Raw genomic sequence first — 143,455 nt, 5'->3', positions numbered from 1 at the left:
GGTTACATTAGGAAGAAAAGGGGGGGAGAGGTGGAGGGGGGAAAGGCATGTTGGGGTGGGCTCGGGAGGCGATGTTTCTAATTTGCTTAATGTATGTGTGGGGTTTTGTGTCAGCGTCGTTTGTGTGGGTTCTCTTTGCTATTCGCTTGTGTTCCTTTGGTGGTGAGAGACATTGGGGTTAGCCTAGGGTGTGGCTGCTTGTTTGTGATTGGCTGTGGTGAACTTTGTTTTTTTTTGGGGGGGGGGGTTGAATCAGGTTAGCTATATTGATTCGTATGCTGTTGGTGGATTCTTGTCGTTGTCTTGCTGGGCTGTGTATGTGATAAAGGGGAGCCATACCGGGGTGAAGGTATCTTCTTCTATTTGTCCCCGTGTTGCATGCCATTATTTCAAAGCTGCCTGATCAGGGGGCTTAGAGGCAGCCGGCGTGTTCATGCAGAAAAAGCTGGATATGGCACCTGGGCAACAGCTTTTCCTCGCCACTGTTGCAACACACAGATCAGGGCGCCGTGTTGTGCAACGCTAGTCTGTTCCTGGCATTGGCCAGCATTAACCTCACTCTTCATGTGCCCTGAAGAATGAGACAATGTGTCATGCTCTGCGTTGCGACACTGGCTTCATGAAGCCACCAGAGGAAGGCTATATCCAGATTTTGTTCTGCATGTGAAGATGATCGTGTGACTGGGGAAGGTTAGGGAGAGAGGTAAAGGGTAAAAAGGTTGGGATCAGGAAAGCCACCTGGCTCTTCTGGTTACCCAAATTCTTTCTGGCTGACCGGCCTTCTGGGAAGTAATCTTTTTCTTGATGCTGGGCTCTGGCAACTTCCCCCCTCCCTCCATTTCTTGGAGTTTCCTATTGCTGGGAGGCCATTTGTGAGTTAAGTGGTGCCTTCATTTCATGGAATCATTGCGTTGGAAGGGACCCTGTGGGTCATCTAGTCCCAACTCAGTGCCACACTCTAACCAACTGAGCTATTTGCCCATTGCTCTTGCTGGAGCACTCTCATCCTAGCTGTCCACTCTCATCCTAGAGACCAGCTATAAAGAGCCAGTGGCTACCTCTTGTTCTAAGCGCTTTCTAACAGCTCGAAAAGGATACTTGTGGTCAAAGCTGTACCACAGCCTGAAGATCCAAACACTCTCCTGTTTTGTCCGGTTCCTTCTTTCGGCATCTGGACCCTCCTGTCAAGAAGAAGAAGACCAGTTTTATATATCGAAATACAGAGAGGTGAACCCTTTGGCACAGCAGTTCTTGAGCTTCACTGAGCAATTGCCAGTGAGTCAAGCAAGAACAGCTTCACCCCCAAGTGAAGATGGCAGTCTTCACTTTTGTTTGGCATGGAAAATGGAAGAGATGGTGACCATGGCCATATGGACCTATGCAAAGGAGGAACAGATATAGGACGTTTCTCTACTGGGCATTAGTTCTGTCCCTTATGCTCTCCTTCATGCTATGTTACCAAGCCTACACATGTCCCCGATCACATGTTATATGCCAACCTGCATTGTAACATATGTACCTAGAAGTGCGATATTTGTTATCTGCCTTGGGCCCGGAATCATGGTGCTCCAGGAGGATATTGCACTGCATTTTAACTATCAAGGGGGAAATTAGCAAAAAGATTACTGAGCATATATTGAATGCAATAGAACTCTGTTTATTGTGATGATGAATAGAATGATGGAATGGACAAAAGCACCAGAATTGTTACAGAGAGGAATCCTTTAGCTCGATTTGCCTAAATCTGAAAGCCATACCTCCCCATTTGGTCTAGGCTTGCCCCTAATTGACCTGAGCATTGTTTCGTTTTCTTAAATACCCCCCAGGGTTGTCCAAAATCCTAGCAGTAGAAAAACCCCAAAGACTCCGCATCCTTTTTGCTGCTTTTGAATCTCTTCTATATAAGCATTTGCTATGCCTCTTTAGTAACCAAGAAGAAACTGGTTTGAATGAGCTCAGGTTTCCAGTAATTGCAACTTTTTCACGTGATAAAAGAAAGTAATAAGAGACCTTATGGACTTTGGGCTCTTGCATGCAATTAGCACTTGTGATTTGTCGAAGTACGATTCCAGCATCTCATTAACCTATGAAGAAAGGTAGCTACTCACTCCTTGAAGGACTTGAAAGCTGTCGTTAGTGGGTGGCGGGTCTTGATCTGGATCAACTCCAACTCTGCCAAAGAACAAAACAAAACAACATCAAGGGGAGGATTCAGAATACTGTGTGCTTAGGTGAACTTGTAATGCCCTTTAAACTGGGCTTGGCGCCATTGTAAAAGGGTGGCTGAACACTTTGTTGTGGTGCAAGAAGTTTCAGAAAGATTATTGTAATCTACAGGATTCTATGCAGCCACTGTCAGGATAAGCCCCATCACACCAACTACTGCAAGTTGAACACTGCTGCCAGACTTCAAAATTCTGGGCAAGGAATCACTTTATAAAGCTGCAGCAGCATTTTATTTTGGAGAGAGAAAATGCTGATTGTCATGTTCAGTAGCTTGGAGCATCACATCAGCTTGTTTTCCTTATATGATGTAATAGGTAGATTACAATTCCTCTGTTATGTTATGATGGGTTCACGACATATTTATTTTCTTATATTTATATCACATGTTTCTTCTGACATAAAACCATATCTATAGCTATATATCTATCTATCTCCCAGGTAGTCACCCATCCAGGTACTGACCAGACCCAGATCTCCTTAGTTTCAGCAAGATGTACTTAAGCTTCATCTGCCTTCTTTCTTTTTTTGCCAGGGAGACAATGGGACATCATTATAAAATCAGGGTTTCCCAAACTTGGGTCTCCAGCTGTTTTTGGACTACAACTCCCATCATCCCTAGCTAGCAGGGCAAGTGGTCAGGGATGATGGGAATTGTAGCCCCAAAACAGCTGGTTTGTGACAGTTTTGAAGGTTCAGATACTTTGGGTGAAAGGAGCCGCAGGGCAGAAGCAGAGAGTTAAGATCCCGTTGCTTAGAAACCCAAGAAGAGATCAGTTTGCAGAAGGTTACAAGAGAGCAGACCATGAGGAAGTTGTTTTTCGAAACAGCACACATTTTTAAAGCATGGAAAGACAAAGCCATTAGTGACCAAGCAGAACACAGCAAATCCAAGTATAGGGCAATTATGGTGTCAGTTCCCCTGCTGGATAATGTTCAATCAACCACATGTCCCAGAAAGACAGAATAGGAACAGTTACAGTTCTTGATTTCTCCAGTTGAAGGTTCTCAAGTGGCAGGACCAAAAGAGAGTAGTTTTTTATATACAGAATACAAAGAGGTTAACCCTTTGGCACAGCAGTTCTTGAGCTTCGCTGAGCAATTGCCAGTGAGTCAAGCAAGAACATCTTCACCCCCTGCAAGTCCCAACTGAAGATGGTAGTCTTCACTTTCGTTTTCTTTAGTACTGTCAGTACTGGTCCATAGAGGACTGGATACTCCCATACTGCATTTGAGGGAAAGAGGCAAGGGTACGCACTTGCTAAAATCACTATGGCAAGCTCCTCGTGTTGATGCTTTTTTTTAGCGTACCCAATAGAGTAAAATCCCTTCAAACAACACTTTGTATTTCCAAAAAGAAAAGGGGAAAGAAGCCCTCACTTTTGCACATGGTCACATCTCCAATTTCCCCCCTATTTCCCACAATTCTTTCGTTGCCTGAAAAAGTATCTTCTCGGCTTACTTTCACATCCCTTTCCATTACGCAACTGCTATTTCTTGGAAGCACACAACTACCTTGTTACAACAGCTTTGCCGGCTACCAGTCTGTTTCTGCGGATAACTCACAAGTACTGATAAGGAACTACAAAGCCCTTCAAGACTTGGGACTAGTCTACTTGGTTATAAAGATGGTCATCTCCCCACATCAGCCTGTCCAGGTTTTCAAGTGTTTGAGAGAAACTCCTTTTCCTGTCCCACCAAAGCTTGACGCAAACTTGGTGGACGCCAAATAAAGGTGCTTCTTGGTGTGGCAGCTTCTAAACTCTAGAACTGCTTCCCAAGCAAAACCTATCTTAACCCCTTTTCGGATGACCTTCCGCTCACAAAAATCTGCTTTGGAAGGTTGAGGAAATCTTCAGAACAGCAGAGGAGGGCAGCAGAGGAAAAGCAGGGATTAGTAAAAATCACTTTATCTTGTTGTTCTTACAGCAGGAACCTCCACCTTCCACAAAAGGAAGGAGATTCTCCATTCATGGAAGGGGAACGCTGCAAACAAACACCTTTTACTTTTAGGTGCCTGGAAGTCCTTAATTAAATGCAAATTTAAATAACAATTCCCTCCCCATGTTTGTCCTTTGAAAATGGAAGTGAGTATTCCATCAAATACCAGCTAAATACCAACCTAACTAGATCTTCCAAAAACCTTTACAGTAAAATCTTATGCAACCACTCTGGTGCATAATGACTCAGGGCTGCAATACCTCAAGGACTGCCTCTCCTCATATGAACTGACCCAGACCCTGCAGTCATCATCTGAGGCCCTTCTTCACGTGCCTCCTCCAAGAGAGTTCCAGAGGGTAGCAACATGAGAACAGGCCTTGTCTGTGGTGGCTCCCCATTCGTGGAATGCTTTCCCCACAGAGGCTCATCTGGCACCTTTGTTACATATCTTTAGGCACCATGCAAAAACATTCCTCTTCTCCCTGGCCTTGGCTAATTAAACAACCTATGGCCTTTTAAACTGTAGGGGGGTATTGTTTTTGTTTGGTACCATGTTATGTATTGTTGTGTTTTATATTGTAGTAGTAGTAGTAGAAGTAGTAATAATAATAGCCTTTTGTGTTCAATTTTAAGTAAAAAAACAAAACAAGCTGGTTGCACCCCAGTATAACGTTCATACAAAAAAATCTCTTAATGCAAATATTTGCGTTTGCTTAGAATTGATGTTCCGGAAGGATGTTATTAGGACAGTTACTAGGTAGTCAACCATTATGGGCATCTTTTGTGTACACTGTGCTTAAGAAACAAATGTCAATTTTCCAGATCAGACTGGCTTGCTTTAATACGCTATAATGAAGGATAAAATTCTTGGTGCTTCACAAGAACAGCACAGCAAAAGCTCAGCTATTAATTCAGAAAATTCTAATTTAGCCAAAGTACGCGCCACGATTTCTATCTGAATTGCAAGACTTCCCTAGAATGCATGTTTACATTCTAAATCTTTGCACTCCTTTTAACTTATAGGTTAAGAGACTGTAGATAACAGCTACTGCATTCTTTCAACCCACATGAAGCAAGGTTTGCAGAAAATCCAGGAATCCTGCAGCATTAAGAGGCAAGACATGCAACAGCAGACAGAGAGTGCATACACCTTAGGTTAGAAAGATGAAGAAAGCCAAGCATCAGGTAAAGCTCATTACCAATGGAACTATTATTTGTCACCTGAAGTACAGCCAGCGGCTTTCATTCATCTCTTCCACCGATGGAACATGTTCGCCAACTCTAGTACAGCACAAGAATGGAATTTATTTAATTATAGATTTTTACCCTGCCTTCCACCCCACCCCTCCCAAAAGTTTCTTAGGGCAGCTTTATGCGCACACACCCACCCACCCACCCACCCACACACACACACCCAACCATAATACTAAAATGTTTTTTAAAAAACAAACACGTCAACAAAATCAGAAGAGAAATGCTAGTGTAATACCAATTCCATCATTCTTGCGGAAACAATAAATGTTTTAGGCATACGCAGCAGGCAACACTCCAGGCTGCAACAACAAATATGCGCTCTTGCGCTCTCTCTCTCACTGCCTCTCAAACAAGCCCCTCCCTAGGGCCTCAGCACATTTGCAAAGACAAACATAAAAAATACAAGTGTTATACACTTAAAAGGAAAGCCAGAAAGTAAGGACAATGCAGCAAACCAGACGCCTATGGCTGCAATTCCTATATTCTACAGCAGGCATAGGCAAACTCCGGCCCTCCAGATGTTTAGGACTACAATTCCCATCACCCCTGACCACTGGTCCTGTTAGCTAGGGGTGATGGGAATTGTAGTCCCAAACATCTGGAGGGCCGGAGTTTGCCTGTGCCTGTTCTACAGTCTTCTTAGGTTCCTCTTCACTCAAGCCCTCTGCTTGTAACTCCTTCCCTCCTGACTCTTCCCTCAGTGCTTCTCTGCCAATTTATGTGGAACACAGTCTTCTTCCACCCCCCTCTTTTTTTCCTGGTTGCAATCTCCTTTCTTGACTCCTGTGCGTTCTCCCAAATGCCCTTTCCTTCTCCCCCGTCCCCATTTTGTCTCTCCCACTCCCTTCAAGGTCCTCTTTCTCAGGTTTTTACTCCCTTCCCGTGCTTGTAAACCCCAACTCTGATTTTCCAGTTTAACTTCCCCGTTCCTGCTCAGTACTGCCGCGTGACCATAGCTTAGTGGCAAAACAAGGTGGGGAAAAACAAACCACAAAGAAAACCCAATATATATCTATACAGGCATATGCCCTAGCCTTCCTGCTGGCTAAACTGACACATTCAGAAACTGACGCTTCCTGGGGAAGAAAGCTCAGCTAGATGGCTGAAGGTTCTAAGAATGTTCTGATAAGCAGAACTAGATTCTTATCTAGCAGAACTAGATCTTCTTACATGCTAGGATCCCCATGCACATTATGGATGGACTAGATTTAGATCTGAACTGTTATGGCACAGACAGACTGTGGCAGCCAGTTCATATAGTTTCAAATGATGGTGTATACTCAAACACAATAGGAGTTTCTTAGTAAATGATAACTAATAAGGACTCGAGAGTATAGCAGTGTCATCAGCAAAGACAAGAAAGGGTGCAACTGCCCTTCTATCGCATTCCTTGACCCCAAAGTGTCCTAATTGTATATTGTGCTGCAGCTCCCCTGACCTCTTATACGTGAAGGGAACTGTTTGGCTCACACAAAAATGCAGAAGAGAGACTGAAACCCTTGTGTTCATGGGACTTGGATTCAGTTAGTTGCACAAGCAGAAGCTTGGCATGTGCAATTGCCTCAAAACAGCAAAATGAACCAAGGCAAAACTTGGTTTAGAACAACTTGCCAGCTTCCTCCTCCAAGGGCTCAGCGAGCCAGTCTCCAGCGGCCTTCAGAGAAACAGTGCCCATGGCCAATGAGCATATTCACAGAGAATCATAGAACTGTAGTCCAACCCCTGCAATGCAGAAGTCTTTTGCCCTATGTGTGGCTCCTGAGATTAAGGGTCTCATGCACTACTCATTGGCCTGTTTTTGGAGTTCCCCAGCCTCTATGGGATTCCCCCCCCCTCTTTTAAAAAACTGTACTTCTGCAAACCTTGGAGTTTCCTCAACATTACTGATACACCCTCCATGTGTGTATGTGTGGTGCTGTTTTGACTACATAAGCAATGGAATTCACAGTGTAAACATTGAAAATGGAGGAAATTATAGACACTTCAAATGTATCCATTTCGTTTCCATACCCCAATATGTCCCCCCACCCTCTAAAAAGACCAAACATATAATAGATGTTTAAGGCAACTGCTTGTCTCCAAAAGCAATCATTTTAAAAACGAAAGTTCATTTTCGTTAGGTCATAATGAACACCAGAATTTAGCTGCAGTTTAGTTTAATTTCTTCTGAGAACTACCAGGAAAACTAGCATAGTCAGCTGTTTTCTGCAGAAGAAAACGCTGCCAGCGGTTTTTTGGTTTCCTGGCTCAAGCCCCTTCTCTCTGAAGATGGGTGAACTGCAAAAGGTTTTGAAGACAACCAGATTTTAAGCTCTCCTATTCAGGCATTACTTAAAATGTAACTGCACTCACTGCATACAGACTAGTGGGTCACAACAGACAGTTATAACCTCGTTACAGATAGCCATGTCACAATAGCCGCTTGATATCATGCATTTATTTAGAAGCTGGGATAGTTCAGTCGGTAGAGCATGAGATTCTTAATCTCAGGGTCGTGGGTTTGAGCCCCATGTTGGGCAAAAGCTTCCTGCATCGCAGGGGGTTTGGACTAGATGACTTTCTTGGTCCTTTCCAACTTTACCATTCTAAGTCCCCCAGAGTTCAAACTGCTAAGAGTGGGTAGGACTGTAGCAGTGCATTGGCACTATGTCTCATGGAAGTGCTATCTGTAGTTTCCGCATTTGTTCTTGCTAGCGATAGTTTGAAACAGACACTGCACCTTCAGCCAGACATAATTCTTCCAGCAAACATTACAGTACCCCAGCGTACTGGGGAACCTGCACATCTCCAGATAATGTTGCTGTCCAACTCCCATCAGTCTCAGCCAGCACACCCAATGGTCAGGGATGATAAGAGTTTAGTCCAACAGCATCTAAAGGGCTACAGGTTGTGTACCTCTGCAGCAAACTGCCAGGCATGCGAAGTCAAGACCAACCTTCCAATTCCTACTGTGCAGAGTCCTGAGCGTCTAATCCTCAGCTATCAGCCACTATCCCACTCTCTTGCAATGTACAGAGAGACATTTTCAGCAACAGGATCTCGATGAACAGCCAACTTTCTTTCGCATGGTATTTTAATGTTGCGCATGACTGCCATCTCCTGGACTGAAGGTTTCATCTCATGCAGCCTCATCTGCACTTTGCAGGAAAGCATGGCTGTTTAAAAGTGGTATGATAATGGGGGCTTGCAATTATTTTTTCTGCAGCTCTAAGGTCAAATTTAGCACACTGAGGTTAGCAGACCTAATCAAAAGGAAGATATGTTACACTGAACTGTATATAGAGTTCCAGAATGCTCGTCCAATATTGAAGTACATTCCCATGCCTGTGGCACAAACGAAAGGACTGTGACACTTGTTTCCAGGAAGGGTACCAATATTAAGTTTGAAATCAGTGGCCCAGCCTCTCACTCCTTCAATTCAGCACAGCGATCAATCCTGACTTAAATATTTCCTATTCAGCGTGCTAAGAGCAAATACAACAACAAATAAGTGTCAGACCTGGTAAACCAGTCAATGTCAAGAAAGCCTACCAAGAAAGCCTACCTAGAACACTCACACTCCAGTTTCCTACAGCATGGACAGACACATCCATATCTGTAACTGCAAAGCTAAGCCGTTTTTTCCACTAAGTGTTTTGTTTTGTTTTTTGCTTCCCACCCAGATGGATGCTTGGACACAACCTGGTGCATAGCTAATGGTGAACTTGTGAGAGAGAGCCAGGAAACATTCAAAAACATTGCTGGGTTAGGCAAAGGGGTGAGGGAAGGAAATGGCACTTTTGCAACATCTTTGTTTATGATACACTGGCAAGAATACAGAAAACCGAACAGTTCTATTTAGATAGCAGCAGGCTTGTAGGAGAGCCAGTGTGGTGTAGTGGTTAAGAGCGGTAGACTCGTAATCTGGTGAACCGGGTTCGCGTCCCCACTCCTCCACATGCAGCTGCTGGGTGACCTTGGCCTGGTCACACTTCTCTGAAGTCTCTCAGCCCCACTCACCTCACAGAGTGTTTGTTGTGGGGGAGGAAGGGAAAGGAGAATGTTAGCCGCTTTGAGACTCCTGAAGGGGAGTGATAAAGCGGGATATCAAATCCAAACTCTTCTTGTTATGAAAAGCCATTTAGCACAGTACAGAACCAGAGTCCTCTTCTTGTCAATGGGCTTCCACAACCCCTATTGACCTCATTGGAAACTTATGAAAATGGGAAATTACTAGATGACAAATTAAGATCAAACAAGATCACAAGAAGTACACTACAAACTACAAGCAAATTTGCCAATTCCCCAGCATCTGACTACATATTGCTCCCACGCCAGAAGCTGTATGTCGGGAAAGTACTAAGCCTATAAATAATTAACTTGCAATAGAAGAGTAAAACAGTCCCCGCCCCTTGTACAAATGTTCTGCTTGTATGTATCGCCTTACAGAAACGTATCTGAACTGTGCCAGGCAAACAGGAAATAAATGTGTTGCTCTACTGATTGCAGAGGAAGGTTCTTAAATGCCCCGCACCCCTTGTAGGATATATGAGCTTCTCATGCTATTTGATAGGCACCAGCATCCCACAAGTTATAACAGAGGATAGGGTTCTGCTATTTAACTGTGGCCACTTATTGTGAGCTACCACGATCTTGGTAACCTACCCCTGCAAAAACCCCACACAGACCTCAAACATGACTAGGTATTAAGAAGCAAGCAAAATGCTCAACCCCTGAATGAACAGCAAGATTTTGCTGTTATGCAATTCTGTTACAAGCAGTTATTCTCCTATGATGCAAAGCCAAACATCGAATGCATATGACACTGATTTTGTGCGTATCAAGCAGTTCGTGTTATTTCCTTGTTATTTAAAAAATGTGAATGTGACGCTGAAAAAGGTACAGTTTAGATTCAACATGGGCACCTTATATTTAGCCATGAGAGCATGGGCGTTGTGCCTCCGCCAATGATCCAAACAGTGAAGAAGACAATGAGGAGTGTGGTGGAGAACATCATCTGATGAGAATAAGTTGCGGTGTCTCGTATGGCTAGAGCAAATGCCATGGCTCCTCGAAGTCCTGTAGATAAACAAGTGAGAGGAATGTAAAACCTGACAATACAAGAGCTGTTTTGTATGATACTTCCCCCTCAAACCTAGAGTTGGAATGCTAAGGTGTTTTCGTCCCAAGTAATATAGACTTGGGGGGAGCAGTAAACATAAGAAGCACATCTAGCCCAGTATGAATCACATGGACCAGCCATTTCTTTCTCCAGGACTTCGTCAAGCAGAGAGTCTTAGGTGCAGATGCTGGGACATTCTGCAAGCAACACAGATATTCTACCGCTGAACTATGGCCCTTGCCCAAGAGGATATGTCACTTAAGCTAAGTGTTAAGGGCTGTTGGCATTCCATTCCAAAAATAAGCTGTCAGTTCCCCATTAAGATGCCCTAAAATATGCTCTCTGAGTAACTAATTATGTTATGCAAAGGAAGCAGGTTTCTGCTCAAGTCTCTTGAGAGAGGTTGTTAATCAGTGGAGCGACAAGACATGTGCAACTTAGTCTGCTTCCAGGTTTTTGCAGAGTTTGGAAACCTCGACAAAGAGCAGTTGATACAACATCACAAGAGCCACAGGGTAGAGAAACGCAAAACCCGTCCTCCCTGTCCTGAGCCACTATAAGGCATTTATTTCTTTTTATTATTTTAGATATCCATCCAAGGTGGCAAGCAGCATTACAACTGTATTCAAGGCCTGCTCTGCCCCCCCCTCACCTCTTCAAACCTTTCTGTCCCTACAACACTTCTCAAGAAGTGGGGGTTATAAATAAATCTGATGGACTTTACATGAAACACTGAAGTTATTTCTTGAAAAAATAGTCACCCTTTGTGAAGTTTGGTGTGTGTGTGTGTGTGTGTGTGTGTGTGAGAGAGAGAGAGAGAGAGAGAGAGAGAGAGAGAGAGAGAGGGAAGAGGAGGCCCTTGACCGGCATGCTAGGTAGGAGGAGACAAGCCCAAATCAATAAAAATCAATAAAAATACACAGCAAACTGAGGTTCTCCCCCCCCCCAAAAAAAATCCTGCCCCCCTCCCACAAAAACCCTGGCTATATATCTGTGATACCTGTATCTACAGATGGGAACTTTGTGTTGTAGATGAGATAAGATTACAAGCTTGATCTTATCATCTTACCTGAAAACATCAGCATGTGCTGGAAATTCCAGCTGATCTTGTGCCTTCTGCCCAGATTCAAGAAGAATGAAAGAGGGTAGATGTGTGCAGCTCGTCCCAGGAAAACAGCTATCTAACAGCACCTTTTGGTTAAGGATCCAATATTGTTATCTACGCCACACTATGATCAGGTAGTTTCTTTAAACTTAAGTGTTCTGTTCCAACCCAGGAACCTTTTTTCCTGTTCTTTCGAAACCTGCTGTTATGTGGCTCCGAACAGGTAAAGCCAGTATCTCTATACTGTAACTATTGCTCCCTTACAGCTGTTTTTGTGTGTGTGTTTTTAAGAAAAGGGGGGGGGGGAGGCAGCCCTTGCTTAATAACCCTCCAGTACAGAGAAGCCTGTTTGCTGCTATTCTGTTTGAGGCACCCTAAAGAAAGAGAGAGAGAGTTAAGAGTGCACTTAACTCCCACATGGCATTCCCTCACTGCTGAGTCAAACACACTCAAGTGAAAGTCTGTGTAACATTGTTCTTAACCTGAGGTACCACTTTAGCTAATGGGGCCTGCCGCACAATTTCTGTTCTCATCCTGAGGTAAAGTTCTTAACCCGAGGTACTACTTCTGGGTTAGCGGAGTTTGTAACCCGAGATGTTTGTAACCTGAGGTACCACTGTATTAGCATTGCATTCATACCGAACAGAGTCTGTGTCACATTAGCATTCATATGAGGGGTAGAATCGCTCACTCCTACAGGGCAAAATTTCTCATGTGGGCACTTTCCTCCTCTTAAACCTTCACACAGGCTTTTGAGCTGTTCCGTAAGGCCAAACAAACGGTGCTTAGAGGAGATAAAACGGAAGAGGAAGAACTGGATTGGTCTCTTCAAAAACAAGGAAAATTCTTGCTCATCCCGGATAGCTTAGTTAAGAGTGTGGTGCTGATAACGCCAAGGTTATCAAGATCCTCTTCACTCCTTAGCTTTGGAAGCTGCCTTATAGTGAGTCAGGCCCATTGCTCCATATAGTCCCAGCACGGCCTACAGTGGCTAGTTATAGCTCACCAGGATTTTAGACGTGGTTCTCTCCCAGTTCGTACCTGGAGAGGCCAGGGACTGAACTTGAGACCGCTTGCCCGTTTCACACACACCACATGGATAAAGCTGCTTTCCATTTCTTAAGAATGCCAGCAAAAACAAACAAGAGCCTTGGCCGTTTGCTCAGGGAAAATTCAGTATGTTAGGATATTCCACTGTTATTAACATTCATTGTACAACTTAAAGGATTTTAAGTTATCATCGTACTGAGACGGTTTTTTTTTTTTAAAAAAAAGCCTAACATAAGGTTTCCACATAATATTCTTGTAACGTTGTAACACAGGGGCCAACAGAGAAGTCTCAGGTGTGCCACCAAATCAGTAGAAGGTTGGGTGGAAAGTACTGTCAAGAGGAATTAGGTTGCACTTACCTCAGAGAGCAGAGCTTCAGGTTACAAGGAAGACATGGTTTCTGTGTATGTGTTTGTTCCTCATAAGGCAGTGCAGCGAGAACTGGCTAATGGGAGGGTCTTATCTCTTCCCTCACCTTCCCATTTTCCTCTGCAAATTTCTAATTCTTACTTGTTATTTGCACCTCAGGATCCCTGGCTTTAAGCCCCAGAAGTCAGCCTAGTTGAGAGAGCGGTATTCTTACCATGGCATTTGCAGGAAAGTACTACTAGACACACAAGGTGTTAAAGGCCTGTTTTCTCCCTATAGGTGCACAGGTACCTGTTGGGGGAAACAGGGCTTCCCCCTTTCTCATCCAGTTTTAGTTCCTTTAGCTCAGCTGCTCCAAAGATCCGCCCCCTCCCCTTTCAAGACTGGCTTCTCAGAAGTGCAACACCGCCGAGAAACATGTTATAATGCAGAAGAACCCAATAAAGGATACGAAAGCTCCAATGATGAAAATGGGGCTGAATATATGCTTCTGGAAAGTGAAGAGTGCTAAGCCCATATAAGAAAATATGAAGTTCTCAGCCAGGAAGTGCAGCACTTCAAAGAGCTGGAAAGGAAGTTAGGGAAGGGAGAAAAAACATGAAGTCTGCCAACTGAATTCAACGCAATATACATGTCTTATCAAGAGGAACACTAGCTTTTCAGAGCAGCCTATTCTGAACAAACCATCTAAAGCAGCAAGCACTACATACATTATAAAGCACCTTTCACCCCCTCTGCCATAAAATCATGGAAATGGTAGTTTGCTGAGGGTGCTGGGAATTGCAACTTGGCAGTAAACTACAGTTCCCAACTAAAAAAACAATTTCTCTGCCCAAGAAGTGTGCAAAAGCACAGAGACAGGCAACTGTAAATTTGCTTGTGTAGTTTTCTGGTTTGGGAGCAAATCTAAGGTACTAAAAGATTTTAAAGAAGAAGAAGAAGAAGCCACCACCAAGCTTTTAATGCACTCTTATTAGCGTGGTGAAAAAGCAATGAAAGCAACTACCATAATTTCTCGACACACACTTTTCATATTACTGTCCAAAATACTTTCTCTAGATTGTACTAATCAGACTTGCAAGTGCAGGAGTACATAAGACCCTCCCAATTGTGCCTTTCACCTAATCAAGCATTCATCAACTGTGAGATTAACCATTTCTACCAGGTATCAGCAGCCTTCATTCAAAATGAATGAAGAGGAGCATGCCTTATTATATATATATAGAGAGAGAGAGAGAGAAAGCAAAACTAAGAAGACATTCTTTCACCTGCTTGGTTCGGCTTCTTGATTCAACAGACAGATTATTGTACGTATAGTGAGCTTGTGTGATTCCACAGAACAGGACAGATACCACGCCTGCCAAGAGAAACAGAACAAGAAGCAGCATTAGGTTAAATGCAGACATCATCTCTTTTCTGGCTTAGTATTCATATCAATCTTCTTTAAATCCTGAAGCATTATATTCTGATATATACTTGCTATCTTTGTGGGTTATCTTTTCAAGTGAGCCTGCCCTGTGTTCCAATGAGAGGTAACGGGGCTTAATTCTGCATCAACGCTTTGCCATCTGTACTGGAAAGGTAGTCCCATAATCCCATGGGTACAGGGACCAGGTTCTGTTAATTTTTAGGTGAGGGAAATCATTCTGCACTCTTCCAAAGGCAGGCAGGCAGATATATACTCCACGATTCAGTCCTGTTGCCAGGAACAAATCCCAGGTTTGTGCCTCATATTTCTTAAGGGTTTGCAAAATTAAAAGAGTCTCTCTTGGGTATGTTTATATGGAGAGATCAACCCAAAATGGGCCTGGCATGCAAGGGCTTTGCGTGAACTTTATCAGCACTGGCCAAGAACTGGATGGCCAGCAAATCAGCTATTTATATTGGAGAAATGCAAGTAAAACCTGGAAGGCTCGGTTGGTTAGAGCATGGTGCGGAGAATGCCAAGGTTGCAGGTTCAATCCCTGTATGGGACTGCTGCATTTTCCTGCATTGCAGGGGTTGGACTAGATGATCCTCAGGGTCCCTTCCAAATCTACAATTCTATGAAAACACAAGTCTGTTTTCTGCTAGGCTTTCTGCTCCTTTCAACAACAATGAACACAAGGCATCCACTCCCTTGGCTCCTCTTAAGGTTTATGTGTTGTGAATCTCTCTGCTATAAAGGCAATGAGAATAAAATCTACAGCTGGGAATCCAAAAAGCTGTAGTATTGCTCTTTGCCACCCAGTGTTTTGTGAAAAGCAGGCCCCTGACTCCATACAACATTGCAATCCTTTTTTAAACTGATGGGGGGTATCAAAAGCAGACTGAAGAACAGATCCCCATGCCATACCACAAAGTCAAAAATCCACTGGATCCAAACCCGGTGTGGACCTATAAAAATCCTATATTAAATAAAAATAAATAAAGAGCACTCCAACCACCCAGTCATCTGTTGACATTGCAGCAATGAAGTCTTCACATTGCAAAATACATTAGAAAAGCCATTTGTGAAAAAAGAAGATCTACAAAGAGGACATGTAACAGCTCCGGTCATTAAAAGGAGTTCCATGTCCAGTAAAAACACATGACTTCTACAAGGAGATATATGTCAGGACATCTACAATGTGAAGGCAATCTAGTTTCAAGGGCCAAAAGATACAGTACTATCAATCATATGTTCATCACTCGTTTCCATGTTACATTTGGCCAAATAGATTCCGCCAGAAATTAGATTCATATTATGCATTTATATTATGCATATTATGCAACTTCGTAACATCAGCACAAGTGTAATTTGAAAGGTGACAACGTGAGTACCCAATATGTTGCCAATAATAATAATACCAATTACTGTATAAGCACAAAATCTATTCATTCCAGAGCCTGTTAATATATCAAAGCATCTTACCTGTAAAGCCACAAGCTTCAGCCAGCAAGAACGTACTCCAAGACATCAGAAAAAAGAGCGCAGTCTCCAGTAAGGGGAAGCAATGCAGTTTTGTGAACTTTGTTACGTGATTATTGTGTTAAGGAATCGCAAAAATTACAGCATTAGGTATTTTCTACAGCTATTAGAACTCTTCCTAAAGGGTTGAATGTGATGAGTTAATACTCATGTGATGGTACTGTAGCTCCAAATGTAGACCACAGGTTCTCCTTGACCTGGCCAAGTTATAAATGCTTAGAGCTGGGTATTCACCTAAGCCAGGCGTAAGGAACCTTTGGCTCTCTCCAAATGTTGCTAAACTACAACTCTTATCTGGCCTCTGGCTGTGCTTGCTGGGGCTCCTACAAGTTGTAGTTGAGCAACATATGGAAGGCCAATGGTTCCCCACACCTGATCTAGGCAGCAGCCAAATTCTGAACACATCAATTTGGCTTTCTTGTCTCCCTCTAGGGCAGTGATGGCCAAACTTTGCCCTCCAACTGTTTTTGGACTACAATTCCCATCATCCCTGACCACTGGTCCTTTTAGCTAGGGATGATGGGAGTTGTAGTCCCAAAACAGCTGGAGGGCCAAGTTTGGCCATCACTGCTCTACTAGGGAGTCTCTGCTTGTCAACCTTCCTGGCTTCCGATCTCACGGCTGTCTTGCTTCACAGTTTGCCTGCTTGCCTTTTCCCCCTCATACCTATTCCAGCATTCTTAGGATGGGAGACTTCGCCTGCAGATGACTACTGTACCTCCAAACTGATCTACCTGTAAAACAAAGTTGTCTATATTTCAGTGCAGTTTTCTAGTAAAGTTTTTTTTTTTAATGGCATGACGCTCTCTATGATTCTACAGTCAGAAGACCTGAAGATTGTAGCAGATAAGAGGAAATGCTGCTTTCACCAGAGAATGAAGTCAAAAGTGAGTGGGCATCTGCAAGCAAAAAAAACAAAAACAAAAACAAAAACAAAACTGGGAGCATTCAACAGAAAAAGGATATCAGAGCTGTCACAACTCCTGTCACTACTCCCATCATGAACGAGCCGCTAAAGATTCCAAGGAAAACACCAACAGATTTAAAAAAGGCAGCTGCATCAAAAGCATGGATGTTTCCTCCCGTGGGCTGATATGCTACAATAGAACTGAAACAGAGGGGACAAGAAGCAGCAATGAGCAAAATATTTATCCCACATAATTCTTCCTCCTTTAGTTATCTTAGGAGCTGCATCTTTCCCATCTATCATCCCAACCACACGCAAATGATCTCAAGGCAAATGCAAAAACAGAAGTCTTTCCAAATCTGATTTACAAGACTATCAGGAATTGGTTCATTTTGTATTAATGGTCTTTCACATAACACATCAAAAACTCTTAATTTTTTTACTTACGAAGATAGTACAATAGCAACAGCATCGTTCAGAACGCTCTCTCCAAACAGCAGTGCATAGAGGTCAACATCAGCATGAAGTTCGTTAAAAATTGCCAGTACAGTGACTACAATTGGGAAAAGAGAAGAACAAGGCACTAAAAATTGGTCTTATTGTAAATGTGATTTTGAGCAGGAAAGAAACAGCTCTCTGCCAACTTCGTATGCAGTGAATGTTATCCAGCTATAACACAACCATGAAACCAACGGTGTTTAATACAGGTTGGCAGTTGGTGAAAGGTCTAATCAGTACTTTAAAAAAAGAGAGAGAGAGAGAGGTCCCGGTATTTTTATCTTGCTGTAGGTGCTGCGAATGTCAGCACAAAATGGCTGCTATGGGCAGCAGAAAAGGAGGTGATAGTACTCAATACTCTTGAGTAGTGACATGAGGTGAGAATATTCTCTGCTAGAAAATTCTCCAGAGAACATTCTCCACATACTGTAAATTCTGTGTTGTCCACAAAGCTGCTTTAAATGTACACATCTCATTAATCGAGAATATTCGAGAATATTCTCCAAAAGATTTTAACATCACTACTCATGAGTACAGTCACACACACAAAAGTACCGGGTCTCCTAAACATCTGTCCAAGGCCCAGTGCCTACATTCATTTTGCATGTGCTCAAGTTATCACAAGGCAACTCAGTACCTTCTCAGTTCCCCCATGGGGAACATTTAGTCAGCAAACAACTTCATGTGGAGACATCTGGCATTATCTCACTGAGTACATGGTAAACACTTACTGTTGCCACAAGGGGGTATTGCCTCTGCAATAGTGCACCTCTCCTCTACCCCAGATTTAAAATGTGCATAGCCATGTTGGCTCATTGCAGAGGGGGGACGGGACACCCCAAAAGCTACACTAAGGCCTTATTAAGGTAAAGGGACCCCTGACCATTAGGTCCAGTCGTGACCAACTCTGGGGTTGCGGCACTCATCTCGCTTTATTGGCCGAGGGAGCCGGCATACAGCATACAGGTCATGTGGCCAGCATGACTAAGCCGCTTCTGGCGAACCAGAGCAGTGCATGGAAATGCCGTTTACCTTCCCGCCGGAGTGGTATCTATTTATCTACTTGTACTTTGACATGCTTTCAAACTGCTAGGTTGGCAGGAGCTGCAACCAAGCAACAGGAGCTCACCCCGTCGCAGGGATTTGAACCGCTGACCTTCTGATCAGCAAGTCCTAGGCTCTGTGGTTTAACCCACAGCGCCACCCACATCCCAAGGCCTTATTAGGACCAACCAAAAAGCCATGAACAAACGTTTGAGTTCTCCAGAATTCTTGACAAAGTTCTGTGTTAAACCCAACGGCATGGTAGGGGGTGATGGTAATGGGGGGGGGGGAACAAGACAAGATGGCATTGCCCCCTCCCCAAAGTCTGCAATTTTGTCTTAGAATGGAATGCAGGCATTGCAGCAGGCATAATTAGATGCACAATGCACCCTAGAATATTGGCACAAATATGAGGGGGAAAGATAATGTTGCTGCTTCTTTTTTCCCCCCTCCAATCCTCTCCCGCAGCCCATAAGAAGCCTCAGAACAAGTGTCAGAGGAGGCCATGACAAGGTTATTTATAAATTGCCTCAGTTTCCACAAAGGGCCATGAATGCCACTGGCTCCTCATGCATAGGTCTCCTCATGCTTGTCTGACAGTGTGGAAAGAATCCATACAAGCAGATTCCCACATTGTTAGGGATACAGAATAGCTCCCCCTCCACCCAGGTCTATACAAACTATGGTTGGGGAGAGATAAGGAAATACTTGTATCTCTACCACTGCAGGACTGTTTTTGGCAGACAGCCACACTGCAAAACTCCTTGTGCATTTTTCATTTTTCTTAGCCATTTTACCCCATTTTTAAGGCTCCCAGACAGGAAATTTATACTGCATTTAAAAATAATAATGCCATCAACCACACTTCTAAAGATTTTTGTAATGTTTATACTTTAATCTTCCAATTCTTACCCCTTATAGAAGGGGAAAAGACATTTCTGTGACACGGGGAAAGATCAGACATAATTGCCTAACACTATTTCTTCTCATCCTATAAACAACAACAGTAAAAAGGGGGGAAAAAAGTGTCATAAAAAAACCAATGATTTTTTAAAAACTGAAGTCTATACCTGGATCAGTAGCAGATATAATGGCTCCAAAAAGGAGACAATCTGTGTAGTAAAACTTATCAGAGAGCTGCCCCACAAGCTTCATTAGTTTTACAACACCATACATAAGATTCCTGGGAGGAAAAAGAAAGAAGAATTCAGTGAAGCATTTAAACCAGATTGTTCTTGATTATATTTATTTATAAAAATGTACAATATTTTAATTTATCGTTTTTAAAAATTACCTGCCCTTCATCATGACAAATTTTAGAATAAAATATTAAAATAAGTTTAAAAATACATTGCTGTCAAGAGAATAGCATGAGTTTCTCTTTGAACTGACTTTATTACTGATGACAAACACGCAACCCAGTGTATGCGTGATTATTTGAGAGGTAAGAGATTACAGCATCTCTATGCGTCCAACATATTCTCACTGATCTTGCTGGACGAGCTAAGGCACAACAATGGGTGATAAAGAGATGCCAAAATTATATCCCACGAGACTAAATGGTATCTCAAAACTCAACTTACCCAATGATGAAACAAGAGACTGCAGTTCCTAGGAAAGCATAAACCAGAATAGACCCCAAGTTTCTGAAGAAGTGCCTCTGTAGAGGGAAAAAATGGGTTAGGAACAACCATATAGAAGCAATGCTTCTATAACTCCAAAGAATGCAACACTCTCAGCGCTCTAGTTAAGTCACATTCTATTCTGAGAACAGAAAAATTTCAACTCTACTGTGCAATCCTTCTGAAATATAGGGAACATTTCAAAAAACTAAGCTGATCTTCTGAGGAGACCCTGCTCATTGTTCCACAACAAGCAGTTTGTTACTTGGTGACAATGAATAATTGGGCTTTCTTGATAATAGCACCCACTCTATGGAACGCTCTCCTTTGAGCAATTCACGAGGCAAAGTCAGTAACGATCCTTAAACGCCTCTTAACAATTTTCTTTCCTGTACTGTTAAATTTTATTTATGAGATATAGCTGCATTTTGTTTTTATCTCATTTTTAGGAAAATTCACTGAATGTTGTGTTTTTATTGTGAGCAGCTTAGAGAGTTTTGTTATAACAAGTGGCATAATTTTGTAATAAATAAATATCGGGGAGATTGTTATTAGTCTTGTCTGAGTCATATTTTGATTCCACGTACTTTGGGACTGCCTGGTATAAATGGCTCAGGCTGGCCATCAAATCAAGGCTCAAAACCCCAGTGCCTTAGGGAATCATGCACAGAACCCCAGACAGAGGTGTGGAAGAGACAAGCAAGTAGTGAAGCTGTGCCATTCTGAACAGTGTGGATTTACAAAGGCGTTGGTTAAATGCCTTGGGCTTGAGCAAGAGCAGGAAGAAGTTTGGTGGAGAACTTCTTCGTTGCTCCATCAGACAACTCTCCAGACAGGATCCATCTAGTCCAAGCAGTGCTTTGAAAAGCTTCCTAACCAAGAGACCACTCTTAGAGGAAGCTTAATTCTTCTCCCCTAGCGTTCCAAGAAACACTTTACAGGTTCTTCTGCTCTTGCAGGGAAAGAGGGGCACCCGCAGCTCAACTTGGAAAGGGCAGCCCCTATGTGATTAGAGGTTGCTGCAACACTCCCTCAGCTAATAACCTAAGCAACACCCAGTGGGTTGATGGTTAAAGCCCACATGGAGCCATCTACTGCAGATCAGGCCTACCACTTCACCAAGTTGGACAAACACAATAGAGTAGCTGTCACCATCCCCTAGGCTAAACAGCACGTTTGGTTTTCAAGTTATGTGGGCGCATGGGAAAGAGATTTAATTGGGGTACCCAGTGAAACTCTGCCAGACTCCCATCTCTAACCACCCAATGAGCCTGGAGGGCTAGCATATTACCTCTCAGGGTCTTGGCTAAGAGGGCAGAGGTTAATAAGAGCAATATTAATCACGGCTCCCTCCAGCTCACAGGTTTATTTAACCAAGAAGTCATTAAGCGTAAGCAATGCAAAGAATCACAATCAAATAAATAAAAGGAGCAAAAAGGTTGCTTTTTCATGTGCGTGTTTCAGTGGATAATAAACAATCCATAACAAAAGGCAGCAGTTTTTGAGGACATCATCTAAGTCCCTCTAAGCCAGCCTTTCTCAACCTGTGGGTCCTCACATGTTGTTGAACTACAACTCCCATCACCCCTAGCTAGCAAGGCCAGAGCTCAGGGATGATGGGAGTTGTAGTCCAACAACATCTGGGGACCCACAGGTTGAGAACCGCTGCCTAAGCCTTCTGAGCAGAAGATGATGTAGCATGTACTCCAGGGAGTATAGTTTCTGCTAACTACAGACTGAGAATTCCTAAAAAAAAAGATTTGGTTGAGAGCAAGTGTGTGAAAGTGAGATCCATGCTATGAAACTGACTAGAGGAAATAACTTTGTTTAGAAATGGTTCCATCAGAAAGGACGTTAAGGAGACTCAATGCTGGGCTTCGGTGAAGCAGAAAGCAACATAGACATATACCTTGGACATGGGAGGCAGTTAGCCCCATTCAGCATAAGATACAATTGCTATAATTCAGGGAGCTACATTCCTAATTCTCCGTGAAACTACTCAACTGAGTGAAAGGGGATTTGAATGAAGGTCTACCTGGCTCAAATTCACCAGAGCAAATCCATAAGAATGCCTTGGTGCAACAGAACAAGAACCCTATTCCTTCAACTCCTCTCATACCCTGCTTGGCTTGTAATGTGTCGCCCACAGCCAATTTACAACATGAACTAAATGCAGCCATTAAGGCTTCAGCAACCATTAACTATAGTGAGCTCTCAAAACAATCAGCAATTTAGTGCATCTGTTGTTGTTGTTGTTGTTGTTGTTTAGTCGTACAGTACCGTAAATGCTTGAGAAGCTTGCTTACCTGAACACAGATTGTTGGCACAAAGAGACAATGGAGTGTGCCTCTGCGGGTGAAATCAAACCACTGCATTAGCAGCACAGAAGTGACCTCCCTGGGGAGCAAGCCTGAGAAGTGTGTATGGAGGTCCTGGGCTGCCCAGACAACAAGAGCCCCCTCTTGGCTTCTCTGATGTGGTCCAAAGGAAATCAGAGTGATACATCTGGCACCAGCTTAGCCGCGGGAGTTGCTGGGAGGAGGCGTACAAGGCGCCATCCATCCATCTTAGGAACTCCACTCTGGATTTGTGTAGGGTTTACTCCTTAGCATCTTGTTCTCCCAAAGGTATCCCACAAGGCAGCTGAGGTTTAGGACCAGAGTTTTCCTTCTCTTGGATGGGCTACCTTCCCAGGTTAATGAGTCCCATCTGCTCATGTTATTTCTTAAGGGGAAAACAAAGATCATAGGAGTATGTGGATTGTTAGAAGATCAGGTTGTATCCATCTGGGTTGTGTGTATAATTTACTGACCAACCCATGCCTTGATGTCATTAACAGGGGCCCTTCTCCTAGTGCCCGTACTAGCAAAGCTATGGTGTGTGGCAGCAAGGGAAAGTGTCGTTAATAGTGGCCCCTCATCTATGGAATATCATCCTCAGATAGGTCTGTCTGCTGCATTTTTTTGGTGTACAACCCTATAGGCCTATCAATTAGAGACAGGCCTTTATGCCAAAGGCTGAACAGGGAGTATTATGCAAACTACGTGACACAGAACAGGCATGTCCAACTTTCAAGAGACTGAGATTTACTCCCACTATAAAAAAACTGGTGGTGATCTGCCAAAGTTGAGCTTTTTTTTAGGGAGCCAAAGTTCTTGAGCTTTTGGGGGTGGCAAGATCTACCATGGACACACTGCGATCTACCAGTATATCATGATCTACCTCTTGGACACCCCTGGCATAGAACAAAGGCTCCCTGCAGGCAGCCTTCCTCCATGCAACCCAACAAACTTCACAAATCTCTTGGGGGGACCTATAGGAACAACCTACAGCACAGAATAAAAATCTATAGTTCAGCATTTGTGGAAGAAGAATAGATGGCCTGCAGCTGCAGGAATGGTCTTGCTTGAATGGTCCACTGGATTCAAGCCAGTAGGAGTTAGTTAACTTTGCCTCAAAATACGGCTGACTTTAACAGCTGAGTATTCTACTCTCGGGACCAAAGTCCACACCGGCAGAGCAACGTTGTTCAGAAAATGTTTCAGGCTTACCTTTTTCAAACTATAGCCAGCATGGAAAATAATGGGAGGCAGGAGGATGTTGAAAAACACTTCTGGATCAAATGTTACCTTTAAAGAAAACACAGAAGAAACAGCTGTAAGACAATGTTTCCAGGTGGCTATCCTCAAAACATCTGCAGTTTGCCTACAGATTTCCTATGCCGATCTCTCGCCATTATATTAAACCAATCATTTCCTAGATATCAGGGAACACAGGTTCATTCCAATAAGCTATAAACATGCTCAGTTTCCTGCAGAGAGGTTTTCTTTTTCTTTTTAAGTGTTCCACGGTCTAGGGTTCATTCAGACAACCATCACTCTCGTGACATTTATTTGTTTGTTTGTTTTCTAACCAGGATTATATTTAGCACATAATAAAGTGGTCATATAGGTGTTCCAGAAGAGGCAAAGATACTAGCTTGGTTGCCCTTCACAGACCTTCAAAGCAGTCTTTCCCAACCTTAGGTCCTCAGATGTTGTCAGACTACAACTCCAACCATCCCTGGTCATAATAAGACATGCTAGTTGGGGGTGTGGCAAGTTTTGAGGGACCTAAGGATGTGAAGGGCTGCTTTAAAATCAGCAGGCTGAACAAAAAAAGAAAATCTAGGTTCTAAGGAATTGAACTGAGTAAGTAACCTTGGGCAACAAGATATTTTGCTCCACATTGCACTGAGACCAGCAACCTACTTTACAGGACCAGGGTGAGGAAGAATGGGGAATGATTATTCTGGATAGTCCAGTGTCAATGGTTTGATGTTTTTCAGAACTACCAAACTATCTTGGAGGAACCAGTAAGCATAAGTTCTTAAATGCTAAGAGTAAGGGAATCCAGATGAATGGATCTCCTTACCACATCTGAACAACATTGCAAAGTACAGAACCTTACAATGAAAGCATCACATATTATCACACGTACTGAGATCTGAAAGAGACTTGCGAAAACAGGCCAGCACAAAAATAAATGCATTCATAAACAGCCAGAGTTAACAAAAAGGTAGCTCTCACTTTTCGCAACATGTCATTCTGTTCCACATTGTGTATTTTTCCAGGACTTATTTCTCCTTTTAAGGTGTATTCAAAGAATTTCCCGCTGATATTGACCAACAAAGTTGTGTAAGCCCGGTCCTCCTGGGAACAGCTTAACGGTTTATCTCGACCACTGGTGGGAGGTATGCCATATCTCAAGATCACTCCAACAATGAGCCCTGAAAGAGAAGATGTTACGTCTTGAGTTTTATATCCTATCAGGCATATACAGATGTCAACAGGTTGTTGTTGATTTTAGAACTGACTATGTTTTTTAAAGATGGACACATGACTGATTATGTAGCTAATGCAAAGGTACAATGTGTGCTTGGCACACTGTAAGAACACTTAGCTTTAATATTAAACATGCGCAAAGAAAAAGAAGCAGGCAATTGAGTATGAGTACATTGTTCTTCTAAAGGGATTTTTATATTGCATCAGACCTGTGGCCCAACTAGCAAAGTATTCTCTGTACCAATGCTTTGGGGGGGGGTGTTAAAAAATGAGGTGCGATAACTCATATCTGCTGCGGGTGGTGAGTACTATGACAACAAAAGCACTGAGAACACCTCAGGCTTATAGGACCTTCTTTGGTTTTTACTAGAACCACTGAAATCCATCAAATGGGAGTTGGATGCAAAGTGGCAGCTTAGAAGTCAGAACCAGCATGACCTGATTCTAGAAGTACAAATTTATTACAGATCAGAGATTATAATGCTTTCATCTAGCAGGGAGTGAGAGCAGAACCTTCTTGTTGTCGAACAAACAGGAGTGAGAAGAAACTCCTGTCAAACCACAGCAAGTCAGCTAGCAATCTATCAGTATAGCCCAAACCCACCTCTGCCCACCTAACATTTAGAAGAATTGTAGAGTTGGAAGGGACCATGAGGGCAGTCTAGTCCAACCCCCTGCAATGCAGGAATCTCTTGCCCAACATGGAACTCGAACTCACAACTCTCGAGATTAAGAGTCTCATCCTCTACTGACTGATTTAAATAGCTGTTTGGAAAGGTACACTGACACACATTCACAAAGCTAGCTAGCTGTCTGTCTGTCTCTCTCTCTCTCTCTCTCTCTCTCTCTCTCTCCCTCCCTCTCTCTCACACACACACACAATTGTCTCCTGAGGTGAGGTCTCTCATCCAGGGTCACACCAGGACCATACCTGCTTAATTTCAGATACTGTGTGCTGCATGCTTGGATGCTCCCAGATTATTTATGGCATCAAAACAATGAAATATAATAAAATGAAGCTAGTCATCAAGTAAGATTGTCCACCCCACAAAAAAGGGTACACAATGCAACAAAAACAAGTCTGAATATAAGTATGGGCCTCTTATTTATTTCACTAAAAGATACCTTAAGAAAAACGAGCCATCTGCTGAAGGTATCACAGGTGCAAAGAGAGGAAGATAGGAAGATAGAAATAGCAAAGGAGGAACATAGCACATTAAAAAAAATCAGATCATCAAGAAGAAGTAATAAGTCACAGCAACTCTGAAACATGATCACCAGCTCTCTTATTGTGTGTTACTGAATAAACACCCAAAAACATAGAATAATCTGACTTATGGAAGTGTGACTCACTGGCCACAGTCTATACACCACCACAAGCTATTAAAAACACATTTTGAGAAGTAGGGTTGTTTGATTTTCCTAAGCTTCTCTTACTCTTCCACCTACTCCAATAGCCATTGACCCAGCATGCCACCAGTCCAGCCTCAATCTTACTTCAGTTCAGTTGTAAAGAACTACTGCAAACAGAGCAGAATTCAGTGCTAACCAAGAGTTGGGTGTGTTCTGCCTACTTGGGCTAATGGATTTGTCCTTTGATAAGGTATCTCCAACAACAAAGGAAAAGTTTTCAGTGAATGTTTCAAGGTTAAAGCAGAAGGCGCCTACTGAACTTCTACTGGCAGAATATTCCTCAGGACTGGGCTGAAGACACCAAAAGCTCGGGTTTTTTGCTGCTGTCAGACAAGTCTTGCCAACTCGGGGTAGAGGAAACTAAAATACAAATGAATGCGTAGTCTGGTGTGTTTGTACTTGCTACACAATACAGTTACACACAAATAGAAACGTCACAAGTACGGTACATCCTTGCCCATTTCTTAAACTTTGACTATTTTCAAAATGCCTACAATGAATTTTGTTATTCTGAGCATGACATACCTGCTCTGATCAGACAGTAAACAACTTCACTGTATTTGCATGCTCATGTTGAGTCTTGAGATGGTGAGTCCTTCTCGCCTCAGAAAATTTAGCATCTAGAACGTGTTACATGACACATTACAAATAACCAAGTGAAAAAGCTACCAACATGAGTTTGACCAAACTGCGGGAGGCAGTGGAAGACAGGAATGCCTGGAGTGCTCTGATCCATGGGGTCACGAAGAGTCGGACATGACTAAACAACAAGAAGACGCCTAACAAGATACACACACACACACATACGATTCAAAGGCTTGCTGCAAAGGGCATGCATCTTCCCTGCAACTTAAATATTAATTCTGAATACATAGCAAAAACCAAAATGCCACACGCAAAAATAAAATAAGATCCAATGCACATTGCGGCTAAATTAAGGATTGCTGAAGGCAAGTGTTGTGCAATCTTGCTCCACTTTCTAGCTAAACTGCTAACACAAATTAACAGCAAGCATAAATCCAGGAAAGCTCTGCCTCTAAAAATAATCAAGCACACAGCCTAATAATTAGGTAATAGCTTATACAGACACTAAGCTGGAACACAAGTTATACTTTCAAAGGGGAGACTGAGCCACAGATGCACGATTTCAAGTTTGGGGATGGCTTGTGGCTCCAGAAACATCGCTAGTATGTTGAAATCAAGCATCTCAGCAGTGTGAGAAATGCTGTTCTAGTCCTTACTATGACCAAGATTAATTATGCTTGAAGCACAGGTGTTGAGACAAAAAACAGATGTCACATGGAAATGCAACAATGTGTTTTGCTTCTAAACCCATCCCACAATGCAGGGGCTGGTGCCTATTTTAAAAATATTTGTGGTTGGCCGTGCCAGAATCCTTGGCCATGTCAGCCAGCTGCAAAGATAATTCAGTGAGAGGAAATTTTGTTTCTTCCTCCTTTATACAACACAGCCGGTTTGTTCAAGTTCATGACTCACCTGTTTAGCAGGCCTTCGCTGTACCCACACACATTTTCAAATGGGGAGAGGAGAAGAAAGGAGAGACAAGGACAACTGGATAGTGAAACATGCAAGTGATTAATCAAACTGTCTTATATCCCCTGTTTGCAAAATCTTTTAAGTACACGGGTGAGAATGAACAAAGGACTCTTGTTCCATTCAAAAAGAAGCAAAGGATTGTGACTGACAGAGCATCTACACAACAAATCATGGCTTTCTCCAAAGTTACCTACCTAAGAAGCTGCCTTATACTGTGTCAGCCCTACTGGACCATTCAGTTCAGTATTGTCTCTATTGACCAGCTATGGCTCAGCAGGGTTTTGGATAAGGGTCTCTCCCACTCCTACCTTGAACCAACCTGGGTTGAGCAGATGCTACACCACTGGTCTATGTGAAATGCATGCATTACCAAGAACTGTCAAGCTCTCAAGCCATCACACAGGACTAAAAATTCCTTGGGTAAAAGAAGCTGTTGTAATCATCAGTGTAGGTTTGTGGGGCAAACAGTGTCTTGTGGTATCACACTTCTCTTCCACTAGTATGGAAGAGAAAAGGACTTTAGCAATAGGCAAAAGTCCTGTTATTATATAAAAACAGCAGGTTCCCCATAACCACCTGTAGATTCCCAATGACTATCTCAACGTCTTCTTGAGGTGTTCAGCACAGTAAGCTGATGTTCACTGGTAAGCATCCGCAAAGCTGTTACCTATTTCTCAACTTCAATAAAATACTTAGATAGGACTTCGGTTCTCTCCTGATGACAGTAGACTACAACTTCCATCATCTCTGACCATTGGCTATGATGACTAGGGTACTGAGAGTTCAACAACATCCAAAGGGCAACACATTTGGCTACCACTGAAGCACGGAATCATTAGTACTACACCATTGGCAGTATTCACATGCCTGTGAGTGGGCAGAAGCTCAATTCACATGACACACGAATGGGTATGTTTACTGGTGTTGGTGCCTGTGCCAGTCCACAAATCTTTGAATTGATCAGAGGTCTTCCATGGAGCTCGGGGAAATTTACATAGCTCCCTGTCCACATATCTAATTACAAGTCCCTTGTTATGTACGTGAGGTGGTGACTGACCAAAGCTCAACCAGAAAGTTTCAAAGCTGAGCAGAGATTTGAACCCATGTCTCCCTGGTCCAAGCCATCCACTACAATAGCCTTGTGCCATTTCTCCTTTGCAACATGTAGTCATTTTTCAACCTATCATTGTAGAAAAAAGAGAGAAAAAGATGAATGTGAAGCAAGGAAAAAAAGCTTGAGGAAATAGAAGCAATGTCTTTTAATAGGGAGTTAAAACACAATTGGAACATCACAAGACTTAGTGGCGGCAATGGTGGGAGAAAAGAAGACATTCCACTTTCCTGGCCTTCAGATTTTGCAGAGTTGCAGTGACTCAAGGAAAGCTGTTTGCTAGAGATAAGGATTCTGCTTTATCTCCAAGCTTTAAACTTTGGCACATGAAAAGGCTCTAGATCCTTTTGACTGAAACAGCAGGCTCCCCCACAGACCGCCACCCTCCTAAGTAAAGTGAGCAAAGAGTGAGTAATTGGAACAGAATGGATGAGGACAGCAAGAAGGAAGGACCCTGCTCTCTCCATCACATGTTCAACATTCAATGCCAACAAGGCTATACTGATGTGTGAATCCAGGGTCTATTTTGGTGTATGACTCAGGCAATCATGCCATTGCTATGGCACAAACAGATCAGCACCACAATCCCCTGAAGTGCTGCCAACTACTTCAAGCTGCGTACATGCAGCAGCTTAAAGTGGATTCAGTGCATCTCATGTGGTCCACAAGACGTTGTCCTCATCCAAGTGGCAGCCTGCCCCCCCCCCCACAATCCCCAGCCATTTAATTCAGATTTTCCAACTAATAATAATAATCCACCATAAAACCACATGCTACCCAGCTAAAAATGTACTTTAAGCTTCATGATTGTGTAGGGCTTCCTCTGGTCCTCATCCAACCAATTAAAAACTTCTAACTTAAACTTCATTTATTTCAAATAACCGCCTCTTGAAACAGGAGCTTTTAAAATAGGAGAACTTGCTTAAGTAGTCTAATATTAGCAGTTCCACTTCGGAAAGTCCCTTTCCTCATGTGTACAAGCAATGAGGGGGAGGGATCCTTTAAAAAAAGAACCAGCTTTCCCATAGTGCCTCAGAAAATTGTTTCTAGAATTTGGATAATTGAGATGGCATGTGTGGGGGACGCTGCACAAAATTAAAACAAAAAACTCCATCTTCCTAGATGTCTCTCTGATTCATATTTTATGAAGTAAGACATTGTTTACTATAATACCACCAGTACCAGTGCCACATTTTGAGTCTGGAAGCCAACGGATCATAATATGTCAACATGAGGTATGAATTCATGTCAGATTTGGTCTGCTACAGCAGAAGAAGCTCATTTCCGTTCCCTTGACAAAATATCTAAAAGAGCATCAGGCATCATTGCTGAGCAGAACAGAATTTATATTTTCCTTGATTTCTGCCTGCCAGTATATCTCTCAATCACACAAAAGATATAACAGTATGGAAACTTTTGTCCAGATGTCCTAAACTAGCTTACCCAATAGGAAATATGCAAGGGATCATTGACCTGTATTTAATAGGCTCTACCAAATTGCATCTATATGTATGCAGACATAACATAACCTAAATCTGTCACCACCATTGCATAAATGAAGCTTGTTCTCTCCCCCAAGAGAGTGTGTCAGTCACTTACAAGGCACTTCCATCGTTATAATCATAGTTAAAATAATGCTATTTTAACAGTAGGTGCTCTGTGGATGTAGCTGAAAATAGTAAGCAATCTTAACTCAAACCAAAACCTGTTATATGAAATTAGTCTAGTTACATTACTGGACTGGGCCAGGGTCCTATTATAATAGCAATTTGCTTTACTGGTTTCTAATGTGGCATCTGTTTTTTATGGTGCTGCTTCATTGTTTTTCTGTTGTATGATTGAATACTGCATAGAGATTTTAAAATATTAAGCGGCTCAGACAAGCTTCAAATAAATAAAACAAATAGCAACAGATGCACGTTTGTTAAGACTCTGCTCCAAAAAATTATCCCTATACAGGCTGAAATAATAATGAAAGCACAATACCAAGGAGGTAGCCATACATAGATCCCCGGGGAGCGTGTTGCATGAGTGACAGGCCATCACAGAGACAGCTCTGTCCCTTGTAGCTGCCAATCTGACAGAACTCATCGGTGGAACTGAGAACAGGGCCTGAGATGCCAATGTTACAGCTGAGGCAGTGCTTCAGACTAACAGCTCCTTAAAATGGTCCAGGACCCATATAACTGATGTAGAATAGCTATAATATTGTTGTAATGCCTAGCTCCTAACAAATGTTCTAGCTGCCACATTGTGTTCCAATTAAAGTGTCCAAATAGTCTTCAAGGGCAGGCCTGTACAGGGTGCACTTCAGTAATCTAGTCAGGATGTTACCAAAGCATGCACCACTGAAGCAAGATAACACCACAGTTGCACTTTTGGCCACTGACATTATCTGCAGCTCCACAGATGGCACCAAGTTCAGGAGCACTCCCTCAAAACGGCATGCTTAGTACAACCCCACCCAGGACCAGAATCTAATTCCCCTTTAAGGCCATTTAAGTATGGTGGTCACCCCACCGTAACTGGTGGCAGTGAATTCTGCAAGTTCTCACTGAATGAAAGAGCACTTTTGCCCTTGCCGGTTAAGGCCATACAATGGCTTAAGATTCTGATCTTGGCAGAGAGGAAAGACAAAGGGAAGTCGCTCTAGCCACTCTTTTGCACATTGCTTGCAAACTGTTAGTCACCAGGCTGACAAAAACAAAGAAGTCTTCAGATGTACCCAAGATACCCGAACCTCTTGATGCTTTTTTTGAGAGATGACATCCATACACAGTACAGTGCTACCTCGGGTTACAAACACTTCGGGTTACAGACTCTGCTAACCCGGAAGTAGAACCTCAGCTTAAAAACTTTACCTCAGAATGGTAACAGAAATTGCACGCCGGTGGCACGGCGGCAGCGGGAGGCCCCATTAGCTGAAGTGGTACCTCAGGTTAAGAACGGTTTCAGGTTAAGAACGGACCTCCAGAACGAATTAAGTTCATAACCAGAGGTACCACTGTATTTAAAAAATAGATAGCTTCATAAAGGCCGGTTACCATCTTACTGTCACTGTACACGGAGATGTTTTCAGTATTTTCAAGCCTTTTCCTGTGCCAGTCTCCAAAATGGGGGAAATGCTGTTGTTCTAGTAACGCTAAGAGACAGAAATAGCAACTCTGTACACACAACTGTTACTATATGCTTCCATCTGGCTAACACAGACTGAAAAAGGAGGAATAATAACTAGTATTTCTTTCTTAACTGCTTATGAAAATAGAAACAAATAAAAAAGTTTGTTTTCTCCAATACACATCGTAGCTTCAATCTGTACCACATATTAGGATTCATAACTGTTTCATAACATATTCTGCTTTGTGCAGACCTTACTTATGTTGCATTTCACACAGTTCCTAGGAAACCAGCCAAAATCTATTTGTAGCTTTACATGTGTCATCTAAATGGCAAAAATCAGTGGAAATGGGGGTGGGGGTGGAGATATAATACCATGCACACCCTAACACTGAATTGGCTTTCCCCTCCTTGCAAATTAAAAAAACAACAACTCCAAAATGCACCAAAATTATTCCTTATTGTATCAAATGGATTCCAAGATCATCATCAACACTTTATGCCTGTACGCACACTCCAAGATATTGCCAATGAAAATGCCCAACAAGACAATTTGTCCTTTCATTAGCGGCAGAGTCCATCATTCCTACTTGCACTTCATCCTTCACAGATGCTCTTCACATCAATGGAAGCTTTCTTTCCCTAGATGGCCAAATGGAACCAATGAAAAGCAGCCATTCAGAGCAGCACTCTAGAGATGTTTCCTGTACTAGCACTCTTAAAATAGCCAGGCTAGGCTGGGGTGGGAATGTAAACGCCATAATTTCACTGGTAGTAAGACGCCAGTTACTTCTGCATTTAAGTGGTCTCTTCTTCCTGCCTTTACCCCCCCCCAACCATTCGTCAAAGGTTTCTGGCAGATGATTGTTGGAATCCAATAGCTGCCAAAGTTTTGGTCAATCTGTCACAAACCAATTCCAAAAGAAGGACAGGGCTGCTTGGTGACATGCTGCAGTCAGTGTTAGAAACTGAGATATTTAAGCTAGGCATCAAATGGCGAGTTACAGTCGCCAAAATGGAATGCCTATGCCTAGTTGCCATTTGTGGGCAGACGGCTCGAAACTCGTATTTTTCAATTTGTCTTTTTGGTTCCTGAAATTCATTCTGATTGTGCAGATAAACACAACAGATAGAATTCTACAGGATGTGTTGCTAGTGTGTGAAAACAGTCAGGATCCAAGGATCTCCAGGCATGCACCTCCAGACGGTGGAGACGTTACGTGTCATCCTGGCACCTGGCCATCTTCACTTGGTCGCAAGTGGCTGACAGCCAGGTGCAAAATACGCCTGGCGAAATTCGAACACTGGCTACGGAGTATATTTCAGTACTCTGGGAGTCTAGCAACGTCTAGAAAAGCCACAAACTTCCCATCCTGGGCCAAGCTTAAATGTCCTCTTGTCGATTTCCAGTTATGCCAGTCTCTAGGTCGGATCTCTGACTTTGCGTATGCCAACACCATACTCCATGTCCAAGCTGCTGCTGAAACTCCCCCAGGGCTTGAATGCTGATGACACATTTCTCAAGAAAAAGAAGTTGCACAAGTCCATACTCCAGCTAAATGGAGACATGGGCTAGATGATTTGGCAACCGGTGAAGAATTCCCCATCGTGCACCTGCCTCAAACATGCAAAGCAGCAGTAGCAGGGTGTGGGTGGGAGAATCTGCAGCATTGTAGAGGCAGAGAGCTCTTAAGCTTCCTGCCATCCACCTATTTTCCCTTGCCGACTCCTCCCATCGAACCACTTCCCCCCAAATCTGATTGCAGGACTGGATTTTCTAGACAAATAAGGAAACATATCCTGGAAAGAAAGGTAATGTTGCAGAGGAAAGCCAGGTGGTAGAAGAATGGTTAACCACTCTTTCTTCCACCTTTCCTCTCTCTGTGTCTCTCTCTCTCACACACAGGTGCCTACCTGTCCCTATTATGCAAGTTAGAAGACTGGGAATCCTGCCTTTTGCACTGAGTGTCTAATTCTATTCCATGTCCTTAGATCAGGATACTGTATTACATTCAGACTATATACACATTACAAACATATGCAAAGCAAAGTCATTGCCAGCAGAGACATATACTGCTAGCAGCTTGATGTTCCAGCAACATTTCAGAATAGCTACTTACCTTTCCCAACCCCCAAAAAAATTCTTTCCCCCAAAAAAGATCCAGGAAAAGTGACAGCCCGGCCTAACCTTCAGCTGTCAAGTGATTGGCCAGTCCAAGCCCAGATGCACTCTGCTGGCGACATCATATCCCTCCGGATAATTGACAGAAAAGCCTGTTCACGGACACAAGACGACGTCTTTGTTGCTGTTCAATATGGCATGTTTTCCTTTAAAATATTCTTATTTTATAAGACCCAAGTATAAAATAAGAATATTGAGGCAGGCGAAAAAAATACAATATTGGCGAAAAGATTCACACTTACCTAACCCTTATATGAAGCGTGCAAGCTTCTGTGCATTGGTCTATTGTGGGTGTGATATCGCCAGCAAAGTGCATACTGAGGACCTGCAGTGAAAAGAGAAATGGAAGCAAATCAGTTCAAGTAAGTGTTGTGCCGATAGGCCTGTCAGAACAAACCATGGGAAGCTGGCAGGCAGGCAGCTATATTGACTCAACAGGCATACACATGTGCTAAATCATCCTTGGAAATCATGCCAAGCAGCACAGCTTTGCAGGGAACCACTGTTTTTAGAAAACCTATATGCTACCTTTCAAGACAAAATTCAAGACACAATTCAGTGGAGCAATACCGGCAAGATATATAAACCTAAAACTGCACAACATTAAAAATAGCAGTAGTTAAACCTAATAAATACCGTAATAATGATGTGGTGTTCTGTAGTTTATATACCACCGTTCATCACAAGATCTTAGGGGGGTTCACAGGGGAAAAGTACAAGGTAAAAGCACAAATAAATAGGGGAAGAAAATCAACAAAACAATAAACCCCCTCCCACAAACACATTTAAAAGGCTGTGGAATATTAATCAGCCAAAGGCAGTTTGAATTTCCCCCCCAGAAGCTTACAGAATATGTTCAAGTAGGGGCTACACAAAATTATTATTATTATTATTATTATTGGCAGCCCTGAAATTTTTAAAGGTTGGTGTTTTACTGCGCTTTTAATACTTTGTTGAGAGCCGCCCAGGGTGGCATGTAAATATCATCATCATGTCCTCCTCACTAGGAGAGAATTCCACAAGTATGAAACCACTATGGAAAAGGCTTATTCTCTACCAATGCCAGACTCATAAGCAGGATCTTCCAAGGCCAATCCCGCATGCTGTATAGCATTGTTCAGGGTCCACATGCTAAACAAAATCTGCAGAAAAAGGGAATAATCTAAAGCTCCCACACACACACCAGGCGCACTCCATTCATACACAGGTATAGCTTTACATGCTGTGACAGACAACCCACTTGAAAGGGGCTCAAAAAACAGAATAACTGTCAGGCTTCGGGGAACTGGATCCCTCCTGCAGTGGCAGTAAATAAGCAGATCAAACGAAAGGAGCGTTCTTACCAGATAATTTCTTTAATAATCACAGCAAGAGACAAAGGAATGCCTATCTCTCTAGAAATGGCGTTGCTCCCAGTAAAGGTCCATCCCCCTCTGCCCTCATTAATCTACGTCATAGGTAGGCAAACTAAGGCCCGGGGGCTGGATCAGGCCCAATTGCCTTCTAAATCCGGCCCGCGGACAATCCAGGAATCAGCGTGTTTTTACATGAGTAGAATGTGTTCTTTTATTTAAAATGCATCTCTGGGTTATTTGTGGGGCATAGGAATTTGTTCATTATTATTTTTTCAAAATATAGTCCGGCCCTCCACAAGGTCTGAGGGACAGTGGACCAGCCCCCTGCTGAAAAAGTTTGCTGACCCCTGATCTATGCCACTCCTATGTCAGGTAATCTGAGCTTGTCGCCGCTGCGCCTTCTGTTCTATCACTCTCAGAGCCCTTCTAGTCTTAGGCAATGGTTGGGGGGGGGCCAGGAATGCTTTCCAAGGACAGTGAATCTGCCAGCTGTCTCTCTCCTGGTGTTTCTTCTTCTAGCTGCTCCTCACCCAGTATCTCCCAGCTTTCCCCCTCTGGACTACGTCCCTCTGCAAACCACTGTTCTAATTCAATACTGTCCTCCTGCCCTTGTGAAAGTTCAGATAAAGGGGGGGCACGCGGTTCCCACCATTCCTCCTCAGTCCAGTCCCTGACAATAACACAGGCCCTACAAGCAACAGCCTATAACCTTTGTTTGGTACTGTTTTGTGATCATATTGTACACATATTCCCCACTTCCTCGAGGGGCATGGCCACAGAAAGGGTGCGTCAATGTTTCTGCAAACGTGTGCCATATATATATGAACTTTAAGACTTCTACTACAAGTAACTTCAAGTGTTGAAACCAGTGCCGATCATTTGGTGTCTGACTGGTGTTTGCTCAGTGGCTCAAGAGAACCCGATGGTTGATTTTCTATCTGACCAAAATAACACAAGTTGTTGCTTACTGAGAGGCTGTAAATAGCTTTTTTTTATGAAAAAGGAGCAAATAATTATCCAAGCAGAGATTCATGCAACCACCAAAGCGAAAAGTACAGAACATCACTCAATGTTTCCTCCAGCCGACAACGACACCAACAAACCACAATCAGTAGCTTCCCCACAGATACACACTACAGCAGTCTCACTTAGTTATCTGGTTTCTTCATGCTTCTGCTTTTTAAACTTTACAGTCAGGATGACTAGTGGATGTTAGCGATATTGGGGATCAAAATGCAGCGTAAGGAATCAAGACAGTTTTTGCTGTCAGGAGTCAGCTAAAAACACTGTGAGGTTTTTACACTGCTTTGAGAGGGGTGTTCCGTTTCGCTTTTACAATCAAGCGTTGTATAAATTTTATGAAATCCCAAATAAATAAGCTAGGAAGTTTCCTAGGCAAAAAGGTTTGGACAAAACTGACCCAGCTATTGGAATAGTCTTCCCTTGTCCCTCAAACGTAGGCATTTCATCAGCTTCTCAGGATCCAGTTACCCATAAAAGTTTTAAATGCCCATGCACCAGCATCAAATATCTAGTGACAAGAGACAAACAAGAACGGGAAGATATTCAGACCAATCGTTTTTGTCTTCCATTTATTTTAAACCACAAGAAGCCAACTTCTAATATCCATTCTACCCTCCTGACAATCATTCAGGAACCATATTTTGTCACGTCAACTGATCAGCTTAAAAGCGGTTTGACTTCATAATAGAGTTGGAACCACAGTAGAGAATTCAAGGAGAAATGTGTTCTAGAACAAAATGCCTTTTTAAAAAATAAATAAATAAATGATATTTATCTAACTATATTTATTTTTTTCAAACTTGTAATATTTATCCTGTCTTCCTTAAGAGCAACACTATAAGGAATTTCTGCCACACCTTGACAAAATTTTGTGGTGATGCTGGGGACCAGACTTACCCCCAACAGATCATTTTTGCCTTAAGCCACCCTAATTCATACAGGTAACATTAAAATAATAATAAATGCAGCTTCTGATAGAGGGTAAAGGAGTGCAACATTAAGGCATGCCCTCACAAGAAACCAAAACTGCTTTTTCATTGCGATCATTTCCTCATGAGGAACTAAAGCTCTTGGAAACTGGTGCCACATATCTAATAGAGTTCTCAGAACTGGCACAGAACTTTAGTTCCTCGTTCTAGGCAATGCTAATTTTGTAGTTATCTCAATTACAAAAGCGCAGGAAAGGATTTTAACACTGCAACTGTGTTAACAAAAATCAAACTGCCAAGCAAAATAGTTTAAGAACTGAGGACTATTTAAGGTTGACATGGCAATGCTGTTGAAGATGAAAACTTCGAATTATTTTGTAGGATTGCACTGCAAAACAGATTTACTAAAAAAAAAAGGCATACTGTGTTCAACGGGGCCCACTGGACCAACATCTTCCTCAAGCTGTCCACTACAACCCCAAGGTTGTGCTCCAACAGTTCAGACCCTCATGAGTGTATATGTGAAATATGTAAGATTTTTTTTTGCCCCAATGTGCAATCTGTTTACCACAGTGACCAACCAGAGGCCTACGGGAAGTCGACAAGCGGGGACCTCAACTGCAACAGTTCCCTTCCACTACTGATCCTCAGGAACCAAGGGTGGGGTTTTATTGATGCTGCATCATAAAAAGGCTCAAAGGAACCCAAGCAAGGGGGCTGGCAGGGTTACACTGGTCATTTTGCATGGGGCACAGAATTCAGCACCATGATCAACTCAGAATACATATTTTAAAAAAGAATAGAAACAAGATGTCTTATAGGCCAGCTCCGTGTGCATTCCAGCATCTCAAGAATCTCAGGGTTCATTTTAAAAAAGAATGAAGAAATGTAAATTGAATTCTAGCTTTTATAAGCTGTATAGATAGGCTTGAAATTCAAGCATGTGAGCAGTGCTTAAGGCTTCCTCCCAGGTAAGTCAGGTTAGAGACGGAAGCCTTACTGTGTTTATTTTTATTTGTTATTACACTTTATGTCAGGGGTCGGCAAGGTTTTTGTCACTTGGGCTGGTTCATGGTCCCGCAGACGGCGCAGTGGGCCAAAGTGTGTGCGCACACATGTGCAAACACTATTTTTGGCATGGAGGAGGCTTGTGCAGCTTCCCATTGGCTGCAGGAGCTTCCTGCAGCCAATGGGAAGCTGGACAGAGTCGCGGAAGGCGGTCCCCGCTCTGCTCCGCACCAGTTTAGCGTGGCGCACGGGAGCCGACTGAGCGGGTGTCGGGGGTCCATGGGCCGGTTAAACAACCCCATGGGCCGCTTGTGGCCCACGGGCCTTAGGCTGCTGACCCCTGCGTTATGTTAATGTTGTTTTTACAGCATACTGTAAAGCCACTTTGAAGCACTTCTGTGGAAAACAACAACAAATACATAAAATATAATAAATAAAATAACTGATATTCAGAGGGGTGCAGCCTCTGACCCTGGAGGTAGTACACAGCTGTCATGACTGGTAGCCATTGATAGCTTTCACCTCCTTGAGTCTAAGCCCCTTTTAAAATTGGCCAGGTTGGTGGTAATCATCACTGTGTCTTGAGCTAACAGATTCCATAGTTTACCTACCAGCTGTGTGAAAAAGTACTTCTTTTCATCCATCCTTATTTTCCCACCATTCAGGTTCGTTGCGTTTTAAATAATAAACTCTGGACTCACATGGAAGTAAAAGCAAAATGACCACATGAGACAAGTTACTCTTGTCCCATTTCATAAACACCCCCCTTCCCAAACGTGTGTTTCCTTTACCTACAGTGATGAATACTCTTTCATGCGTAAGTTACACCTGCAATGGGAAATGAGCATGAAACAGCTTTAACAGCAGTTACTAAATTTGATTACCAAAAGAAATAGAAAAAAAAACCTGAGTGTTTAATTAATTTACTTTAAAAATGTTTTCAAGTAAGTCCGGAAATCCCCCTTTCTCCTCTCACACAGAGATTGGGCAATTTACACATGACACAGAAAGAACTAACAATATTCCCAAACTGGCTTGACATATTCTAGGTTCCACACTGAAGGCTAGATTTTCTAGCGCAGTGCTGAAATAATAGGGCCAATGGGTTGTCTTCAGTATTGCTTTTCTGTGCTTTTTGGAAGTAGAGTTAAGTCCCTGAAATGCAAATAAAGAGCGGCTGAGACTGCTTACAACTAAACACCAGCAATAAATGTTATATGGCTGTAAAGAAGACTGACTTAGTGCTAAAGTTTTCCTGTCTAAATCATAACAATGGTTTAGCCATTGCTTAAGTGCTACAAACAACATTACTGCCAAAGTTTTACCAAAAATAAATAGTCAAGTATTTACTATCTTGTTTTATACAAGAGTGGAGCAATATGAAAGATTGGATAAATACTATACAATCCTAGTTAACAACGAAATCCTATATGTGTGTACTCAGAAATAAGTCCCACTCAATTCAATGGGCTTACTCTCAAGTAAGCTAATACAGGACTTCAGCCTAGATGTGCAAGTTTTTTAATACTCAAATTGGTAAGTCCTCCTCATCAGCATTCATTCTCCCTTGCTTTTTCTCTGTCTTACACTTCAGTTTTGTCCCCTACTTATAGATAGCGCCAGCTCTTTTTTCTTTCAAACCCCTCAAAGTTTTTTCTCAAAGCCCAACTTTGCCACATAAGTCTCATCTTGCAGATACCATCTTATCAGGAAGTCCATTCCATGTGATGTCAAAAATCAAGCTTTTAGCGTGTAGGCACCTACACATGCGTTACATACCGGACAGGCGCATCTCTGTTGTCTTTTTCGCATCTGTTGGAGACATCTCTCTTTCAAGAGACCTTCTAAGTGGAGATTTCTATCTTGGTCAGTATCTACACTGGACATGAAATTGCTTCTATATGCAATAGCATTTTTTTGTTTGTTTTATTTTACGTGTGCTATGGTTTCATATGAGATTTTAATGTACTGCAATGTTGCTTCCGAGATGCTTCATAGGAAAGAATTCATAAATTAAGCAAGCCTTTAGATTAATCCCTTAATTCCTATTTTTTAACTGAACAGAGCTTAAGTGTGTATAATGCCACCAGCTCACTTTCCTCTATCCTTCTGCTGTCTTCTTCACTGTCAATTCAGTTTGGAAGCAACTCAAGGAAAGGTTCTGTGTTTGCTTATGTAACTTTACAGTACTATGTGCACTCCGTGAAGCAAAACAGAGCTTTGCGTCTTTAAATTTTCTTTTTTTTAAAAAAAGCCTGCCATTTATCTCAATAAAATATACAGTTTAGCAGGCAGAAAAGCTATGTTATATTTACTGACTGACACACACAAAAAAAGATTCTTGAGATTTTAAGTACATAGAACCTACCAACATATGTTATACTTCCTATAATGGTCTGTTTTTGTATTCCATGCATTTAGCTTCAAGAACTGAGGAAAAAACCATTCTATATAAATATAAAAATCAACATAAAACCTATTATTGAGACAAATGGCCCATGGTGAGAGTCATATCATCCACATCCAGGTCAAGTACGTATGTGGATGTTTCTTATGTATACCCATAACTTATGGAAACTGATTTTGTATGGTCTGGAAAATGATGCAAATGCAAGCTGTTACGCTAAGAATGAAATCCTATACATGCTTTCCTTAGAGCAATTCCTATTAAACTCTGAGGTTTACTTCTGCGTAGACATGCACAAGATTGCAGCACACAGGAAACATTTGCATATCTTTACTGCCAAGTGTTCGGGGTGTTAAAAAAAGAAAAGACTTACAACAACAACAGCACAGCACTGCAGCAGGGAACAAATGACTAAGAAGATTGTCAGAGGTTGAGAAACCTCAGCAGAGAAAATCTCATTGCTTTTCAGCTGTTTTAACTTTTAAGGATTTGTTGAATAGTTATTGTGGAGGAAACAGTCGCTTTTTGCCCAGTGCAAACATTAATGGGCACTTCCTTACCAGAATAAACATCTGCACCATGGAATGTTGAGCAGACGTTATGCCCTTTTAGATTTCATTTTTTACCAGCAAAGAAGAACCAAATACAGTAATCAAACCCAGAGTTTGAGAATCAACACACTTCTGCCTATGATCAAAATGTGAACACTTAAGAATTGCTATGATATTGAAGATGCAAAAGAAAAATAGCACAAGGTTATATATATGTCAGTGTAGGTACACATGCAGTCCTCTGCACCAGTCATTAATCAAATCTGGTGGCTACTGAGCTGTTCACAATTCCCCAGTTCTGTGCCACATCAGATAGTAAGAACAAATGTATGGTACTTTTACTTTGATCTTCCACCACCAAAACCTTTCAAAGGGCAAGCTTTTCTCATTTAATTACAGTACTTAGCAAAATAAACAAAGAACAAGTTCTCTGTGCAGCTTACAGAAAAGTTAAGATCATAACAATGTCCAAATTAAACACAAACGTAACATCTAACAGACTAAAGCACACTAGCAGAATGAAACCCAAGAAAATACAACAGCAGGGAACAATAATAGCGCAAGAGATATAAAAATCAGATCTAAAGTCAGGGATCATGGCATCTGTACATTGCGACTTTGAACCATTTTAGAAATCTGATATAAAAGAAGCAGCAAATGGAACAGCTTCAAACCAGTATTTACTTAATTTAATCACATGACCACACACAAGGATTTAAGGTGCATTGGGTAACCTTTCCTGGTGCAGAGTTTCAGCACAATCAGGAGGGAGCCAGCAAGCATCAAGGGCCAAAGATTAAAAAAACAAAAAACACAAAGCTAGCAGGCTGCCAAGCTTCCAGCTAAAGAGCATGAATGTTTAAAGATGTGTCTAGTCTTCCTGTACAGAGTCCAAGATAACAAAAACAACAACAAAATTATGCCCAGTTTATTCCCAGTAAAAAAATAAGGGAATCCAAAAGGGTAATCCAAAAGTAGCACATGACAGAATCTTGCGGTCAAGACTACAATTGAAATGTTTACCATACAGTAATTTAACTTCTGCACCACCATGCACATTACCAGTTCAATTAGTGAGCAGCATTCAAATAAGGCCTGAAAGTTTCCTCAGGGGACATTTCAGCATAACATAATAATGTATCTCCATTAAGAAAAGCGACACGAAAACATAGTTTACATCTCTATTTTTTCCATTATGTAAAAAGCAACTGACTTTTGGCCTCTGTCCCACTCCCTATGACCCTAAACAAGCCTGCAAACCTCCATCGTAAGAGGCAAATTATGTAATGTGCATTTCAGAGAGGGCTTTTGCATATGCAAAAGGCCTCTCTGAAATGCACATTACATAATTTGCCTCTTACAATAGTGGTATATATGGTGGTGATGGTGGAGTGTATAGAGAGAGAGAAAACAGATGATGCCCAAAGCAATTTGACCTTCTGTTCCCCCATTAGCTTGGAAACGCTGAATTAGGAAACAGCAGAGGCCTGGCTATTTGCACACATTTTGAGGGATGCTCATTCTTCTTCAAGGAGGTGCAGGTTTGACTTGAGAAGAGGCTCACACATGTGCATCTGCATTTATCCAGACCCTGGGCCTTGAGAAAACGATACTAGCAAGACACCACAAAACTACCATAATGTATATCTGAAGGCAATGAAGAAAAAAACAGAGGAGGAATGGAGTCGCATCCACCAGGCAAAGAAGCGATGGGGGGAGTGTCCAAGCAACCAGAGCAAATGCCTCCTTGCTCATCTAATACCCCACCATGTACCACCCACCCTAACCTCCATAGAGCATCCTTTCGCTGTAGACACAGTCGCTGTTCCCGCCCCTTTGGAATCTAATGCAACTCTCTTCCTCTCGCCTCCACAGCCAAGGGCAGGTGGAATTAGCAAATCGCCTTGACATTCATGGCGCTTCCACAAATAAATAAGGTTTCGATGGAGGGGCGGGGGAGACAAACACAAACGCGCGCAACATACAGAAGAGTTTTGTGTCACCCTATATGGATGAGAGAAAAAGCAAGGCGAGGAACGGAAGGACACACACAAACGCACACACTCCCTCTTCTGCTTACAGGATTTGAGGCAAGTGTGCTAACAAGCCTTTGTTCACGGCAGGCGCTTGCATCAAAGGCGATCTCTATCTCTCTCGCGCACACACCCATCTCTTTCCCCATGCCTGCCCTTCTCCTCCTTCCTCCAGGACCAGAAAGCACAGAGAGAGAGAGAGAGAGAGAGAGAGAGAGCGCCACCCCCAGCCTCACCGTAGATCATGGCCAGGCCGGTCTCGTGGAGGAAGCGGACGCGGCGGTGCTTGAAGAGCCAGATGGTGAGGATGGTGAGCGTGAGCAGCAGGATGAACGTCAGGAGGCTCACGCTGTCCTGCCGGTGGCTCTCCTCGGCTTCTTTCTCCGTGGCGATCTCCTCCAGGGCGCTGCTGCTCCGCTCCCCGGAGCACGGCCCGGGGATTCGCAGCAGCAGCAGCAGCGAAAGGAGCAGGAGCGGAGGAGGGCGCGTCATGCTGCTGGTGGTGCTGAGGCCGCCGCCGCCGCCGCCTTCCCCGGTGTTTCTCTCTTCCCCCGGCCCGCAGCAGCTGCGCACCGAGCCGCCCGCAGCCTCTGCAATGCCTGGCCAGCCTCTTACGCTCGCTCAGCCTGTGGCCGCCAAGCCAGGAGCAGCAGCAGCTTCATCCCCAGTGGCGCGCGCGCCGCCGCCGACAGACTCCGCCTCTGCGCGGGTCCTCTCCGCCAGGCAGGCCCCGGCAGGCCAAGTTTGCCGGCTGCTGTAGTCCTCGCTGCGTTGCTGCTGCTCCGTCTCTCGCCGCTGCCGTCGCCGCCCCGCCTCTTTTAAGGCCTGCCACGCTCCCAGCTGCGCGGCGGCGGCGCCGGCGCCACCTCCTTGCGCTCCCGCACTGAGGCGGGATTTGCGCCGGCAGCGCAACCAGGCGGGAGAACGGCCGTACCATTGCAGGCAATATATGTATATATTTTCCGGGGGAATATCGTGTCCGAATGTTCCCCGCGTCTGGTGCCTTGGAAAGGTTGTTGCTGCTGACGGTTGTTGTTGTGTTTAATTGGGCGAGAGTTAAAGAAGCATATTCGACAATGTAAGGCGCCCCCCCCCGCCACTTCCTGAAGTGGTGCAGGCCATGCTACCGCCTCCTTCCGCAGCCAGGGTACACCACAAGCTGAGTAGAGAAAGCTCAAAGTCCCTGGAGTTGCCAGGGGGTGGGCATCCGGTTCTTGTCGATGCTGCTCTCTCAGAAATTGCAAACCTAGAAGTGAGAAGGGAGCTTAGTGGGAAGCTTGGGGTTTGGGGCTGCCGCAACGCCTGTTCCATTCTCAGTGTCCCTCCAGCAAAAAAACAAGAGAGCCTTTGTGGTGTTGTGGTGACAGTCTTGGACTAGTACCTGGGAGACCAGGGTTCAGATCTTCACACAGCCATGAAGCCCGCTGGGTGAGGATTAAATGTGGAAGTGGAGAAGAACCATGTACGCCACCTTGAGCTCCTTGGAGATGAGGTGGAATATAAACGCAACCAATAAATTAAAACTAAGTTGCTGTCCAGGGGGGTTTTTCAGCCAGAACTCGCTGGAACACGGTTCTGGCACCTCTCAGGTGGGTGCCATTGCCATTATAAGAGAACAATGGAGGCGTTCATGGTGAGTTCTGGCACCTCTTTTTCTAGAAAAATAGCAATGTGTATGCTGATACAGAAACACTAGGCATTCTTACCTGGAATGCACCCATTGAGTACTTTCCAAGTAAGCCTAGATAGGATTATGCTTCAGGAGCTGGTGTGGAGTAATGTTTGCACATAGGTAAGATTCCAGATCAAATTCCACCACAACTATTGTCTCACTTGATGCCTTAACAAAGTCAGTCAGCTTGAGCCTTTTATCTGCAATATGAGGATAATTAAACTGAGACCTGCCTTATAGGGTTGCAGTAAGGATTACTGATATAACATATGTGAACTCTAAAAATTCCTATCATAAGTTTACGGGGGAGTTTTACTATCTGATGCCGGAGTCCTCTCTTAATTCCTGGATTCAGCAAGGGTTAAAATCTAACAGGTTTTCATTGTTGAATTAGCCAGGCAAGGGTCATAGTGACCAAAGTAAGGTATAGCAAAGGAGGTTGCTCTTACCAGAGGGCAAATGGGTGGCAGTGAGAAAGACAGGCCAGTGTGAGAGAGAGCTGGGCTAGAAGCAGATTGCAGGCACAAGCCAGAAAGTGCGACCATGTTTGACTTCTGCTTGAATTTCCAAGGCTGTGACTGTGGGAGAAGCAAGACATCTTGGGGGGGGTTAATGCTGTGAGCCCCTTCATTTAAAAACCATATATCATAGATACCACAGTCTCCACTATTCCTCATTCCAAAGAAACCGAATTCTAAGCAAGCACCTGGAACCTCTGGAATTTTGCACCACTTTGAGATTATTTATTATTATTATTATTATTTCATTATTTCTACCCAACCCATCTGACTGGGGTGGCATGCAGCATTACTATATACTGTATGTTTCTTTTTTCCAGCACTATTTGGTGCAACCTCAAGCCAGCAAAGTACATTACAGAACTTCATATAAATGTGGCACCTCCCATATTTCATCTTAAGACTGTGACTTAAAGCAGACTCCATCTTTGGCTCCAATATCAGCGAAATTTTTCCACCCCTCCCTCTTGTTTTGTTTACCCTCTAGCCTAATGAAGCATTTTGGAGAATTCAAAAGCTTGCATGTTGCCACATTGGCTTAATAAAGATACTGCTGTAATGTGGGTTTTGACATTTTTCTAATAGGTCACTTTGACCACCTTTGCTTTCTAACTGAATTCTAAATATTATAGGAAATCTGAGCCAGATTATTATTTATGCTGTAACTGTTTTCACACATCCTCTCCTTTTAGTCCCTTGATATTTTGTACTGTCAACAACTGGGATAATTAATTCCTTGGAGTCCACTAGCAGCATTTCCCAAAGAGAACTGCAATGTTTACCATATATTCTGTTGGGTAAATATTAAGCAAGGTTATTCATTTGTTAAGCATGTTAATACTATACATGTTTACTCAGAACAGGGGTGAGGAACCTGTGGCCCTATCAAATGGTGTTGAAGCTCCAGCCACCATGGCCAATGGTCAGAGATGACAGGAGTTCAAGTTCATGTGGGGAACATATTCCCCTTGCCTGTCAACTAAATACAGGAGAGCTTACTTCTCACTAAGTATGCACACAAAAAAGGGGCTGTGTATCTACTGAACTCCATTTGTTTAGGCTTGCCTAAGCTTGTGCGAAATCAGGCAAAAGAGGAAGGAAACAAAATAGTGAGCAATTCCTTTTCCCAGTGGCTAGCACAATAGACTGAATTCTGCACTGCAACATGGGAACACAGGGAATCAGTCCCATAAGCTCTTCGTTTACAAATTGATCTTACTATTACATGTTTCCACATCCCTGAATGATGATTCCAGAAGAACAACTATTATACACATCATACAATTACTGCCTACAAGCATCTGGTATTCAGAGGCAAACCACCTCTGGTACTGGTGGTAGTACACAGCCTTCAGGACTAGTAGCCAGTGATAACTTTATCCTCCATGAATTTGTTTAATCCCCTTTTAAAGCCATCCCAAGTTGGTGGCATCACTACATCCTGTGGTCACAAATTCTTTTGTTTTAAGTACACTGTGAAGAAGTAGATTATTTTGTCTGTACTGAAGCTTCTAGCTTTCAGCTAAAGCAACCACTGCTTCTTTATTCCTTATTAATATATATTTTAAGGTTCATAGGCCTACTTCTGAGGAAGCAGCATCGGATTCCATTGTAAGTTCTATTATGTGAATGCTGCAGTCCTTTCTTCACTTGCTTGGGAGAATGTCCCAAGGTGTTTACTTTTGAATAGAGGTGTATAGGATTGCACTCTAATCTGTCTCCCATTTAATTTGAAATAAAACCTAGTGAGATCGAGGGAAGCAATGGGGCGTAGTTCCCTTGGCCACAAACTCTGTTTAGTACACAACCAAATGGCAGACTCTTTATGCTATAAACTTTACAGCATCACCTATAACCCTGATAAATGCAATAACATTTTCTTAACGGAGGCCATAAAATAGTTCCCAGAGCACATTAGTTATTGGGCAGGGCCAAATTTTGGGAGAAAATGAACAAGAACTTGGCCTTGGTGCCTTTTGCCAAATATGAGCCTGTAGTTGCAGCATACCTGGCTACAATTAACACACACACCTGCATCTGAGCATGTACAGAGTACACTCCCCCCACATCCATCCCCAGGGGATATTTCAGACCCCAAGGCATTTCTATTTAGAATCAGAGAACTGTCGAGTTGGAAGGCACCCCAAGGGTCAGCTTTCTAGTCCAACCCCCTTGCAATACAGGGATTTATTTATTTTCACGCCCTGAAAGACAGCAAAGTATGACGAACAGGAGGGGCGAGTGATCCCCCCATTATTATTATTTTTTGAAGAAAGAAAAAAACCCCACTTCTCCCTCTGCCTCCAGGCTCAGGCAGGGAAGGAGGAGGAAGAGAGCCTCCCGATTCGTCAACGAGTCTGATTGACGGCCCCGACCCGAGCCGCCGATAGGCTGCCGCTCGCCCATGGGGGCGGAGCCTCCTCCGTCGCCCTGGGAGACGGGCGAGGTTGAAGCCGGAAGCGAGCCCTTAAAGCGGAGGGCGGGGCCAGGCGAGGCTTATTCGGCTAGCGGGAGCCGCGGCTGGGGTGGTGTCCGCTGCCTTGCGCGATCCCGGAGGCGGGCTGCGCGGTGTGGCCGGAGGTGAACCGCCATGGGCTGCTTCTTCTCCAAGCGGAGGAAGCAGGCCAAAGAGCCGAAGCCCGGCGGCGAGAGCGGGGACGGAGACGTCGCGGTGCCCTCGGAGGCCGAGAAGCAGCCGCAGTACAGCTGGGACCAGCGAGCCAAGGTAACCCTCCGCCCTGCCGCCCACTCCCCGCCTGGACCAGCTGCACGCGCGGCTGCTGCTTCCCTCCCCTTCTTCCTCCCCCGTTGCTTCTCCCTTGACTGCACGCGTGATCCTCCCTTTCGGACGCCCCTTTCTCCCCTTGGGGCTCCTTCCTTCCCCGCTGCATCTGCCAAGGATGCACGTGTGAACGCCCTTGGAACAGACACGGGTCGGCTTGGGGTGGCGGAAGCCTGGGTTTTCCTCCTATCGGCTCTTCCAAGTGCCTCTTCGGGAGAGGGTGGGTGGAAGGGGCCACACTTCTTGGACCTGAGCGTGAGGGGGGGGTGTTTTTGCAGAAAAAATCTGTATTTAGACGCCCTTCCGTAGGCTGGGGTGGTGGTTGTGGTCCAAAATTGCTCGGGTACCTTAATGTCCTTAATGTTGTGCAAGCAATTCTGCTACGTGTGGACTTGCATGTCGCTCATCATCTGTTTTCTTCGGCGCCTCTCTACTGACGTCCCGAGTTCCTTTCTTTTTACACGTCTTCTGTCTTTCGTTACTCTTCCTTCCTCTCTGCGTGTACTTCCTTTTCCAGCACGTCTTATCCTCTTACCTGCTTACGGAGCAGGCTCAACATCTCTTAGCGCGTCCCTTTTTTATCCCTAAGGAAGGTGGTTATCTAACTCCTTGAATCTGCCCTTACTATGCATAGTAAGTGTTGTGGGATCCTAAACACTACCACAAAGGGTTGTGGAATAAGCTGTTTTGTACTTTCACTCTCAGCATCCTGCGAAAGGTATTTCAAATCATGCCACCAATCGATTTGCCTTTGAGGTACCTCAGCACATCTTGTGTTTGGCAGCTGATATAGTTATCACTCTGGGATTTTGAGCAAAGAGGGCATCATTGTAATCTTGTGTATCTGATTGTAAAACATCATGGTTTCCTCTTATTTCATCCCTCCTACCCACCCCAACCCCTTGTGAATTGGCAATGAGGCTGCAGGTAGTAGCCAAGGCAGCTGTTTCCCACAGAGGATTCTGTGCTTGTTTGCTAACTAATTGCATTCTTTCCACAACACTATGTAAGCCGCTCTTTGAGGTCACATACACTTTTTTTTCCTGGCTCCCTAATTATTTTTTGTTTAGTTGGTTCTGTGCATTGGGTATTTCAAAATTTAGAGGTAATGTAACACTTGACTCATGTTATGGTCATGTGCTTGGTGGGTGGTGTAGGTGATTTCAACTGAGGAAGTTTTTCTGTAGTTTTTGACTCAACTTCCTCTTGTGGTAATGAAAGGAACTTCCCTTAAACAGTATAGTTTGCAATTTGATAGATCTCATACTAAGGAGTCTAAAATGTTTTTTTGCATGACACCACCATTTTTTTTAGTCCACTGTCCCTTTGGTTCCATAAACTCATCCCCTGTACCCCCTGCCCTATAAAAAAAGCTTTATTCAGAAAAGTGCTTTGCATGACCCGCTAAGGAAGATAAGGTAAAGGTAAAGGGACCCCTGACCATTAAGTCCAGTCGTGACTGACTCTAGGGTAGCGGCACTCATCTCACTTTATTGGCCAAGGGAGCTGGCGTACAGCTTCCGGATCATGTGGCCAGGATGACCAAGCCGCTTCTGGTGAACCAGAGCAGCGTACGGAAACGCCATTTACCTTCCCTCCGGAGCTGTACCTATTTATCTACTTTGACATGCTTTCGAACTGCTAGGTTGGCAGGAGCAGGGATCAAGCAACGGGAGCTCACCCCGTTGCGCTGATTCGAACCGCCAACCTTCTGATCAGCAAGTCCTAGGCTCTGTGGTTTAACCCACAGCGTCACCCTCTAGACAGTAAAATGCAAAACAGTGACAATCATTTGCACAATTACTGTATTCAAAATCCAATTAAAACTATTTAGTTTCATTCAGCATAATTTATGCAGTGATACCAGCTTTTCAAAGTCTGATAGTCATTTACACCTCTAGTCATTTACATCCCTGGTACCCCCTAGACCAGACATCCCCAAACTCGGCCCTCCAGATGTTTTGGGACTACAACTTCCATCATCCCTAGCTAACGGGACCAGTGGTCAGGGATAATGGGAAATGTAGTCCCAAAGCATCTGGAGGGCTGAGTTTGGGGGTGCCTGCCCTAGACTCTTGGTGCCTGCTCCTGTCAGCCATTCCACTGCTCCCTTGAGGAACCACTGTCCTACATAGGATGAATTCTCTTATATGTTAGGGTATTGTCAGAGCTGCCCCAAGGTCCCAGCTCACAGAGGACCAACGCCAGGTCGTCGTTATATACAAAAGTCTTTATTGAAGTTCAGTTTCCATTCAAAGCCGTAGCGCGCAGCTCTACGTCTTAAACCCTAGACCGCCGAAGTTCTGTCTGAATCTCCTCCCCCCTGACACCAGTTTAAGATTCTAGCCCTGCTCCACCTCTTCCTCTGCTCTCTCCTCCTCTGGGTCCTCCTGTCCGCTGAGGCATTCCCCTTTCTGGACTCTTCTGACGCTGAGTCGCCTGACTTCTCCCCCTGCCTCCGGCGGGCTTTAAGACCTGGTTCCCAATCCTCGTTCTCTGCTGTCCCGCGCGCCTGTACATTTGAACTTGGCTCTCGCGCCAACCCAGTGACCTTCCTCCTGACTGTTACACTGCTTCTATCACTGCTTCCCTCTTCCGGGATGCTGGCTGGACCTGACCTCCCCTCCGTTGCCTGACTCTCCGATGGAGGCGTGGTCAGCCCTGACTCATCTTCTCTCCCTGCTGGGGGATACGCTGGCCCCGATACCTGGGACTCTTCCCCCCCACTATGCTCTGGTGGGGAAGCTGGTCCTGATCTCCAACTGCTGCTCTGGGAGTCCCCGCTGGCCCCTTGCTTCTGGAGTGTCCCCCTTGGGACCCCCCTTGCCCTGGCCACCGGCGCCCCCTTCTGTGAATCTTCCGATTCGCTGGAGAGGCTCATGGAATCTCTCGGGCCACTGTCATCTTCTCCTACGCTGCCCTCAGATTCTTCCCCTTCGCTCTCCATTTCCTCCCTTCCCTGTGCTTCTGCTCCTGAGCCCCTGACAGGTATGAACTGCTCCCAACGTAGATACGGAAATGAAACACTATTCCATTCTTCAGAGTGACATTGTCCTTGAAATAAACATGCAGTATACTAGTGAAGTGATCAGGTTAAATGTTAATTGGTGTGTTATTTCAAATGTCATTTCATTTGAAGTTATTGTTGAGCTTGATTTTCCAAAATCTGCCATCCTGCATGCACAGAGGTGGGAAATCTGTGCTCCTCTAGATATTTCAGGACTCACAACAGGCCTAGCCAGCATGGACAGTGGTCAGGGATTATGGCAGTGCAGCCGAGCATCGTCTTGAGGGCTGCACTTTCCCCACCTCTGTCTTTAGGCCTGTCTATTCCTTTTCTGAGATTGCATATAGCATATGAATGCCCATGTGTTTCAGGGAATAGCCCTTCCTTTTAAAGAGAGTGCCTAGGTAAACTGTACTAATTCCCTGTGCTATCACTATTCTAAAGCATTGCAGACTTACCTGCAGCAGACTTGACACACTTAAATTTAAGGGTTATATTTATATTTAACCATGGCCAAATGCCCTTGTCACCTAAGGCTCTTAAGTGGATTAAATAAAGCCACCAGTTTAATATGTTTTAAAACGGATGGTGATGGAGGAGGATTGGAATTAAGGCAGACGAGGCTGCTTGATGAGAAGAACTTGTAATAAATGCTGCACAGGTGAGACCTGCAACAAATGTTGCTGTGTAGAATACTCTGCTTTTGAATTATGGTGCTGGAGGAGACTCTTGAGAGTCCCATGAACTGCAAGAAGATCAAACACATCCATTCTGAAGAAAATCAGCCCTGAGTGCTCACTGGAAGGACAGATCGTGAAGCTGAGGCTCCAATACTTTGGCCACCTCATGAGAAGAGAAGACTCCCTGGAAAAGACCCTGATGTTGGGAAAGATGGAGGGCACAAGGAGAAGGGGACGACAGAGGACGAGATGGCTGGACAGTGTTCTCGAAGCTACCAACATGACTCTGACCATGCGGGAGGCAGTGGAAGACAGGAGTGCCTGGGGTGCTCTGGTCCATGGGGTCACGAAGAGTCGGACACGACTAAACAACAACAGAATACTCTACCTCATTTTGATTAATGTTAACTATGGTTTGTCGCAATTTGGATGTCATGGCAAACAAAGCAAAACATTCCAGACTGCTTCTTAAGACTATACAGAAGGAGCAAGGCTTACTGTGGCACCATTCTTCTATCACCAGTGTTCGAAACTCCCATTGTTCTAGGCACATTTTGGGACAGGGAATTTCATTAGCATGAGCAGTTTCTGTGCTCTGGGGTTCAGATTGGAAGGAAAGGAGGACTTTTTTCTGTCTTCCCACTTCCAGCTACACTCTGAAGACTGGAGAAGAGACCCTTTTAAGAATATTAGGGGGGTGGGCAGGGGAAGGACTAGACCATATGAAAAATAAACATAATATTTTAGCTGCAGTTCATTCATTTTCTGCTTTGTATTCTTACTATATAAAAAACCGCGCCTAGACATTCCATTGTTGCGCCCATAAGCTAGGTTTAAGGTGCCATTTAGCTCCTAGCTTTCATATCACAGTTTTTAACACTATCACCAAGTCAGTTTAGTGTTTTGTGTGAATGAACTTTTTCAAGTCGATAAGAACTGCATTCTTCAAGTTACCATTTTGTTTACGGTGCAGTAATATGGTAATATACAAATGTTAGATGTCGTATCTAAAAGTCAGTTTTACTTTTTGCTCCTTGAGGGAACTGGGAGGAAAATGAATATTTGAGGAAGTTAAACTAGATTGCAACAGTGCTTCAACTGCATTCTTAACATTACCAAATAAAATGGGGAAAGAAGACAAAAAGGAAACAAAGGAGCTCTTAGCATTTGGCCTTCAATTCGCTATGACACCAGGGAAGAACAAAAATGATGGCATGAAATGCTGCCTGAATAGTCTTGGTTCTACATGGATGCTTCTGTTCCTGTACTAGATTTGAGTGTGGTTTTTATTTTGAGAATCTTCTGAAAGGTGATTTTTAGTCACTTTTGGTACAATAGACCAGAATATGAGTATTCTAAGTAAATATCAGGGTTAAAAGCACATTATTTGTGTTCTGTTTCTGGTAGTAATACGACTTGCTGGCTAATTTTATTAAATTATTATGTTCTAAATTACCTCAGTTATCTGTTGACGTTGTGGATGTGTTGTAACTTGGCTTGCTATCTATAGCCTAAAGTTACCTAACTATAATATACTCCCTAAAAACAGTAATCATTCCTCTGCCCTTTCCTTATTAAAGGTAGTCTGGAGTATATGATGGTGCCCTATGCCAAGTCAGATCTTCGGTTCACATAGCTCAATATTGTTGGCACTGAAAGACAGTGGCTCCTCAAGATTTCATGATGGAGTATTTTCCCCAGCCCCCCCCCCCGGGGGGGGGGCAAGGTGGATTGAACCTGTGATCTCTTGCAAGCAAAGCATATGCTGTGTTGCTGAATTACAGCCCCTCCCCAGCGTACATATTTAACTGTAAACCTTAGCAATTCTGTTCTGGAAAAGGTTATTCTATCAGTGAAAAGGCATCACTCAACTTCTGTGTGTTCAGTTTTATTTCATGGCAGAACTTCATATCTGACGGGTTGACCATTGTATGCCACTTGTATACTCATTGGCAACAAAAATCAGTCCAAAAAGAATATCTTTCCTTGCATCTCTTATCCTTGAGTAACAGGACAAATAACAGAGAAAATATTTCTCTGAAATACAGCATTGTCACAAAAGAAGTAAGTCACTTTCTCCTAGGGATAGCTTATTAAGTGTATTGTCTTGCTACATGCTTGTGCTTTTCTTTCAGATTGATCCTAAAGACTACATGTTTTCTGGACTCAAGGACGAAACAGTAGGACGTTTACCTGGGAAAGTTGCAGGGCAACAGTTTGTTATCCAAGACTGTGAAAACTGCAATATCTACATCTTTGACCACTCAGCTACAATCACTATTGATGACTGTACAAACTGCCGAATATTTTTAGGACCTGTGAAAGGCAGTGTGTTTTTCCGCGATTGCAAAGATTGTAAATGTGTAGTGGCTTGCCAACAGTTTCGTACCCGGGACTGCAGAAAGATGGACGTTTTTCTGTGCTGTGCCACCCAACCCATCATTGAATCATCTACAGGTATGAAGTTTGGGTGTTTCCAGTACTACTATCCAGAGCTGGCTTTGCAGCTGAAAGACGCAGGGCTGAGCATCTTTAACAATACATGGAGCAATATCCATGATTTCACACCAGTATCGGGAGAGAACAACTGGAGTCTTCTAGCTGCGGACGCTTTAGTTCAGGACCATGTACCACTGCCAACTGCTGAGGAACTGAAAGCTGTCAGGATTTCAACAGATGCCAACAGGAGCATAATTCCAGTTACGCAGGGTAGACGTCCAAAGCACAGTGAAGAATCTTGTCTGGCCATATTCTTTGCTGGGGATTATACAACTGCCAATGCTAGAAAGTTAATTGATGAGGTAAGAAACACACGGCTGTCTCTCACATCTTGACTTGTATTTCTTAAAAACTTTCTGGAAACGTACATTTAAGTGCCAAATTACTCTTTAGTTTCTAAATGGCTGCTAGGAAGTTGCACTTGGTATAGCCCAAACTATTGCTCTGGATTTATCTGTTTTCCTATATCCACATTCACTGTGCAGATGGGAAATTTACTGTGAGGGTGGGGTGCTGTAACTTCATCCTGTAGCCTACTTATTTCTTTTAACCTAGCCATTGGAGAAAATTCATCAGATTTGGATAAGACCATGGATTGTATCCAGTTAGCTTGCATAAAAAGGCTATGATCAAGAAAATTATTCCTGTTTACAATACAGTGGTACCTCAGGTTAAGAACTTAATTTGTCCTGGAGGTCCGTTCTTAACCTGAAATTGTTCTTAACCTGAGGTACCACTTCAGCTAATGGGGCGGCCGTGCAATTTCTGTTCTCATCCTGAAGCAAAGTTCTTAACCTGAGGTACTATTTCTGGGTTAGTGAAGTCTGTAACCTGAAGTGTCTGTAACCTGAGGCACCACTGTATTCAGTCATTTGCTTTACCTTTGTCCCCCTAGTGAAGGAATGGTCTCTGATGCACTGTATGGGGAGTGGGACTTGAAGAAGATTGCCTTGATGGAAGGTTCTGCCGCATCAAATAATTTTCCATAGGGCACCATTTCGTAGAATCCTAAAATCATAGAATCTTAAGAGTTGGAAGGGATCCAGGAGTCAGCTAGTCCAACCCCTACAATGCAGGAACCTTAGCTATACCATTTACATACTACCCCATGTCATCTGTGGATGAGGGTTGCCTCATTTGTGCACTTGCCACAGTGGCTTATCACTTTGGAACATGATACTGGATAACCTGAGGTTCAATAAAATGGGGAAGAAGCATAGGAGCCGACTCCTTGGGCCTGAGTTCCCTTCGCCCCACCATAAAATATTTGAGGGGACCGTCCCCTTCCATGGTTGACGTGCATTGCATTCAAATGTGGGGCAGAGCTTACCTGCCCCCCTCCCCACTATTTTATTCCAGTTGCCACCTCTGGGAGGAAGCATAAAGAAACAAAGGTGAAGCAAATGACTGAATATTCTAAACAGGATTATTATTATTATTATTGCATATATTGGTTATAGTCTTTATACAAGCAAAATGATATGCTAAGTAATATTTAGTTAATTTATATGAAATTCTAATTCTTGTTGAAATAGATGACTGGCAAGGGTTTCTGGCTAGTTCAGACTAAAGAGGTTTCCATGAAAGCGGATGATGCTCGGCGAGTGTTCCAGGAAAGAGCGTCTGAATTTATCCCTTTAGTTGAAAAAGGTATGACAACTCCAAAAAACAAACCCTTACGTTCCTTTAAATTTACTTAATAAAACTATTGAAGTTGCATTCTTTGATACATATTTTAAGTGTCATAATTTTTTTTTAAAAGGACATAAAAAGCACAATAACCAGAATCTCACATTGAGAATACAATTGTCATTAGTTCTTACATCTAAAGTTGAAAATACGAGTTGATATAAGCCCTCCAGAAGTCCACATAGGTATCTACAGAAATAATATGCACCATACATTGAGCTTGACAGGGTGCCTATTCAAAGGCTTTTGATAAACATAGCAAAACCTAGGGGTCAGAAAGTATAAATATGCCTTATATTGCTCTGTAGGAAGCCCATCTGGCCCTGGTGCTTTTCTGGTCTTCATCTTATGCATGACATTCTTAATTTCTTCCATCTGCAAAGATTTTCCTTTTGTAGCATATCTACAGGAGAACCAACTGCAATAAGATGATTTAAAAATCACAGCCTATAGGAGCATTTTTATCTTTATAGGTACATTATCCTTCCCGTAAAAATTGGAGTAATACTTCTGAAACTTACCGTATTTTTCGCCCCATAGGACGCACTTTTTCCCCTCCAAAAATGAAGGGGAAATCTGGGTGCATCCTATGGAGCGAATGCAGGCTTTCGCTGAAGCTTGGAGAGCAAGAGGGGTTGGTGCGCACCGACCCCTCTCGCTCTCCAGGCTTCAGGAAGACATCTGCAGCCTGCTTCCCGGAGCACCGGGCGCGCTGAAAGCAGAGCGCCTGGTGCTTCGGGAACACATCCGCAGCCTAGGCAGCCCTGCGGGAGTTCCTGCAAGGCTCCACACGCTGCGGATAGCAGCCTGCCGCCCGGCGCGCAGGCCACCCTGAAGCAGAGTGCCCCTCGCGCCGGACAGACATCCGCAGCGTGGGGAGCCCTGAAGCAGAGCGCCCCGCGCGCCAGGCAGACATCAGCCAGCCCCACAAGCTCAGGGGACGGCGAGGAGGCGCAGCGCCGCCATCCCGCTGTTTCCCGACCTGGTTTTGGGGGAGAAATAAAGGAAAATTTTTTTCCTTTATTCCCCCCCCCCAAAAAAAAAACTAGGTGCGTCCTATGGGACAGAGCGTCCTATGGGACGAAAAATACGGTAATTTATTTCTTTTTTTGTTTTATAGACCATATTATGTCCACCTCTAACCAGCAGGATAATGCTCACTTTTTTTGTTTAAAACAAAAAGTCAATATTTTGCCTGGTCTTTCATGCTTTCCTAATATATTTGCTGCTGAAATTGTTGTGTTGGTTTAGCAAATAAGGATGACAAAACCTTTAGTTGCTTTAGTGTAATGTATTGTTTTCCCCATGAAGTCATTGAAGCACTTTGATTTGCATATTTAAATATATCCATTGAAGGAAGGCTTATGTAAAGGATTTAAGAAATTTACCAGTTGCTTTGCTAAGCCCTGCTACATAAACATTTTCTTTTTCGAAAGGTAAACCCAAGCATTATTGTTTCTCAAACATGTATTGCTGGTCAAAATGTACTGGTATGTTAGTTCATATATTTCAACTTGAGGGAATACTGTTGTATTCCCTCAAACTTGGGGGGGGGGTTATTGTCCTGTTTGTTACTATGTTATGTATTTTTGTGTTTTTATACTGTAATCTGCCCTATGATCCTTGGATGAAGGGTAGTATATAAATAATATAAAATGAATATATAAATATTTTTGTGGTAAAAATTGTGATTAGGTGGCTCAGTTTTTCTGTGGTTTCACTGAAACCTCATTCTGGATTGTTGGGGCAGTAGCGTTAGTAGAAGAAAATAGTTGGGAGTACAGAGAGAGGTTCTGCGTAGGTTTCAGACTTCTGGTGTAACACTAGACTTGTTTTCTGAGATACAGCTTTTCTCTCAAGGACTGATTCGGCTCTTACTGTGAAAAGAGTGCAATATTTTCAGTGGGCCAAATATCTGAAAATTCCTAATGACAAAAATACTGTCTTTTTCTTAGGTCCCGTTGTTGCGCTAGAGTTCTGTGGTGACGGTTCTGTAGCAGCGTGTCAAGACGTTGTTGTTAATGTCTTCAGTGGAGCGAAGGTGAGTAGTAGCACAGGTTCTAGAGTTTTCTAGAACTATTGGTATCATTTGCAAGTTACTATAGTTATTCACAAGAGTGCTTGATTCTGAAACCAGTTTGTTTTTTAATTCAATGCTAATTTTCAAAATTAAGACTACTTTTTAACATTTTATCGCTTCCTTCATCCAAGGAGCTTGGGGCAGCATATGTTTCAGCCCTCGGCGAGAGGCTTAATGACTGGTCCAATGTGTTTGCTTAACCACAGCCTGCAGTATCCAAATTGGCAAACTGTGGTTAATGATAACTATGGCATGTTTGAAACAAGCAAACTACAAAACATGTTTCTCTCACTTTGGTATTACTGTTCTATCCAGGATTTAAGTTGGCTTTTAACTTGAATTGACTCAGTAATAGGAGTAGCTTAACAATATGATCTAGTTTTTAAAAACCCTAATATTTAGGGAAGCTTTTAATGTTTGATGTATTACAGTATTTTAATATTTTTTGGAAGCCGCCCAGAGTGGCTGGGGAAGCCCAGCCAGATGGGCGGGGTATAAATAATAAATTATTATTATTATTATTATTATTATTATTATTATTATTATTATTATTATCTTTTATAAAATCATCTGGTTGAGGACATGTTAGTGATTTTCATTTTCATTTTAAACTACAGGTTTTTGTATCTGAGGACAAGGCATCAGCTTCCAGAGAAGTAGACAGCTTCTATAATTTTGCTGATATGCAGATGGGAATGTGAAGTAGACATAAGCATCTTATTGACGGTTGAGATGTACTTTAGGTTTGTATAGTACTCAGTTGATAGTCGGACAGTTTGAAGAAAAAGAAGAAGTTGCCTTTACAATTATTATTTTTTTAAAATTAAATGCATCCAACAAATAACACGCCACATATCAGATACCTTTATAAGCTCTTTAGTGCTCACCTGCTTATGTCCAATTCTTTCTTGCATATAATGTTTCAATGTTATAAGCCTGGCAGTCCATTCAGTATGCTTGGTAGAATTTAGGTGAGAGCCGGTACACATGCGCTTTGGTTTTTGTCAAAACTAAAACTTATTTGCAACCAAGTTCACTCCACAGGTACCATAATTTTGTAGGTGATCTGCTTTTACAGAATACAGAAAATTTTGCTAAAGTTACACACCTGTTATAAATGTTAACTTCTATCTCAAATGTCAAAGGAAGATGCATCTGCAGGACTTTGCGCTGGTTTAGAATATCAAAATAAAGATGAAAGATTAACAAGACAATGCAATCAGGTTTACGCATTCTGAGTGCAACACGATGGCTTAGAGTACAAATCATGTCTCTTGGCTATGCTTAATCTGGAAGGTGGCATGTTAAGTACAAAGTAGGTGTACTCAAAGGACTGTAATTATACTGAAATCTGTAGAAACCGGTGCTTTATACAAGCTGTAAAAAGAAATAAATTTCTTTCTTCAACTGTATAAATATGTGCTATATGGAAATAAGGGTTTTATCTGCTAGAATAGTACTATATGCTGGATAAAGACAACATAATTTTTACCTGAAGCTTTAACAGGAAATAACTTTTAAAATCAGAGGAAATGCTCTGCAATGTGCAGGGAGAGATAATTTGTCAAATCATTGAAGGTTTTTAATAACATTTCCTAATTTCTTTTTATACTGTCAAAATTGAAGGATTCTGTGTAGTTATTTCTGGATCTTTGTGAATTATTGCTTATTCTTTCAGTTCAGTTAATTCATTGGTATCATACTACAGTAAGTGCTTTATCAGGGTTTTGTATGTTTGTTATGGCTTTTATAATGCCTTTTTTGTCTAGCACTTGTAAAATGTGATTTATAATAAATATTTAAATGAAAAAGCCCTGTAACTTTTTAATTAAAGATGTAGGGGTGTGTGCCATGTTCTAAACGAATCTGTTCACGGTTGTGTAACTAATTTAATTGGTCTCATTGCCGCCCTCTTGTCACTTTATTTAGCTGAGCTTTGTCCTTTAAAATTTGACGTTATATACTTCATGTAGCAACTGATAATGAGCTGGATCCAGACAAGACTGAGCCAGGACACTTTCACAACAGGGCTTTTTACTCTCCCACCATTTCCTTTTAAAGGCCTGACAGGAAGATCCAAACAGGGCCATCCTTAGAATGGGCAAGCCGGGTGGTCCCCCTGGGTGCTGATCAGAGGAGAACCCCAAATTGAGCTCAGTGACTGCATTTTAAAAAAATGTATTATCTGCAGTGAGTCAGGACAGCAAAAAGCAAGCGTGTGTAACCTTTTCAAGGTTCAATAACTACAAAAATGATATTATTTCAGTTAGGTTTAAAGTATGTTTCTTTTTTCAGTTTGCACTTTTTTACCTAGCACAAAGGATGTCAATGGAACATAGCTGCTTTTTTTTTGAGGCAAGCACTTAGCACCTCAAATACTACAAGCACTGTATAATAATATTAAGCTGTAAGAAGTCAGCTATATAGGTCTTTATGTATATACTGTACTTTTCCGTGTATAAGACGAGGTTTTTTTTACTATGAAATAATGTTCAAATTTGGGGCTCGTCTTATACACGGTTAGTGCAGGGGGTGATGGGTGATTGGTTGCAGCGCGAGCAGGAGGTTGTCAGCAGCGATTGGTTGGGTGATTGGTGTCTCTGGCAAGGACTTCTTTGGATTGGCCGCTGCTGTGTCCATTGGGTTGTTGATTGGTGGCTGTGGCAAGGTCTGCTGTGGATTGGCTTCCGCTGCGGCAATTGGGCGTGCGCTTGGCGGTGGCTGCTGGCGATCGGGCAGATGCTTAGTGGCTTTTGTGACATGTGCGATTGGCAGCATTTCAGTCTAGTGATTTTTGGCATCTCCCCCCAAAAAAGCTCTTCAAATATGGGCAGTCCCTCCAAAAGAAGCTCAACAACTTTGGGCAACCCCCCCCCATTTTCTTAAATTGGAGTCCCCAAAAATACTCTGGGGTGTCTTATACATGGAAAAATACAGTGTATATATAAAAGAGATAAAAGTAATGGATATTCTTAAATAATGAATGCTTATCAAAAGATAGGAACTGCTATAAAACAGCTTTGGCTTGTGCAAACTGCGGCACAGTGGCTGAGAGCAAGGTTTTGAGCAATGTCCTCCTTGGTGGGTAGGATAGCAAATGATGTGAGCCTTTCATCTGCCATGGTAGATCATGAATACGTTTCAGTAAGCTTCAGTTTTCAGAAGCTACGCTTGCCGCTGACAACTTGAAATGTCAGGAGAAATTATACTGCTATCCAGACATTTGGGAATACATAATTTGTTTCTCTATAATGGATTTACTGCAGGGCATCTTGTGAGTTTCCCAGGAGGTAGTATCTGATGGAGATGGCCTAGCTCAACACAAATATCTGCACCATCAAGGTCAGAGCAGTTGCCATTTGTGAGATCCATATAGTGGGTGAAGAATCCCCATGTGATATTCAGGCTGCTCAAATCACTATTCAGCTGAAATGTGAGTGGAGTCAGAGTGTAGAAGAACTCCTGCTTGAAAATTTCTGCTAGACCATTGCACTCCTAATCATGAATCTGACCTTCATATTCAAGCTGCCACATCTTGCAGTACTTATGTGGGTGCTCCTCAAAAGTGGAATTGACATCAAGGACCTCTTTTGCTGTGATAATGACTCCAGCATCACTGCTTTCCCTATATAATGAGATGAACTCCACACATTTCTTCGTGAGGGAAGGAGCAATTGTGTTGTCCATTGTAAGGCATTGTGTAGTTTTAGTTGCAGTATATACGTGGAACATATCATACTGTGATATCAAGTCCATCAGTTGGCCTGCTAGGCACTGTGCTTCATGGTAAAGACCTATGTTTGCTTGAGGTGACTCTGCTAGTTCCATCAGAGCATCGTAAACTTATTTTGTTTTGATACTAAATAGGCTTCATAGGCCTTTATGACTTTGTCAGTGTCTCCTCATTAGCTTTGTAGTGAAGTTGGATTCATGGTCTTTTAGTATCTGCCACCATTGAACAGAGGGACGCAGGTGGCACTTTGAGTTAAACCACAGAACCTAGGACTTGCTGATCAGAAGGTCAGTAGTTCGAATCCCCATGACGGGGTGAGCTCCCGTTGCTCGGTCCCTGCTCCTGCCAACCTAGCAGTTCAAAAGTATGTCAAAGTGCAAGTAGATAAATAGGTACTGCTCTGGCAGGAAGGTAAATGGTGTTTCCGTGCGCTGCTCTGGTTCGTCAGAAGTGGCTTAGTCATGCTGGCCACATGACCCAGAAGCTGTACGCCGGCTCCTTCGGTCAATAAAGCGAGATAAGCACCGCAACCCGAGTCGGTCACGACTAGGCCTAACAGTCAGGGGTCCCTTTACCTTTACCTTTTACCATTGATCAGAGAATAGCACAACAGGTTTGTACATCTAAAATTCCTTCTTCCTTACTGGTGCTCTTATTAATCCTAAATTTTCTACTTAGGATTGCCCTTTGCATCCTTCTATTAAAAACTTGGTCTTTAATGAGTTTAAGCAATGTTTCATCCCAGTTGTTTCTCGAGCACATTTCCTTGGAGATCCCATGTTGATAATGGACTCCAAGTACACATCATCTCAGACGCTTCCAGCACTAAGAGCTATCAAACTTGATACATGCTACATAATATGGAAGGTGTATATTAAAGTGAAATATCTGATCTTACTCATACTTTCTCTCGGATAAAAACTGAAAATTATTGTGTGGAACTTAACTGCATGATAAAAAAGTTCAAGACAATATTCTCATTGTGGCAAAACTGGTTGGATGAGTAAAAACCATATTCTAGAACACCACTGAATTATAACTACTTACTACTGTGTGTTCTGGTCAGAGCTCCTTTTCAGCATACAGGCTTCATATTAATCCCTATAAATAAAAGTGATCCATAAAAGTGAAGTATAGCTGGTGAATAAATTGCTGCCCACCCATAGATGGTGTGGCTATATAACCCAGTACACAACTCTGTTGGGGTTATGCTCAAAGAAATGTGTAATTAAGTAGCCTGCAAACATTCACACCAAGCAGCCACTTGTGAGATTTGTATGCATTATAGTGAGAATATATTTACTGTATCAACATGGTCTTCATACAGGGGAAATGTCTGCATTAGAGCCCTTTTACACAAAGCCAGGCCTCAATTACACTTTTTACTTTGTGTGAAACTATTCAAAACTTCAGCCCAACAGCAGTATGTGTCAACCACAAAGCTTTGTGGTTGGCTAGCTAGCTTTGTAGTTGGTCAGGGGTAAAGATGGCCAACAAACTTTCCAAGATCATTTGCTGTAAGGTGGAAGTTAATGCCTAACAGCTTACAGTATGATTTCATCAGTGGAGAATTGTGGTTCATCAGTGATCAGAGCTGCATTACATTCTTTTAAGGGAATTGTCCAGGTTAGGTAGCAGGCTTTACCTCAAAAAAGGTGAAGTAGACATGGGGAATCTGCAGCCCATAGGTCAGATTTGGCCTACCAGGATTCTTAATTTGGCTTGTGAGACTGTTTTGCCTCAGCTATGCTCACTGCCTCACATCTGAGGTGTTGGATGGGTAAAGGCATAGTTCAAAGGAACACCTGGGAGCCAATTATTCCTTTTAAAGCTTCAGAGTTTGTTGCCAAATGTAAACACCACTGGGAACAGCTTCACTCAGGAGCTGCCAACTGGAGCTGATCCCTATAGACTGCAAGCTGCATCGTCAAAGGATGGCTTGAAGGAGGTTTAGACCAATTCATGTCATCACTCCATTTTTGGATGCCTTTGAATGCCAGTTTCTGGGAATCATGTAGGGAAGGCACTGTAGCACAAAGGTTCTCAATTGTGGGCTTTCCCTAGGCATCCACTGTGAAACATTTTGTTCATGTGGGGATTGGAACCTAGCTCTCGCCTACTATACCAATTTTTTAAATTTTATTAAAAGCTGGCAGTGTGGATACCTGTGTACCTGCAGCAGTGTGTATGTACCTTGATCTGCTAATTTCATTTTTCTCAGCACCCTATTTCTTACAGCTATTATGATCACACTTTTATACTTGATAGAGGCAAAGTTTTTTATTATCCCTTGTTTTTTATTTGTACTACTGTGGTATTTCAGAGCTGGCATGCTGCATCAGGCTATCATTTTGTTTTGAGTAATGCCTCTCAATTTGACCATCCCAGGTCAGTTTCATCTCCATGTGTTTGAATTTCAGTTATATGTGCCGTTTTATCAAAAATTAGCTGCAAGTTTTAGTAGTTCTCAGGCCACTTCCTCACTTCACGTTACCTTTGACCCCGTTCTTTCACGCATGGGGGAGTCTCCATTTACACAAGTGACTGAACATGATTCAGCAGCTCAAAAGCATCCATTTCCTTAATGCTTACTAGCAGAGAATGGGAGGCTGTGAAGCTGTGGTCCTGAAAGGTGCTCTAGTTCCTGCTGGGCTACTTATGCCATCAGACTGTTCTGACTTGCATTATTATTACTACTAATAATTTATACCCCGCCCATCTGGCTGGCTCTCCCCAGCCATTCTGAGCGGTGTATAGTGCACTAAAACCATAGCAAAACGTCAAACATTAAAAACCACCTGATACCATTCTAGCTTCCTCAGAAGTTTCACAATCTGCAGACTACACAATAAAAGAACTATGAAGCTGTTCTTGTTTCGACTCTTCCATGTGCATTTTAGGATTCTATACTATTTAAAACACTGCTATTGCGGGCCAAAAGAGGGAATTCTTCAAAGTCCCAGTTTCTTCCCCAAGTAGCCACGCATGAGTATTCCCTGCCTTAAAGGGTGAGGTTGCCTTCCTCCTCCTCGTCTGCTTGGAGCAAGCATTTCATCTTCCAACTTCTCTGGCGGAGGGACATATAAACTAGACTCGCCATAGGAAAATCACCCCTGGGTGGCTGAGCCTCGAGAGCAGCGGGCATCCTTGCTTTCATCGTAAAAAGTAAATACTCTTTTAAGATGGGAGGGACGGGGGACGCGCGATGGCAGAGAGCGCGCTGCTGCTGCTGCTGCTGCTGCAGTCCTTGGCACCAAGTCCCTCTTGAGTTTTTTGCGAATTGACAAGGGGGGGCTCGGGCTGCTCAGGACGACGAAGGATCACCAAGAGGAAGAAATCTAGTAAGTCGGTGGGGGTTGCAGGTGGCGAAGCAGCAAGCAGCCGAGCTCGGGTAAGGAGAGCTGGCACAGGGTGGGAGAAGGATGGGAAGGGAAGGGGAAGAGGAGGAGCTTGCGAGGCGGCGGCGGCGGCGGCAGCTCCAGCAGCGAGCAGAAGCGGCAGTGTCAATAATACAATAGGGCTCTTGTGCCGCCGCCTGGCCTGCCAAGAGGGAGACTGCAAGGGCACAGGGCCTGCTCGCCCCTACGAGCGACAGGGGGGACGGCGGGGGGCGCTCGCGGCGACAGGCTTGGCCAAGCGACATGTCGGAGCGCGGGGCCGGCGGCCCGTAGCCACGGAGCGCCCAGGCCGAGGCAGGCGGGAGCGGGAAGCGGAACGGCCGAAGAGGAACCGGGGAGGGCGGTGGGGAAGAAGAAGAAGAGGAGGAGGAGGAGGAGATGGACGGCGTGAAGTAGCAGCGGCAGCCTTGGCCCCTGGGCTGGGGAGTCTCGGGGCGCGCAAACGCTGCTGGCGCCGCCCGCTCCAGAGCCACAAGGTGAGTGGTGGGGCGCAGTGCCGCCCGTGGCGCAAGGTTGCCTTGTGGGGTCGGACAAGGGAGAGCGGCGTTTATTTTATTTTTTGAAAAAAACAGGTGGTCTCCTCTTTCGGGGCGCTCGCCGGCGCGGCCTAGCCAGTGGGCTGGGGGAGAAAGGGGAGCGAGAGGTGGCGGCCCTAGGCCGTGCGTTGTGGGGTGGCGCTTCTTCCCCAGTATTGCCCATCCCCGCCTCCGCGTTGCGCGCGCCCCCTCCTCCTCCTCCTCGGGTGCAGGCGGCGTTTGGCGCCAAGGCCTCGGGGCTCGAGTCACGTTGGCGGGGCGGGCAGGGGGCTGGGCGTGCAAGAGGGGAGCGAGGAAGAGGAGCGGCAGCCCTAGCGCCGCCTCAGGTAGAGGTTTGCCCGTCACGACACGTGCTTGTGCGCGCGTGGTTTGTGTATGTGTGGTGTCCAGCCATGTGGTTGCGAATGGGCCGGGCCCATAAGTTATCCTTTCTCTCCCCCCTGCAAAAAAAAGAAAACCCTGACTGAGTTGGGGCTTTTTGTCTTCACGTGGTAAGTGATCAGAAGGATTCCGTGGATGTGGGCGTTTTCCAGGCAGTATTTCTCCTCTCTATGTAAAGTGGAACATCCTTTGTTCTGAAAAGTTTCTCTTTATGGCCTGATCTATTGCTATCTCCAAAGTTAGTGACCTCACACCTAGTGATCTGGGGTGTGCTGCTCAGTCCAGTGCTTTTTTTCCTAGAAAAAACGTGCCGGTACTCACCATGAAGTTGTTAAAGTAAGTGCCACACTTTTTAACAACAAAAAGAGGTGCCGGTTCTGCGTACCCCTGAAAAAAAAGCACTGAGTAGATCTAAATGTTTTGGAGAAAACATGTCATAGGCTTCACGTGCATGGGCTTTGTATACTGGTGTGGTGCCAAAAATGGCATTGCAATCCTGTGTATGTTTATTGAGGCGGAAGTCCCACTGAACATAATGGATGCTTGCGTAGAATTGCACCTTAACTGGTGGGTGTAGTATTTGTAAACTTAGGTCTCAGGTTCTTCTAGCTAAGCCATGGAAGTGTTGTATGCTTGATTGCCTTCTAATACTAGATGCAAATCCTGTAGTGAAGTTCATATTACTGTAACTTGTCCAGGAAACTATTCCAACAGGTGTTGAAGAGACTAGTATTTGTGCGAGCTTAACTTTGGATAAAGCACAACTTGGGGTGGGTTGTCATCCAATCGGTTTTTGTGTTGTTTTTTTTAGTTTGATAGAAATTTTAAAATGCAAAACCTAACATTCGTTGATCAAATCATATTTAGTCTGCTTATTTTCATCCCCTAATACAGTATCATACCAGAACCAACATTTGCAAGTGTGCCTTCACCATTTAAATTTGCCCCACTAACGTGGTTGTAATTCTGTATACACTTTGCTGAGAATAAGTCTCATCAAACTCTGAAACTTCTCAGTAGATATGTATAGGAATGCGCTATAATTAACTAAAGGCATAGTTGATTGAGTAAAGCTTTTCATGGAGCATATAGAAGCTAGCAAGTGACTTTCTGGGTTCAGTTGGTTTTTATATTATTCTTGGTCCTTATATTCCTGCTGGTAATAATTAGATAGTACCTACAGCTCATCTAGTGGAGCAGTGTTTGCATTAATTAGCTGCTTGACCTACGGTAACATTGATCATAATGCTACTCACGTTCTGGTAACCTCCTGTCTGGACTACTTCCACGTCTGCTATGTGAAGCAGCCTTTCAAAATGGTTTGGAAACTGTACTTCAGAATTCTGTCACCAAGCTGCTAACTGGGACCAGGTATTATGATTACAACTTACTTGTGTTGAAATAACTCCACTGGCTTCAGGTCTCTTTCCAAGCTCAATTCAGAATACGGGTGCTTGCTTTTATTAAAATTCTATGCAGCTTGGATGGAACCTGACATATTTTTGGACGGTCTTTCTGTACCAGTCTACTTGATCTCTGAGGTTGTCATCGGAAGGCTCTTTTTGTGATGCCACCACATTCTGAGGTACGGCAGGTGGTGTTGAAAGAGGATAATTTAAACAGGAGAAATTCCAGCTGGGAGTGGGGATGAGATAGTAGAGCAGCTTAAAATTTCACTTTTGCTGTAGCCTTCCATATTGTGCTCATAACTTTGTCCCATTGACATCAGTGGTTCTTAATTCTGAACAAGTGTCTTCAGGGATGCAAGTGTGGCATGCAGAGACATAAAAACACTTTGGGAAATCAGTGTACAGTCATACCTTTGAAGTCGAACAGAATCTGTTCCGGCAATCCCTTCTACTTCCAAAATGTTTGAAAACCCAAGCACGGCTTCTGATTGGCTGCATGAAGCTCCTACAGCCAATTGGAAGCCCCAGCGGACATTCGGCTTCCAAAAACAGTTCGCAAACCGGAACAGTCACTTCCGGGTTTGTGGTGTTCAGGAGCCAAAACATTTGGGAACTAAGCTGTTCGAAAACCAAGGTACAACTGTATTAAAATTAAATTAAAAATCAGAACACCTTGTTTCAGCCAGCTGAAGGTTTGAGGCCTTTTCTGCCCAACATCACTGGCTACAATTGAACTGGAATTTGATAATGCAGAATAGTAATAGCTTTAAAGATTCCCGTGATAAATTTTCTTTCTTGGAAAGAAAATTGGATTTTCTCCATGTGTTCTCTTCTTCACATTAGTGAAACTTACTGAATTAAAGAAGTGGAATAGGAAGAATGTCTCCAATTGGGCCTAATTTTTTTTTACAAATGATACATGAGGAGAAGGGCCATAGCTGTGGTAGAGACATCTGCTTTGAGCACAAAAGGTCCTAGGTTCAATTTCTGGCATCTCCTAGTAGGGCTGCAAAAAGGTTGCTTGTCTGAAACCTTGGAGAGGCACTGCCAGTCATTCTAGACAAGCCTGTCTCATTCTTATGTCCCCATATGATGTTGGATTACAGCTCCCATTTTCCCTAGCTAGCAGGGCCCAGTGTTCAGGGATGATGGGAGTTGTAGTCCAACAACATCTGGGGACCCAAGGTTGAGAAAGACTGGTATGGGGACAGTACTGAGCTAGATTAACCAATGGTGTGACTCAGTGAAAGGTCTTCTATATTTTTCTTTACAGTGGTACCTCTGGTTGCGAACGGGATCCATTTCAGAGCCCAGTTCGCAACTTGAAAGGAACGCAACCCACGTCAGCGCACGCGTGGGTCGCGATTCGCTACTTCTGCGCATGCGCGTGATGTCATTTTGCGCACATGCGCAAGCAGGGAAACCCGGAATAAACCCTTCCGGGTCGCCGCTGGACGCAACCTGAAAACGCGCAACCTGAAGCAAACGTAGCGTGAGGTATGACTGTATTTCTATGTATTTCCTGTCTTCTATATTTTCAAAATCAATAGTCTTTTCAAGGGACATAAGTGCTTTACAGCAACAAATATTTTAAGTGTTATTTTAAATCCAGGCTGAAGGTTGGATAGTTAGCTGTGGATGAAAAACAACTAGAGAGCTGACCAGCGGATTGTTTGGCCTTGCCCAGGGAAGCGGGTTTGGCTTCAGGTTGGTGGTTGCAGTTTTCAAGCACCTCGGAAAGATTTTGGAAAACAAAATGCAACTTTGGAGACAGGAGTTTGCCTCTTTACCATCATCCCTGACTCTGGTCCTGCTAGCTAGGGATGATGGTAGTTGTAGTCCAAAAACAGTTGGATACCCAAGTTCGGGAAACCCTGTTCTAGAACAATGGTCAACTGTTTTTGTTAAATTTCATAAGGTAAACAGACTGGCTTCGTTAGTTTCAAATGTAGCAATTCTAAAACATTGCCCGACTTTCTAATGAAATCTGAAAATGAAACAATTACACGATAACAGCATCTTGGAGGAGAGCTGAGAAACAGAATGTACCTGCTGGATCTTCATTTTTTTATTGAAAGGAGTCAAATGTGCCCCCAGTATTTATGTATGATTGCTAATCAATCCACTGCCTCTTATTGTAGTTCATTCTTCCTTCCTCTAAATATTTGACCCTTCTCTTAGGGGGAAAGTGAGCTTTATGTTTCAGTGATTTAATTTCAGTGTTTAAGATGTCGTGGGATGGCACTGGGACATATTGAGCATGTAAAAAGAACCCACATGAGTACTTTTCAGGTTATATTTTTATCTAGCAAAAGGAAGGGAAGAAATGTTTCATGTGTATACAACTAGAACTGAGATGAAGGCTTGTACATCTTTATTCTACAGGAAGAAAGATGCCTGAACATACTATAATACCAGAATCAAAGTAACTGATGAGTAATAGTTCAATAAATTTTTCAGGTCTAGGGATATTAGCAACCATAGTAATTAACCATTGAATTCTTTTATTTTTGTTTCCCTAGCAGTTGACAGTTTGCATCAGTGATTTCTAGTATACCACTATAACTCATAATTGGTAGGTTTGGCGGTCAGATCAGGTAGGTCAGGAAATGTGCAAACTGTATAATTCTTGCAATTCACCCCAAGGCTGATTGCAAGTTAATTTGTAGTTGGTGTGCATGTGAATTCAGAATCGCTAGGCATAAATGGTTGCTGTCTCTGCTAATGCTCAGATTGATTGCAGTAACCTTTTACTTGTTAAAGGAAGTGAGAGGATCCCATTTTCAATACGCAATATATGTGTGCCAAATTATTTTAATCTTTCAGTAACTATTTGGAATAATATTTCAAAAAAGGGTCATGAGATATATTTTTTCCTGGTAAAAAAGTCACATGTCTCTCTTACATACTTCTTGTTTCAGTGTAATCCTATGCAGGATTACATGCTCAGAAGCAAACTCGATTGAGTGCAATGGGACTTACGGTACTTATAGATAGCTGTGTAAGAAGGATTCCTCCACCACAACACTTGCTGCTCTAGCACTTCCTCCTGCCAGCAGCCGCAGCTACTCTTTTAAGAGCCATCCCAACTGTAAAAAAAGGAAGAAGGGGAAAAAAACCAGGAACAAATGAAACTAGCCAAGAAGGGAGCATAACGATGCATGATGTTGCAGGACGCATGATGATGGCAGAATGTGCACAACATGTTCTGCGATTACACTTTCCAATACACTTGTGCAAAAATATTATAGGATCTCTTTGAAAAAGTATATTTGGCCAAGATTACACCAATAGTTTCTATAAACAGCGAGACAGTTACAATTTCTAGTGCACTAAGTTCATCCATCCTTAGTTATTTCTCTTAATCTGGGCCCTAATTTTTTTCCTGCTTATACAATTTTTCATTCAAATTGGGGAAAGCTTCATAGTGATTTAGTGTTATTAATATTATGTGTTGTCCCAAGTTTGAGATCAATCAAAATCCTGTGATAGTTGAAAGATTACTCAACCGATCTGGCTTATATCAAGAGCTGATGGTTCTAACTTTATATATTGCAGTTTATTTCTTTAAGATATTGGTGAAAATGCATACATATTGTTAACTGAAAATAGAAGCAGATGCTTCTTATCTCTTCACAGCCATGTGTGAGACTAATTCACATAGCGTTAAAATGGGGTTTACTGCTGTATCCAAACACAGCCAGAATGTGTCTCCTCCACAGAATCCATAAACTGCTTTTTGTAGTCCTTAACCTTTGAAGATTTAGGAAACGAACTTCTAAAAAAGGAAAGCCTTCTCTGTTCACAAATGCTGTATTTCAGATTTCCTCTTTTTGGAAAGGTAAGATGTGTATTATATTTGGGGGGTTTGAAGACAATATGTATTACAGAATCCCTTTATTCCTATTTTCTAAATTCATTTTCCCAAGCCCTGCCTTTTGTCTGTCTAACTAATGTTCATCATTATTTGAAATGGCTCTAAACTGGTGCAGTTTTTTCCACACACCCTGCCATCATTTGTGCTGGAGTTTTCCAGTGCAGTGTTTTTTGTTTGTTGGCAGAAAGGCTACCAAATGGATCAGATTGAAAATGACTTTCGTAGAAAGCGAAACTGACAAGAATTAGAGATGATCATTTTGCTGCTGTTGGTCGTTCTTTGCCGCTTTTCCCACAGGCAGACACAGGGCAGCTATTCACTGAGGGGGTGTCTCAAATGTGGTATGGAAGTAAAGAACAGTGCTGCTTGCTATAGTCCGGAAGGAAGTTAACACAAGCGTTCCTTTCTAGCAAGTGACTGAATGGAAGTGGGTAATGAAAAGACAGAATGATTGTAAAGGGAAATGTAAACATTGTCAAGTATATAAGCAACAAAGTAGAAACAATTTCGGTAAATAATATTTAGAGAGATGAGCCATTAACTTGAATTCTTTAGCGGCAAATTAGTGCATTCTGGAAACAGAATAAAATGGATACTCTTGATAGTACCCTACAGGTTGGTTTACTTGTGCCTATCATTGCAGTTCTGAAACATAGCAAGCAGGGTGTAGGTGTGTAAAAAACATTCGAGAGTCTTGTTCAATCAAACTGTAGGCTTAAATACTTGGAAGTTACGGATTGGCATCTGTAACTCTTGTTGGCGTGTGCACAAATTGAAGAAGTAATTCTTTTTACAAATTGAAGAATGATCTGAAATTCTGAGTGGCAGTTCTAGAAGTCCAGTGAATTTTAAGGAGGGGGGGTGTATTTTCCCACAAAATCAGATGAACATTTCATATTGGATAAATGATGTTTTAGAATTTCCTACCAGATTGCCTACCACCTTGATAAGCATCCATTGTTCTTAACTGGTTAATTACTTTGCATGGTGGTTTCTGGCCCACAGTGGAGAGCTTCAGGATGAGAGTCCTTGTTCTTTCGCCCTTCAGCTCATTCCAGAGGTTTGTGCCTTCAATCAAACTGCAGGCCTAAGTACTTGGGAGTGGGGGATGTAATACACAAAACCTACCAATTGCTTACATTTCATGTCTTTAAAAATATTTAAATAAAAAACCCAGCTATTTCTGCAGTCCTAAAAATGGCAAAATAGTTCTTTAAATTTGCTGTGCAAATGTAATATTATAGTGTGCCAATCTTGGTTCTACATTTTCTTACAAATTTTGCATGTTCAATTTGCCTTGTGTCTAAATGGCCCTCACATTATAGTTGATATCTTCCACAAGGTACAGAAATTAATGAAAAACAATTTTAGCTATTAGATTTTTAATTTAGCATTATTACGCTGATTTTTAAAATGCACGTTTCACACAGTCACTAATTTAATTTGAGACTGTACTTCAGTCCTCACAATCAATATGTGCATTGAGGAAACAAGCAGAAAGAAAGTTAGAAAAGTATTTTACAACCATGAATGACTCCCTGTTAGTAAGTTTTGCCAAATACAGTACTAAATCCATAGATGGTAAATCTACTGCAGCATTTTCATTCAATTTCATTTCAATATTTGTATCCCAATTTTTCTTCATTTTTGGTTGAAACGAAGCATCTCATACATGTTAACTGATTTTGAGTGTAGAAATAGATAATCCGAAGTGGATTCATTTGGTCAGACTGTGTGGATATTATATTATCGTTGTGTTTCGTAACTGCAGTTCTAAAAGCGCACAAGATCCCCCAACTTTTGAGGATCAGATTTGTAATCATTTATATTTATCATAGTTTGGGTATACACTCCATTCAGTTATGCCCAGTGTTGTGGTGCAGATCTTTTTTTTTTTTTTTTTTTAAATATTTATTAAGGTTTTTTTAGATATAAAATGCACACATAGAACAATCTTACTTCTATCACAACAAATTCTTCGCTTCTTTGGACTCCCTCACGTCCCCCTCTCCCATTTACGTCGTTAAAAAAAATTTTTTCCAAACAAATTATCAACTTGTTTACAGTCTCATGTCCACACATTCAAATATAATCTAGCACTTTTTCCAATAAAATTTTTATATTTTCTTTAATCTCACTTAGCATCAAATTTAAATCTAGTTTAGTGGTGGCCAATTTTTTATAATCTAGCATCCTTCTTAACATTCAAACAAATTACAGTGTTTTTGTAGATACATCTTGAATTTCTCCCAGTCTTCCTCCATCTTTTCTTCTCCCAGATCTCGGATTCTGCCAGTCATCTCGGCCAGTTGCATATAGTCCATCAGCTGCATCTGCCACTCTTCCAGTGTGGGTAAATCTTGAGTTTTCCAATTTTTTGCGATGAGAATCCTTGCTGCCGTTGTTGCATACATGAAAAATGTTCGATCCTTCTTTAACACCCTCTGGCCGACAATACCCAGAAGGAAGGCCTCTGGTTTCTTAGTGAAGATATACTTAAATACCTTTTTCAACTCATTATATATCATTTCCCAGAAGGCCTTCACCTTAGGGCATGTCCACCAGAGGTGAAAGAATGTTCCTTCATTTTCTTTACATTTCCAACATTTATTGTCAGACGAATGGTATATTTTGGCAAGTTTAACTGGGGTCATGTACCATCTATATATCATTTTCATAACATTTTCCTTCAGAGCATTACATGCAGTGAAGTTCAGCCCAGTGGTCCACAACCTTTCCCAGTCCTCAAACATAATGTTATGCCCAATATCCTGTGCCCATTTTATCATAGCCGATTTAACCATTTCGTCTTGTGTATTCCATTTTAGCAGCAAGTTATACATTCTAGATAGTACCTTGGTCTTTGATTCTAACAATTCAGTTTCTAACTTCGATTTCTCCACCTGGAACCCTAACTTTTTGTCATTTTTAAAAACTTCTTTAATCTGAGCATAATGTAACCAGTCTCGCACCTTATCCTTCATTTTCTCCAAACTCTGCAATTTCCAATTGTCTCCATCTTTTTCTAATATTTCCCAATATTTTGGCCATTTGGCCTCCATATTGGGTCTTTTTAGGGCCTTAGCCTCCAGAGGTGAGAGCCACCTTGGAGTTTTATTTTCCAGTAAGTCTTTATATTTTGTCCAGACATTAAACACTGCTTTCCTGACAATATGGTTCTTAAAGGCCTTATTGATCTTAACTTTATCATACCATAAATATGCATGCCAACCAAAAGCATTGTTAAAACCTTCCAAGTCCAGCACGTCAGTGTCTTCGAGAAGTAGCCAGTCTTTTAGCCAGCAAAAAGCTGCGGCTTCATAGTACAACTTTAAGTCTGGCAGGGCAAAGCCACCTCTTTCTTTCGCATCTGTTAATATCTTAAACTTTTGAATGGGAATTATTTTACTATGGTAAAATTCTGCACACTTATTCCGTGAGGCTAAGAATATTGTTGTGAATGAAAATATTGACTCACTTGTTTGTTGCCTCATAGCAAAATCAGTCATGCTTATTTGGCCAACTTAGTTGTTTTTCTTATGGTCTGTGCCTGTACCTCTGCATATACAGCAGTAGCTCATTTTTCAAACGTCTCCGCTTACGAACGTTTCGGTTTTCGAATTTCATAAACCCGGAAGTAAATGCTTTGGTTTTTGAACACACCTCAGAAGGTGAACAGGAAATGTGGCTTCTGTTTTGGATTTTGAGTTTTGGGTTTTCGGACTTTTCATAACTCGGAACGGTCTTCTGGAACGGATTATGTTCAAAAACGGAGGTACCGCTGTAGATATTTTCTAAACCCATAGGAGTACTTTGGATCTAGGAGGTGTATGTTTTGTATACTCTTTATTCTCCACATGTTTAAGCAGTAGTTTTCAAGCTTTAGTTCTAAGATTCCTAGGAAACAAGGGATTCTGCAATTAGCAGATAAAATTCTAATAGAGCTAAGTTGACTACTGGTACCAATTTACCTCAGCAATGTCTCACCAAAAGATTTATTGGCTGTTTCCGCACTGTGCAGTCAATTAACTTGGGATGGTAGGTGTTACGGACTGAAGTTCTCACCCTGGGCCAGCAGGGGGATACTGTAGATAGTTTTCACTCAGGTCCACATATGCAAATAAGGGATTGAAAGTGACGTTCAGTGATTGGATAGTTACAGAAAGTGTTACAGTTGCGTTGTAGTGGAGCTCTATATAAGCAGGCTGGCTGAACCCTTCAGTTCAGTTCTGTTCTGGCCTGTGAATAAACAAGAGCTGTGTCGTCTGATATGTTCACCCACAACTTAACACTGGCGACGAGGATGGGATACGAACCCACACATGCACACCCCAGAACATCCCCCAGAATCCTCTGCAACCTACAAGGTTTTCATGGCAGTTGCTTATCCAGCAGACAAATCACAATGGGAAGGGTTCCCAGAAGACAGAAAATGACTGCCTTAAAGGATTCAGTGACATTTAGTTTACCTCAGGAGCTGATGTCGATAGGTAAATACATATACTAATTATGGAGCATTATTTAAGCAGTTCTCCTTTATATTAGAAAAAATCTGTTTATAATAAATTTTTAGATTAACACATTATTATATCAGATCATGACTAGGGTTGTGAATAGAGTGAAGCATGTCCCAAGATTCTTATTTTTAAAATGTTGGCTATACACTTTATTTTTCTGCCAAGGCCTTCCCAAATTAGTCTATTTTATTTCTGCAGCTTTTAATTCTTGTTGGCTTCATGTTTCTAACATGTACTTTGTGGCTGTACTATGTTTCACATTCTTTTCTTTTTACACCACTTGAGTATTTTTTAATGTAGAATATGGATATATAAGCCATATTTAAAACTATATTTCTACTAAATATGCCCTCAGCTGAGATTTGTTTTTGTTACAAACAGGTAGCTAAGCTGTTGTTAAACTTGAGAATTTGGTTATTTTAATCTCTTACACACTTTGGGGGCTTTGATTAATTCAGTTTTTGTTGGATTTTACATTTCCACTGTGCTGCTGCCTTAACTGAGCTTATAGATGCCAAGGAGTGGAACTTGATAATCAGTGTGCTAGGAGGTTTAATTGAGTTTCCAGCTACGATGCCTCTGAAGTGTGCTAGAGTTAAATGAAGAACTTCTTTTATAAATATATGAAGAAATGCTTGCTTATGCAGAGGTGAGTTAAGGTGAATTCTTTTACATCATTTAACATTGCAATCTTATTCAAGTAGCACCAGGGTCTGGGGGCAGTTTTGGCTTTTTTCATTTTAAAATAAATGCAACCATGTTTTTAATTTGTCTAGCACACTCTTTAGAATAACCACTTTAACATAAATTATAAAGCACTGCACATTGGCTGCATTCTATATTAATACAAGGATAAGTGTGAAAACAGGGAAGAATCGTGTCTTGGTTATTAAATATTTAATGATGTGTTTGGGAGTACTGCGCCAATTATCAAAAGATGACTGAATGGAAATGGATCCCCTAAAGGGACAGAAAAGGCATGATGAACTCTAGGTCATGCCCCTGAAAGTGTATAGTTGAAAGCAATCCCCCAAAGTTTAGAGGATTAAAATAAAAATCCCCAGAGTCAGAACTACTTAGAACAATTAAAAATAGCGGCTAACTCTGTGCCTGTTTTTATAGACACATCTGTCAAATAAAAGAAATGTAGTGATCAGAAATAGAACTTGCTTTTCTAAAACCAGCAGCTGTGAAGTTCATTTTGTTGAACTGAACACTCAGAAAATTGGAAACTTTACAAGGTTTTGCTTTTGAGAAATCCCCTTTTTGGAGGAAATACCCTTTCTTTCCTGTGCCGTCTCACTTACTACTTTAGCTGATAAAAGCACATACCTGTATACAAAGTAGAGTGTGTGTGTATGTACACACAAACACACACAGTATATAAACACTTTAAATTTTATAGAAGGCAATTGTGAATCTCTCACTCTTATTATTGTAATGTGGAATGAGTACCTGTGGGTCACACCTACGGTGAGATCCATGCCTTGTAGGGATACAGATATTCTCATAGGTGAGATGCCACACGTTGCAGTGGAAATGGGGAAAATCAGCAATATAACTTCTTATCTCAGTTCTGTGTAATTTAAGAGCAGACCTTCAAGTTGCAGTTTCAAATACCAGCTACCGTTTTCAAATTTGGAGTGTGCTGGGGAAAAGAAAAAACTGCAGTGGCAACACCTACGGCTTAGTTGGGTTTCTTTAACAGGCTGGTGCCTCTCCAGGCAGTAGCCAAGGGCAGACAGCTCTCTTAGTGTTGTATCCACTGCTGGCCCCACTCATGGCAAATCCATTGAAGTCAGTTAACATGGCAAACTTGGGTGCATTACTATCAATGAGTCTACTCTTGAGTAGAACTGCAGTTCTTAGCAGGCAGAAGGAATGTCACAGCAAGTGGCTCAACATGGCCCAAGACAATGTCGCCAAAGCAGAGTGTTCTGATGAGTAAAATCTCATAGGGTGGGAGATGGGGTAAAAAATAATGGCAGATAAAGAGGGAAGGACAATAGACGATAGAGAGCAAAATAGCAGTGTGGATGAGATCAGCCTGTTAGCCAGGTATCATTGGAGAAACAGAAAACTGATTAAGTAGGCTTGCTTCAGTCTTGTGCTATAACAGGCTTCCTCAAACTTGGCCCTCCAGGTGTTTTTGGCCTACAACTCTCAAGATCCCTAGCTAGCAGGACCAGTGGTCGGGGATGATGGGAATTGTAGTCTCAAAACATCTGGAGGGCCAAGTTTGAGGAAGCCTGTGCTGTAAGGTGACAAGCCTATAAGGGTCTGGGGACCAAAAGTCACAGGGCTTCCCCAGATGTTCATTTTATAGTGCATGAATGAAGATATGTGCTCATGATGGTATCTGGGCAGTTATATATGATCCCACTTTTGATAGTGTTTGTGCCTGCAGAAGTTTCAAGGCAGACATGCTGCTTCTTTTCAAATCTGTGCAAGTCCTGTAGCTTGAGGCTGAAATCCCATAACTTTTCATACCATAAATCTTCTTGGTTTTATTTTCCCCTGCTTTTGTTGTGCTGTAGCACAAGAGTGCCCCTCCGGATGACAGTAATGTTCTAAAACTGGGGACACACACACACACACACACACACACACACACACACACACAGAACAACTAATAAAGCAGAATTATGTGTGGGTGGTTCAGTATAAAAATACATTATTACTGCATCAAGGTCATACAGGTCATTGCAAAATACAGCTGCAAAAAATAATAATCATCTCCATTCTGGAGGAGCCCATACTCTCCTTTCTCTGAGGCCTCCTTGGTATTCCTGTACTCCTAGAAAGAAGGAAAATTGCTAGAGGGCTGGCATGAATTTAAATAGCTAGAGCGCTGGCAGGAAGTCTTTATTGTAAACAGCCATGCAATATGCGGGGAAGTATATAAATGTCTTTAATAAATAAAAATAAGCCGTGACCATTTTTAGTAGAAGTCCTGTATTCACAGCAGGGCTGAGCATTCACTGTAACAGTCATAGGTGAATCATTGCACCATAAGACAACTCAACAAGTATGCAACATCTGTAATATGTGATTTATGTGATTTAACTTTAAGGATTTGCTATGTGAATGCATTGCTTGCTTTGCTTTAATCTCATAGTCACGGACAGAGAAAATTGGTATGGTAATATCTGCTCTGCAGTTGGAATTAGTTTGCCATAGCTGTCCCTTGGAACACTAGAATCCTAGGTTCTAGAAGGAGGCTGGGAATCTCCAATGGAATTCTTATCACCCTCACAAAACTATGGTTTCAAGATTCCCTGGAGGAAGTTATGGCAGTTAAACTGGCTTTTGTTTGTGGTTCAGATGCCGCTTTATGATACCTCCAGCTCGTCTTTCAGACTTGGGTGTCCCATAATGTATGTTCTTGGATGTCTTCAGAATCTGCCCATTTTCTTTAGTATCTTTCTGCCTTTGTAGAAACAGATATATCCATGTAAATCTTCATAAAGAAATTTTCCTGCAAGGATGCTTTTTCCAGAGAATCAATCTTTCTTTTGCCTTGTCCTGCCACGTTCCTCCCAGTGCTCTCATTTAACACCAAAGACCAAATGGTGTGTATTCCTGATTAGTGTTCAGCTCTGTGGAGTGCTTCAGTCATCAAGCTGAAGTGGGTCTGAACCTTAATTATTCCTTAATTATGCCTCTAGAGGAAGGTTTCTAGCCATCTATGCTGAGAGGGTGAGCAAATGCAGCAGCCTTATTTTAACTGTAGATAACACATCCCTTCAACACAGAGATTGAGACATAATCCCAGATCATGATTTATGATGCGCTTAGTTAATATTTTTAAGGGACGCGGGTGGCGCTGTGGTCTAAACCACTGAGCCTCTTGGGCTTGCCCATCAGAAGGCCGGTGGTTTGAATCCCCGCAATGGGGTGAGCTCCCGTTTCTCTGTCCCAGCTCCTGCCAAGCTAGCAGTTTGAAAGCACACCAGTGCAAGTAGATAAATAGGTACCACTGCTGCAGGACGGTAAACAGTGTTTATGTGTGCATTGGTTTCCATCACAGTGTCCTGTTGTGGCAGAAGTGGTTTAGTCATGCTGGCCACTTGACCCGGAAAACTGTCTGTGGACAAATGCCCGCTCCCTTGGCCTGAAGCAAGATGAGCGCCACAACCCCAAGTCACCTTTGACTGGACTTAACTATCCAGGGGTCCTTTACCTTTTTTTACCTTCTGTTAATACTTAGTTATTTATTAAATTTATATCCTGCCTTTCCACCCAAACAAGACTACGAATTAAGTTCTTAACCTGAGGTACCACTGTATATATATAAAAAGGTTTACCTTTTTCAGATACTTTTTCAAAATGGGATTTCAAATGGTCAGGATTAATGCACTACGTTAAAGATCATGCAGCAGCCATGTGGAAAAAGGTTCTGTAAATAACTCATCTCATTAATAACATTTTACAGTAGGAATTACATTTTGAATTATTATACTGCTGAAACTATTATTTCAATACTGTGAGTTGGTTGTATGCCATATTAAGAGGTGCAGTCTGTTTTTATTTTTTTTCCCTCCCTGGTACGGTTAGTGGTTAGGAATGCTTTATGAAACATAATTTTGAGGGACTCTGTAAATGGTCTGAAAGTGACCATTTACAGGAGCGGGTGTGGATCAATTCAGTCCTTTGGACGGGGGGAGGGTGACCTCTGAGAACCTCATGTAATAACACAAAAAGTATAATCAATATTTAGAAAGAAATGTAAGCTGCTTGCTTTGTGGTGTTTGTTCTGCCTCTGCTATTTTGGGCTGCTGGCTGCCAAGTCTATATTTAGAATCTTTTCACAGTGTATGGTAGTTTACTACAGCATATGAATGTCTGCCCTGCTGAATATAGGTCATAATTTAAATAATCAAGGGTAAGATTTAAGAGTTGGGGGAAATGATAGGATTTCTGCCACCTCCACCATATTAAGAAAAAGTGGTGTGAATGGATAGGGAAGAGAGGCGTTATAGTTCAGCCAGCCACTATCAGATGGAAGATGGCGAGCAAGGAGATCTGGATAGAAGACCTGGCATTTTTTGTGTATAGGAAGAGAGCGGAGGCTATCCTAGATCAAGATGATAGTCTTATAGTAGTGTGGATGTTTATTCTTATTATTTGTGTATTTATTTATACCCTTCCTTTTTCTCTGATGGGACTCGTAGCAGCTTACAACAAAAACAAGAACCACCAAAAGCAGAAAAGCCAATAATTAAAATACAATTATGCATTGGGAGCATTAAAATGATATAAAATATGTTTAAAACATACCAACAAATACCAAAAAAAAGAGCAAAGGATGGCACCTGTCCTATAGAGTGGTACCTCTGGTTACGAACTTAATTCGTTCCAGAGGTCCCTTCTTAACCTGAAACCGTTCTTAACCTGAGGTACCACTTTAGCTAATGGGGCCTCCCGCTGCCTCCATGTAATTTCTGTTCTCATCCTGAGGTAAAGTTCTTAACCTGAGGTACTACTTCCAGGTTAGCGGAGTCTGTACAACCCGAGGTGTTTGTAACCCAAGGTACCACTGTAATTGAAAGCAGACAATCCCCCAAAGCCTGTTAGAAGAAAGCCTTCACCCGCCACTTGTTGTAATTCTATATTGAATACCTTTTACTGCCTGAAACCAATGGCATAGGCAGAGGGGGAAAGTGTTGTCAAAGATTAATGCCACATCCTTGTTTCTTCCAAACCACTCTGGTATAACTAGTCAGCACTCACAAGCAAGATTAGGTTCAGCAGATACAACTGAGGATGGATTCTGCTTTTGTACTGATTTCATTGCACCCAGGCAGGTAGATGCAGGTATCCATAGGCAGGAGAACTAAGCTGGGTTTAGATTTGTGAACACCTTTCCTGCTGGCATCCTATGACATGTATTGATCAGCTAAGCAAGTCTGCCTGGATGGAAGGTATAAGCACAGGGACAAAGAGTAGAATGTTTTTTTAAGTTGCATAGTAATGACCTTTGTGATTGCCCCTGTTCATGTGGTGCATTGCTTTTGCCATTATGGCCATGTGGGGTGGTGAACCCATCATGAAGCAGGCCGCATGCTGCTACTATAACATCTAAAGGGCACTCCAGTAGTTATGATAATTTGTATATAGAAGTTATAAACACTAAACTTTCTTCAGTGTTTGACTTTCCTGCTGAAGATTGAATGCTCAGTTATACCCTCACCCTTTAAATGCCCTGAATCCTATTAATCTAGTCGCAGGTTGACTTTGCTTGACACACATCTTTAACCAGCACATTGAGGTTCAGTGGATCACTCAGTACTGCTTGTTTATTACAATAAGTAGCTTGTGATCTGACACTGTATGCTGGAAAGCTCTCTTTGGAAAATCCTTCTTTTTTGGGGGGGGGTACAATTCCTCCAGGCAGCATTAATTTGTGTATGGTTTTGTGTGTGTTTTCACGGCATGTGATGGATTTAACCAACTATATCTTTTCTGTCCTCTCTTCTAGGATGCGTCAGGATGAAACGCCACAGGCATCTAAGCAGCAGTGACAGTTCAGACAATGAAAGTAAGTAGTGTGATCTAGTCTTCCTTTGATCTGTCACTGTTTCCTGTGGTTTCCTTCTCTGGTTTGAGGGCAAACGGTTGCACTTTTTTATGGCTTTTCTTTTTTTATTTCTCGTCTGATTTCATTTTCTCTTGCTCATTGTGGTATTCAGTTTTATCAGAGAGGGCTTGGGGAAACTTAAGAAACCCAACGCTGGGTAGAATAATGTGGTTGTTTAGCAACAATCTTTATTTAGAATGTAAAAGGTGCATAATTCTTCCTGAAGAGAGAGCTAGTATTTATTGTGAAGTCTCTGTTTTATAAACTGATAATGTGCTAGCTGCACTCCTCTATGTGAGAATCTTTGAGGATTGTGGCAGGCTTTTCATGCTTTGGGATGAATGCTAAGTGAAATATTTTGTATCTGTAGAGCCTTAAAAAGGTTACCACTTAGACCCTCCCAACAGGCCTTTTTTCAGTGCTACTTACAATTCCTTTCCACATGTGAGCTTTAGGTCTAGTTCACAAAGTAGCTTCCAAACAAGGTGTCCTGGGTATTAAAACTTCTGTGTGTCTGCAGCAATTATCTGTTCTGACAACAACTACAGGTATCCTACTCCTTCTGCTGCTCAGATGCTATTATAGCAGTGTTTCAGTTCAGCAACCAATTGTATTTCATTGTATTTCAGAAATATTGGGATACGTACCTTTTAAATCTCTGGTTTCAAAACAACTCTTAGAAACAACTTCTCCTTTGAGAAGAAAGTATATAAAGGGTGGCATTGTGTATACAATTGTTATGTATTGTTAATGTGAAAACACAGCAAACTGAATGGCCTCTGGCCTCTTCAGCAGCCTCAGTTTTTGTAGCTGGAGTCAGTCAGTCAGGGCTCTTCCCTCGCAGGCCAGGTGGAAAGAGGCTAGCCAGGCAGGAAGCAGAGGTCTTGCAGGCCTCGCAGCCAAGATGGTCCAATTCTGTCCTCCTGTCCCTGTTTCCTGTCCCTGTTTCCTGTTTAACCTTTTTACCTTGCTTTTATTTCAACACTGTTTGCTTCTAGGATATAAAACTGTTCTCTCCTCCATATTCATTTGCTCATCTAATTGTCAGTAGACGAAACCATCCTACGGTTTGTTTATAATCAATTTTCAGAAGGTATCTCAGAATTCAGAACATTCCATAACTCCTCCTTGGGGTGGATCATGCCAACTTGTTGCTGTCATGAGTCATTCAGAGGCTTTTGTGTTTCTTTATAGTACTCAGTAGCCCACCCGCATCCATATAACACAGGCAACATTTATTTTTATTTTTATTATTTTATTTATGATTTTCAGTTTTATACATTTCCATAATTTTACAATCATTTTAGCATTTCAAAACTCGACTTCCTTCCCCCTCTTTCTGCGGTTCCTTAGATTAGTTTTTTTATATTTTCTGCATATCCAAATTAACTTAATTTACTCATTTATTCATCTGCTTTAAATGTATATTAAAAACTACAGGTTATTACAGTAATCCTGCCAATATTCTTCTCTGTTTACAGTTTATTTGTAAATATTCAATAAACCATTTCCATTCTTTTATAAAAAGTTTGTTATCTTGATTTCTTATCTTTCCGGTAAGTTTTGCCATTTCTGCATATTCCATAAGTTTTTGTATACATTATTCTTTCGCTGGGACTTCTTCTTCTTTCCATTTTTGGGCAAGTAACATTCTTGCCGCTGTAGTCACATACATGGAATAAATTTCTATACATTTTGGGTAGTCAGGAGCAACTTGTTTTGTCCCTTTGGATACTTATCCTTGAAAAGTTGAAGCAACCGTTTAAGAAAAACAGACCCATAATTGTAAGCAAAATTTCTAGTTTATGTTGCCTAAGATACCATTTCGGAATGCAATTCTCTGTATTTTTATGAATATCCTGGTGTTGCAGCAGCATTTAAATTGTCTCCATCTTTTCCTCTGTTTATACAGGTCCTTCTACTTCTTTCTCCTTTTGTTCCAAGTACAGAAGCAAGTCAAAAACACCAGCAAATGAACAAAAGAAACCTGCTGAGGTGAGAGTAATTCTCACATTCTTGGGGTGCTATTCAACTACATTTTTTTTCACTATTGCAAGAAGAATTTCTCCCCTCTCCCCACACAAACCTCAATTTTTCTCTTGAGGTTTTGAGGACAGATTTTGAGGGTAGCACAGGGGGAGCAGGGAGATAGTTCTGTTACACAACGATTTCTTCATTCATGTTGTTTCCCTTTTATAGGTGAAGGAAGGAAGAATGAACAAACTTGTTCCATTTGAGTTCAATGGGATTAAAGCCCATCTATGCTTAAAGATTAGGGTCTGTAGTAAAATTGGTCATAATCTAAGGGCAGTTGAAGAGAAATTGAGGTCTTGAGGTAGCAGGTGCTGCTGAAGAGAATTTCTTGTGTTTTCTTTCCTTCTTCCTTATTTCTGGAAAATGACTATAGGGCTATAGCGAACTTCTGAACAAGCTGTTAAGGCTTCCACTTTTCTTAGGAGTATTTGAGTCCCTAATGTTATGAGACTGTCCCCAGGTACTTCTTCCCCTATTTACCTTAGGCACAGTTTCAATTTTGGCTTCTCTTACTATGAACTGAAAACAAGAATTATGAAAATACAAGTTGACCAAACACATAATTCTGAAAAAAAAAATTAAATGCACAACCTCTGAGTAATGTATAAAAATACAGATTGCACATATCCTTTCTCCCTGTTCTGGATTTACCCTAAAGATGGGCCGGAGCAGGCCAAATACCTACATATCTTCTTCCTTTAATTCATATCTATGGGACAAATTTGGATTGCCCTATTTCTTGGGAACTGCATGTCTCTTCTTACCTAGAGGGCCAAACTAGTCTATAAATGCTTGCACATTTTAAATGTGTATTGTTTTTACTTTAGAAATAACAAACAAGGGCATGAGTTGGAACTGCCCTGCATAGTGGGGCTATAACCTCTTTTCATTGTGCTCTGTGGTCCTAGTGAACCGCCCCCACCCACACACACAAAAAGAGGAAAGATGATACTGATTTAGAGTGCAAAACAAAAGCCCCCTTCAGGCATCTTATGCATGACAGGGGGAACTGCATGTAGATTAAGAAACAGGGCTGTGCTGCTAATCCTGCCCCATTGTCCAGCTAGGCTAGCCCTATGCCTGTGTTGAGCATGGGAGGTGAGAGACACGGGTAGATTGGCTGTGTTATGTCAAGATTGGACCAGTGGCAGGCTCCTGCTCTTGGTTGCACAATGGGCGGTATTCAGCTAAACAGTTACGGTAGCGCAGTGATTTTTAGTTGGACAGTGTAACTTCCCCACCCTCTCCTCTCCCTGTGCACCCCCTAAATTTGCTCCAGGTTTCCCCAGCTCTCCAAAGTAGATCCGGGAACAGGAGAAGGCCAGAAAATTACATTGTGCAGCTAAAAGTGGTTGCACTAGCCCAACTGTTTAGTTGACTACTTCCAAATGTGTTTTATTTGCCTAAATGATCACTTTTAACGTTGAGCTACTTCCTTGGAGAACTTGGCAGACAACTTAAGCTTATGTAACCCTTAAAAAAAAAAGTTCAGCATGAAAGTTCAGGGGTTAGCACCCTTCAGAAATGGAAAATTACTTGCTGAATGCCTAATGCCATTACAGTTACTTCTGAAAACAGATGAAATGGAGATGACAGTGATGGGTAGGTGTCTCATTTGCCTTTAAGCTGTTCTGTTAAATGCAAGCTCTTTGGGGCCCACTCTTCTTTTTTATATTCAGAGTTAGTTTTATCCATTGAAATCTTTGAGCGTGAGAGTATCAAAACAAACAAACTCTATTCTACCATACTGCTAAAGTGAAATTAAATCTTCACTTGCAACTTGCAGGGTTACAGGATTTGGAAGGGACAACATTCCTGCAATCCATGGTAGATGCTAGAGGCTTTTAACAGATTGAACTTTCCCATCCAACCTCCCAAGTTGTGAGCAAGTCTTCTACTTTCTCCTTGTCTCTTTCCTGGTCACCTGCAGTTACTTGGATTCTGGACCTCCCCAAAGCTGGAAGTTGCCACAGTTCTGTAGGTGTTTCAGTATCTATGATTAGGGGAGATCCCATATCTACATAACTCTGGAAGATCCCATTCACGCTTTACCTTCTAGGATTTGTGTGGTAAAGCAGAACAGGGTGGTCCACTTGCTTTGATTACAACTGCAGCAGCCCATGATTCTAAATAGTTGGGGAATTATGTGTTCCTTCCTTTATGCTTGGCAGCAAAGGGGTTGGTTTGATCAGTATGGTTCTGACAACTGTTTAACATGGCCTCATTAGGCTCCTGTACATTATTAATTTGTATCGTTAAAGAAGAAGAAGAAAAATAAGTTATTGGACTGTTTCTTCCCAAGTATTAATGCTGTCTTTGCCTTCACCTGCAGGTGTTTCGAAAGGATCTCATTAGTGCCATGAAACTCCCAGATTCTCATCATATTAACCCAGATGAATATTACCTCTTTGCGGACACATGGAAACAAGAATGGGAAAAGGGTGTGCAAGTCCCAGCCAGCCCAGACACGATTCCACAACCTTCTCTCAGGTAATTTTTAATAAATAGTTGTTGGGACTAAACTACATTTAATTTTGGGGTAGCCATATGAATATACTGGGCAGCATTCATGTCATGTAAACAATAATTAATCGTTTACTACTTTTGTTGCACAGAGTAGATTTTTGATCAGGTGAGGCTGCAATTTTTAAAGAAGTATTAAGGTCCACAACAGACAAATGTATTCTGACCACATAGTCAAAGAGGTAGTATACTTCATTATTTCAGCATAACTCAGTATTGTTCCAGCGGTTGTGGTGGATGATGTACACTGCAGTTTTCCAAATATACAAGACAGTTTTGTGGAGTACACAAAGTTGGGTGTGGTGGTAGACTGGCTGAGGGTATATTAACCTGAGCTAGTCTTAGGTATATAAAGATCACCAGATACATTTGCTTGGTAGTTGCTCATGCCTAAATACCTTTGTCCCATTGTAATTTGGGCTTTCTTTACTTCCTCTGATGTATGATATGGTCATAACTCAAGAGGGAACATCAGGCAATGTGGAAAATTATCTGTGTGGTTGTTCAATAAAGAATTTACTTTTGTGGGTTTATTTTTTGTTTTTGTTTTAATGATCCCTATATTTGAGTGTAAGAAAGAGGTTTGCTGATAGTTCAGAATGGGCTTTTGGCATGTGCTCCTGTAGTTTATAGGGATGCGGGTGGCGCTGTGGTCTAAACCACTGAACCTCTTGGGCATGCTGATCAGAAGGTCGGCGGTTCGAATCCACGCGATGGGGTGAACTGTTGCTCTGTCCCAGCTCCTGCCAACCTAGCAGTTCGAAAGCACACCAGTGCGAGTAGATAAATATGGAAGATAAATAGATAGATAGATAGATAGATAGATAGATAGATAGATAGATTCTTTATTGTCATTACACAAGTGCAACATTGCACAAGTGCAACGAAATTGGATGCCATCCCTTAAAAACAACAAAAGCAAAACAACAACAACAACCAAACAAACCACATTCCAGCCACACCCACACCCACACCCATCAAACTCCCAGGTCACACTATCGAGTTACTGCATTTAAGAAGGCCACAGCTCTTGGATAGAAACTATTTTTCAGTCTATTTGTCCTTGACTTGATGTTTCTGTATCTCCTGCCAGAAGGCAGTAGTACAAACAGACTGTGTCCCGGGTGAGATGCATCCTGCAGGATATTGTTTGCTTTCCTAAGACAACGGGAACCGTACAGTTCTTCCAAAGATGGGAGGGGATGACCAATAATCCTTTGGGCTGTGGTTATGACCTTCTGGAGCACCTTCCTCTTCCTAGCTGTACAGCTGGAGAACCAGGCACAAATACAGTATGTGAGAATGCTCTCTATGGAGCCTCGGTAGAAGGACACCAGCAGTCTCTCACTCAGATTGTTCTTCTTTAAAAGTCTGAGGAAATAAATTAAATAAATGGGAAGGTAAACGGCATTTCCATGCACTCTAGCTTCGGTAACGGTGTTCTGTTGCGCCAGAAGCAGTTTGGTCATGCTGGCCACATGACCCGGAAAGCTGTCTGTGGTCAAACGCCAGCTCCCTTGGCTTGAAAGCGAGATGAGCGCTACAACCCCATAGTTCCCTTTGATTGGACTTAACAGTCCAGGGGTCCTTTACCGTTTACTTGTAGTGTGTAGCAGTACACTGTGAGCAGCATGGCATTGTCCTAATGAATTCCTTGGTCAAAAGTAAGGGTGGCTAACACACAGGTCATGGCCCCCAAGGACCCCATGAAAATGATCGATTTATTTATTTATCTGTTTACTCGCTTTTTGTGTCTGGGTACCCCTTTCTTAATTGTGCTTTTCTGGGCAACAGTCCCTAAAAATGCTGCATCCGGATCAGTACAACTATCTCTGCTGTTGCTGTTGTCAGCTGACAAAAACATAATTAATGAAATGATCGGCTGAAGAACAGCCCAAGGCATTGGAATGGTCTGTCTGAGCTCACTTGGTGATTGCTGTTTAGAATGGACTCCGGGATTGGAGGGAAAGAGTGGGTGGAGATGTAAACGAAGAAATGAATGGGAGGCACAAGGAAAACTGTAGAAAAAGCTGCTGGTGGGAGAAACATTAGTGGATTATTGTGGATGGGGGGGGGCCGTGAATTCATACAATTCCGGCGCATAATTTGATTAGTAGCCACAGAAGGCAAAGAAATTAATTATTGGGGAAAGGGATGTGCATTATTATTGTTTCTTAATGAACAAAAAAATGGGAGACAGATCATCCATCCCTGTTTGCAAAGTCAATCAGGTGGGGGGGGGGGCGGTGTGGCAGAAATTTTGCATCCCCATCTGTATCCTGATCCCAGCCCTGAGCAGATGTTTAAATCTCTCCTCTGCTCAGTGTCAGGTCTGGAGTATGGTTTGGGATACAAATCTCTTCCTCTAAATGCACCCATGCAGATGCTGTGTGTGTGTGTGTGTGTGAGAGAGAGAGAGAGACACACACACAGAAAGAGGTTGTGCTGTGTGTTTGTAAAAGAGAGAAGTAGCATGGAAAGACTCAACTAGCTTGGGCAAAATGTGCTATGTATTGGGAGAGATTGGGGTGGGAATTAATAAGGAATGGGGGTGTAGAAGTTAGTACGAAAGAAATTAAGGGAAATAAATAAGAAATAAGGGTTGGAGGGGTAAGTTCTGCCTTTTCCCACTATTTCATTTTGGCCATGCCTACTTTGACATGGGCCCCCTCCACTGGCCATTGTGACCCTCAGCCTGGAAAATGTTCTTACCCGATGCACCAATGCACATTGTCACATTTGCCTGACCCATGCATTCCATTGTAACCCAGATTATTATAATCAATTAGGGGCATCAAATACCTGGCTTCCCAATTTGCAGAAGTGCCCTTTCACCAAATGACTCACAGCTCACTTTAATTACTATATCATTTTAGAGTCGTAGCGGAAAAAGTAAAGCAAGTACTATATACACGGCCTAGAAAATACATTCGTTGTTCAAGTCAAGAGCCCACTGAACCTGGCTATATCAACATTCTGGAACTGGCAGAATCGATGTGTCGTTATGACTTGGATGATATGGACATCTTCTGGCTTCAGGAAGTAAATGAGGAGCTTGCTGAAATGGGTGAGAGTGATGAAAAGTGCAATTACTAAAGCTACAATGAATTTTAAAAACTGAATCTTTAGTCAACTGCGCTGATTTAAGGCTGTTTTGCTGCTCCTTTTTTAAAAAAAATGGTTTGTTTAGAAAGATAACTTTAGTTGGTATTCAATGAGTCTTCTGAAGCCATGGTTCAGAGACATTTAACTGCATCTAGATATTTGGAGGAACTTCCATGTTTTTAATATGTTTCCTAAGATAGCAAAGCTGTACCTTAATTCTTTGGAAATCCATCTTGGTTCATGGAAGAATGTGCATTTTATGCCAGGACTCTAGGAGTAATAAAAACAATGTGTATGGAAAAATACCAATCAGGTAATAATGGAAGTCAGTATTCCTACTTAATTGTATTTGCTAATACTCAGATCTTAATTGAATTTGCTAATACTCAGATCGTAATGACCGGAGAAAATGGCAGCTTTGCAGACTTGTACTTTGCGGCTCCATGAGAGAGGCAGGATTATGCCACTCTAGTAAATCAGAGAAGACACTATCTTGATAGCTTGTTTATGAGACTTAAAAATTAGGGGGGAAATAATTAACTTAATGTGGCAGATTCTTTTCAATGTAGTATTCATAAGCAACATGTTTCTAATCTGAATGGGAAAAGGTAATGGGGCATATAATGAGATTTCAATGAAGTTGAACAGGCTATTTGTCATGTTAAGAAGCAATTTCCTTAAAACAATGGTTTGGTTCAAACATAATGCACATTATGAAACCGTGGATTAGCCTTATGTGTGAACTCAGTCCACTTTATTGGCAATGGTAAAAGTTTCTGATTAACCAAGGTTTGTAGCTGGGTTATAAACCTTGCTTAACGTCAAGCATAGCTTTGCATTGCATGCAAACCTGGACCACTTCCTTAGCTATGGCTATGGAGCTGTCGCTGCCCAAAAGCTAGTGGAGCTGAAGTTGGAAGAGCAACAAAAAATTCCAACTGCCCTCACTGGTGCTTTTAACTATTCTGTGACGTTAAACCTTGATTGTATGTGATCATCTGCCAAACACCTTAGTGTTAATGATGGTTTAGCATGAACAATGCTATGCTATGATGTCATAGGTAAAAATCAATTTTGTGCATTATTACTGACATCCTAGCTGCTACTTTGAATATATGTAGGTTGTCTGAATCCTAGGGAATAGGACTTTCAATCTAAGTATTTTAATATTTTTATATAGTAATATAGGAAGCCAAAAAGGCAGGATAACAGTGTTTTATTGGTGGTTTCACTTTTCGTGTATCTGCATTTGTTTAAGATAGTGTATTATATATCAGATTAATGCAATGTAGATCTTAAGTCTTTTAAAACTTGGATTGAAATTTAAGTAAGTCTCACACAAATGAGGGAGGGAGACAACCTATTGTCAGTGCAATGCTTTAGGAAATGAGGGTGCTTTTTGTTTCTTTATCTAGTATTAAGCAGATTATTATTTTGCTTTAATTCTCCTGCAGGTTGTGGGCAGCTTGATGAGAACACAATGGAGAAAATGGTGGAAGTCCTGGAACGTCACTGTCACGAGAACATGAACCATGCCATTGAGACAGAGGAGGGACTGGGTATTGAATATGATGAAGATGTCATCTGTGATGTCTGCCGGTCCCCTGACAGTGAAGATGGGAATGATATGGTGTTTTGTGACAAATGCAACATCTGTGTGCATCAGGTTAGTGCTGGCAGAGGTTTTGAAAATGCTTTCTTTTGGGAATGGGATTACAATGGAACCTTGGTTCTCGAACAGCTTAGTTGACGAACAAATCGGAACCCGAATGCCTCAAACCTGGAAATAAATGCTTTGGTTTGCAAACCTTTTTCAGAAGCCGAATGTCTGATGTGGCTGTCAGCTATTGTTTCCAGGGTGGCTGTACCAATCGCAAGCCGCGCTTTGGTTTTTTAACGTTTCAGAAGTCTAATGGATTTCTGGAACAGATTACATTCGAGAACCAAGGTACCACTGTAGAGACTTTCTAGATAGCTTGCTCCAACACAACCTATCTGAAAAGCCATTGAAAAGGTGCAAGAAATCTGGCGGCCTCTGAAAAAGTGGGTCTAGAATTTTTGTTTTCCGACGGCTCTGTAAAATTTAACACGCAACTGCTTAAAAGAGACATGGATTGCTTTTGATCAAGTAATGTATTCAGAGGTCATGTAAATCCCCTAAATATCATGGGAAAGGTTTTGAACCATTGTGGTGTTGGAACATTTGTCTGCCGCACACTTCTTCCTTTTCTGAAACCACATTTAGGGATGAAGGGTGAATTTTTAATCTTCATAAAATGATTCTTGTTAATGACAAGAGTAGAGCATGGTGCAGTGAGTGCACAGTGAGATAATGAGGGAAAGCTGATCTTTTAAATTTGTGCCTAGAATTTATGCCTATGCAAGAGTGCACTCTTCTGGATTAATCTGAAATGTTCCAGAAATAATAGTGATAGGCTAATCCTTCTGGAGTCTTCCTTAGGCTATACAGAAACCTTTCTCGGTAAGTGTATGCTAGTACTAGATGCCACAGAGAGCTACTTTTCTAGATTTTGTGTGTGTGAGAGAGATACACAACAATAAATAGCAAGGTTTTGGGGTTAGGGAGGCGCAGCTACCGTTGGCCAACCTTTCTGAGATCAGGTCTTTGGCTTCTGTGTCTTTTTGTAGAAATTCTCTGTGCAGCACTATTAATAATGTGTGTAACTCTTTACTTGTTAGGAAATAGATCCTTTCCTGTTTCGTGTTTCAGACATCTGGCAAATAGTTGAATTCTCCCAAAATGGTTTTAGTGTATAGCATTTTTTTTTAAAAAAAAAATATATATACTCTGTTGGGACTGCTATAAGTCAGTAATGTCTCGTTTCACTTATGGAGTCGTATAAAGCAGCAGTTTGTTTTTATCCTCAGGCATGCTATGGCATCCTAAAGGTTCCTGAAGGAAGCTGGCTGTGTCGTACTTGTGTTCTAGGTATACACCCTCAGTGTCTCTTGTGTCCAAAGAGAGGTGGGGCCATGAAAGCTACAAGGACAGGCACCAAGTGGGCGCATGTGAGCTGTGCTCTTTGGATTCCAGAGGTATGTATAAGAAGTGTTTTAGCCCATCTTTATGTAGACTAACATGGAAGTATTCAGACTGCAATCTTCCCCCGGTCACCTAGCTGCTGTAGCTGTTATATTTGCCTTTTTACAATATGCTGAAATATAATAGCTTAATAGCTCTTTCCTGGTCATGTCAGTCATAGTAATCCATACATTTTATTATTATTAGGTAAGCATTGCTTGTCCAGAAAGAATGGAACCAATTACCAAAGTGTCCCATATTCCACCAAGTAGATGGGCTTTAGTTTGCAGCTTATGCAAATTGAAAACTGGTGCTTGTATCCAGGTATGTGTTAATTCTGTATTGTGATCTTAGAGGCTGCAGAGCAGAAATCGCATGCTAGCAAACTCAACAGGCTCAGAGTGCTAAGGAACAACTTTCTCCTGTGCTGGGTGGAAGACAGACGCAGCAGAATAGCCTTTAGCAGGGTTTATATTTTAAGGATGTGGGTGGCACTGTGATCTAAACTACAGAGCCTCGGGCTTGCCGATCGAAAGGTTGGCGGTTCGAATCCCCGCGACAGGGTGAGCTCCCGTTGCTCAGTCCCAGCTCCTGCCAACCTAGCAGTTCGAAAGCACGTCAAAATGCAAGTAGATAAATAGGTATCGCTCCGGCAGGAACATAAATGGCGGTTCCATGTGTTGCTCTGATTTTGCCAGAAGCGGCTTAGTCATGCTGGCCACATGTACGCCAGCTCTCTCGGCCAGTAAAGCGAGATGAGCACTGCAACCCCAGAGTCCTTCGCGACTGGACCTAACGGTCAGGGGGTCTCTTTACCTTTATATTTTAAGGAAACATTTTCAGGGTATTGGAAGAATGTAAAAAACAAACAAACCCACAACCTTTTAGCATCACAGAATTGTAGATAGGGGGCCAGTGAGAATAGTTGGCGGGGATATTTGTTAAAAAAAATAAAGAGACTTTTGTAAACCTTTTGGGGCCCACCAAAACCTTTAGGGGTGCTTACGGGGAACAACAGTCAATTAAAATTACATTAAATTAAAAAGCAAGGGAATGCACAGGATCCCTGAGATAATGCACTTAGGGCCCTTTGCTTATGCCAAAACCGTTTAACTAAAGCTTAGACACTACACTAGCTAAGTAGCAGGATACAGGATTCACAGCTTTATGGCAGATACATAATTTAAGTGGTACCTCGGGTTACAGACGCTTCAGGTTACAGACTCTGCTAACCCAGAAATAGTACCTTGGGTTAAGAACTTTGCTTCAGGATGAGAACAGAAATCGCATGGCGGCAGTGGGAGGCCCCATTAGCTAATATGGTACCTCAGGTTAAGAACAGTTTCAGGTTAAGAACAGACCTCCAGAACAAATTAAGTTCTTAACCCAAGGTACCACCGTAATAATGCAAGCTCTATACAAACGCTTGCATTATTACTTAAATTGTGAATCTGTCATGAAGCTGTGGATCCTCTATCTTACCGTGCTACTTACTTAGCTAGTGTGGTGGCTGAACTTTAGTTAAACAGTTTTTGCAGAAGTCAAGTTATCTTGCTTTGCACATCATGTTAAACCATAGTTAGGTTTAATATGTGGTTTAATGTGGACGAGCAGTGCACACTGCTCAAAGTTTCCAGTCCACTTTCCCTCACAACTGGCCACAAACCGCAAGCAACTTTACTTATCAAGTGATAACCAAACTTTGTTATTTGTTTACTGCTCATGGTTTGTTTTGGGGAAGCAAACCACGAGCCCAGATTTGGATTGCATATGAAGCCAAGGCATGTGGTGTTTTGCTCCTGCCAGGGTGCAGCCAGGAATGGGGAAAGAGCAAAGTGGGACTTGATTAGCTTGCGCAAGCATACTGCTCAGTCATGTAAGCCATAGTTAAACATTACCTATGGCTTAATGTGATTTCAAAACACAGCCATTATGCCAAATTGCTGCTAAGGCTTTACCGTGAACCAAGCATTGCCCATGGCGTTGGAATGCTGGAACTTATACAGAAGAAACAAATGATTGAATAGGCTGTTTTTCATTAACGGTGTGTGTTGTCTCTTCTGAAAGTGTATATGCATAGCTTGTAACTCTTAAGATAAAAGTACTTGAACATCAATATTTTACATTTTATAACCTGTATTTCTTAAAAATCTTTAGTGGAACAGAATTTGCTTGTTTTTCTTGTTGTGTCTGAAGGTTACCATTTAGACTTCTAACTCGTGAATAAACAACCTTTAAAGTAAAGCTGTGTCTTCTGAATACCCCCTGTGAAACTCTGTGCATACGTGTAATAATAAAAGGCCTGTGATTCTTTCTAAGCTTTCATTGGCTGGTTTTCTTCCTCTGATGCTTGTTTTAACTGGTGGCGGTTTCCTTCACTCAACAGTGCTCTGTGAAGAGCTGCATTACTGCCTTTCATGTCACGTGTGCCTTTGAGCATAGCCTGGAGATGAAAACAATCCTGGACGATGGCGATGAAGTCAAGTTCAAGTCGTACTGTCTAAAACATAGCAAAACCAAGCAGAGCTTGATGCCCGACGCAGACGTTAATCCCAAGAGCACAGCAGACCAGAAGCAGACCGAGAGTGAGAAAACCAGTTTGCGTGCTCAGAAACTTCGGGAGCTGGAGGAGGAGTTCTACTCCCTAGTGAGGATTGATGACGTCGCAGCAGAACTTGGCCTCCCTAAACTCACTGTGGACTTGATCTATAATTACTGGAAACTAAAACGGAAAAGTAACTTTAATAAACCATTATTTCCTCCCAGGGAGGATGAAGAAAACGGCTTGGTTCAGCCAAAAGAAGATAGCATTCATACTCGAATGAGGATGTTCATGCATTTGAGGCAGGATCTGGAGAGGGTAAGGAGGAGAGTGGGGGAAAGTGACAAAAATACCCTTATAAAGTAGTTCACTGCAACAGGAATTGGGAAGGGGCAGATCAATCCAACACTGTAGTGCTTATTTCTTCTTATTCTGTCTCCAGCAAATTCATCACTGTACGCCACAATCTGACAGCCTCCAGATTCGACTATTGCAATGCGCTCTATGTGCCCCTACCCTTGAAGGCTATTTGGAAACTGCAACTGGTCCAAAATGCAGCAGCCAGATTACTGGCTGATGTTCCATTTTAGAGCTCTTACAACCTCAGTTTAAAAAACAGCTGCTGTGGTTGCCATTCCCCACCCCCCAAGTCCACATCACGGTGCTCACATTCGTGTTTAAAGCTCTAAGTGACTTGCACCCTGAACAGCTGAAAGACCACCTTGGGTGTTAAAATTTGGCAAGAATTTGGTAGTACTTCCGCCTTCAGAAGTGCAGGGAATGGTGGCCCAGGAAAGGGCTTTTTTCCTTTCCTGTGGCAGCTCTTCATTATACAGTATTTTTGCTGTACGCTGAAGATGCACCTCTTTGTCCTGACCTTGGCAGTTCAGGTAACCCATCTCTTCTGCTAAATCAATAATGTTCTGTTCTGTCTGGAACGGCTTTACTTGTTTTTATTGCCACATCTGTTTTTATCTATTTTTTTAATAATTGTATATTGTATTGTTGTAACCCTCCCTGGGGTCCTATGAGGAGCAGTGGGTAAGAAATCAAGTAAGTAAGTACATAATGGAGGCTGGTGGAGAGAAGAAACAGGAATGGCAAGAAGCTAAGTAGAAGTAGGATCAGCCAGATTCTGGGTTCATCCTACGACTTGTGGTGTGCCATGCTACTCTGCTGTATGGCCCATATGTCAGCTGATGCTGTGTGGAGGTTTCTCCTTCATTACAACACTCAATTACAGTCGGAGGAGGCTGATTCTGCCGGTGCTTTGCCCATTGGCTCATTTTCATGCTTGAGATGGGGTCAGCATTACTGATGGGTCCATAATATTGACTCTAGTAAGGAGGCTACAGTAGAGCCTATTAAGGATCCTCCGCAGGCATCATCCTAATTATACAGCTGTGGCTTTAGGAACCTTCTACCTGCTAAACAGGGAGACTAGCTCAGACCAATAAGTCAATAGCCACCTGATAACCTTTTCGTTGTGAATTTTAAAAAGCACTCGAGAATGTTTTGTGGGTGGATGGTTCAGAAGGGACTAGAGTTAACGTTGAGTATATCGAAGGCAAAACGGAGAAAGAGGTCAAGCGTTAACACTGCAATATGAATAATAAAACATGCAGATTATTTAAGTACAGTAGTACCTCGGGTTACATACGCTTCAGGTTACAGACTCCGCTAACCCAGAAATAGTGCTTCAGGTTAAGAACTTTGCTTCAGGATGAGAACAGAAATCGTGCTACGGCGGCAGCAGGAGGCCCCATTAGCTAAAGTGGTTCTTTTGTTTTTTGTTTTTTCGCTGTAGGTAAGAAATCTTTGCTACATGGTAAGCAGAAGAGAGAAGTTAAAACTTTCTCACAGCAAAGCACATGAGCAGGTTTTCAATTTGCAAGTCCAGCTTATCAATCAGGAAATTGCTGCAGGTAAGGAATGCAAAACGAGCCTGGTTCAGATGATCATATCTGAGCTTTTTAAACAAATATATGCATGAACCTTTTTACTTACATATGCAATCCCTCTTTCCTTATTTGTGTAAGCAGTGATTAAGTCAGGAAGTAATTGACCTTAGTTTCCTGTTTTATCCAAACCAGGAAACTATAACTACCCTACTGAGAACAAATTGGAGTATTAAACCAGCTTGGACTATGGTTTAATATCCTGGCATATTCGGAAGTTGATAACCATAGTTTCCTGATTAGGGCATAGCAAGAAAACATGGTTAATTGCAGACTTCTTGGTCTGATTGCAGTGTGGCACAAAGGGTCTCTGTATGTGCAGGCAAAACACTTGTGTGTAACTTGGCTTAATAAGATGAGATGTGATTGTCCCAATATGACCATGGCTACTTTAGATTTTTGCTATGTGTTGCTAGCTTCCAGAGCCTTTTTAAACATGCTTTTCTTGGATTGTTAATTGTAAAATCCCCTTTCAGCTATTCCAGAAATATATCTTATGGGCTATCTATATGGTATAACTTTTTATTAATGCATTTCTTTACATTGCAGTAAATTTGTAAGTTGTGTTCTAGACATGAGTAAGAAGAATACACTAGAATATGCAAATACTACAAACTTAGTGTTTTCCTTCTACTATGTTCTTAAAATCCCATGCTCCTCTGTTCTGGGAAGGCTAGATAGAGCCTTAGTATGTGACCAGGCATTCAATAAATATCTAGTAGCATATAATTTTTTAACGCTTTCTTGAATCTATTATCATGGAAAAAGGAACTTTCCTTAATTGCAAATGATATTATAAACTTATACAGTGGTGCCCCGCAAGACGAACGCCTCGCAAGACGGTTTTCCGTTTTGGAGGCGCTTCGCAAAACGAATTTCCCCATGGGCTTGCTTCGCAAGACGAAAACGTCTTGCGAGTTCCTGCGGGTTTTTCCCCCTCCCCCCCTTTTCCTAAGCTGCTAAGCCTCTTATCAGCTGTTCCGCTGATAAGCCGCTTAACAGCTGATCGCTAAAAGCCGCTAAACTGCTAATAGCGCTAATCCGCTAAGCTGTCAATGGGCTTGCTTCGCAAGACGAAAAAACCGCTATACGAAGAGCCTAACGGAACGGATTAATTTCGTCTTGCGAGGCACCACTGTAGGTTGCTACATTTAAATAGTTCTAGAATAGGTGTATATTCCTGAATTGCAAGAGGTTGGACTAGGTGATCCACAGGGTCCCTTCCAACTCTGTGATTCTATTAAGTTCTGTGAAGATGTGCTGCTTACATTTGCATGATGAAATCTGCCTCTTAAATAGATACCTTCTCGCATACCCTTTTATTTTTCTCTATAGGCCATTCTCTGACAAGTGCACTGGAAAACACTCTGTTTTATCCACCTCCTAGAATCACCTTGAAGCTTAAGATGCCAAAATCAACATTAGGTGATTGCAAAAATAAATTGAAATCTGGTAAACCACTTTCTCCTGACAACAATGTCGTGGTTTACAGCAAAAAGGGTATTCCAGTATCCAAAGAGACTTTTGTTTCAAATATGAAAGCCTACTCGAGGTTTCAGCATGAGAACAGGAGCAATGGCTTACTGGGAGGGATGGTGAAGTCTAGGAATGAAGCAGCAAAGAATTCTGGACCTGCACATACATCAGACTTCCATCGCGGACAGTCGTCTGGCAAACCCTTAGCACTTCAAGCTGCACTACATGGACAGTCCTCCATTGGGAACGGGAAAATTCAGCAGCACTCTAATCTAGCAAAGTCTAATGGCTTAATGGGCAGAGTTGGGGATGTCACTCAGCGAGACAGCTCTAGCCAAACAACATACGAGCAGCAGTCTGCTCTCTCCGCCCACTTGGCTAGCCAGAGCAGCTTCAGGAAATCCACCATAGAACACTTTAGCAGGTCCTTCAAAGAAGCGACCAACAGTTTGGTGAGGACCACGGAAGATCTCAGATGCTGTGAAAAGCCCTCAAGAAGGCTGTCGATGAGAGAGCGTTCGTGGGGCAAGCAAACTCTTGAATATCAGATGGGGAGTGCCCCCTACCAGGACAATGATGGGTATTGTCCTGATTTGGAACTCAGTGACTCTGAAGCTGAAAGCGATGAGAATAAAGGACAGATAAGACTGAGAAAAAGCAGCTCGGAGAGAGAGGTCCCAAGTAAAGACTTTAATAGAGATTGTCATAGTAGAAGTAAAAGAAATTTGATTTCTCACAGTTCAGTACAAAGGTGATTAGAAACCCCGGATAATGGGAATAGCTCAGCCTTCGTATGTCCAAGATTATTGATGCAAACCTTAGGAAATCTGCAGGTTACAGTGTAGGATCTGTGAGCAAATGACGAACTTGCTTTTTTTAAGTGGTGAATTGGTTTACCCTTTTTTGAAAAGATTGTTAATTGGGGTTTTTTCCTATAAGTGCTATATAAGTAAAGGTTACTTTAAATATCACTTGCAGAAATAGTTTTATATATCCACTTCCCCGGTCTACGGAAATGTATTGTGTTCGGATTTGTACCAGTGGGCAGGTATTCCAAAAAGCCCATCCTTCTGTGACAATCTGCAAGAAGATGGAACAGGTGATTCTTGCTGCAACTTCAGTATAATATCTCTTCATGAGAACACTTAAGCAATCTCTTACCCCCCCCCCTTTTTGGGGGGGAAGGAATTTAAAAGGCAAAACTGTATTTTGAAATAATGGTGCTTGCTTAATTGTTTTTGTTTGTTTGTTTTGGTCTGGATTGGGACATATGACTACTAGACAGAAATCATGTTCTCAGCCAATTTCAGAACAGGTGGTATGATTCTGAAGGCTCGGATACAAGGTTCATTCTAACTCTGTGGGACTTGGTTCCAAGTAAACACGCATAGGATCCAGATACGAGGGTTTCTCATAGCCTGCTGAGTAAGGTTTACAGACTCCACAGTCAATGCTGCCAAACACACTGATCTCTAGATTTCCCCCCTTTCTCCTCGTAGTGTGCCCTTGATAAAAGTTGTGTTTTCCTTTGCTATTGCAGCTTGCTTTTATTGTGTAAATACTCTTTTAACTTCTAGTATTTTTTTATTTTATTTTTTAATCCTCGTGTACATAGTAGTTTGTTGTGGGTTGCACTTGCAAAATATTTTATCCAGCCAGCCGATACAAATGGCTGATGTGTGGATAGTGTTTAATACTAGAAGTATGTAATCTCTAAACCTATTCAGGCAATCACCGGTGATGCCAGATTCTCCTTTGTCAACTCAGAAGGCTTTTTAAAACCTCGATCCCACAATATTACATCCATTCCTCCCATCCCAACACAAACACACACTCCCCGCTGCCGCCGCTCAGCTGTCAAATACTTTGTCCAATTTCTGAGCCAAAATTGGTGAATACATTGTTTTGGTTTCCAAGTTTAAATATAGTCAGACACAGCAAATGAAAATATTTTTGATTGCCAAAAAAAGCTTTGGAATTGCTTAGGCCACTTTATTGTCTAATTAGATTTCCTTTTTTTGTTTTTTTACAAAAACGCTTCGTAATATGTGACAATGGTGTCAAAGAAATTACTCTATATTACAGCGTACCATTGATCTTTAATTAGGAACAAATGGGCTTCAGCAGCCAATAATAATTTGACTAATGAAGTTGTTACAGTTTGCTTTAATTAATAAAATTCCATAATGTGAAGTAAAAGGAACTGGGGTAAATCTACTTTTAGTTGTGAAGAAGGGATTCATAATGAGATATTCCTGAAGGAAATAAAAGAAATTTGACAGTTTCACATGCTTTGCTTTAGGCATTCTTAAAAGTTTGCTTTGTTTACTCATTTCTATAGTATGTTTGTGTAATTTGTCTTTTTTTCCATAGATCTATTTTTAAGGCATTTTCTTTCATGTAAATATATAGTACCATTTAAAAAAAAAGTTAGTGTTTTGTTGAAAAAATGGTTGGCCTTTATGTTGTCAGCCATTCAGAACGGTGCTGAAAATGTTCACTTCTCTATACATTGGCTCTAGTTTTTCATATTTATTGTTAACATTGTTTCCTGGTCATGAAGTAAATAAGAGTTGAAAATGGGAACAATTACTTCATTGATCTGAAGGGGGGGACGACAACAATCGTGTTTCATGACTAGTGGCATGAGAACAATATAAAGGGTAGGAAATGGTGCTTCAGCAAGACTCCTCAGTTTTGCTAATTTAAAGGTGATGACTAAAATATATCAGTTCAGGCGATAGTAATTTTGTTTTTGTTTATTTTACATGATCTTAATAGATACGTGGAGGAGGAGCCTTTGGCTATATAGCTTTCAAGTATCTGTCTCCAAAATATATTTGCTAGTTTTTACAATGTGTTCAGTGGCTAACTTTGAAGTATTACCTCTTAACCTAATTTGTTTCTCTCATATATATATATATATATATATATATATATATATATATATGATTTTTCACAAATGGATGTCTTTTTCAGACGTCCCCTTTTTACAATACTTTTTTCATTAAATTATGAAACTGCTAACTATACCTTCTTTGTTGTGATCTTTTGAAGGCTGTAATATTTTGGTCCTTAAGAGTTCCTTGATTACTATACTTAACCCCCTAAAGTTCTTGCATTGAAAAGCACAGGAGATGATCTACAGATTTGTAGATTTCCTTAGGAACACGCAATGTGCTCACACAGTCTTCACACAGGACAGACCACATGCATACATTCCATGTAGGATGTTGGCAATGTATGAATTTGGTATTCGTAGGGCTTCAACATGATTTAAGTAATTTTAATAGATTAATAATATGTGTTAAGGTAATAGGTTGATAAATTAATTAAATTAGAACATGTGTAAAGCAACAGCTCTGAGGCACAAAGGACTTTATTTTGGATAATGTGCACGTGTTTATATAAAGCCTTAGAAAAGGCTTCTCTTCATATGCGGAAACATGCCTCTTTAGATAATTCTTGCTATCTGCAGTTTTAGTAAAACATTGTAAAACATATTTTTATAAGTTGCTGAGTCAGGGATCCTCTTTTGTTAGATGGAATTAATTCATTTGAACAGCTTTCAAATAGTTAACATGGCAGCCCTTAAATATCTGTGTCAATATTTACTGGAATCTGTTCTGCTATAATGGAATCTTATTTATTTTAGAAAACGTCTTTTGCTTCCCAGATTAAAAGTTACAATAAAAATAACATGAAACAAATCATCAGTTAAATTGTTGAAGCAACAGCAGAAGAAGGTCATATAACAAAATAATATCACGATAGCAGGAGGTTAAAACAGATTTGAAGGCAGGGTGTAATTAAAGAAATGGATTTGGTACACTCCTGAAACTCAAGAGAGGGCCAACAGAACCTCTTTAAGAGGAATGAGGAGTTCCACATTTTGGGAGTCCCTGACAAAAAGGCCCTTTTCACATAGACTGATGTGTAATTGATCAATGCAGCATTTTCCCTTTAAAAAAATAATCTACATACAGAAATAAGGACAGCAATAAAAAGGCAGCACTTGGCTTCCTTATTTTGCTTGTGAGATTGACCAGGTAAGCTTGTTTCATAAGATACCATCTTACAATGAAAAGTTACTCCAACGTAAATAAGATACCATCTTAAGCTAATTTGCATTTAGTATGATTTCTTTGACAACGGGGCAGTTGCTCTTGGAAGTCTTATCATTAACTTTGTTAAGAATGGAGCAATTGTTTGCCAATCCAGCTCCCTACATCATGGATGAAGGACAAGAGATTAGATGTCTTGTTGCAAAGGCATCCGCATCTCATGAGCAACAAAAATCAAGCTCCAGGTATTGTTTGGCCACAGCTCCCATCATCCTTGGCCACTGACCATACTGCCTAGGGCCAATGGGAGTTGCACAACATCTGGAGGGTGTCAAGTTAGATATCCCTTGCCCTAAATAAAATTTTGTTCCTAAGATGTGTTTTGTTGTTTCTTTGCAGTCCTGTGCTCCTTTGAGAAGAAGGGCAAGTTTAAATTAAATAAGATTGAAGCACCTTTCTGTTTTGATGCCGTTTTAGATACACTAAGCAGAAGCAGGTCTGACCCATCAGAGTTTGAAGGAATGATGGGGAGTGAAATATACACACTAGAATGCTCAACTGAGCCAGAAGAGAAGTAAATTGAGGAGGGAGGGGGAGAACGTTTTATTTTAGGCCGACTGGGAAGAAAATGGAGCATGCTACGATCCATAGTTCGGCAAGAGTATCTTTACTCCCAGTTGTTTAGCAATGACAGCAAAAAGGCTGTTTAAACAAACAAACAAACAGGGCAGTTAAGGCCCCGTCATTTCAACTTGCATTTTGTCCTGGTATGTTAGTTGCATAAATTGCTGTAATAGGCCCCACCCCACAGGCTACAATTTTGCATCTCTATCCCTCCCAAAAACTTATTTTGCATCTGGCTCTGGTTGGTGGACTTATGGGTGTGTGTTTAAAAAAATAAGGTCCTAAAGGAACAACACTATTTTACTTACTGCATTTTTATTTCACTTCTTGGAAATGAAGTGTTGTTTCTTCCACTAAATTGTGTATCAAAAAATTGGAAACATTTAAAATGATCAGTAGAAGATGCATCATCAGATGTTTGAAATGTTACCTGAATTGCAGATAACATAGTGGCGATGCTGGGATTGCTAGAATAAGAATGTCACAACGCTGCCACAAAACTTCCTTGCTGTGGTCCACAATAAATAATTGCTCAGGCATGCATAAACAGATATTGCTTCCCCCTACAAAAGAAATCCAGGCATTCTTACTCTGCAAGCTTCTCTCATGGCTTTCTATGTCAAACGACCATGTTCAGTTCTTGCCGTTTTTAGCTATGTCACAACAGCCCTGTAATTTTAACTTTAGTTTTGTAATGCATGGAAGCTACGTTTTTGCATGCAAGATAGCTTTTCAGTCATAGTTCAGGCTTAAAGGTAATTATTAACTCTTCCATGACCTCTCCCTTATCTACCTGTGGAAAGAATCCACAATACAAGAGAAGTGCGTAGTAGTACAATAGTTTTAACTAGAGAGATCAAAGTTCTAGACAGCTGGGCATGGTGGAGGGCAAATTGCCATTATGGTGTAGTTCAGTGGAGCATTAATGGGACATTTATTGTTTTCACTTAGACTCTTGAGCAACACAGAATCGAAGTAAATGCGGAACATCCTCGTTTTTGTATCATTCATTCATTGCTGAAATTATATAGGCTGCCCACCAGCATACGGCTCACAGACGGAAGGAATAAAATGCAGTGGTATTTACCTTAATGGTTGCGATTTTTAAAATTAACATGCCACTTGGTCTAAATGTCCTAGCCCAGGGGTAGGGGAACCTTGGCTCTGGGTGCAACTACAGCCCTCTAAGCTTCTCCATTTTGCCTGGGGCAAATCCTTAAGAGTTTTGTCTGGCTGGAACTTATCCTTGAACCAGTGATATTGCCTCTTGCTTACCTGGAAGGGAAATGTGGTGTGTGTGTGTGTGTGTGTGTGTGTGTGTGTGTGTGTGTAAAAACCTCTTGACTTCCGTAGAGCTAGAGCACAAAGATGAGTCACGTCCATTACTGCTTACTTTTGCATCTAGGATGCCTGGCAGGTATGTGGCCTGCAGAAGGCTACCTGAGCATTCCTCTGGCTGACAGAAGATCCCCAACCCACCCCTGCCTTTGCCCACCATTAACTAGTATGCACCAGGCCTTGAGGGATAGGATTCAAATGAGGCTATGCCCTAAACTTCCCTAGCCTGTCAAAGAAGAGCTGGGATCCTTCAGTAGTGCAGTGCAGTACTGCAGAGAGCCAGCGTGGTGTAGTGGTTAAGAGCAGTGGACTTGTAATCTGGTGAACCAGGTTCGCGTCTCCGCTCCTCCACATGCAGCTGCTGGGTGACCTTGGGCTGGTCACACTTCTCTGAAGTCTCTCAGCCCCACTCACCTCACATAGTTTTTGTTGTGGGGGAGGAAGGGAAAGGAGATTGTTAGCCTCTTTGAGACTCCTTCAGGTAGTGATAAAACGGGATATCAAATCCAAACTCTTCTTCTTCTAGTGAATAGCATGAGTTTTGGATTGAGACCAAATCTGTCACAAATTAACGCGGCAACTTCATGCAAAATGCTCTCCAACTTGGCTCCCCCTTTTGCAGTATGTGGATAAATAATAAACCGGCTTGTTATGCGAAGTTACGTTGTGTCTGACAGGAAATGTCTAGGTTCAAAACTCCCATTGGCCTAGAAGTTACAACTTTGGCCTAGTCGCTTCTCTTCTGCCCTAACCTACCACAATGTATGGTGTGTGCACAGTTTATGAAGATAAAATACAACAACCACCTGAATCACAAAGTCCCAACCTTTTGCGTGAAGGCCAGCGGGAACACACAAATGTTCTGGCAAGGTAATTTCAAGATTTCTATTCATCTTCCTCCTTTCCCATTCTCAAATGACCTAAGAGTTGAAAAAGAGCCTGGAAAAGTGTGTGTATTGTGGGCTCACATTGCTGAACGCTGGTTTAGGGAAGTTTTTAATGTTTGATGTTTTATCGTGTTTTTAATATTCTGTTGGGAGCCACTCAGAGTGGGCGGAGTATAAATAATAAGTGATGATGATGATTATGCATTTTCCAGCCACAATCCACGGAGCCCAGCAATAAAGCCAGAATATTGTTGTTGTTTAGTCGTGTCCAACTCTTTGTGATCCCATGGACCTGAGAACGCCAGGCCCTCCTGTCCTCCACTGCCTCCCGCAGTTTGGTCAAACTCATGTTTGTAGCTTGATAACACTGTCCAGCCATCTCACCCTCTGTTGTCCCCTTCTCCTTGTGCCCTCCATCTTTCCCAACATCAGGGTCTTTTCCAGGGAGTCTTCTCTTCTCGTGAGGTGGCCAAAGTATTGGAGCCTCAGCTTCAGGATCTGTCCTTCCAGTGAGCACTCAGGGCTGATTTTCTTCAGAATGGATAGGTTTGATCTTCTTGCAGTCCATGGGACTCTCAAGAGTCTCCTGCAGCACCATAATTCAAAAGCATCAATTCTTCTGCGATTAGCCTTCTTTATGGTCCAGCTCTCACTTCCATACATCACTACTGGGAAAACCATAGCTTTAACTATATGGGCCTTTGTTAGCAAGGTAATGTCTCTGCCAGAATATTACTTTCCTCCTCCTCCCCCCTTTTTTTTTTACTATGGCTCTGCATTGAAGCGCTGCCTCCTGAAGCTCAAAACAGCTTCAGGGGGGCTAAACCTGCCCCACACATTTCCAGATATTAAAAGACCTTATAAAAAAATTCCTTCCAGTAGCACCTTAAAGACCAACTGAGTTAGTTCTAGGTATGAGCTTTCGTGTGCATGCAACACTTCTTCAGATACCTTCAGATATCTTCAGATATCTTCTTCAGATATCTTCAGATGGTATCTGAAGAAGTGTGCATGCACACGAAAGCTCATACCTAGAACTAACTCAGTTGGTCTTTAAGGTGCTACTGGAAGGAATTTTTTTATTTTGTTTTGACCATGGCAGACCAACACGGCTACCTATCTGTAACTTAAAAGACCTTGTGCCACCTTCCTAGTCTCTTTCTCTCCTGCTCCCGCCTCTTTTCTTTTTTAAACTTCCCTACTTTCCCACCTCCCTATAGCAGAGGCTCAGGCTCCAGTTTTTAGCCCAAGGCCGCCAGCGGGGGAAGAGTGTTTTGCAAGCATGCAAAAAAAAAAGGAACAAGTTTTGTTAGCTAAGCTTGCAAGGGGTGGCTGTGCCAACCGGGCCTTCTTTCGCCGCTGCTTCCCAAAGCCAGCCGTGAGCAGAGCCGCCCCCCGCCGAATCTGCCCCCTGCAAAAAAGCTGGTGAGTCTCTCTTGAGGCGTAAAAAAACCGACAGGCACCGAGTTCCCCTTCCTTCCTCTTTCAGTATCTCGTGGTGGCTGCCGGGCCGGGAGCGAGCGCAACTTTTTCTCGATGTAGAAACAGGGCCCAGCTAAAGGCATCCGAACTCTCTGCTTCCCGATTTGCCCGGGACTCGGGTTCAAGAATATCTTCGGAATGCTACTCAAAAGAACGCCGCGCCCCCGAACTCTGCGAAATCAATCTCAGTTCGACGCTCCCGCGTTGTATCTGTTTGCTCTCTCGGTTAGCCTGCAGGCACCAACCCAGATTATAATCTCCACTGAATTCACAAACATACCTGGGGAGGCCGGGGTGGGGTGGAGAGAATCTGCTTTCTTAAAGTCCTGCAATTCCCCAGATCGTTTGCTCAGCTAGCGAGCTAAATCAGCACTGCAGATAATTTTAATTTTAATTTAGCAATTTTTTTTTTATTTTTTATTTTTTATTTTATTAAGGATTAATTTAGCAATGTTGAATGAGCACAAGGGACTCCTTCGCTGCATATCTTTCGTAAGAAAACGTTTCTCTCTAACCTGGCCCTTGTCTGACAAAACATTCTATGGCCTTTTATTGGTTTGTTTTCGGATTTTTATTACGTCTTTCGTGTTCTCATTTTGTATTTTTATCTTGCAAACCGTCCTGCGATCTTCAGATGAAGGGTAATATACAAATTTAATAAAATAAATAAATACATTGTTCTTCCTCTCCCCATCTTTTCCTCACAACAACCCTTTGAGGTAGGCTGATGGAGCAGGACGAATCCAGGGTTATCCGTTAAGCTTCATGCATGACTCTGGATTTGAACCCTGGTCTTCTGGTCCAGTTCTTAACAACTACACCACACTGGCACTCCCATTTTTACCTCGTGTTTTAAAATCAGGCCTGTCGACTATTACACAGAGATGTTTCCTTAATTGTCTGCATAAGCTTGGCGAGATAAACATCTTGGGCATGATATCTTTGTGGGAGAGTGGGGAGATGGCAGAAGCAGCAGAGGTTTATTAATAAATTAATAAATGAAACCACATACATCCCATATCCTCCACTCAAAGTCATTGGAGTCAAAATCACAACCCTATTAAAACCAGTGGGATTTTTTAAATTAAAAAACAACAACAAGGTGCCAGTACTCAAAAGCTTGATAAAAGTGCTGTGGGTGCCAGCATAAAATGGAAAAAGCACGGATTAAAACAATAAATTAAATAACAATCCAGTTAATGCGTCTGGCTGTGGTCATAATTTTATTCTTGGTAGCACAGGGTACATCTTGCTTTAAAAATTCCTTTGTACTTTCTGCTGTGCTCAAAAGTTATCCACCAATAATTGATTTTAGTGTAACTACTTGTTTGAAACGTGTACTCTGTATATATTTGCATGTAGCCATTTTTTTCTTGGTAACAATGAGCATGCATCTTCACTTCTTTTTTAAAAAAACAGCAACACATTTTGCATGCCTTCCATGGTGTATAATGTTACTATTGTGCTTAAAACACCCTCACTATTTTGCATGTTTAGCGTTGAACATCTGTATTTCACTAGCATCAATGCATCTTGCTTTCTCCTCCACCCGAATCCTCCTCGTCTGTCCTGCCTCCATTCCTGGGGAGAATGCTGATGATGTGCTATTGATGTTTGCCCTACTTATTAGTGCACTCGCACAGAAAAGAACTATACTCAGCAGCAACTTGCTAATGTTTGACTGTGAAGATAGGAGTTCTCATTAAAGATTAGCAATGCTGGGTGCTATAAGTTTGCTGATGGTGGGGTTCTTTTGGAAGAGTAGATGGCTTAGACTCTAGTAGCAAGAAAGCTGAATGAAGCAGCACCTTTAGAAACTGAACTTTTCTCGGTTGTAGTTCACACTGCTGGACTGGGATTTGACTGAGCTGACTGTGAACAGGACTTCTTATTCGATTCTGTAAGAATGCTTATTTCTTGTGTCTTTCCTCCCAGCCCCGATTGGGTTTTTTTGTTTTTTTTTAAGAGTTGCTTTCTTGAAATAATTATAGTTGTTAATGTCTGGTTTGCTAGGGGAACTCTGAAATAAAATCTTGAGGCACCATTCAGCCTCAAGAAATTAATATCTTTTGCTCTGCAGGAAAAATATAATTGCGGCTTTCACTAAGCTGCCGTGCATTGTGGGTTCAGGCATTAGTGGTTAAGTGGAGCCTATAACAAATTGTTGAGTGCATCTGTTCCAGAAGTCCTTTTCCTCAGGGATCCTGCTAGCCTGTCATACTTGTGAGCCATGGGATGCAAGCAAGCACATTCACTCCTCACCCCTCTCAGTTTCCTATTTTTCTTTTCAATTGAAAGGCAAAATTCTGTGATTCCTGCTGTCTTCATTGGCCATCCTTTGGACGGTTTGCCTCTTTTTTGTTGCTCAGAATACCCCAGGTTGCCCTCAGCATGTTGATAGCTCCCTCTTCATTTCCCAGTGGTCAGGTTTTGGCTCAGTTTCTATTGGCTCTCACTTCCTGAGCTTGATATTAGAAGGAGTGATATTTGGCAACACTGCGCAGGCTGTAATATTTGCAATCTGGAAAGGTGAGCAAAGCCCACTAGCTGTGTATTTTATCCTGCCACTTGCTCAACAGCCCTCCTGATTTTTTGTAATCTCAGGCAGGCTCCCAAAACGAGGAACATAGTGGGCCTCTGATTGAGCATAGCCAGTGGGTTGAATTTGGGTTGCCAAGCGGAATTTGTTCAGTCCTGATAGAAATCAACTCTGAGCACACAATTCTGAAAATGCTTCTTTCGCTCTTCCAAAGTCTTGTCCTTTCGTTCAACTTTCTGTCTGTGACAGAAAAGTCTGAATGGATGCTTAGCCTCTGGGAAGGTGTTTTTGGGATGCTTGCAAGTAGTGAAGGGTGGAGATGAGGGACTCGGACAACTTTTATTGTTTGTTCTTTGTATCTGGCAATGAGAGGTTTCTGGACCATAAAGATTCCTGGTTTTATTTACATCATTGCCAATAGCCATTGCTAGACCTGTCCTTATGAATTTGACTAATCCATTTTAAAGCCACCCTTAAAGGTAAAGGTAAAGGGACCATTAGGTCCAGTCGTGACCGACTCTGGGGCTGTGGCACTCATCTCGCTTTATTGGCCGAGGGAGCCGGCGTACAGCTTCCGGGTCATGTGGCCAGCATGACTTAGCCGCTTCCGGCGAACCAGAGCAGCACACGGAAACACCGTTTACCTTCCCGCCGGAGTGGTACCTATTTATCTACTTGCACTTTGACGTGCTTTTGAACTGCTAGGTTGGCAGGAGCAGGGACCGAGCAACGGGAGTTCACCCCGTTGCAGGGATTCGAACCGCCAACCTTCTGATTAGCAAGTCCTAGGCTCTGTGGTTTAACCCACAGCGCCACCCGCGTCCTTAAAAAACCACCCTTACCTTATGGCAATTCATTTCATAAATTAGCGAGGCATTGGTCCTGTGCAAAGTCTTACTTTGCCTGGAATATAGCTCTGAAGAGAGGCTAAGGGTCCAAATGGCTCCAGGTCCCATTAGCTTATAACTTTTAGAATAGGTTCCTGAACTTGCTTTTTCATTTCCCCTCCCCTTTTATTTTGTGTGCCATCATCATGCCTTTGTGGATTGTGAGAGACTTTCTTCCTTGTGATTTTAGAGCCACTCTGGGAATCTTTTTGCCTAAAAAGTGGGCTAAAAACAGCTCAAGGTAAGTGTGTTTTGACTGTGGGGCAGAGTAGTTAACATCTGGTTCCGGTTCAGCTTAACTTGACTCCAGGTAGGAATGAAGGGAAACAGCCTTTGCCTCCCTTGATTGCTGCTTCTCTTCCCCAAAGGCCATGTCCTCTGTAAAAGTTGAGTCCGTTGTGCAGCACAACTGCAAACTTGGAGAATCACCCGTTTGGGAGGAAAAGGAAAGTTCGCTTCTCTTTGTGGATATAACCGACAAAAAGGTCTACCGATGGAATTCCCTTACCAAGGAATTGCATAGTGTTTCTGTAGGTAAGAAACAGTTTCACAGTAGAATATATATTTCAGAATGATCTAAAAATTAGATGATTGGCAGGATCATCGTGTGACTTTTACAAGCTACAGGGGAGGAAGAAGCACCATGGTTTTCCCATCGACTTGTGGTAGGATAAGCCACACTTTTGGAAGTATTCCTTCCCACACAGCTCTTAGGACCAGTTCCGGCACTGAAAGGTGTCTATTAAGTTTGAAATTTGCCTACAAACCAAACTCTGTCTGTTCCATAGTTCACAGATTATGATAAGCCAGACTGTGGCTTACTGTGAATGGGCAGGCATGCTGGTGCCTGTTGCTCAAATCATGCTGCCCCATGCATTCCTTTCCAAAGCTGAGAGGAAACAAACCAGAATCTGTCTTAGTGCCACATGTGAACCAGCACTCATGGTTTGCTGGCCGCTGTTTTGTTTCCTCCGGCTTTCGAAAGAGAGGAGCTGTGCAGTGCAATTAGAGTAGCACACACCAGCAGGCTGACTTGGTTCACGGTAAGCCCTACAACTTTGGTGGAAAACATTTTCCAGCCTGAGGGCCACATTCGCTAGAGGGCAACCTTGTGGGGGCCACATGCTAGTGGTTGGTAGAGCAAGGGATTCTGTTCTATTATTGTTTTATTTGCAAATTTAACAAGGAGAAGAAAAAGAAAAAAGGTGAAACAAAAACAATGAAAAAGAAGAGGAAAACAGCAATGATGATAGAAATGTACAAATTATAACAAGAAACTGCCATCAGCTCACATTGTGGATGCAGTGACCATCAGTACAGGAATATTAAATTAAAGTTAGTACAGTATAAGCCCTCCAGAAGTCCAAATAGATATCAACATGCAATTGATGCCTATATGAAACATGGGTGAGTATAACCAGGGCAGTGAGGTCCTCAAATCATTGGACTCTTAACTTTTGTACAGTAGGACTGCGTTCTAGCTGTGCAAAAGTTTCTGGTGCAGCATTTTGTAATTGATGCTTCCAAACTGGGCAACTCCATATGAATTACACTACAGTAGCCAAGTATTATTGAGTTCCAGTGTAGTGCATGGATAGAGGGTCAGACTTAGCTTTGATGTGGCTGTGAACAAGAATATTTAATTTTATGTATTTTACGTATGTGTTTATTTACTGCCTTTGAAAAACAACAAAAAGTTGTCCAAGTGGTTCACTCTCTTTTCTCCCCCACCCCAAAACATGGTTTCCACTCCAGATGCTCCAGTGAGTTGTGTGTGTCTTCGCAAATCTGGCGATTACATGATTACCCTGGGAACCCAGTTTGCAGCTTTAAACTGGAAAAATAAGTCAGTAACCACCATTAAGCACGTTGACTTGGATAAATCCAATAACCGGTTCAATGATGGGAAAGTGGATCCTGCAGGAAGACTGTTTGCAGGTAGGTTTGGATGGCCATCAGTCCCATGCTTGAAGATTTCCAGCTCGTTTATTTGTCTTAAGGAATTAGGATCCTTCGTTGTGTATCACCCAGCAGTAGCTATCAACCCCAGTTCACAGAATCTTGTACTAAACACACGCCTCTCTCCTTTCCCTCAGCTTCTTCTGTGTTGCAGCTTAGTCTCTTGTGATCACTTTGCTTTGACAAATAAATATCCCTAACAATTGAGAGTACAGTTTTCATGTCACTTAACCTGACTTCTGTCTTTGAAGCAAATGGAAGGAAGAGGATCCATTTTTTGTAGCGAGGAGCCATTGATAACTTTATCCGATAAGGTTCTTTCTTTCTTTTATAGTCACCCAAGTTGGTGGCCATCACTGTCTTATCAGAGCAAATTCCACTATGTGAAGAAGCAGGGCTTTTTTTCAGCCAGCACCTCTTTTTCTAGAAAAATAGCACTGTACTTTCTTCTACTGGAGGTTGTTAGGAGACCCCTCTTTCCTTCACAGAGCTACAATTCCTGGAGTAGTTTCACAGTCAATCCCTCTCCCCAGGGAACTCTGGGAATTGGAGCCCTGTAAGGTCAATAGGGGTCTCCTAACAACTTCCAGCATCCTTAAATTCGCAGAACTCTTTGAGGGAAGTCACAACTGTTTGAAGTGGTATTTTGGTGTTTGAAATATGTGGTTTGGATGTGGTATATTCATTAATTTCAGTGAGGCTACTCTGAGTAAAATGTAGTTGAACACTACCCTATGTCCTGAATCTTTGAACATTCAGCTTCACTGGGTGGAAGAAAAAACAAAAAAATTCCTTCCAGTAGCACCTTAAAGACCAACTAAGTCAGTTCTTGGTATGAGCTTTCGTGTGCATGCACACTTCTTCAGATACACTGAAACAGAAGTTTCCAGACCTTTCTATATAGTGAGAAGGTGGGGAGGGGTATTACTCAGAAGGGTGGTAGGAATGGGTGATTGGCAGATAGCTGTGATGAGCCTGTTGACGACTCTTAACGACTGCAATAGGTCTTACAGGAGGAAGCAAGGGGTGAAAAGGTGAAAGAGTCGTCAACAGGCTCATCACAGCTATCTGCCAATCACCCATTCCTACCACCCTTCTGAGTAATACCCCTCCCCACCTTCTCACTATATAGAAAGGTCTGGAAACTTCTGTTTCAGTGTATCTGAAGAAGTGTGCATGCACACGAAAGCTCATACCAAGAACTGACTTAGTTGGTCTTTAAGGTGCTACTGGAAGGAATTTTTTTGTTTTGACTATGGCAGACCAACACGGCTACCTATCTGTAACTGGGTGGAAGAATTAAAGAGGAGACCACCCACTGTTGTTGTGCCACATCTTTGGCTGTCTATTGTCTTATTAGGATACTATTAACCTGAATGTTGTGGTCCTTGCAGGTACAATGGGAGAGGAGATTCGGCCAGCAGTGCTAGAGAGGCAGCAAGGTTCCCTCTACACCCTCCTTCCCGATCACTCGGTAGTGAAACACTTTGACAAAGTGGACATTTCCAACGGTTTGGACTGGTCACTGGATCACAAAACCTTCTATTACATCGACAGCCTTTCGTATTCGGTGGATGCCTTCGACTATGACCTGCAAACCGGAAAGCTCTGTATGGTTGCTTTTGTTGTTTCGAGATCCTTAAAATAAAAACTTTTTTTCCCCCTGTGCAGTTGCTTTGCTGCCAAGCACTGAGCAAAAATATGTACCTGTTATACTGTAAGAATATCTCACTGCATCGTTCTAATAATACCTGTAGCTGCGAGTCAGTTTTGGGATAACTTGTCTGGCTTTAAAATGACCTGTTACAGAAGTTTAAGCCACAAGTATATTCATTAGATAGGCAAAATGTGGTAGTTTGGTTTAATGAGATGTGCAAACTGGGGCCATGACTATTAAGATAGAAAGTTGCCTATACTGAGTCAGACCACTGGTCCATTTAGCTTATTTGATTATATTCTGCCATACAGTATTTATATAATATTCAGATATGTAGCACAGACTAATATGGATAATATAAACCTGACCTAGAGGTAGGTGTTTGTTTGTTTCTTTTTACACAGTCTTTCTGGAACTGAAATCTAGAATGTATCAATGATGCCAGTTCTATATTATGCTTCTACATCACTTCTAGGTGCTTGTGCCTGAAGACTTTTGGCTTCTCCTTTCCATATGCAGTTCCATTTCAGTGGTAACCCTTTATCAACTTCTTGGATGGATCCTTTCGTAGTTTTTCTTAGCTTTCTTTAGGTCCACATCTTGGAGGGAATATGCTGACTTGGAAGGCATAGCTTTTAATGTGTGATTAAGTCCATAATGTGCATCAACTTCTTTCTGCAGCTAACCGAAGGAGCGTTTACAAGATGGAAAAGGAAGAGAGTATCCCTGACGGGATGTGCATTGATTCTGATGGAAAGCTCTGGGTGGCTTGTTACAATGGAGGAAGAGTGATCCGTATAGACCCCGAAACAGGTAAGCAGTTGCAAGGTGGGAGGAAGAAAGAAAAGTCTCAATTAAAGAATCTCGATGATCCCTCTTGGGTCCTTTCAGGCTCCCATGGAAGACTCTTTTTAATGCCCCAATGCTCAACACGTTGCATACAACCCTGTAGTGTTGTTTTTCAAAGCAAATGATGTGATGAACAGCTCACATACCTCTCTGTGTGGATTGCATCCATTCGGCTGTGTATGCACCATACATTTAAAGCCTGGGAACTGTAGTTTAAGGGTGCTGGGGATTGTAGCTCAGTGAGGGGCAAACTACAGTTCCCAGGATTCTTTGGGGAACCTTTGCTTATGTGGAGCTGCTTCTGTGAAGGGGGCAGCCTGCAGCTCCAAGGGTGCAAGGGGAAATAAAAAAGGCATATTAACCCCTGGTGTCTAAAGCAGCTCTTGTTTTAAGAACTGAGCAAATGTAAAAACTACATAAACCAAAGTGCAGATTCATGTTTTTTTCAAAACTGAGAACTGAATGCAGTGGCGGAGAATGTGGTTTGCCCTGGGTTCAATCCCTAGCATCTCTGATTAAAAGCATCAGGTAGGAGGAGCTGGGAAAGACCTCCCTTTGCTTAAGAGCCATTGTGTCACAGGGTGTGTTCATATTCCCCCTAGCTGTTCACATCAGAGTGGCTTCATTAGTGTCAGATTCTGATTTCCGTCTGTGTACACAACCAGGAGGTGTTGACCAGGGTGGGGATGTTTGTACCCTATGCCAACGTGCTGAGAGCAGCTTAAGAACTCTAATTGGGCGACGTTACAAAGTCACTTCACACTGTCTCACTGATCTCCCCCTCTCGCAAACAACAAGGGGGACGGCCTGTCCTTGAACACGGCCTTCCACACCAGCTGAGACCTAGGACCAACCGGCTAAATGCCAGATGGCCCAAAATACCCCAAACAAACACCTATATGACTACATATAGGAAACTCTCTACAACTTACCCCCTACTCTTTAACCCAAATCTTACTCTAATCCCATTAGCCCCCCACCCACCACACCCTAGGTCAGCGCAACCCCACTGGTTCTTTAAACAACACGAAGAGAGAGACACAAGACAACCCGAACGGGTTGGGAGGGAATCGCCCCACATAATAGATAAGCAAGATGGCTAACCTAAAAGCAATTACATTAAACGTGAGGGGGCTGGGAAACCCCATCAAAAGAAAACGCATCACCTCATACATAAACACCATGAAACCACACATCACCTTCCTACAAGAAATACACAACCCACCCAAAGGCAGCAAACTCCTGAGCGACCCCCGCTTCAGTCAGCAGTGGGTCGCACGAGGCTCAGGGAAAGCTCGCGGTGTAGCCATAATACTCAGTAGAGACCTGAACTTCACTGCCACAACAGTCCTCAGGGACAAAAAAGGCAGATTCATTTTCGCTAAAGGGACACTAGATGGTAAAATCAAACTGACAATTGGCTCCATATATGCCCCAAACGCGAAACAATTAGAATTCTTCCAGAAGACACTAAACAAATTCCTCTCCTTCTCTGAAGGGGAAGCAATCCTAGGAGGGGACCTCAATCTAAATATGAAAGGTATATCCCTGAAAGATATCCACCCTACAACCCCATGGGCAACCTTCCTCCGAAGGAAACCCCCAACAACTAGGAACTCTTACAAGTTACTAAAAATGCTAAAAAACAGGGGTCTCTACGACATTTGGAGTGAGCAAAACCCGGGAGACATCAGCCATACATTCCAATCGGGATGTCATGATACAGTGTCCAGACTGGACAGCATTCTACTCACACAGGGTCTGATCCCCTCAGTGGGATCAACAAACATCGGTAACATTAAAATCACAGATCACGCCCCAGTAGAAGTCATCGTTAAAATAGGAGAAGGAACACAAACCACCCCATCATGGTCCTTCAGTCCCATCCTAACTACAAACAAACAAATTAGAGAGAGTCTCACAAAAACCCTCCAAAACTACTTCAAGGAAAACGATGTAGACAATATAACAACCCCCCTCCTATGGGACACAATGAAAGTGGTCACCAGAGGAGCTTGCATAAAAGAGAAAACATTCCTTAAAAAACAAACCTCCTCAAAAATTAGCAAAATAGAACAAGACATCACAGCCCTCTCAACACGCTACAAACAAACAGGATCTAAAAAACTCCTCAAACTTATAGAACAAAAAAGGAGAGAACTAGACTCCCTAGAAATTAACAAAACAATGATCAGCATTGTATATTCTAAACAACGTTTCTATGAATATGGAGGGAAAAACTCCAGATTACTAGCAAATAGATGTAGGAAAAAAGCACTCAAAACAAGAATACACTGCATCACCAAAAAAGACGGCAGCATAACATCCTCCCCTGAAGAAATAACCTCAGAATTTGCAGAATTCTACTCCAACCTATACACCTCCCATAACCCACCAGAGAAGGAAATCAGAACATTTCTAGCAGGACTGACCATGCCTACCCTAACTGATGAGGAACAGGAATTCATGGACAGCCCTATCACCCCAGAGGAAATAGATGTGGTCCTCAAAAACCTGAAACCACACAAAGCCCCAGGCCCAGACGGCTTCACAGCAGAATTCTATAGGAAATTCAAAGAACCCTTGATGCCCTACATGACCCGCCTGTTCAACGACATCATAAAAGGGGGCCCCATCCCCAAAACCTGGACCCACTCCAAAATAGTCTCCATCCCAAAACCACTAAAAGACAGCCTCAAAGTAGAATCATACCGCCCAATCTCATTAATAAACCAAGACTACAAGATATTCACATCAATCTTGGCCAACCGCCTAAAAATCTTCCTACACAAGTTAATAGCCCCAGACCAGACTGGCTTTGTCCCTGGCCGCAATATAACAGACCCCATCAGGAAACTACTGAACCTGATCGAACACAGCAAGGCAACGAAACTCCCATTGACAATTATGTCCCTAGACATCCTCAAAGCCTTTGATTGCTTAGAGTGGAAATACATATTAGCAGTACTAACTAACATGAAATTTGGCCCCAACTTCCTACAAATCCTCAAACAAATATACTCCCAAGCCTCAGCAAAATGCAGAATTAACAATATGGATTCTAATACTATAGCTATCCAAAGAGGCACGAAACAAGGATGCCCACTGTCTCCCTTCTTATTTATCCTGGCTCTGGAACCCTTAGCAATCCGCATCCGAGCAGCCACAGACATCAAGGGAGTGGAAATAAAAGGCAGAACCTATAAATTAGGGCTCTTTGCAGATGACCTAATGGTGACAACACCAGACCCCATAAGCACAGCAACCTCCCTAATCAGAGAACTCAACAAATTTGCAATGGTGTTGGGCCTACAGGTAAATTTTACAAAGTCAGAAGCTATGTGCTTCAACACCCCTCCTCACACCCAAAAAGAGCTCACGAAGGTCACCAAAATAAAACTCTGCCACACCAAGTTCAGATACCTAGGGGTACAAATAACCAGAAACCTCAACAAATTGTACCTCCACAACTACAAGCCCCTGTGGCGGCAAATTAACAAAGACCTAAAGAGATGGAATAACACGAATTTCACTCTCTCAGACAAAATAGCCATGATCAAAATGATCACACTCCCAAAACTAACCTACCTATTCCAAACCCTCCCAATCTGGATCCCCTCAACCCAACTCCGCAGTTGGCAGAGAAAACTACACTCTTTCATCTTCTCACATAAAAAACCAAGAATAAGCCCCAAATACCTGCACCTCCCCACCTCAGAAGGAGGATGGGGAATCCCCAACATAGAAGCATATTACATTGCCAACCAAATACGTCATGTAATTCCATACATACTAGAAGATGAGACAAAACAATGGGTACACCTAGAGAGGGACACAATTGAAAATACCTGCACCACAACATACCCACTCCTCCCAAACAAACTAAAGAAAATTCCCACAACACTTAACAGGTACACACAGACCATGCTCAAAGCATGGAAAACACAAATAGGCAAACTATCCCCAACCCCATCCCCACTAATCCCCCTGGCGTACCACCCATTATTCCACCATGCAGCACAAAACCTCCAGATAAAAGCCTGGCGAACCAAAGGCTTATATCGCCTAATAGACTTTTATAAAAATAACAAACCCTTGTCAACACAAGAAATACAAGACAAACTAGAAGACACCCAAATGCCCTGGTTAACACAACACCAACTACATGCCCTCTTAAACAACCCAACAGTAAAATCAGCAGCAACTAGGCCCCTGACAACCTTTGAAAACCTCCTCCTAACAACAAAGGGAAATGGTAAAGGGACGGTATCCGCAATATTCAAAATACTACTCCAAAATCCCGCAAATCCCCTAGACGCAATCAAAAAACAATGGGAGAATGACATAGGCTATGAGATTAACCCCACTCAATGGACCAGAATGTGGTCTAAACCCCCCTTTAAATCCATATCAACGAAAAGAAAAGAACTCACACTGAAACTCACCTACAGGTGGTACCTAACACCAAGGAAACTAGCGCTAATACACCCAGGAACCTCACCAAAATGCTGGAGAGGGTCACCTCCACAGGCACATACCTCCACATGTGGTGGGAGTGTCCCAAAATCCAACTATTCTGGACAACAGCCATACAAGAAATATGTAAAATAACAAAGCAAGTATTAGACTTCACCCCAGAATTGGCCCTACTAAACATCTTCCAAGACAACAATGCCCATTTACTCCACAAAGAACTCATAACCCACCTACTTTCAGCAGCCAGAAACACCATAACCAGACACTGGAGAGACCTGTCAGGAGTAAGCATGGACCAATGGTACCAAATAGTATGGGAAACAGCCCTACTAGAAAAATTAACTAACAAACTGAAACTGACACGGGGACAAACAGAAGAAGACACCTTCACCCCGGTATGGCTCCCCTTTATCACATACACAGCCCAACAGGACAATGACAATAATCCACCAACAGCATACAAATCAATATGGCTAACTTGATCCAAAACACCCACCCACCTCACTCACACACGAAAACAAAGATCACCACAGCCAATCACAAACAAACAATCACATCCTAGGCCAACCCCAACCTCTCTCACCACCAAAGGAACACAAGTGAACAACACAAGCACGCTGACACCAAACTACATACATTAAGCATAATAGAAACACCGCTACCCCACCCCACCCCCATCCATCTCCCCTCCTTCCACCCTCCTTTCTTCTTCTTTTTTGTTTTCTTTTCTTTTTTCTTCTCCCCCTAATGCCTCAACAAATGAAATGGATTTGTAAAAATGTTACACGGGAAAAAAAAATACACGAGGCATTACACTTACACTGTAAAACAAGAAAACCCTTAATAAAATATATTTTTTTTAAAAAAGAACTCTAATTGGGGTGAAGTTGGCTTGAGAAACAATGCATCAAACCGTAGTATTTTGTAACAAAGTGCAAGGTGCATATGCATTTAGGATAATGGTGTGTGAACAAGGATTTAAAACCCAGCAGTGGAAACACAGTTGAGTGCATTGTGGGAGAGAATGGACACACAGCCATAGTAGGCCACACTGGGCTAAAATATTGTCCAGTATTCTCCACATTACAAAAGTTTCTCTTCCATACTGGCAACGATCATAAAGTCACATACATAGTATATGAATGCTACGTAACAGTTGAAGAAATTCAGCTGAAATGTGATGGAATCCCAGTAAGGCTATTTTGTTCAATCAACCAATACAATAAACCTATTTGTTTACTTTCTTATTTTTGCATTAAAAAAAACACCTTCTTCAAAGTCTATGCTGCAACTCTGGAGCATACATCCATTTCAGGGTTTTGCTTTGTCTTGTTTTAAAGTGATAATGTTTCTTGCATTCAAGATTTACTCTGCTTTGGCATTGATCCATTCTGTCAGGATTCTTGCAGGACTATCCTACAATTATATAACCCTAGACATTAAAATCTTTTTAATAGGACGTTCTTCAGATAGTAATGCTTATTACTTTAATTACTTCCAAATATGCTAAGCAAGCCCTGTTTTATGGGGAAGGGGCAGCCCTTCGAGTTGTCCTCCAAACACTAAATTGTGGGGTGGGGGACATACATTGATCCTCCACATAACCCCCCCCCCCAAAAAAAGAAAAACTGGTATACAGTGGTACCTCGGGTTAAGTACTTAATTCGTTCCGGAGGTCCGTACTTAACCTGAAACTGTTCTTAACCTGAAGCACCACTTTAGCTAATGGCGTCTCCTGCTGCCGCCGCCGGAGCACAATTTCTGTTCTCAACCTGAAGCAAAGTTCTTAACCTGAAGCACTATTTCTGGGTTAGCGGACTATGTAACCTGAAGCGTATGTAACCTGAAGCGTATGTAACCTGAGGTACCACTGCACTTTAACAGGAAAACGTCTCCAGACCGTGAAGCTGCCTGTTGCTGAAACTACTTCCTGCAGTTTTGGTGGAAATGATTATTCAGAGCTGTACGTCACATCTGCTAGCCAAGGATTGGATGAGGCCTCACTGTCAGGGCAGCCAAAAGCTGGCAATGTTTTCAAGGTAATTGGATGGTTTTCAGCGCATACTAAAGGGTCCAGTGCACTTGAGGCCACACACATGTGGGAGAGGGCTGTAGTTTTGTGAGAGAGCATCTGCCTTGCATGCAGAAGGTTTCCCAGGTCAGCCCTCAGCATCTGCAAGTAGGGCTGGGTAACACTCCCTGTCTGAAACCCTGGATAAACCCTGCCAATCAGTGTCAGTACTGAGTTCTATGGACCCAGTTGCCTGTAGAAGACAGCTATGAAAGAACAGGGTGGGAGAGAGAGGTGTTTGGTGCCAGGCCAAACCTATAAAAAGCTGTTGTTTGTTTTCTTCTCCTGTGAAATATGTGCATTTTGCATTTAGAAATGCAGTTGCCCTATATACTTACATATGATATTAAGATGCAGGCAAGCATTTCGGGTGGTTGTTGTTGTTGTTGTTGTTGTGGGGTGGTGGTGGTGGATACTTTTTAAGTTTATAACCAAAGGCACATGGGGGATTTTGGGTTGTCATATTTATATCCTTCCCCTCATGCTTTTTAACAGATCACTGGCCTCGGGGTGAAAGGAATCCCGCCAAATTCATATGCGGGCTAACAGTTACTCTCAAAGGCACTCATCAAGAGCAGGAAAGAAGAAAATGTAAAAGATTCACATGCATATCTCTTTCCTGATGGCTACAGCAAGATGGCAGCCACGAAAAACCAAGCTAAATAACCTCCAAACATTTAATATAGATTTTGTATTTTGCCAAATTGGCCTTTTTGTTAACAACAAGAAAAACAATGTTTTCTCCTCTTCTACGAAAATTGATTCTTCCCTAATAAAGTTTGAAACGTATTCAGGTCCCGCTTTCTGAACACAGTATGTTCTCAGGAAATTGTTTGTTAGGCGAGTGCTCACATAACGAGCTGACAACGTTCATGGATTCCTAGGGGAACATTTCTAATTCTATTTTCTCTGTCTCCATGGTTTATTCCTAAAATGGTTGCAGCCAACCAGTGAACGGGAGACAAAGTAAAAAATCTGATTTGTTCAATCCCTCTCCCTATAATAATAATAATAATAATTTATTATTTGTACCCCGCCCATCTGGCTGGGTTTCCCCAGCCACTCTGGGCGGCTTCCATAAAAACCAGAGATACACTAAAAAAACCAGAGATCTCCCTACTACCTCCCTCCATGGCTTCTGCTCGAAAATGGCTGTTGTCAACCAGCAAAGCGGAAACAAGTAAGGAAGTGGGCAAACTCCGGCTGTTCGGATATCTGAATCAGCCATACATGTAGTAAGGTATGGTCATAATTCTTTAGGCTCGGATAACTGAATTTGCCATCAGAGTGTTCTGATGGCGGGAACTTCTTGGCTTGTACAACTGTGGTTTTTTATGCCTCCTGATTTCCTCCCGAACAACATGTGGCTGTGCCATGACAGTTGCCCAGTGTCTCCTAGTAAATGAAAATCATTAGGTTCCTTGTTTAACTCCACCAATTGCATATCAGTTTTGGCAATGTAGCATTTCTGAAAAATATCGCACACCTGCTTTAGCCACGAAATATCGTTCATCTGTCTAAAACACGGATGTAGAATCCATGACTGCTGGACTACAACTCCCATCATTCCTGACCATTGGGCATGCTGGCTGGGCTGATAGGAGTCCATTCCTATTTAAGGAGAAGAGTTAGTAGTTCTCTGGTTGAACCTTGCATTGCAGGGGGTTGGACCAGATGACCCTCTGGGTCCCTCCCAACTCTATAATTCTATTGATCTCTACCACACAGCCTATCAGTTTGTGCGTGAAAGCACATTAATGTTCTTCAAGTGGGGGTTGAGGAGCATCTTGGAAAAATTAAACCAGATTCATCTGCCACTCTGTCACCATGTAGCACTGACTCTCCACCCCGGATATATGCCACATCATTCTAAGAGAGGGACAAGGGTCTTCCTTGACACAGCCTGTATTTCCACTGGCAGGTAAGGAGAAGCAGCATCATAGCCCAGAGATCATGGTTCCATGCCTGAACATTGACTGACTAGGCACAGGAAAGGGCAGGACACTGGAGGAAACATTGACTGGCTATCACCCCATTGCAGGAGAATTGTGTGTCCATTATTTTGGGAGCGGGTGGACAACATGCACACAAGAAGATACATGTGTAAGGGTTAAGAATGCCTACATATATATAGTTCTGTAAACAAGTGTACAGTGGTACCTCAGGCTACATATGCTTCAGGTTACAGACGCTTCAGGCTACACACTCCGCTAACCTAGAAATAGTGCTTCAGGTTAAGAACTTTGCTTCAGGATAAGAACAGAAATCAGGCTCCGGCGGCAGCAGGAGGCCCCATTAGCTAAAGTGGTGCTTCAGGTTAAGAACAGTTTCAGGTTAAGTACGGACCTCCGGAACGAATTAAGTACTTAACCCGAGGTACCACTGTACTCCTGATAACAAAGGTTTGGGAAATAGTGTCCACCTTGGTAGCCTCTCTTTTTCTGAATTACTTCTAAATTATACATTATATCAGGGCTGGGGAACCTCAGATGTTGCTGGAGTAAAATGATCAGCCCTGACCATTGCTCATACTGCCTGCGGCTCATGGGAGTTGGAGCCTGACCACATCTGGAGGACCACAAGTTCCCCATCCCTGTGTTATACATTCCTTTAAAAACAAAGCGGGGTGCTGGTGGTATTTAATTTGGGTCCATGGCAGAAGGGAAGCAGGGTTAACTGCTGTCACACAGATTCCGATGTGTTTTAACTTTGCAGGTAGTAGTTTGGGGAAGGGGCATTTAAGTTGGAGAAAAAGATCCCCAGGGAAGACCTTTCACTCAATTACATAGTCCACATCCAGATCAGAGGACCCTGTGGCTGCTATTTGGGGGGGAAACAAAATATGTAGCTTCCTGATTTGTTCCTGCTGTAAAGATCCCTGGGAATCTACAATCCACGGCTGCAGGAAGCAAAGCTTACTTTGAGAAGCACCTGCCAGTCATAACTGAGCTTGGTTTTGCTTTGAACTCATTGTAAAGGAGGAAGAGGTCATAAGAAAAGGAAAGGCTGCTGCATTTATCTCTCGAATGGGATGTGGGAGGGTTGAAAATTGGATAGACGTCATGTAAGCAACAAGCCATTTACCTTCCCACCGGAGCGGTACCTATTTATCTGCTTGCACTTGACGTGCTTTCAAACTGCTAGGATGGCAGGAGCAGGGACCGAGCAACGGGAGCTCACCCCGTTACGGGGATTCGAACTGCTGACCTTCTGATCGGCAAGCCCTAGGCTCTGTGGTTTAGGCCACAGCGCCACGCTGCTCTGGTTCACCAGAAGCGGCTTAGTCATGCTGGCCACATGACCTGGAAGCTGTATGCTGGCTCCCTCGGGGCTCCCCCGGCCAGTAAAGTGAGATGAGCGCCGCAACCCCAGAGTCGTCTGCGACTGGACCTAACGGTCAGGGGTCCCTTTACCTTTAAGCAACAAGACAACAAAAAATGACAACTGCATCAAACAAGTAGGTTTGAAAGAGTCCTCCCCCCCCCATTTTCTTCACAGCTGGCAGAGCAATGCTGTACTCAGAAGTAAGCCCCACTAAGTAATGGGACTTGCTCGCAGGAAAATGTGTTTAGGAATGTAGCTTTAACTCTTGGGTAAGCATAGCAAGGTGGGACACACAGGTTTAATTAAAAAAAAACCATTAAAAATGGTTGAATTGTTGCGGTTTCTTTCCAAACCAACAATCTCTGTTAGCATGAAAGGGTTTTTGTTTTGTTTTGTTAATTCCAGTTTCTCTAGATCTTCAGGAAATTCCACTTTCAACGAGATTTTGCTCTTGGTAATCTTAGGTGTACAAAACATATCTCTCTCTTAACCTTGCAATGATGCTTTCGTTGCATTCTTTATACATCTGCAGTGAGGGACAACTTTCCAGTGCTTCCATGTGCTACAGCCATTGGAAGATACATATATATTTGAAAGGCATTTTCCCATCCTGACATTTGTTACGACAGCAGGAATATGGAAGCCCATGCCTGAAAGACTTAGGAGCCTTTGGGTGCTGACAAACACTGCACCTCGTTTTTCCTGTCTTGCATATTGAATATGATCTGCTGTTATCCCCCACACAAAGCAAACTGGATTGTAGGCAGGCAGGCAGTGGACCAGTCGGCTGCAGTCGACTCCCATGCAGGCACCCTGAAAATAAATTGACTTGGATCCTAGGAACCTGGTGAGTGTTATCACTATTGAATTAGATTTGCCCACAAAAAGGAAAGACAAATTTGCACTCTCTAGTATGCTGCATGATTTGATTTTAGAAAGTGGGTATGTGTGGGTTGCCATATTTCAAGAAGGGAAAATCTGGACACCAAAGTTGTTGAGCATTTCCTTGTTCTGTTTGCAAAAACCCAGACATTTTGCCGATTTAAAACAAATCCCCCCAGATGGTAATGTTGTGCTTGGAATCCTGGACATGTCCGGGACAAAACCGACAAATGGCAACACATTATCATTAATATCACTTCTAAAAAGTGATGCTGCTTTAGTTAATTAGTACAGTGGTACCTCAGGTTACATACACTTCAGGTTACATATGCTTCGGGTTACAGACTCTGCTAACCCAGAAATAGTGCTTCAGGTTAAGAACTTTGCTTCAGGATGAGAACAGAAATCGTGCTCCGGCGGCGCGGCAGCAGCAGGAGGCCCCATTAGGTAAAGTGGTCTTTAGGTTAAGAACAGTTTCAGGTTAAGTACGGACCTCCGGAACGAATTAAGTACTTAACCTGAGGTACCACTGTATAGGAGTACCCTCCATTTCTTTAACGGATGTATGCAGTGGTCAGTCACTACAAAAAAATGAGAAATTGGCTATCATTTGCAAGCCATTGATCTGGTGATCTGGTGTAGTTACACAACATTATTTATTTATTCATCTCTTTTATTTATTGCATCCATATCCCACCTTTTCTCCAAGGAGCTCAAGAAGGTGTACATGGTTCTCTGCTTCCTCATTTAATTCCCATAAAAGCCCTATGAGGTAGGTTAGGCTAAGAGGCAGTGGCTAACGCAAGGTCACATCCAGTGAGCTTAATGTCCAAGTAGGGATTTAAACCCAGGTCTCCCAGGCCTAGTCCAACACTCAAACCACTACACCACACTGACTCTCTCATTTAGAAAGAATAAACAAACAAACATAATGAGGCCTCTAAATTCCATGCAGAAGTCCATCCTGGGAGAGGTTAGCCTTTTAGTAGTGAAAGAGATTAGGACCAGGCTGGCTTTCTCCCCGGTAGGCATTTGTTTGATAATACAAGAAACATTATTGACATTTTGGAACTTCTACAAACAAATCTTAATACTAGAGCGGTTTTAATTTTTATTGATGCGGAGAAAGCCTTTGACAACATTTCTTGGATGTTCATGAAGAAAAATTTGGAAGGGATGGGAGTAGGGCGGGGGTTTGAAAATGGAATAGAGGCAATTTATTCAGAACAAAAAGCTAAGCTGATAGTACACAATGTGGTGACAGAGGGGTTTAAAATTGAAAAAGGGACACGACAGGGGTGCCCCCTATCCCCCCTATTGTTCATTTCAGTTCTGGAGGTGCTATTGAACATGATTAGAAAGGACCGGTCTGTACAAGGAATTGAGGTCGGAGTGAAACAATACAACCTGAAAGCTTTTGCAGATGACTTGGTATTAACATTACAGGAGCCAGTCTCTAGTACTAAAAGAGTGCTAGAATTAATTTCTGACTTTGGTCGGGTGGCGGGATTTAAGCTGAATAAGCAAAAAACTAAGGTTTTAGCAAAAAATTTGACAACTACAGAAACAGATGAGTTCCTGAAAGAAACAGAATTAAATGTGGTTAAAAAAGTAAAATACCTAGGGGTGTATCTGACCTCCAAAAATTTGAATTTGTTTAAAGATAATTATGAGAAATGTTGGTCAGAAATCAAAAGAGATTTGGAAATATGGTCAAGATTGAAACTTTCCTTGTTGGGCCGAATAGCAGCTATAAAGATGAATGTATTGCCAAAAATGTTATTTCTGTTCCAGGCCCTACAGATCATGGACAAAGTGGAATGTTTTGGAAAGTGGCAGAAGGATATTTCTAAGTTTGTTTGGCAGGGCAAAAAGCCCCGAATAAAGTTTAAAATACTAACTGACGCGAAAGAAAGAGGGGGATTTGCCCTGCCAGACTTGAGGTTATATTATGAATCTGCAGCCTTCTGCTGGTTGAAAGATTGGATCTTATTGGAAAACACTGATGTCCTAGATCTGGAAGGGTTTGATAATGCTTTTGGGTGGCATGCATATTTGTGGTATGACAAGGTTAAAGTTCACAAATTGTTTAAAAACCATATTGTCAGAAGAGCAATTTTGATGGTCTGGACAAAATATAAGGACTTATTGGAGAGTAAGACTCCGAGGTGGCTCTCACCGGTGGAGGCCAAGGCACGTAAGAGACTTAACATGGAAGCCTACTGGCCTAAATATTGGGAAATAATTGAAAAAATTGGAGACAATTGGAGGTTGCTGAGCTTGGAAAAATTAAAAAATAAGGTGCGAGATTGGTTGCACTATGCTCAAATTCAGGAGGTTTTTAAAGTGGATAAAAAGGTTGGATTCCAGGTGGAAAAATCGAAATTAGAGACAGAACTGTTAGAGCCAAAAAATAAACTACTTTCGAGAATGTACAACTTGCTGCTTAAATGGAATACACAGGACGAGACAGTCAAATCTGCCATGATAAAATGGGCGCAGGACTTGGGGCACAACATTATGTTTGAAGACTGGGAAAGGTTATGGAACACCGGAATGAAATTTACGGCATGTAGTGCCTTGAAGGAAAATATTATGAAAATGATATACCGGTGGTACATGACCCCAGTCAAACTTGCTAAGATATATCACCTGTCTGACAACAAATGTTGGAAATGTAAAGAGGCGGAAGGGACATTCTTTCACCTCTGGTGGACTTGCCCGAAAGTGAAGGCCTTTTGGGAGATGATTCATAATGAACTAAAAAAGGTACAGATAGGTAGCCATGTTGGTCTGCCATAGTCAAAACAAAACAAATTCCTTCCAGTAGCACCTTAAAGACCAACTAAGTCAGTTCTTGGTATGAGCTTTCGTGTGCATGCACACTTCTTCAGATACACGTGTATCTGAAGAAGTGTGCATGCACACGAAAGCTCATACCAAGAACTGACTTAGTTGGTCTTTAAGGTGCTACTGGAAGGAATTTGTTTTGTTTTGACTAAAAAAGGTACTTAGATTTACCTTACCTAAGAAACCGGAGGCCTTTCTTCTGGGCATTGTGGACCAGAGAGTACTTAAGAAAGATAGAACTTTTTTTATGTATGCTACCACAGCAGCAAGGATCCTGATTGCTAAGCATTGGAAGACACAAGATTTACCCACGCTGGAGGAATGGCAGACGCAGTTGATGGATTACATGGAACTGGCCGAAATGACTGGCAGAATCCGAGACTTGGGAGAAGAAACAATCGAGGAAGACTGGGAAAAATTTAAAGACTATTTGAAAAAACATTATAAGTTGTATGAATGTTAAAAAATGCACTTTTGAGGAAATTCTAGCTTCAGCAATTGTAAACTAATGAAATGAAAATTAAGGTACAAGAAGTCAGAGGTGGAATAATGAAATAACTTTATTATGTTTAAGCTAAAACGTATAAGATGTCGGTTACAACACTTTGGAAATTAGATAACATGATAAAATGAAAGATACAATAAGTTTTGAAATAAGTTAACAAATTGCTGATGTTTTGTATCACAGAGAACGCAGGGTTAGGAAGATGCGGGGAAGTCCATTGGATTTGCTGAAAAAAAGGATTATGGAAATTTGTAACTTCTCTACTTTATTTTCTATATCTGTCTTTTATTCTTTTTTTCTGTATTTCATAAACTTAATAAAAATATTATTAAAAAAAAAATAGTAGTGAAAGAGATTTATTGAATTGTCTAATAATCCAGCTTTGGTGCTCAGACCATGTGCCCAATGATATTCACTGCTGCCTTAATAAGTTCTATCAATTGTTGTTCTTGAGCATCTCGGATTGTTTTCATTTGATTTTTCATTCTGCATTGCTCAGGTGGAAAAACAGCTACCACCCATCCCCAGGCTTTCTCAATAGAAGATTATTGGACCTTGCAGTTGTGATCTGTTTCGTATGGTTTGAAAAGGATTGGGCAAGAACACAACAGCTTTCTTGGGAGGAGCAGCTACAACGCCCTACAGCTATTTTTCTCTTCCCTTTGGGCTGGGAACCTGGAGTCGCACAAGAGTATATTAGTTCATACACAACTCAAAAAATTAATCAGGTCGTCCTCAGTTGAGAAAGTGGCTGCTTTGAACGCTGTACGGTAAGATCAGTATTACTTTCTTATTAGCTTTCTTAATTGAGATTGTAACTGTGTTAGGGGTAAACTGTGGTTTCCAGCATACATTGGAGGAAATTGTGTGCTATAAAAGCACAGCTTGGGTGTGAGTATTCTACTGGATATTTTTACTTACCTGGGAGGAAGGTGGTCAAAGCCACATAGACGCAAAGGTGCAAATGATCTGAAATAAATCAGACAGAATAAATAATAATTTGGAGCAAATATCAGAGCTGGAAATGTGAATTTCAGCTATCTACAGGCTGTATTATTTGTTTATTTTGCAACATTTATATACCTCTTGATTTTAATAAAACCTCAAAGTGGTATATACCATGATCCTTTTGTATGTATGAACTCCCTGCAGAACAATATTAGTGCCTTAGTTCATAATTCAGCAGATGAGAACAGAGTTTTCGGATTAGAATCTAAGAAAATTACGGGTAATTAAGAGCCAATGGGGACTGCACAGGATGTGGCACTTAGGAAACCAGGAGGAACTGAAGAAGCCTATTGTGCACATGTGTAAATGTTCAATTACTAATTTCCAAATAGAATTTAATCATTACACAAAATGTGTAATGTCATTACACAAGGCTGTCAGTATAGCGTTGGTGGTGGTGTGTACATGAGAGTAGAGGACAAGTTCTTGGTAAAATGTGATGGTAGAAAAAGATGACCTGTCATCACACAGCAATGATATAACTCAAGAGCTTTCCAGACTGTGTGTTGCTGCACATTTGTGTGTCAGCTACAGTCTGTAGGTGTGTCATGAGAATGCTCCCTGCACTCCTCCCGGGGCTGAAAAGGGGTTAATTTAACCTCCAGTTTGCTAGTAAAACTGAATTACTGTGTTCCAAAATGATGCATGTCTAAAATGTGTGTCACCAACGTGAAAAGTTGGGAAAGCTCTGATAGAACTGCTTCTGTCCCTCTGTGCTGTTGTTTGCCCACTTCTCTTACCCGCTTGGATAAATGAGATTCCAGGAGTGCTATTAAGCAAGTGCCTAAAGGGAATGTGCCAACAGGATTATGGTGGGAATGGGTTGGGGATATTTGTTTGTTTATTCTATTTCATAAAATTTATACACCGCTTGATTGAAAAATAAAAAACCCCAAAGTGGTTTACAAAAGATAAAACATGCAAAAGTTAAAATACTAAAGCAGATTTAAATTATCTCAATTTTCTAAGCATCTGGATAGGCTTGTCTAAACAGGAATGTTTTTAGCAGGCGCCAGGGGAAAAGAGCACAGTGAAGGCGCCTGCTTGATCTCAATAGGCAGGGAGTTCCAAAGGGTATACGCTGCCACAGTAAATGATGAAGTTCTTACATATGCGGAACGGGTATTATGTGACACCTTTGGAAGTGCTAGTTCCGCTGGTCAAAGCGATTGAGTGGGCACTGCAGGATTGAGGATTGCAGTTGAGGATTGCAACCCTGGGTACTCAACACATTAAAAAGTTTCTTCCTGAGGGGTCTAGATTGCCACCAGAGTTATGTGGGTCTGTGTGTGTGTCTGAATGCCTGGTGAGAAATCAAAACGAATAGTTGACCTTTACATGTCACAATAAACCATGGTTTACTATGAATAAGCCAGTCTTGTCTACTTTGCTCTTCCCTGCTGGCATGTCAGAGAAACAAACCACATATGCAAAAATGGCGAAACTCAACAGAAGAATAAGAAATCAAGGTAACAAACTTTTTATAAATGAATGGAAATGGTTTCTTGAATATTTACAGATAAATTGCAAACAGATAAAAACATTAGCAGAGTTATTGTAATAACCTGCAGTTTTATGAGAGTATATATTTAAAGTAGATAATTAAATGAGCAGATTAAATGAATTTGGATATGCAGAAAATGTTAAAAAATAAATTTAAGGAACTGCAGAAAGAGGGTGAAGGAAGTCAAACTTTGAAATGTTAAATTGATTGTAAAACTAATGAAATGTATAAACTTGAAAAGTTTAAATAGAAACTGGGCATCATGGTTTGTTTCACTCTGTGGCTAACGTGTGTAGCTGAGGCTCATTAATTGTGCTTTGTTTGAGCAGAACAAACCCCAAGCGTCTATTTGGACATAATTTGGATCATAGTTTGCTATGTGTTAGTGGGAAGGAACTGCAAGCAGTTTTGGCACATTTACAGTAACCCATCAACCATGGTTTACCATGACATGCCAACTGGGCTAACTGTGAATGCTTAGTGATCTCCTTGAGGCCTTCACCTCCCTTCTGAAGCCCACCTCAGCCAATGTTTCCCTTCAGGAAAATGTTATTTACTTGGGGACTGCTCAGCTGTATCCCATGGCTGGCATTATGGAACAGGCTATTGTGAAAAGCCTCTGGAGTTATGCCATGCCTCTGGATTCATGTGACTGCTGACTCACTCTAAAACGCTATCAGCAGACTTCCAAGAGCAGATAAGATCAGCTGTTGCATCTTTTTAATTATATTTTAAGTTGATTCGAGTAGGCTGGCCATTTAAAAAATTCATGTATCTATAGCAAACTTGGGAGTGCAGGTGTCAGAACACAATGAGTCAGTTTAAGGAGCTGCTTCGATTTAAGCAGGGGTTGAGCAAGAACATGGTCATGTGCTGAACATTGTTTTTGGGTTTCCTTCATAGCTCGATACCTTAATTCACTGCTTCTTGCCTTTCCTGTTGCCTGAAAGGCACTAGGAGGTTCTCCAAGAATATATTGGCATTCTCTTTCCTAAACCAAGGCCATCCGCAAGCATTGAGAAAAGCAACGTTATTCTGCACACGGGTAATTGCTAATCTCAGGCTACTATTCTACACTGAGGTACTAGGGTACCTGCATCCCCATCAGTTCTTGCCTAAGTGAAGGAAGATAAAAAAATATAACAGAATGTGGCAGTCAGGTGTCTGTGATGCAATCCTTGTTTGCTGATTTGGCATGGAAATTACCATTTCACAAGGGCATGGATTGAAAATAAGGTGCTCAAAAGCACACAGTGCAAAAAATAAAATAAAAATTAGGACACAGGTGGGCTATGAGCAGCCAAGTCAAGTCCTGCCCACCTCCCTTCACTGCCAGTGGATCAGCCATCAACTGGCCAGTGGGTGGGAATAGTAATATTCCCATCCCATGTTGCAAAGCAGCTCAGGGACAGCAGTCAGTTTGGGGGCTGCATCAGGAGTGATGTTGGAGGCCTCCAGGGCTCCTGAACCACCCAATATAGCCGTTCCCATGTTGTTAATCTCCCTACCTGCCTCAGCATATCCTATGGAACCTTATTGTCCAACTCATGGCTGAACAGCTATGCAATGACTGTGTCTATCTATGTGAATTTGTGTGTGTGTGTATGTATATATATGTGTGTGTGTGTGTGTTTGTGTGTGTGTGAGAGAGAGAGAGAGAGAGAATGTGAGTGTTTGTGAGGTGGAAGGGTGTGCCAGGGAGGACGGGGGGGGGGGGAATTTTAAATACCATTTTAAATATTTTTTAAAAAATATAATATCTGGAATTTCTATAAAATAAATAACAGCATATGTTATTTGAAAAAACCCTCATTTGTTTATCTGTTTTAGCATTTTTTCATTCTATTTAATTTAAGCTTTTCATAACAAAACATTTGTTAGCGTCATTGACAAAGATCATTCTCATAACTCACTAGTGTTGTAACCAAAGCATGACCACCTCCATCTTTGTTATAACTGAAGCAGGACTAACACCATCTTGTTGCAGGTTGACACCATAATCATGTATCCTCTTTGTAATCATGCTGAAATGCAAGATTAAGACAGGGAAATAGAAAGTGCAAGACACAAGGGGTGTGTAAAGGAAAGTTTTAAGAGCGTGCAAGGGCAGGACCTTTAAAACATGGGTATAAACAGGAAAATGCCTAGCTAGCTGAGGTTGGAAACATCCGTTTTTGTGGTTAAGCTGGGAGTAAGGCTTTATCACTGGGTGTCTTGCATGTCTATTCTGTATGAATATAAAATGTCTGTGCCCCCACTTTGGGCAAAAGATTCCTGCATTGCAGGAGATTGAACTAGATGATCCTCGTGGTCCCTTCCAACTCTACAGTTCTATGATTTTATGAAAAGCTGTATGTAAACAGAGATCAGGGCCCAGCCTCTGTTCGCCTTCTCTGATTGCTTGCTGCAACCTTTCCTGTTTGAGCAAGAAATAAAACTGCCTTTAGCGGAGAATTCTCGGGTGACACTCGTCGTTGCTGGTAAGTGCTTTAAATCAGCATAATACCCTATTTCATTTCGAAATGAATATCTAAATTAGTTTGATTACTTTTAGGATTAGTTTTTAATCGTGTACAGAAACAAGGAAGGGAGACGCAAACCACAGTATTTGAATATATTATATATTCATATATATGAGAGAGAATATCTTTCCCTAAAAGAATTCTGGGCACTGTAGTTTACCGCTTGCAAAGTTACAATTCCCAGCAACGTTTAACGAACTACAGTGCCCAGAATTCTCTGAGGGCAAGAATGTGCTTTATAGCATGTACACGGTCTGTTTTCTTTGCCACAGGTCATCATGTCTTCTATTAAAATAGAGACTGTTGTGAAGCAGAAGAACAGGATGGGGGAGTGCCCTACGTGGGAAGAAAGGGAGAATGCCCTTGTATACGTAGACATCAATTCACAGAAAGTTTGCCGCTGGAACTCAGTCACCAACGAAGTTCAGTGTGTGTCTGTGGGTAAGGAAATAGTGTTTTTCATTTTATTTTGTGGAATTGTTTTGGCTTTGAAGAATCAACTCCTGAGGCATGACTTTCTCAGCCAAGGTTTGTGAGAGCGAGGCAGATGCAGGCCCCCTTCAGACCCAGGTTGTTTTGCGATCTTTCCTCAGTGTTACCACATTATTGCCCTCTGAAGGGGCACTCTTGTGCTGTAGCACAACAGAAGTAGGACAACCCCCCCCCCCAAAAAAAACCCCATTTGGATGGTGGAATAGATTTCATCAGAGAGATGGAAAAGGGGTGAAGTAGGCTTGCTTTGGCCTTGTGCTATAAGCATGAAAGCCCTGGAGTGGGGGTGGGGTAACGCAGCCTCTTTATTTTGCATTGTGCTCATGATGATATTGGGACATTTATATGTGATCGTGCTCTCAATACTGTTTGTGCCTGCAAATGTTTTGGGCGGGCAGCCTACCACTTTGTTTCCAGTCAGTGCACATCTTGTAGTAATAATAATAATAATGATAATAATTTATTATTTATACTCCGCCCATCTGTCTGGGTTTCCCCAGTCACTCTGGGTGTTTCCCAACAGAATATTAAAAACATGATAAAACATCAAACATTAAAAACATCCCTAAACAGGGCTGCCTTCAGATGTCTTCTAAAAGTCAAATGGTTGTTTATTTCCTTGACATCTGGTGGGAGGGCGTTCCACAGGGAGGCCGCCATGACCGAGTAGGCCCTCTGCCTGGTCCCTGTAACCTTGTTTTTCGCAGTGAGGGAACCGCCAGAAGGCCCTCAGAGCTGGACCTCAGTGTCCGGGCTGAAGGATGGGGGTGGAAACGCTCCTTCAGGTATACTGGGCCGAGGCCATTTAGGGCTTTAAAGGTCAGCACCAACACTTTGAATTGTGCTCAGAAACGTAACTTCCTCAAGTCCCATTGTGCAACAGTGCCAGAGTGCTCCTGCAAATAGCAATAATGCAATAACACAGGGGAAGCATAACAACTACTGGAGTGGTATGATATGTGAATGTTCCAGTACAAATCCATCACTAATGCAGAGTTATTGCGACCACGACATGTTGCAGACTTGCCATGCCAAAACGAAAACCAGCTGGAATGGGGTTTTTGGAATGGACACTTAATATAGTTTGAGTTTATTGCTCCATTGTCTCCAATCACATGCTGGCTGCAGAGATGGGAATTGTGGCTCAAAGCTTCTGGAGAGGCCCACAGTGACTATTCCCCAAACAGGCTTCATTTCTGCATGGGAGCACTTCTTCATCAAGGGTGCTCAGTGTATTTTGCCCTGGTTTGTAAACTTGTCCGTTCTTTCCCTGCCTGCAGACGCTCGTGTTGGCTCAGTAGCCCTTCGCAAGTGTGGTGGCTACGTGATCGCTTTAGGAAGAAAGTTTGCTTTCTTGAACTGGGAAGATCAAGTAGTCACTGATATTTCTGAAGTGGAACAGGATAAACCAAACAACCGATTCAATGATGGAAAAGTAGACCCAAGGGGTTCTTTTTATGCAGGTATATATTTGATCTGAATGCAATTGTATGCTGAGCTCAGTTTAGATAGCCCTAATGAGTTGAAATGTGTCTAAAAATTCATGAAACTGATTAATCTATATTAATACATTTGTGTATACAATAATGGTCTCTAAAATATTGCATTATAGTAGTATTATAGTAGCAGGGTAGACATAGGGTGGTATACAAATTTAAGAAATAACAATAATAGTCAATTCTGCATACAGTATAATGACCAGGATTACACCCAAGTATGCAAATTCTTGATGGCACAATCAAAATTGCCCAAGCAGCAAAAAAAAAATTTGAATTAGAAGTATGATAATATCCATAATATATATGTAAAATAAACAACAGAGTAGTATCCAGTCTGAGAAGTTGAAAGCTTGCTAACTTGTTTAGGGAAGTTTTTGATATTTAATGCTGTATTGTTTTTAACACTTGATTGGAAGCCGCCCAGAGTGGCTGGGGAAACTCAGCCAGATGGGCGGGGTATAAATAAATAATAATAATAATAATAATAATAATAATAATAATAATAATAATTATTATTAACTATTTTTGGTTGAGACAAATAAAAAGTACTGGCCTCTTGTGGATTTTGGCCTATTTATATAGGGTTACTTCCACTCATTTATGGAGAGAGATCATGAATGTAGATGTAATGACTTTCAAATAATTGAGGTTTACGTAACAATTCCCTGCATTTTAATGACAGTCTCCATATTAATTTTTATTAGAGCCAATTTCAGTATACTAAAAGAGCCAGTGATAGAAACAAATCCAAACGATTATCTGTTTACCAGTAAAACCATCCCAGACTATTGGAAGAGGTGCATCAGTTTCTCTATTCTTCAGAGGCAACTGGACAAGTGACTGAAATATAGAGGCAGTAAACATCTTTTCAAACTGCTAATGAGAATGAAAAATCATTTTCTGATCAAAGTTTAAAAGTAAAATAGTATTCCTCAGGTTTGTTTGTTTTTAAAATTGCAAATATGAAACTGTTTACGCTTTAACTAAAACACATGATGTATTACTATAATTCAACCTCTCACCACAGGTTTAGAAAGTAGCTAATTAAAAATAAAAGACCAGGGAGCCTATCTTTTGTTTCAGCTAAATTGGCAGGGTTTTTAATTTTTTAATTGTTTGATGTAAATTTTAATGTTCATAGTAAAGGCTAGAAATCCAGCGTTAGTCATGCTCAGAAGAGATGCATTGAAATTAACAGATTTAAGCTACTTAACCTCCTGGAATATCAGTAAGTAAGAAGACTGGCAGGCGGGGAAGTGGCTGAGGGCACTGTGAGGTTGGTGCTTCATGCAATGGAGCTGCTTCCATTGCATGATGTATGATGTGTGTTGAGGGATATATATATATATTCCTCACTAAAGGCTGCTAGGAAAGCTAGGAGGTCATTACACAGGTGGTGTTGTGGGACTAGTCAAGTGATTGACCTTTGGGTGGGATCAGTGCTATTTGTGCATTTTAAAGAGGCCCTTCAGTAGAGAATTACCTGACCTGTGCCTCTGCTGACCACCCCCTAGGTACCATGGCCGAAGAGACAGCACCTGGAGTCAGAGCAAGGCAGCAGGGGGCTCTTTATACTCTTTTCCCTGATTGTGGTGTCGTGAAGCAGTTAGAGAAGGTGGACATCTCCAATGGGCTGGATTGGTCACTTGATCACAGGACCTTCTTTTACATCGATAGCCTGGCCTATGCCGTGCAAGCCTTCGACTATGACATGCGAACAGGAATGATTGGTAACATTCTTCTTCAAACTGTTTATTGCAGCAGCTAAAGAAATACTTGGTAGTAGATTGGTAGGCAACCCTATCCTTTGGGGTAGCCAATGTGAAGCCTTGCAGATATTGTTGGACTACAACTCCCATCATCCCTGATGATTGGCTATGCTGGTTGGAGTCCAAACTCTGGAGGAGGGTGCCACGTTAGTCACCCCTATTACAGACTGTTCCTTTTCTTTCCATTATATGCCATATTGTCACATATGGCATTTTTCTTTACTTAATAACAGAAAACAACTATATATTGAACAGACAGATGTTTATTTCTCATAAACACACACATCTGTTTTTGGCCCTGGGAAGCAACAGTAAAGTGCTAAGGATGTGTTAGTGTCTTAAAATCCAACTCAGCATGAAAATCAAATTTTTTGGCATTTGATTCTCGTCTCAACTTGTTCCTATCTACAGCAGACGGAAATATGACACGCTCTCAGCTTTAAGCAAATGAGAGATGTGATTTGGTTAAAACCAAAACATTTTTGTTGTTGTTGTTCACTGATTTTTTTGTCATATTTAATGATGTCTCACTCCTTTTGTGCACGCCCTATTTTGTTTTCAGGTGCCATCATTTTACAGTTTTTATTATGCCTTAGGGCCCTCAAAATATGGAAGTGGCTGAGGGCTCTCTGGACCTCTGAAACGGAATGTCCCTGATCATTGAACATGCCGTTCAAGGCTGGGAGCAGGACCAGAGGCATTCAAAGACTTGGCCAGTACTCACTGTGAAATTGAGTGTGCGCGCATGCACACACCCACACACCCCAAGCAAGCCCCATAACTTTTTTTTTGCAATTTGCATTGTTTCTAAAATGTGGAAAATTTGAAAAGCACAACAGACAGTACAGTCTGCATAAAAATAAGCACTTGAATGCTGATTGCCTTATTCTTTATGCAGATTGTTGCAGTTGCAGGCCTGTGTACAAGCTGGAGAAAGAGGAGGCGATGCCTGATGGGATGTGCATCGATAGAGAGGGGAAACTCTGGGTGGCCTGTATTGATGGTGGACGAGTGATCCGCATCGACCCTGAAGCAGGTAAACGATTAATGAGGACTCTGCATTTTTGATCCCCAAAGGGCGGGGGGGGGGAGGTAGAGATAGAAGAGATCACAAATGGAGCACTTTTATTTGACTAACTCCAGTTTAGTGACCTCTTTAAATATTTACAGGCATCATTAAATGTCTGGAAATACTTGTCTGGATTAAACGCAAGGGAGATTCTCTGCCGATTTGGGGTCATTAGTTCACCTTCTGCTGGAGTGAGCTGAGTCAAGACAAGTCTACAGACTATGAGAGGCAAATATATGTTGTTTTTTTAAAGGATGTCACCCAACAGTGAACCCTAACAAATGGCCAGTACCTGTCACCTGCACATAAAAAACTATTTCACACCAATGTACAGGGCTTTCAAAAACATAGTTGTGTCTCCTGTATGGTCACCCTTTTAACATTTATGCTGTATGTCCATGCTAAAGCATAGTGAGTGAATTGCTCCTGAGTTATACACTCTTTGGTTTATCAAGAGATATTGGATATCACAATATTACTGATAACACAATATTACTACAAAACAGCTAAAATGAGTGCTATTTGGGCTAACCATGTGGCTGTCCCTTTTAAACCTCAGGACCCTATGCAAATTATTTGAATGTTTGATATTTGCCTCAGAATACCAGCCATGCATGTGTGTTTTGTTTCGTTTGTGTGTTTTCCAATCACTGTCTGTGAGGGAAGGGATTTTAGGGTTCCAGTAAAAATCAGAGCTCCTCGACCCATTTTTTAATGAAATAAAAAATGGATATATACCTGCATGTTACACATTTAGCATAATAATGAAGTAGGTGATCAGCATTGAGTAACAATTGACTTGTTATGCCCCCCCCCATACTTTTGTTTTGGTTGTCCTTTCAACTGTACTTTCACGCAGGAAAAAGAATTCAGACTGTCAAGATGCCTGCTTCCAGGATCACATCTTGTTGCTTTGGAGGGAAAGACTATTCAGAAATGTATGTCACTTCGGCCTACGATGAACTGGATAGCAATGCACTAGCCAAGGAACCCCAGGCTGGGGAAATTTTTAAGGTAAACAATTTGAGCTTTGTAAAATGAACCAAGCATAACATTCATTCAGCAGAATGTGAATAATGTAAAATTAGTTTGTAAAACTGCAGAAAGATGGGTGTTGAAATCCCCTTCTCCTGGCCCAGCAGAGTTTATGATAATCAACATGGTGTGGCTTGAATTTTCAAAATTTCTTAGGCATTTGTGTTGACAGTTCACTCAGAAGGAATCGGGACTCTGTCCTTTTTTCTGTGCTCTGTCTTATTTTCTGTAGTTGTCCACAGTTGCCTTTCTGTCTCCAGGAATATCTAGCATCCTAGATGAGCTTCTAATAGCCACTTTGTCTGGGCTCCAGACTCCAGACTGCTCACTGCTGCTATGATATGTACGTGTGTGTGCACGCGTGCGTGCATGCATGCACACTAACAAGGCCTTGGCAGTTCACCTGTACCTAGCCTGAGGCCTAGGTGAACCCAATGGAGCAGCTGATGGTCTAGCAGTTTGCCATTGTTATGAGAATTATAAGGTCTAAGATGTTGATAAATGTACCAGGCGGACACATACATAAATATATAAGCCACATGTCTGAAACTGTACACGAAAACAGTCCTGAAACCATGTTGACTCTCCCAAATTGACCTCAAATATTTCTCTGCAAGGAGGAAGGAAATCGAAAAAGCTTTCTCATTGTCTTTGGACTGTAGGGGCTTACACCTCCCTTTTCTAATACAGTCTGGCAAGTATCTGTTAAGCTGAGCACACTATCAATATGCATATGAGATTCAGGAAGTGAGTATTTACCATCACAAAAGAATGGCCAGACTGCCCAGAAAATGCAATGAATGACCATTATCAGGTATCTGGCAGACAGAATTTCTGCTGTAGACCGCCTCCTCTGCTGTTGACCGCCTCCTTCTGTGATGTATGTATGATGTTTCAGTGGGGTGGCCTTGAGCTACAGGTCTATATAAGGGCTTGCACACCATTGTTCTGGGTTCCTCCCTCCCTCCTGCATGGATGTGTGTGTTGAGTACCCCGTTGCAACAGTTTAATAAAGATCAGGCTTACTAGCTGCTTTGCTTCTCAATATTCTCTGGATGGCCTCTGTTATTTTTTCCTACCAATAGGGAACATACATAAGGACTCTGTACGGGCTCTTGGGTACCCCATAAAGGAAAAAGGAGCAGTTTTTTTTCTCCTTATAACACCTTGATTTTCCTATTTCCTAAAAACCTCCTGCTCTAAGCAGTGACTGGTGATTCATATCTGCCTGCCAAATGTGGCACGAATGGATAGACCAAGCTACGGATCAGCGCATGCAGTGACAGATCAGATGATGAAATCATGTCCTGGTGATGGGCTGCTCCCCAGCCCCCTCTCCCACCAGCCTGCACAAACACACAGACACACAAACTCTCCCTTTAACTCCCAGTTTAGAAAGTTTGGGATGTAGCCTGCAGTGACACTTACAGCACCCCCTCTAAGTGCCTTAGCTAGCAATCTGTGACTTATTTCTTGTTCTCTGGCAGATAACAGGACTGGGTGTGAAAGGCATCCCACAGAACTACTTCACTGGTTAAATATTCATATGTGCTCGATATTCAACCCAGCCAGAAGCCATGGTGGACAACAAGAGAAGCATGAATTTCAAACCTGTATGCTTATCTGAAGGCTACTTATATATCCTTTATGTACTGTAATGTTCCATAACTGGTTTTTCCCCCCTTCTCCATATGTTTGTTTTTTATGTTTTTCCCCCAAATAGGACAAATGGCAGCTTAGGACTGTATGTGAACATTAGGATTTTCAGTGGTTCTCCATCAAGCAAGGATCAACTTCCTCTATTAATCCTTTGTACAAGCAGAGAGCAGTTTGTAGCGTCTGCTTGCCAAAAGGTCACATTCGCTTTCCAGTAGCAATTTCCATTTTAATTCCCTTGATTAATTTCATTAGAATTCTTAAGAGTAAAATTGGCCTCTGCGGACAGACCTATGTTAATACGAAAGAAAATTATTCTGAAAACTGTACAAGTTGATCCTGTTAACCTGCTCTGGGAAGGAGGGAGGTGTTTCTGTTTCCCTACAACTGATGTTTAGATTAAAAGTTATTGAGTGAATTAAATTACAGTGCATGGAAATGAATAACTATAGAAATGAACAAGGGTTTTGTCAGAAAGAGCAAGGGCTGTAATTCAGCTTGTAATTAAAAGGAGTTGCATTTTAAACATGATTTGATAGTTCAGCTGTTATTCCAATAAACTCATGTAAATGTCAAGAATAAACTAATATTAATTGGCTGGTAACTGGGCAGGTCTGTGAAAAGTAGGTGGCAGATATAGGAGACAGTCTCATCACAGGTGAAAGGCAAACGGGCATGATACATCATGAGACATGGAGTGTGTGTCAGTAAACGAGGGGAATTAAGACTAAGAGAGCTGAGTGGGGAGTGCTCGTGTAATCTCACTGTATACAAGTTGTACAAGTGACAATAAAGTATTTCAATTTCAATTAGTTATAATTTCCTTTAAAATTAAAAAGCAGCTGGTGTTTCCTGCTTCTCATCTGAGAGAATTTTCAACTGTATGTTCTTTGCC

General features: G+C 42.1%; 5 protein-coding genes and 1 long non-coding RNA gene across 12 annotated transcripts in view; 5 read left to right on the top strand and 1 right to left on the bottom strand.

Moving 5' to 3' along the window:
• Window positions 1-44,455, bottom strand: part of SLC9A7 (solute carrier family 9 member A7) — a 49,878-nt gene extending 5,423 nt beyond the window's left edge. The window contains exons 1-15 of one of the 2 annotated variants that reach the window (XM_081859020.1): window positions 43,810-44,455; window positions 24,633-24,832; window positions 23,616-23,693; window positions 20,026-20,102; window positions 19,513-19,625; window positions 17,348-17,453; window positions 16,960-17,101; window positions 15,937-16,042; window positions 14,312-14,400; window positions 13,495-13,608; window positions 11,589-11,700; window positions 10,323-10,476; window positions 5,386-5,445; window positions 2,109-2,172; window positions 1,099-1,181 (exon numbers count right to left, since the gene is read on the bottom strand). In XM_081859020.1, coding sequence (XP_081715146.1) covers window positions 1,099-1,181; window positions 2,109-2,172; window positions 5,386-5,445; window positions 10,323-10,476; window positions 11,589-11,700; window positions 13,495-13,608; window positions 14,312-14,400; window positions 15,937-16,042; window positions 16,960-17,101; window positions 17,348-17,453; window positions 19,513-19,625; window positions 20,026-20,102; window positions 23,616-23,693; window positions 24,633-24,832; window positions 43,810-44,065 — 1,754 coding nt within the window. In that variant the 5' untranslated portion in view covers window positions 44,066-44,455. The remainder of the gene's footprint in view (window positions 1-1,098; window positions 1,182-2,108; window positions 2,173-5,385; window positions 5,446-10,322; window positions 10,477-11,588; window positions 11,701-13,494; window positions 13,609-14,311; window positions 14,401-15,936; window positions 16,043-16,959; window positions 17,102-17,347; window positions 17,454-19,512; window positions 19,626-20,025; window positions 20,103-23,615; window positions 23,694-24,632; window positions 24,833-43,809) is intronic. The other variant, XM_081859021.1, reaches the window with a different exon arrangement.
• On the top strand, window positions 5,452-9,901 carry LOC309340327. Its single transcript, XR_014155937.1, has 2 exons — window positions 5,452-5,917; window positions 6,062-9,901. It is a non-coding gene; the product is annotated as an uncharacterized lncRNA (long non-coding RNA).
• A 3,785-nt stretch (window positions 44,456-48,240) lies between the features above and the next one.
• Window positions 48,241-59,306, top strand: RP2 (RP2 activator of ARL3 GTPase). Its single transcript, XM_081858998.1, has 5 exons — window positions 48,241-48,488; window positions 54,368-55,033; window positions 56,267-56,381; window positions 58,376-58,461; window positions 59,118-59,306. Exons 1-5 carry the CDS (start codon window positions 48,354-48,356, stop codon window positions 59,199-59,201), a joined length of 1,086 nt encoding a protein of 361 aa, XP_081715124.1. The 5' UTR covers window positions 48,241-48,353; the 3' UTR covers window positions 59,202-59,306.
• A 6,388-nt stretch (window positions 59,307-65,694) lies between these two features.
• On the top strand, window positions 65,695-101,637 carry JADE3 (jade family PHD finger 3). Of its 3 annotated transcripts, none has more exons than XM_081858973.1 (11): window positions 65,695-66,107; window positions 82,833-82,892; window positions 84,844-84,926; window positions 87,298-87,455; window positions 90,365-90,555; window positions 92,048-92,259; window positions 93,483-93,650; window positions 93,844-93,960; window positions 96,023-96,496; window positions 97,986-98,103; window positions 99,472-101,637. In XM_081858973.1, exons 2-11 carry the CDS (start codon window positions 82,844-82,846, stop codon window positions 100,365-100,367), a joined length of 2,466 nt encoding a protein of 821 aa, XP_081715099.1. In that variant the 5' UTR covers window positions 65,695-66,107; window positions 82,833-82,843; the 3' UTR covers window positions 100,368-101,637. The 3 variants fall into 3 exon arrangements, with proteins under 3 accessions (XP_081715099.1, XP_081715101.1, XP_081715100.1); XM_081858975.1 differs by lacking the exon at window positions 65,695-66,107 and adding an exon at window positions 66,473-66,493; XM_081858974.1 differs by lacking the exon at window positions 65,695-66,107 and adding an exon at window positions 79,640-79,728.
• Window positions 101,638-107,818: 6,181 nt separating this feature from the next.
• Window positions 107,819-123,238, top strand: LOC309340311 (regucalcin-like). Its single transcript, XM_081859015.1, has 7 exons — window positions 107,819-107,950; window positions 111,802-111,967; window positions 113,189-113,371; window positions 114,787-115,002; window positions 115,731-115,862; window positions 122,259-122,413; window positions 122,941-123,238. The coding sequence occupies exons 2-7, from the start codon at window positions 111,805-111,807 to the stop codon at window positions 122,989-122,991; spliced, it is 900 nt and encodes a 299-aa protein (XP_081715141.1). The 5' UTR covers window positions 107,819-107,950; window positions 111,802-111,804; the 3' UTR covers window positions 122,992-123,238.
• Window positions 123,239-126,510: 3,272 nt separating this feature from the next.
• LOC309340309 (regucalcin-like) lies at window positions 126,511-143,143 on the top strand. 4 transcript variants are annotated; one of them, XM_081859010.1, is made up of 8 exons: window positions 126,511-126,616; window positions 130,506-130,776; window positions 135,313-135,481; window positions 136,813-136,995; window positions 138,546-138,761; window positions 139,699-139,836; window positions 140,729-140,883; window positions 142,392-143,143. In XM_081859010.1, exons 3-8 carry the CDS (start codon window positions 135,319-135,321, stop codon window positions 142,440-142,442), a joined length of 906 nt encoding a protein of 301 aa, XP_081715136.1. In that variant the 5' UTR covers window positions 126,511-126,616; window positions 130,506-130,776; window positions 135,313-135,318; the 3' UTR covers window positions 142,443-143,143. The 4 variants fall into 4 exon arrangements, with proteins under 4 accessions (XP_081715136.1, XP_081715139.1, XP_081715138.1 ...); XM_081859013.1 differs by lacking the exons at window positions 126,511-126,616; window positions 130,506-130,776 and adding an exon at window positions 132,465-132,483; XM_081859012.1 differs by lacking the exons at window positions 126,511-126,616; window positions 130,506-130,776 and adding an exon at window positions 134,856-134,998.
• The last annotated feature ends 312 nt before the right edge of the window (window positions 143,144-143,455 follow it).

This window comes from Podarcis erhardii (genome assembly GCF_964252035.2).
Source record: "Podarcis erhardii genome assembly, chromosome: 4".
Classification (NCBI taxonomy): Eukaryota; Metazoa; Chordata; class Lepidosauria; order Squamata; family Lacertidae; genus Podarcis; species Podarcis erhardii.
Note: the sequence above shows the minus strand (reverse complement) of the source record. Positions and strands in the feature narration are given on the sequence as shown.

Bases quoted from the DNA above. Each gene is read 5' to 3' on its own strand.
- RP2 (XM_081858998.1), top strand. From the start codon at position 48,354: ATGGGCTGCTTCTTCTCCAAGCGGAGGAAGCAGGCCAAAGAGCCGAAG. The intron at 55,034-56,266 runs GTAAGAAACACA...TTGTTGAAATAG, and splicing joins CTAGAAAGTTAATTGATGAG to ATGACTGGCAAGGGTTTCTG. The intron at 58,462-59,117 runs GTGAGTAGTAGC...TTTAAACTACAG, and splicing joins ATGTCTTCAGTGGAGCGAAG to GTTTTTGTATCTGAGGACAA.
- JADE3 (XM_081858973.1), top strand. From the start codon at position 82,844: ATGAAACGCCACAGGCATCTAAGCAGCAGTGACAGTTCAGACAATGAA. The intron at 82,893-84,843 runs GTAAGTAGTGTG...CTGTTTATACAG, and splicing joins TGACAGTTCAGACAATGAAA to GTCCTTCTACTTCTTTCTCC. The intron at 98,104-99,471 runs GTAAGGAATGCA...TTTTCTCTATAG, and splicing joins CAATCAGGAAATTGCTGCAG to GCCATTCTCTGACAAGTGCA.
- LOC309340311 (XM_081859015.1), top strand. From the start codon at position 111,805: ATGTCCTCTGTAAAAGTTGAGTCCGTTGTGCAGCACAACTGCAAACTT. The intron at 111,968-113,188 runs GTAAGAAACAGT...TTTCCACTCCAG, and splicing joins ATTGCATAGTGTTTCTGTAG to ATGCTCCAGTGAGTTGTGTG. The intron at 113,372-114,786 runs GTAGGTTTGGAT...TGGTCCTTGCAG, and splicing joins TGCAGGAAGACTGTTTGCAG to GTACAATGGGAGAGGAGATT.
- LOC309340309 (XM_081859010.1), top strand. From the start codon at position 135,319: ATGTCTTCTATTAAAATAGAGACTGTTGTGAAGCAGAAGAACAGGATG. The intron at 138,762-139,698 runs GTAACATTCTTC...TTCTTTATGCAG, and splicing joins CATGCGAACAGGAATGATTG to ATTGTTGCAGTTGCAGGCCT. The intron at 140,884-142,391 runs GTAAACAATTTG...GTTCTCTGGCAG, and splicing joins AGGCTGGGGAAATTTTTAAG to ATAACAGGACTGGGTGTGAA.